At 42.9% G+C, this 108,910-nt stretch overlaps 1 protein-coding gene and 1 pseudogene across 1 annotated transcript; both read right to left on the reverse strand.

The window, feature by feature from the left end:
- Nucleotides 1–4,931: 4,931 nt before the first annotated feature.
- LOC141109879 (sortilin-related receptor-like) lies at nt 4,932–63,387 on the reverse strand (annotated as a pseudogene).
- On the reverse strand, nt 32,438–38,425 carry LOC141111449 (sortilin-related receptor-like). Its single transcript, XM_073603744.1, has 6 exons — nt 38,413–38,425; nt 38,038–38,166; nt 37,822–37,948; nt 36,971–37,140; nt 36,658–36,752; nt 32,438–32,455 (listed from the first exon to the last, which is right to left on the reverse strand). Exons 1-6 carry the CDS (start codon nt 38,423–38,425, stop codon nt 32,438–32,440), a joined length of 552 nt encoding a protein of 183 aa, XP_073459845.1.
- Nucleotides 63,388–108,910: the final 45,523 nt, after the last annotated feature.

Below are 108,910 nucleotides of genomic sequence, written 5' to 3' on the forward strand. Positions count from 1 at the left end.
CCAGCACTTAAGGGAGTGCTCCTAATCTAGCTTGTTACCTGTATAAAAGACACTTGTCCACAGAAGCAAATCAGATTCCAATCTCTCCACCATGGCCAAGACCAGAGCTGTCCAAGGATGTCAGGGACAAGATTGTAGACCTACACCTGGCAGGAATGGGCTACAAGACCATCGCCAAGCAACTTTGTGAGAGGGTGACAACAGTTGGTGTGATTGTTTGCAAATGGAAGAAACACAAAATGACTGTCAATCTCCCTTGGTCTGGGGCTCCATGCAAGATCTCACCTCGTGGAGTTTCAGTGATCATGAGAAAGGTGAAGAATCAGCCCAGAACTACACAGGAGACTCTTGTCAATGGTCTCAAGACAGCTGGGACCATAGTCACCAAAAAAAATATGATCAGTAACACATTACGCCGTGAAGAACTGCAAGCCTGCTGTGCTCCGCAAGGTCCCCCTGCTCAAGAAAGCACATGTACAGGCCCATCTGAAGCTTGTAAAATGAACATCTGAATGATTCAGAGGAGAACTGGATGAAAGTGTTGTGGTCAGATGAGATTCTTTGGCATTAACTCGCCTTATTTGGGAGAGGAGGAATGCTGCCTATGACCCCAAGAACACCATCCCCACCATCAAACATGGAAAGTGGAAACATGCTTTGGGGGTGTATTTCTGCTAAGGGGACAGGACAACTTCACTGCAAAGGGACAATGGACGGGGCCATGAACGGTCAAATCTTGCATTTGAAACTCCTTACCGTAGCGAGGACATTGAAAATGGGTCGTGGATGGGTATTCTAGCATGACAATGACCCAAAACAAATGGCCAGGGCAACAAAGTAGTGGCTCAAGAAGAAGCACAATAAAAAGGTCCTAGAGTGGCCTAGCCAGTCTCCATATCTTATTCTCATAGAAAATATGTGGAGGGAGCCGAAGGTCCGCGTTAGCAAACCTCAGCCTCGAAATATTAATGACTTAGAGGATCTGCAAAGAGTGGGACAAAATCCCTCCTGAGATGTGCGCAAACCTGGTGGCCAACTACAAGAAATGTCTGACCTCTGATTGCCAAAAAGGGTTCAGCCACCAAATACATAGGCCCGTTTCAGTTTTGCAGAAACACACTACAGTCCATTTAACATGGTTTCCTATGGATGTAGTTCACATCTGCATTTTATGGAAAAGGCCAGGGACTTTTTTTCTGGTTTTTGGTTTCAAAGACTTCAATGGATCAAAAGCGTATATTGAAAAACGCAAAATGCACCTGCAATATGCAAACTGCAACCTGCATAGATGTGAATCAGTCCTACGTCACGTTTTGCGAAGGGGTCAAATTCTTATTTTGCTCATTAAAATGCAAATAACTTTTTTGAAAATGTGTCTCTGAATATATTTGTTATTATTCTGTCTCACTGTTAAAATAAACCTACCACTAAAATTATAGACTGATCATTTGTCAGTGGGCAAACTTACAAAATCAGCAGGGGGATCAAAAACATTTTTCCCTCACTGTATATCTGAAAATTGATCAAGCCTCATGTACTGACTGCTTCATTTCTTGAGGCCCAAAAATGCCAGAACAGTAGAAATATCATCCAAATGACCCCTTTGTGGAAAGTAGACAGTCCAAGGTATTTAGTAAGAGGCATGGCGAGTTTTTTGAAGATGTAATTGTTTGTCACAATTCTTTGTAAAATGAAAAAATTTAATTTTTTTTCACAATTGTTTACATACTGTCATCAGTGCAGTACAGCGTTATTATACGACTGGTGTGGCGGTGATCAGGGACATTGACTGGTGACAGTATGTAGAAATATGAATATATGTTAATTTTTTTATATGACCAGAGCAATACAGTTTTACCACAGTAATCGTTTTCACACCAATTACTTATAACAGCATTTTACAGTTATAAGCAACCATTTTTTTCTGTCTGAAAAGTACTCGGTAATTACTATTGTGAAGAGCTGTTATTGGCCACAGCTAAATCACATGGTACAGATGGGCTGTGACTGGCCCTGTCTGTACCATGTGATAACTGAACAATCAGAGCCCATCACAATAGAACACAATGGAATGCATCTAACAAAGCCTTTCATTGTGTACAGCGGTCGTGTGATCTGCTATGGCTGGCCACAGTGTTCACATGGTACAGGCAGCAGGCCTGTACAGTGTTCGACGGGTGACAGATCGTGCGCGAGGCACGATTCTGGGTGGACGTCATACGATTTTCTCCCAGAACAGTGCTCCCGCCCAGCCGTCACTTTACAATAGTCTTTTTATCCTCACAGCAACTCTGTTCATTGCAGGACAGCCTACCCATCCCAGTGCTGTTGTGCACCAAACTTCCAACCATAAAACTGGACTGCTACCCTTTCTGACCTCCTGAAAATGTAAGTCATCTGGCCATATGCTGGCTTCAACACTTTCTGAACCAAAACAAATACACATATTAGTAAAAAATTGTTCTGTGTCAGTGACTCAAAGTATTGAAGCAAAATGGTCTACACATAGCCAGGCAATTAGTATTGTCAGAAGAGGAGCCCCCAATGGCAGCCTCAATGTCTCATGTGATGGGTGTACCAGGGGATGAGTAGTACCCTGGCCAAGATGACCTTGCTGGGAAAGATTATGAGGCTACAAAGTACACTGATGCATGCATTAGAGAATCTGTTAGGTTGGCTGCTACCAGTCAATGCTGAGCTCCATATCCAGCATTGGCTGCAGGAAATCAGCTGTAGGTCTGGCAGAATTTAGAGCTACCCAACACCAGCAATGCTTCTAGAACTAGTCAATGACAGCTGCCACTTGAGAAGCAAGACTAAATCAGATGTTCATCTATACGAGTCAACAGCTCCTACACAAACCACACACAGCCAAGGACATAGCCATTGAGAAAAGACTGGAATATGTTATTATGAACAGAACTGATGGGGAAAATAAAATGTTTCAAAAGTGACAGGTTCTCTTTACAAAGCAACACCACCTTTGACAGATCTGATACTGTAAGCTGTGACGCAATTCAACAACTGCGACCCATTATGTGGGACTTTTCAAGTACCTAGCTGAATAAAAAGTGATTTATTTTCTTTACATATGACTTTATAAATACAAGGGAAGTTTCCCTTCACTTTTTTTGTATGATCTTGGGACCACTCTTTAGCAAGCTTCTTTACCGTGGCAATATTTAGTGGCATGAAGCAGCAGCCTGCAGGACATAGTGTGTACCCTATTATTAGACCCCTTTCACACTGAGGCTCTTTCACGCTAAAAAAAAGCACGTGAAAAGCTCACGAAATCCAATTTCCATTAAAATCAAAGAATCTTTCACATTGGGGCAGTGCGCTAGCAGGGTGGTGAAAAAAAAGCGCCCCTCTCCATTGAAAGCTGTTCAGAAGCGCCTGAAAAGCTCTTCAAAAGCGCTCAAATGTTTTACTGGCAGTTTAGAAGCGCCTCAGTGTAAAAGGGGCCTAAGTACCTAATTTATATAACCAAAATGAAGTGCAATGCCAGTGTTGAAAGTGAAAAGCTTCCTTAAGACCCCTTTCACACTGGGGTGGTTTGCAGGCGCTATTTCACTAAAAATAGCGCCTGCAAACCGACCCGAAACAGCTGCTGCTGTGTCTCCAGTGTGAAAGCCCCGAGGGCTTTCACACTGGAGCGGTGCGCTAGCAGGATGGGAAAAAAAAGTCCTGCTAGCAGCATCTTCGGAGCAGCGAAGGAGCTGTGTATATACCGCTCCTGCCCATTGAAATCAATGGGGCAGCGCGGCAATACCGCAGTGGTTTTTATCCCGTTCTCTGCCGCTAGCGGGGTGTAAAAACGTCCCAATAGCGGCCGAATACCACCACTAAAAGGACGGTAAAGCGCCGCTAGTAGCGACGCTTTACCACCGACGCACCTCCCGCCCCAGTGTGAAAGGGGCCTAATAACAAATAAAAGAAAAAAGTCCAACAAATGAGTACCACCATGATCTTATTTGGCGAAAAGTGAAATCAGCAATCCATCGCCATAACACGTGTGCCGATTCTTCTCAGTGTTCACATGACCAGCCACCAACATTGAGGATATTCAACACTCATGGCTACCATTACAGTAGCATAAATGCCTGTGATAAATAGGAGGTCCCTTTGGGAATCATTGCAGCAACCCACATCCAATGGCACCTTCTGACATACTTCAGCTAGGGCAAACAAAGCTCATCACGAGCCAAGAATAATCTCCAATATTACTATGTTTTTTTTATTTGGATTTAAATAAAACTACTACACTACTAGATTATTCTTGGCTAGTGGTGAGCTTCATTTGCCTTAGCTGGAGTATGTCAGAAGATGCCATTGGATGTGGGCTGCTGCAATGATTCCCAAAGGGACCTCCTATTTATCACAAGTGTTTATGCTGCTGTAATGGTAGCCATGAGTTTTGATGAGTGTTGAATGTTGGTGGCTGGTTATCTGAACTCTTTGAGAAGAATCAACACGTGTTATGGCAATGGACTGTGGGTTTCACTTTTCATCAATTAAGACCACTGGGGGATGCTTTCTTGAACTTTTTTTTTTATTAAAGTGGTTGTAAAGCCTAAACATTTTTACCTTAATGGATTCCTTGCATTAAAGTAAAAAAAAAGGTTTAGGTGCCATCATTCCCCCCCCTTTTACCTGAGCCCTCATTAGATCCAGCACCGCGCACATCTGCAGCTCTTCTCACTTTTGGGTCACGCTGGCTTTGCTGGAGCACCGGGAGCCATTGGCTCCCAGTGCTGTCAATCAGAACCAGTGATGAGGGGGCAGGGCTGAGTCCTGCTGCGTGTGTCAATGGAAGCAGCAGTGGGGCTCAGGTGTGAGCACAAACGGGCACTGGACAGAGGGAAGGGGCCTGAAAAGAGCAGGTAAGTATAGAGACAATTGTGAACTTTATTTAATTTTAAATAACAATCACTTAAGGAATATTGCACTTTCAACATTGGTGTAACACTTCATTTTGTTTGTATTCTTTATTTGGATTGGTTATACTGTCTTTTTGTGTAAGCAGCTGTACACATTGCACATGTTGCTACACATTCACAGGTAACTAAATGTGTTTGGTGCTGTATTACCTCCCAAAAAAATACACCCCCGCAGAAAGAGGAGCCTCTGGGAACTTCTCACTGGGAAACAAACCTATTTCAAGAGTTTGCACCAGCCTGATCAAAGAGGGATACTGAAAATGGTTTACAAAAAAAAAAAAAAAAAATTGTTGATTTTACTTTCCAAACTTAAAATCTCAGATTTACCGGGAAGGTGGCGTTATGCTTTAAGGGCCCTGTTACCATTACACATCTTGATCCAATAAAAAAAAAAAAAGGTAAAGAAATGTTTAAATAAAAAAAAGTTTTTTTTTATTATAAGAAATGCTGTGGCTTTGTAACATTCTAAGGAAAACATCAGCTATACAGAACCACCTCCGCACAAAGCACCTCTGCTGTGAATGGCAGACGCACACCTATAGAACAGTGCACACAATACACCATAATATATACACAAAGAAAAATGCATCGTCACTGTACCACTAACAATTGTCATTTAACTATGGGAAACCTTTTGGCTCCTTCTGTCTTGGCACTATGCTACGTTTCCTGAGATCGAGAGCCCTGATTATTACAATTGCTGTATAGGGACCAAGCAAAAAAAAGATTTTTTTTGGGTTAGATCACTTGGCTTTCCTGGAGACTCCAATGGCGAGATTCCCCCTGCATTGGTTCCCATCTATGCCCCATCCCATAAAACCATGACAAAAGTGTACCGCCATTAGGGAGAATCCATGTTGGAAGGGGGAGGGTCGCCAGCTCAGGGCTTCGTATTGGCTGCAGATGTTGGCCAGCACGGTTTCTGAAGAGGATATCTCACCAATGGAGTGCCGCAGAGACAGAAGATGCCAGCAACAAAACTGAAATATCACGCAGCAATGAAACAACATTCTACAGATTGTAACTAGAGTCCAAAGTAGGACTGCTTATATAGGAAAAACACACAGGGCAGTCTGTGCTGCCCCTATCAGCCAATCAAATTCCATCTGCACATTTTCCAGCACAGGTATGAGAAAGGAATTTGGTCACAATAAGCAAAACGATTTCTTTATTTTTTCTTAAAATCAGCCTATTCATGTTCCCTATTCCAAATCTGCGGTCTGTTACGGCATAAGTCATCTGTATACAGGGAGCAATTTCTTGAAAAAGCTTAAAGAGGACCTGTCACTTTTTAAAAACTTTTTCATTCTTATGAAGGTCTCCATTTATCTGAAAACATCAGCTGTTTCCTAACAAGTCGGCCTAGCTCTCTGTTGAGTCTGGTCTATGGTGTCCAGTTTACGATAACCCACATATCACCGTTCTGCATTCGTTTTCCAGCTACATCCTGCTGCAAGTTTCAAATTTACTCATCAGTCTCTCCATCTCCTCCCAAATTGAAGGAATACTGTAGTTTTATTAAACATTGGTATGTAAGCATTTTGTCATTTCATTGAAATTTTGTCTATGGGTAGCTATGCTTTTTTAGAACAGTTTAAAAATATATCAAGTTTAACCCACAGAAGCACAAAAGTTTTCCCAGGATCTTCCTCTTCCTGCAGTTGGTTCATAACCAGGACCAACGGTCTGCACAGAGCTGGAGCTCAAATGACAGGCACTCCTGGCAATGTCAAACCCTCCCAACTCCCTGCTACCCTTGGCAAATTTACAGGCCTTCTGTGCCTAGGGAAATCATGTGACCTCCTCCTGGGATACAGTGTTCCAGAATGAGAAGATTATTAGGCCAAGTAGGGAAGTTTTCATGTGAAGGCTCCAACACCATCCGACATGTGATCTTACACAATGTTTGGGCTCTCCCGGCTTTAGGAGTGTGGCAGGGAGGGCATAGGCTCCACGTTGGGATGATTATTTCCTGGCAACCCAATGTCAGGCCCCAACACTGCACTGTTGGAGGTGGTCACATGCTCCCCCATACATGGAAGCAGCATGCATTTTAAAAAGGGCCCTGATTGAAGGGGGGAGCGTGCCGAAAGTATAGTGGGTTTGGCTTTTAAGAAGCTCTGTCACTTCACTCTGAATGGACAGTGGCCCATTCAAAGTGCACTCTGTATTTAAAACTGTAATGGAGCCAGGTGCCATAAATGTGCTTCTATTGAAGTGTTTTTTTTTAGTTCTTAAGTTCTGCAGCAAGAGTTAAAATACCCTGTGCTAGCAGCACATAGGAGAGTCGGACTGTGGCTCTCACACTTGCAATGTCCTGGCTCTCCCACGGTCTGGCAGGCCCTTTCCCCAAGCATACTGCTTCAATCATCAGAGTTGGCTCCTTGAGGAGCTGTGATGCGACTCTACAAGGTTCTGTCAGTATTTTGATCCTTGCTGCAGCACTTAGTGTTTTAGCTGTATGGACGTACGTAGTAGCAGTCAGGAGTTTGTATTTGCTTTCTTCAGCTGGCTCCCAACTATAAAGGATAAGTTCACTTTAAAAAAAAAAAACAAACTTTTTTTTGCAGGTAAAAAAAATGTGCATTTATTTTTTTTTTTTTCAAGAGCTTGTAAAGCATTGCACCAGCAATCAGCAGATTGCTGGTGCCATGCAGGTCTTCTGCAGATCTGTCAGTGTATCGGCTTGCTTATCCCTCATACAAGGAAGCCTATACATGCCAACAGGAGGAATGAACTAGCACAGCGCCATGGTGGTTCATCGAAAACTACAAGCCGACAGCTGCAAAGGCTGCCACGCCTTGTAGTTTTCTATTCACAGGACTCTGTAATTGAGTGATGCGGCCAGGAAGGGCGGAGCCTTGCTCAGCCACATTTTTTTTTTTTGTGACGCCTGGCGGGGAGGGAGAAGATCCCCGCTAGCTGTCAGACCAGGGAGCTGGGGACAGTCTGTTCGTAACATGTTACACCCTGAATGTGGGTGTAACATGTTACGAAACGTTAACTTATCCTTTAATTCAAGAGTGATCCAGGCGGCTGTATCAGGGAACATCTATTCCCGTCCCCCTCCACCAATCTTTACTGGATGAAAGCCAGAAGATTTCAATTCTGAGCACATTTGGGTTCAGAGCTGTCATTCCATGGCTGCTGTGGCCGGGGAAGCAGCTAATCAAGTACAAGCTGTGGTTGATTAGATGCAGTGAAGGTCAGGAGATACATTAGGGGTTTAATAGACTCATGTCATCTCCATAAAGAGAACCTATCACACAGGGGGGTTGTTAGTGCCTTGTGATAACAATATGATAAAAGATTATAAAACAATTCAAAAAAATAAAATTATAATAAAATTTATAAAAATAGAAATAAAATCTAAAAACAACAAAATGCATAGGGTGTGCATGTGACCAGCGATTGTGCTACACTAATATATGTGTGTGTGTGTGTGTGTGTGTGTAAGTAAATGTTAGCATGAGCAATAATTCTAGTTCTCTCATTTACAGTTCACTCTAAACTGATGAGCTGCAAAAGCAGTTAAAATGCCACTTGATAATTTTGGCAAGGTTAATTTTTTGCCATATTGCGGCACACGCAGGTTTTTTTTTTTTTTTTTTAATTTATATTTGGTATCTACTTACTCAACTTCATCTTTTAGGATCCCAACCTGGGTCTGGACTTTTTAACTTTATTATAGGCTGCCAATTCTTTGCCAGAACCTGCCATTTAACTTTTGCCAGGCAGATGAGAACGATGAAAGGGACAAACCAAGTTCTAATGCAGAACAGAGATACGCAGAAAGGATGTTAAGCTCCGCTGTTAGGCCACAGCTTGCATCAAATATTAAGATATGTCCAAAGTGACACATTCTCTTTAAATCACAGGTACCCCTGCTTGTAGGTGATATTTAAAAACTTACACCCCAAAAATTCACACAGAAGGAATCAGAATAAAAGTGCAGACACAACATCGATCATGTCACATACAGAATAATAATAAATTCAAAAACAAAATACATTCTTTATATACAAAGACAACCTTGACATTTGTGATTACATGAAGAAAAAAAAAAAAAGTTAAAAATGTACACCACAGGCAACATTCGGCTAAAATATTTCCCAGGACGGAGCTACAAAATGAGAGTGCAATGCGGGGGTAAAATTTCATAACGTCCGTCCCCTCTCAAGGGCTCATACCCACACCTTAGCCCCCTGCTGGTGGGAGGATCACATATATAACATGCATGTAGAACCAGAGAAGAGTGCAGAAAAGCATGGCAGGATTATGCCATCAAGAATCTCCCGCCGTAAGTTGCTAAATTGCTTTTATATTGGAAATACTTGGCACTTTGAGCTGCACTTAGTGCAAACCTAGGTACTTTGTACCAATGCAAAGGTTGTATCGTTGGTGCTACGCAAGTGACTAAGTCATCCTACTGAGCAAAACATTTTTTTAATAAGTACCGCTACAAAATTTTATAAGAAAAGCCAACATTTTACACTTCTGCATTTGAAAGAGCATTTGTGGAGCATTGCCCTTACAGTTTGCATGTTTTTTGGCAAGCAATTTTCAGGTAGGTTGGCCTTTCCTGTGTTTTAAAATTTCACCACTTTTGGAGAACCCACCCAGCAGAATTTCTTAGCTACATTAAGGGTAAGAAAAACCACTGATCATACACTTGGCAATTTGACAAGAGATCAAACTTTCTATTTGAAAATCTCAAAACAATCAAAGACATAAAATGGTAGATTCAATCAACCGCAAGGAGATGGGATCAAAATTGCCCCAATAGAACAATTAGGTTGCTTTTGATGTAATTGTATTTTTTTTTGCTTTAATTCAGTTTTCCAATAAAAACGTATTAACGTTGTGGAATTCCTTGCCAGTTTCAGCTTGAGCTATGGAGGTGGGTGGTAGAGTGATTTGTTTCTGCCATTTAAGAGAATATCTGCAATTTTGGGTAGCTCAGTAGTAGTTGAAATTGACTGAAAATTGTTAAGTGTACGGCCAGTGTTGCAGAGGTCTCCATAGGCTTTAGGTGCAGTACAGCGCAGAAAGCTCTGCTCCAAGAGTATTTTTTTTTTTTTTTTTTTTTAAACCCAGGAGTTCAGCCTTAAAAATGGTACTAATTTTGCCACCTATTTTTAATCATTGATCCAAAGTCATGCAATAGAAAAAATGCACTATTCAATATTCCCTCTGTACCAGCGAGCCCATGCACAGGACAGTGAAACACAGTGTGGGTCTTAATGAATTAAAAATAAAAAAAAATGGGCTTTGACTGGTGACTCACAGAAACATGGATGAACGGCCAGCAAATCAGTCCTAAAATACCAACGTTAACCCCCTTAGCGCTGCAGCCGAATGTCAAAGGGGAACCCACAGGTCTAAGCTCCAAAACAAAGTTGTTTGGAACCCATCAGCATCTCACTGTATGGTCTCCAGTACCCAGAATCTCTGAGAAGTCAGTAAGGCACCTTAGGATCATCTGTACACGGGTCTCACGTTTTAATCGTGACCCCTAAACACGACCGCAACGCCAGATTGCAATCAATGCATTTACAGAAAATGGGTGGGGCAAGGCGTCCCTGCATAGGGGAGAGAGAAAGAGGGTGGATCTCAGGTCCAAAAGGGGTCAAATCTCCATTCAGGAATCGTCAGTATTTGGTTTTTAAACTCGTTTTGCATTTCACAGTTGAGTAATTACAAAGTTCATTTTTTTTGGCCCATATAAAAATAAGATATTGCAACTCAAAGTGCATCTTTTAAAATTAAAATAATAAAACAAGGAAACAATCCCACAATTTCCTGGGAGAAGAAATATTTACACCATTTGGTTTAAAGAGAAGAATCGCAGACTCATGCTATCACCATCGGGACATCGTCTGAAAAGCCGGTGATCATCGGAGCGTCGTCATCGTCCTCACCTGAAATGGGAAGGGGAATTTTAGGTCATCATAACACGGTCAGTGTCCTCCCTGGCATCAGTGGACAGCGGTTCATGAAATCATTCACTTGATATAGATTACAAAAAGATGACACAGGGAGGAGGGAAATAACACTAACAAATCTACCATCTCAGTGATTGAGGTCTGTTTTTTGAGGTGCCCACTCACAAACACTTAAATGCTAAATGAACATGCAAAAAACATGGGGAAGAGGATTTGAAGGCACTACAATAGGACAAAGCTTTTATTGGTGTATGGACATCAAAAGAAAGACCCAACAGGTCTAAACATCATGATATGCATATAAACAATAGAAACCACCAATGGATAGGATGTCCATACATCAATAAGCGCTTTGCAATTTTTTAATTTTTACTTTTTGTCATATTGTGGTGCATTAAAAACCTTTTCCCCCCATGTAAACTGTCTTTTGCAATTATTGTTTAGGATGTGGCACCTTCAGATCATTTGGGTCTAGTGTAGGCACGACTAACTGACCATGCTTTAAAAAATAAAAGTAAATAAATAACCTGGGGGGTAAAATAATACACTCCCCCTTTCCCACACTTCCTCCCGCAGCGAGGGCAACGACCTCCTTCAGGTCAGATAACAGTGTTCAGTAGTCCATATCTTGCAAGATGAGGATCTTGCATGGTGCTTCATATTCATCTTGCAAGATCTGGGTTGCTACGTTCATTACAAATCCTATCCCCCCCCCACACCGGTTCTGTAAAGCAGAATTTAAAGGAAGGATGGATAAAGGGGGGGGGCATTCATGGTTTACCTGTAGGGAAGTACAACATCTGGCAGTGCTGTCAGGAAGGGGTGCCTGGATCATTTGACTAGCTAAAAAGTGTTAAAAATCCCTTAGCAGGTAAGACAATTTACACCTTTATTACACATTATTTACACATTTATTGTGTATTAAGCCTGGAGTTGCAAATTAAAGTAGACCTCCAACTCATGTTATACGCAATGTCAACATATTAGGCCCACTGGTATGCAAAAGTCAAGATCAACAGAAGGGATAAATTACTGCTCTAGACTCCCTCTCCTGCTGGTCTCAAACAAACGCCAAGGTCACTTTATCCATGCTGAAGTGGAAGATAAGCCAATCTGATTCTAATATTCCCCCAGTGAACACATCAACTTGTATCCAGGCCTTCAGACATGGCACAAGCACTGAAAGGAGCTGACAGAAGCATTTTCACCAGGAAAGTATTTTGAATATATTACTCCTTTACATACCCCACCCTAGTGAGACTGGATAACAGCGTTACATTAACATTTGTGGATAGATCTGCAATTTTTTCTCTTAATGTCTTAGGATGAGGATGCTTTTTACTCTTAGGTGCCCACCAGGCCTCAATTTAATTGATTTTGGGAGAAGAGGACTCTGGCAGTGGCAACTTTAAACTTATGCGCACCGTGTCTGCCAAGAAAGCCCATCATGGTCTTCTGCTACTGACACAGCCCCAGAGACTTCCTTTGAGAGGATTCATCCAGGCAGGATTCTCCACAGATTCTTCATCCTGTAGAAATTACCTCAGAAAAATCCTTCTCACATAATGGAAGGATGTGTGTTTGGGTAGACCCCATGTTTGCCTCCCAGTGATTCTAAACCCAGCGAATTTCCTCCCAAGAAAAAAAGGAACTGGAGGACTGTTCCCTGAAATAGTGGAAATAACAGATAAGGGTGGGAATTCAGAGCTGAGTTGACCCTTAGGAGAGCCAATACACGGCGAACTATGGGGTTCTTCACTACCTGACACAGGGATTTGGGGGCTGACCCCATTTTCATTCCCCCCCAATGCCTACGTAACATGGCTTGCTGAGGGTTCAAATACCAGAGGCACCGGTGCTATAGTGCTGTAGGTGTGATGGACCTGTCTACCGCTGAGTTGCCAATAGCGCTTGTTGCCACCATTCAGAGGAACCCAAAATGGCGCATATGCAGACACACAATGACAATTGAACATGCATTCCATGTCGTCGCATTTTGACCACCACTATGGTGGTGTATTGCTCCAGCATTTTCACCCATAGCCCCAAACACCAGGGAGCATAGGGGGACTGCAACATGTTCCAAATACAGAAGCACTCACCACTACTGGTTGTAGGGCCAGAGGCCCAAACTTCAACCATCATGGTAAGTGCCACTGAGGTCACTGGATACTGGCTACCCCGGTAATCGCTGCTTGCAGAATCCAGTGCCAAACAGCAATAAAGGCTGTCCCTGCTCTTACATGCGGGGTCCAGGTACCATCCATCTTGGCCTTGGGGCTGTAGACAACCAATCTTAATGAAGCCGTAGCCTTCCCCAGTAGGGATGTGCAAAATAGGCCAAAAAACTAAAGGACTAATGCCCATTGGAAAGAATTTTCAGAGAGGCATTACAGGCACATCCATCACTTAAGGACACTAGCAAAAACTGAGCCTTAGCTGGAGGTTTTTTGGCCAGTGTCCATTCACCTGAAAGTGGCAACATAACTCAAGTTGTCCTAAATATGAAGTGCCCCGTGATATACAGTTACGAGAAAAATATACTCACGCATCCAGCAATCCAGTGGTGTTTTGTGGGGATCTGAAGCTCTGCTGCTTTTCACCCAATCCCACACTGCCATTTTCTTCTCGGACTTCATCAGGAGTTGACTATCTTTCAGTTCCTGCAGCTAGCCCCCTAAGGACCGGCTGTGGCACATATTCAGGAAAGTGGCCTGAAAAATGTGGGTACCCCAGGGGGCTGAGGGCTACTACGTACATCATACATACCCTAGGCGAAACTGCAGGAAGGATTCCCTGAAAAAGGTAACACAGTAAAACCTTGGTTTGCGAGAATAATTTGTTCCAGAAACATGCTTGTAATCCAAAGCACTTGTATATCAAAGCATTTTTTTACAGGGTATAAAAGAGAAAGGCACCTCTAAGTGTAGCAATAAGTTGCTAAATGTTGTACCTTCATTAAATGTAACCGTATTGCTAGACTTAGAGGCTCCTCTCCTTTTTTATACTCAGTTGTGACATGACGCTACTCTTATATCAAGACATCGCTTGTATATCAAGGCAAAATTTTTTAAAACATTTTGCTTGTCTTGCAAAACGCTCTCAAACCAAGGTACTCTCAAACCAAGGTTTTACTGTAAATTTAAAAAAAAAAGTCCGGCTCTGAGAAAGGAGGGGATGGGGGGAAGTTTGCTTTAAATTACCAGCAGTAAGCACTTAAAGTCTAGCAAAGTTACCCACAAATTACATTTCATTTGTAGCTTAGTAGCTTATTAGTCTTATAAAATAATTAAACAATATATTCTGCAGGAATAACACAAAAATATCACCGTTTTGATTTGGGCTGTCTGAACTGGCATTGGAGTCCCCTTACCTATATCGTCCCCGGAGGAGAAGATGGCAGCCCCCAAACGTGAGCTGTAGTGACTGTTCGCAAACGCTGTCTGTGAAGCTGTTCTGTAGCCGCTGGTGCCGCATATACAGTATGACAAAACCACAGCCAGTAGCCACTAGCAGCAAGAATAGAACTGGGACAACGACAGCTGCAACATCCATGGACTGGACACCGGTGGAGGGCTGGGAGTCCATACCTGATAAGAAAATACATGACAAGTGTCCTTATATTTTTTTTGCAAAAAGGTTCAAAATCACCTATACAAAACTGAGGCAGTTTATGACCATTTTTTTTTTTTAAAAGCTAACTTTATAAGGTTTGTGTTTTGAGAGGTTAATGGTAATAAGGAAACAGCCAGAAAAACTAGATACAAGATAATGGATGGTAAGGTTTAATAAAGACACCAGTCTAACCTGTGTGGGTGTTTGTGTGTTTATGTTACTACCATTTCCCATATACCAGTATATTGGGTTTGATAAGATGCAATCTAAGTTTTTTTTTCCACGCTCCCCACAGACACCACCAATTTTGGAATGGAAGTCCACATCCTTACTGCTCTGGCAGTAAAGAACCACTTACGTAGTTTAAGATTAAACCACTTTTCCTCCAACAATGCATTAATACAGTTTCCATCTCTTCGTCATTTGTAACCAACTACCCCCAATCATCCTGTATTGGGTCAGTTTGCTCTGACCTCGCTTTCTTACTATTAATAGATTAAAAATGATTGGGGGGGGGGGGTTACTCTCCTCTGCTATGTGTCTCACATGGTCTATTTTTAGCTGTCCCGATTGCGCTCATACTTTTCGTTTGGCATTCCTTGTAGTATTAGAATGCTGATGATGACCCCTTGGCCTTTTAAAGAGGAAGTAAACCATGCAAAGTAAAAGCATAATGGTCTAGTGTGCATCGCATACTAGCCCATTATGTGCCACTTACCTGCAAACGAAGCCTGCGATGTCCCCGCTGGTGGCCACGTCCATCTCCACCCCTCTTCCTTGCAGGGCCGTGGACTCCGGCTCTGACTGGCATGACGATCACGGCACCACCCCTTTAGAAACAGCACGATCGTGCCCTTTCTTCTGTGCGCATGCGCCAATGACATCAGTGCGAGCGTATATGGTAAATATCTACTAAACCGTGCAGGTTTAAGAGATATTTCCAGTACCTACAGATAAGCCTTATAGGCTTACCTGTAGGTAAAAGTGGTGTGTAAGGGTTTACAACCACTTTAAAGGCTTTTCAACATCATATGTCTCTGTATTGCCGTTTCTTTTCCTCCAGGTCTGTTTTGCGTTTTTTCCTCCGCTGGTTGTCACAACTGGCTTGTAATATGAAGGTACGAGATATGAAGCAATTACACTAAAAACCTTCTTAAAAGGAATAGCACTTCAACCCACTACTTTGCAGGGTACTCTTAAACCAGACACAAAGTATATTCCTCTCACACATCGTACTGGAATGGACACTATGATTAACATGGTGTTGTAACGACTCCCCACTGTTACAGCAAAGAACACCGATATGTCATCAGCACATTCACAACTTTGTCTTTCAGAGCAAAGCTTCTTTATTGTATGGTCCCATAGTTAAGCAATGTTTTGAGACCACGCAGGGAGCCTTCATCAGGGATGTGAATGAAGGGTTCCTGCATGGTTTCGGAACATTGCTTTTCTAAGTGATCAAGAAGCTTTGTGCCTAAAGACAAGCTCATGTATTTGCTGTCAAGATATCTTATCCCAAAAGACAGGTGGCTCTTGATGGGCTATAGACCTACCAGTCCCGAGCTGATCATAGAGGAGCAGTGCTGGCTCTCCGCAGAGCTGACCACCATAAAGACATCGTGCCTGCACAGTAAAGGTGTAGTTGTGGCCCGGCTTCAGGTTGGAGATTCGAAAGTAGTTGTCGCTGGTATTTCCAAGGTAGGTGGATACATTATTAGAGCTGTCGTACATGTGAATGTCATAGCCCTGGGAAGGCAGAAGGAGGTATTAAATAACATACCAAATCATAAAACTTTTGCAGGTTTTGTAGGTGTGAAAAGTCTGACCATGCAAAGAAATTGTTGATCCTTTATGCAGTTCATACCTTCCTCTCCGGCTGCTTCACTCGCTGCAAGCAAAGAATTATGGGCCATGTGCACAATACAGAGACTCTTAATGACTAGATCTGCTAATCTAATGAACTGGGTAGGATGACAAATAAAAATCTATACTCACTCTGGATTCATTAAAGAATTTTTCTCGCAGGGCCAGGCTCTTCCAGAACAGCAGAATGTGATCTCTCTCATAGACAAGCTTCAGACCTTCTGGCGCCTGGAGAGGAACTGTGAATAAACAGAGCCGTTAAAGGGACTCCCATTCTCCAGAGAATATTCAGTATTATTTTATACAACCTAGACTGTACTTTATAGTTACGTGCTAAGATTTGGTCAGTGTTGGGAATCACATGATGCAGATTTTATGGATCAGCTTCCTTACTGGGTCATGTGACTGGGGTGTCAAAGCCATGAGCTCACTACTGTTATGCGATTGTAAAGACTTCACTTGGGCTTAAGAGTTAAATGACCATGGTGTCAGGGCTTACATACACTTAGAACTGTCACATGACCTGGGTTTTATGGTGTTACTTGTGCTCGGCAGTGCATCATGTTACCTGAGTTTTATGGACTTAACTGGAATCAATGTTGTGTCACATGACCTGGATAACAGTCTTACCTGTGATCAGTAGTGCATCACGTGACATGGGTGACATGGGTATACCTATACTTTGTGCTGTGTTACATGTCCTGGATAGCGTAGCCTCACCCGGTGCTCAATAGTGCATCATGTGACCCAAGTGTCATGGCACCACCTATGTGCCATACTGGGTCATGTGACCAAGCTGTCAAGGCCTCAAGCTCAGTACTATAAGGGGCACCTGTACTTACAATTGTCATATGATCTCGGCTTTATGGTCTCAGTGATGCATCATGTGATCTAGGTGTCATGGGTTTGACCTGCACTCAGTGCTGTTACGTGGTCTGGAAGTTGTACTTACCTGTGTTCACTTTAATGCTGGCTTCTTTGCTCATGTTTCGCAGTTGGATGACGACATTGTATTTGCTGCCTGGCTCCAGATTTCCGATCCTGTACTCTATCGTGCTGTTCTGAGTAATCACTTTGAAGGTCCTCTCTGTCTTTGTGATCAGATCCTTCACAGACACAATGTAGTACTACAAAAGAGGTGTGAGATGAGGTCTTATGAGATTGAAGGCCAGATTTTAGGAGATTATTCTATATGCAATTCAAGTTAAAGCCTTTAGTAGATAAACGCAGGGGTATACTATCTCATCAGGGGCTTGCTTGCTATTTGCGCCCCTGTGCCTGCCCTAGGCGTTAATCGGGCGGATGTTTGGCTACCGAGATTGCCAGTATGAATGCACAGATCTAGACTCAGAAATGATATACACATTATATTGTTGTTTTAACTGCTTCATTGTATTGTGTTACTAACACTATATTGTTCTAGGTAGCTTGCCATTTCCCTGTCTGGGTCCTGAGGAAGCCTAATACCAGGCAAAACGCGATTACCAGGCAGACAGCAGGATAAAAATGCATGTCATTCAAAGTGTGTGTGTATATATATGTATGTAATATATCTATAACCCTCTATCAGAAGATAGGTGCTAGTAATGGTTGTCTTACTAGGTTGTTCAGCACAGGCAAATTTCAGCAGGCCTATGCTGCAAGGTAGGCCTGTCTGTTTTCATCTGGGGGCTGGGAGTGGTTAGAGTAGCAGTGGGTGTGCCACCTGTGCTCTAGTTCTGAGGCGCCTCCCCTGCTTCATGGGAGAATGTTCTGGAAGAGGCGGCTGGGCCTAGAGCTGGAGTGGCAGGCAGCACATGTGGGAGCCCTGACCAATCCCTAACTGGCATTGGCAGTGGGCGGGCCTCCTATATATGCTGAGGTGACATGCTGCTGGGGAGGTGTAGTCGGCTGGGTGATGTGAGGAATGGAGTGCTAGACAGCCGCAGGATCACACCCCCGTCTGGGGGGGGTAGCGATCGCAGGGGGAGGCCTGGGAGAACTGGGAGGGAACATTGCCTCTACACGGTCATTGGCAATGTCTCTGTCACCACACGGTCGGTGGCAGGGAACTCCTGGTTGTCGGAACGCACGGTCCGGGAAAGTTCCTCATCAAGGACTCAGGGCTGGAAGGTCGGTGAGTGTTACCACAGTGGATGGCTGGAGGTGTCAGGGATTCTGTAAGGGAACTCTGCTTCTACACGGGCACTAGCAGGAGTCTTTATCATGCACACGGTGGATGGTGAAGAGTCCTGGATCAGAGAGGAGACTGTGGGGATATGTGTCAAATCAGTGTGGCCAGCTGGCACATGTTTTGCAAGTTGGACTGGCTGGGAGCAGTAGTCCATTTCCAATTAGACTTTAACCTACTAGGCCTCCGGGGAGAGGTTCTGCAGGCCTCAGGCCTTGTAGCAGAGAGTCACCAGAGCCAGTAGAGGGGCTTATTCAGAGTGAGTTCTTCATACTCATTAGAAGAGGATGTGTTATACCTTAAACGTAATTACAAGTTGTGCAGGAGGAAACCAGTTATGCAAAAGGAAGCAAGTTTGGGCAGGAGGTGAAGAGAACCAAGACCATTGCTTTTACACAGTCAAAAGTGACCTTTGTCCCTCACATGGTGATGGATGGAGAACTCTTAGAAACAGCAGTCTGCAGGGAGCTGCAGGAGAAGATTTCTACTTAGTCAAGTATGCACATTCAATCTTCAGGCTCTAACTATGATAAAAGTATACTGAAATACGTAAATATGATGGCAATGATTAATTCTATGGGCATCCCATATCCCTATTCAAGTTGTACCCCCAATAAAACAAAAACAAAGCTTGCAAATGACTGTTCATTGTCTCTGGAAAGGATGCATGACGTTTTGCAGTGAGGAGATTTGGCAGTAGTGCTACCATGGTATAGGGGGGGGGGTGTAGATATATATATATATATGAGAGATATAGTAAGTAGGTTGCTGGAGTTGTCTCCAGTTTATACTTAGATTTTTTTCATACCAACTCACCAATTCACTGTCCGGCGAATCATATGGAGACTCCCACTTCATTATAACAAATGCTTTTTCCGTGATCACGGCATGCAGGTCACGAGGCGGTAAGCGATTATCGGGAATCATTTTGACCACAACGTAGTTGGATGGGGGGCCCTGATAAGGGCACATAACGCGGACCTGAAACATGACAAAAGCATGGGAATCCGGTGAGAACTGAGATTCCATTTAATGTCCATCTTCAGGCATACACAAACACCCCCCCCCCCACCCGCCCCCAAAAAATAAAAAGCACCCTGAAAATGTTTTTCTTCACCTGAATCAGCTATCCATGTCCTTTACCAGCACCATTTCCAGATGTGAAGACTGAAGATCCAGTTCTGCAATCTGCCCGTGTTGAACAGTCGCCTATTTGTAATGTCATTGCGCTGTGCAGGTTTCAAGAGACTTCGGCCCCTTTCACACAGATGAACCGTTCAGATCCGCCTGTCAGTTTTTTAGGCGGACCTGAATGAACATTCCATGCAGGTCTATGGAGCTAAAATCGGACGTATAACGTACGTTTGCATCCGTCCTCGCGGTATGGATGAGATCTGATCCCTCCATAGGAATCAACAGCGCTCTGATAGGCCCCTCCCTGCTCAGTGAGCAGAGACGGACCTGTCATCCGCCGACTCAGCGGAGATCAACGGAGAGATCTCCTGCTGAGCTGGTGGACTCTGCTGAGCGGATCCACCTCGTATGAATGAGGCCTAAGTGTCCAACTGCTGGACAGCCAATAAGAATTGCCCAAGTCACCTAGGCATCACTGTGGACACCTGATGAAGGAGGATAAAGACTCGGAACCCAGAGTGTTATGTGACCACAGATTTAGATGAAAATTTGGGGTTTTTCGCTTTGTTTTAATTTCGTTATTGTAAAATGATGCCCTCCAGTACTAGGCGGTCAATGCTTGAGCGCTTCCATCTTCACCTGGGCCCTTGGATTCGCTCCATTCGGCCACTTCGATGTCACTCCCGCACACTTCATCAGGGCACAAAGCCTGCGAATGTGCGGCTCGGTGTACATTACCATAGACAGGCAGGGGGAAACATTTGACAAAAAGGGAACATTAGGGTCTCTTCTGCCATAACCTACCTGTTATTTATTTTTTAATCTGAGTTTAATACTACTTTAATATCTGTGTTAAAGTGGTTGTAAAGATAAAAGGTGTTTTTTACCTTAAAGTAGAACTATAGGCAAAATGTTTCTTGTCCCCATCTTAGATAGAATAAGGGAGGTTTACAACCACTGTAAGGTTTATTTTTGCCATCTGTGTCCCATTGGGGAGATTCACCTTCACTTCCTGTCCCACAACAAAACAGGAAGTGAGAGGAAATCCCAGCAAATTAAGGGAATCTAGTGTCCCCATTGGAAGTTTTCACCTGTATTACTTTCCTGGGGACAACCCAAAATTTGGGATTTTTTTTTTTACTTTCACTTCCAATGAGAATGGTAAACAGGACAAATGGAGAGGGGAAATCTCTAACAGGGGCACAGACAGCAATAAAAACTGACAGGTGTTCTAATCCATATTCACTTTGTCCAAAAGTAAAAAAAAAAAGTTTCACTGCAGCATCACCAGACGTCCCATTAAAGTGAATGGGACTGTCGGTGAGCCAACGGAGGGTCAGAGGAGGAGCTGCTGAAGGACAGAGATGACAGCTGCTCTTTAAAAATTAGGATTTGAAATCGACTTGATTTAAATCAAACCCACCCTGTTCCTGGGTGACACAAAACCCCTTACCAGGAATAAGTACTGCTCATCTCTGTTCACGATGACTGTGACGTTGTGTAGCGTTGTTGTGATGTTCTGAGGGTTGCGGTACAACTCGAGGAAAGACGTGGCATAGAACAATCCATATGTCTGCATACGGAGAAGATACATAATGTTACATAACAATCATAACTGCTAAAATTTACCAGTCACTGAACCACAATATTGAAAATCAGAGGGCTCCCCCTTCCCAATCTTATCCATGTATCGTGTGATTTGACTGGGACAGAATATTACGATTCACAAAGACTTTGACTTGATTTAACATTAATAAACATTAGGAACACTTTATTGTGATTTAGGCCATACTAAAGTGGTCTTACAGTCAATATATTTGTAGGTCATTTCAGCAGGTCTTAAAAAGCCATCTCAAAGCTATTATGGCTTTACTTCTCCTGTATGTCACAGAAGTATCATTTTTTTCTGCAGTCCTGTGACTTATCAGCCGATACCAGGTTAAAGTCCACTGTTGGCTGACATCACTCAGCCGGCCCAGGGTCGGGATCCACCCACATGCCTGGACCAGCACCTGGCTGAGCCTTTCAGAGATCTGCCGAGAGCCTAAACCAGCCCCTCCCGTCCCCTCCACAGCCCAGCCTTCCAGTGAGCACTGGAGGGGCAGAGCAGAGAGCCGCTGACTGACAGGCAGGGCTCCCTGCTCAGAGCGGAGGGGAGAACTGAGCGATCAGTGGTGTTTGTTTGCTCAGTTCTCACCGCAGAGCAAGCGGGGGACAGATGCAGCATTGAGTATTAGTATGCGAGTGTTAGGTTTTTTTTTTTTTTTAAAAGCAAAAACAACTAAACAGATGAAATGCATATAATGAAGCAGTTTTACCCACCAGTAACTTGTATAATTTTGTGTTTCTGTCCACACAGTCCAATTTTTCTCCGCTACAGTTCAGTTACAATTACAGGTTTTGCTCATCCCACAGCTTGGGCCGTGAGAGGAGAAGCAGCACATGAGCTCTTTGCCCTATCACACGGCTTTCTCCTCCTCTCAGCATGTCCTCTTGTTAGCACACAGGCACTGCAGCACAACTGGTAGATCCTTCATGCTGTATCCCCCACTCTACCAGTCTAAGCTCTTCTGTAAAGCGATTGAGCAAAAAAAAAAAAAAAAAACCTCCAAAAAACTGATCAGATATAAAAATTGATACAAATCCAGGTACTTACACTTAGTACTAAAAATTGTATTCAATGCTGTATTAACACAGAGCTGCAGATTGTACACCCCTCCCCCAACCCTTGTGACATAGTACGCAAGTATGACACCAGCACTGGTGTTGTGCTTACATTTACACTTAGCCATTCACAAAACGCAACCTTTGATGCAGTGACCTCGAATGGCCACGCATACAGCGGTGCTGAGACATAACACCAGCACTGTTGCATATTACATCTGCAGCAACGATATATGAAGGGGGGGCAGGTGCAAAGTACAACGGGAGCATTGCTACACAACACAATTAACCAGCTACTGTCCCCTCAAAAGCTATAAAAATTAATGGCAGTAGAAAGTTAGAGACTGTACAAAGCAGTCATCTGATGGTAGAAATTCCGAGAGTCATCCACAATCGTTACAACAGAAGGCCGACCAAACTATCATTATAGCGAATAATTATATAAAAAGACGAAATCTCTCCAGCAGGGACACAAACCACAATAAAACTATCAACACTTTTACACAGTCTATACAAAACTAAATGAAAAAAAAAAAAAGTTGGTTGGAGTCTAACTTGAATAAATAAATGGAAATGCACAAGAGAATAACTCATACCACATTCTTCACTCCAACCCAACTGCACTCCACTGCTGTCTGATTGGTCGCTTTCACCTTAAGGCTTGGCGCTGATGGTCTGATGCCCGTGGTGTTGAAATGCTCGAAGGCCACAGTGCTCTCTCCAAACTCCGACTTGGCCCAGGCTGAGATCTCGTATTCCGTCTGTGCCGTTAGATTGCCCACTAAAAGGGATAGAGAAGAGGTCACAGGCTTATTCCTCTCATGGAAAACATTGCTAAGATCTCAAGCTAGACTTTTTTTCAGATCCATTCTTCCATTCATAAACGAGGTGGATGGAGGAAGGCAGCTGCAGCCACTGATCATAAAAGGTTTTCCAGCATGTCCCTTTGACAGAAGTCGATCAAATGATTGACTTCAATTTGGCCAGGTCAGCAGGGAATTTTGTGCTCAGTCTATGATCAGCCTTCTCCTACTATCATGGATGCAGTAATTGATGCTGCTGGACTCTACAGGAACTGCAGGATGTGACCAAGAGAAACAGACAAAGCAAGAACAGAAGTGGAGGCATTTGGGCCCTATCAGGAAACCATGAGGGTGTAAAGGATTACAATGTTATTTATTAGCATAAAATTAGGGCATTTGGTTTGCTGTTAAAGAGCTTTAACACCAATTTCACCCCCGTGGGGCCTGGCTACAGCTACCAAGGTTTGCATGAATCCAGGCACACTGCTTTAACTGCTGTATTAGAAAACCTTAAGGAAATGATTGAAGAATGCGCAGTAAAATTATAAACCAGTTAAGCTAAAACTGATTTCTCTAAGTGAGAAGAGGTTCATCTCCTTAGGACATTTGCAAAAAACTCATGGAGTGTGGTAAGGTAATAGGAAGCCCAAGGGGCCTGTCTAACAGCTTTGCCAGTGTCCCATAGTCCTGAAGGTACAAGCCTATATAACCCGGGACTGTAAATATCCAACCCGTGTCCTGAGAAAACGTACCAAAAAAAGGTGGCAGCAACACATCTCAAAAAAGTTGTAACAAAGCAACAAAAAGATGGCAAAGTGGTACTACCAAGGAAGAACAGTTTGCAACTAATTATGTTAACTGGCAACAAGTCAGTAACATGACTGGGTATAAAAGGGGCATCTTAAAGTGATTGTAAAAGGCAGGTGTTTTTTTTTATCCTAATGCATTCTATACATTTAGATAAAAAGCCTTCTGTGTGCAGCAACCCCCCTAATACTTACATGAACCCATCTCTGTCCAGCGATGTCCACAAGTGGCCACCCGAGTCTCCCCTCTGATTGGCTGACACACAGCAGCAGCGCTACTGGCCGACTTTGACAGCCATGGGAGCCAATCAGGAGAAAGAGGGGGTGGGGTCGAACGGCAGCACCATGTCTGAATGGAATCAGGGAGCTGTGACTCGGCTCTGGTGCCCCCATAGCAAGCTGCTTGCTGTGGGGGCACTCAACAGGAGGGAGGGGCCAAGAGGAGCAAAGAGTAACCCGAAAAGAGAAGGATCCAGGCTGCTCTGTGCAAAACCACTGCACAGATCAGGTAAGTCTAACATATTTATTTTATTTTTTTAAACAAGACCTTACAATAACTTTAAAGACTCAAAGTGTCTCAGAAGTAAAGATGGGCAGAGGTCAAGAAATTTGTGAAAAGCTGCATCTAAAAATTGTCAATTTGATAATTATGTTCTTTGATGTAAAATTGCAAAGACTTTAAAGTGATTGTAAAGGCAGAAAGTTTTTTTTATCTTGATGCATTCTATACATTAAGATAAAAAGTGTTCTGTGTGCAGCAGCCCCCCTCATACTTACCTGAGCCCCATCTCTATCCAGCGATTTCCATGAGTGCCTTGTCGGTCCGGGACTCTCCCTCCTGATTGGCTGAGACACAGCAGCGGCGCAAGTGGCTCCCGTCAAACTCAGTTAGCCAATCAAGAGAGAGGGGGCCAAACCACTGCACCATGTCTTAATGGACACATGGAGCTGCAGCTCGGCTGCCCTCATAGCAAGCTGTTTGCTGTGGGGGCACTCAATAGGAGGGAGGGGCCAGGGGCTACAACCAGGGACCAAAGAAAAGCAGAGGATCCGGGCGGCCCTGTGCAAAACAACTGCACAGAGCAGGTAAAGTATAACATGTTTTTTTTTTTTTTTTTACTAAAATAACAAACAAGACGTTACAATCGCTTTAAATATATCATCTACAGTACATATAAAAAGATTCCAAGAATCTGGAGAGGAACAAGGCTGAAAAATCAACATTGGATGCTGTGATCTTAGGGCCCTCAAAGAGCACCGTATAAAAAGCAGGCATGATTTTGTGATGGACATTACTGCATGGGCTCAGGAACACATCCAAAAATTACTGTGAACACAGTTTGCTATGCCATCCAAAAATACAAGGTAAAGCTCCATCATGCAAAGAAGAAGCCATATCTGAACATGATCAAGAAATGCCACCATCTTATTTGGGCCAAAGCTCATTTAAAATGGTCTGTTGCAAAGTGGAAAACTGATCTGTGGTCAGACAACCTGAAATTTGAGATTGATTTTGGTAACCATGGGTGCCACGTCCTCTGGACTAAAGAGGAGAGGCATCTTCCAGCTTATCAGCGCTCAGTTCAAAAGTCTGCATCTCTGATGGTATGGGGGTTCGTTAATGCATATGGAATGGGCAGTTTGCACATCTGGAAAGGCGCCAATGTTGAAAGATATATCCAGGTTTTAGAGCAGCATTTGCTTCCATCCAGATGACATCTTTTTCAGGGAAGGCCTTGCATACAGTATTTCAGCAGGACAATGCTAAACCGCATACCACATCTATGACAACAGCATGGCTTTGTATTAGAAGAGTCCGGAAGCTTAACTGGCCTGTCTGCAGTCCAGACCTTTCACTAATTGAAAATATTTGGTGCATCATCCAACGAAAAAATACAACAAAGACGACCCAGGACTATTAGGCCACTAAAAACTGACAGGTGGACCTGATCGGATGCTCCATGAACCTCTATGGAGCGGTGGATGTCAGCGGTGACACGTCTGCTGACATCTGCCGGTATTCGAACCGATCCTGTCCGTAAAATCCAGACAGATGGAAACCCTATTTTCCATCCCACTGGAGAATCGGGTGAAAACGGACAGGTGGTTCGTTTTTATCCGATCTCCAAAGAGGACAGCGGGGCTCTGACAAGTTTGTCCTTGCGCAGTGAGCGGAGACGGACCTGTTATCCGCCTCCTCAGCGGATCGATCCCTACAAGGACAAGCCCGTGTGAAAGGGGCCTTAAGCAGTTGGATTCCTATATCAGGCGAAAATAGGACAACATTCCTCCCCCAAAACTCCAGCAACTAGTCTCCTCAGTTACCAGACATTTACAGAGTGGTGTTGAAAGAAGAGGGGGATGCTAAATCGTGGTAACCATGGCCCTGTCCCAACTTTAATACAAGCTGCTGCCAATTTCAAAATTCTCTTTTGTTTTCTTAAAATGGTAAATTCTCAGTTTAAACATTTAATGTTTTCGATTCTCTACTGTGAATAAAATATGGGATTATGAGATTTGCAAATCGTTGCATTCTGTTTTTAAACTTTACAGTGTCCCAACTTTTATGGAATTGGAAACCATTGTTATTTTTTTAAATACATGTTTATTTAATTTACTTTTTTCAATCTTTGTGCTGCTGATCTCCTTGCAGTTTCTTTGCAGCCACTTCCTGCCTACAAGCACTCCAGTGATGCAAGGCATTTCTAGTGTTTTTCTGAAAGTGACACCACTGGACCATGCCTGTTTGATGAGTGTCAGCAAAGCCGTTTGCAGTCTCCACCAGAAGCCCATATGGAGTACATTCTCCCTGCCTCCAGGTGACAGTACTGGGCTAATTACCAAGTACTAATTACCAAGCACCAGTACACGTTGAAGGAAGGAGAGTAAGTCACATACTCCCACAATCTCAGAATTCATGCTCATCACTCCTGGAAGTATATGCTGCTGGGGAAGAATCACATAGAGCTCAGGTTCACTGTAAGGCCTTGTACACAGGAAACAAGCTACTGTGTATTTTTTAGTGCATGTTGATCATACAGCCACAATAATGTAGGATCCAGATTTAGATCACCAATCCTGGAGCTGACAAAACTGGACAACGAATCAAGCGTAGAAGAGACCTGAATGAAGACTTAATTGTAAATTCAATAAACTTTTTTATCTGCAGCATTTAATAAGGAGATCACTTCCCTGTTAGCAGAAGGGGGGGGTCACTATAAAAAGTCATGGTTACCTTTTTGGGTCACAGACTGTCCGGCAATCTCCAAAGTCTTCTTCTCCCGCATATGTTTGTCAAATTCCCATGATAAAGACACCGTATAGCCCGTTATCTGCAAAACCGCCAGTGTAAAGTAATTATATCCCCCCCACATTTGTATATTATTTTGTTCAGACACGTTTAAAAAGGGAAATGTATGGCATTGCAAACATACCGGAATATCAGAGTCTTCTTTCACTGTGATTTCCACTGAGTCTTCACTGACATTCTGGATCTTTATGGTGGGCTGTGGCACAACTAAGAGAAACAGTGGATTCAAATATGGTAAATTAGAATGGCTGCCTCGGACCAAAATGAAGCCTCCCTACAACCCAATGGTTCTGTAATGCAGGGGTTAGAGAGGATTGCACTTCTTAGGGCTCATGCACACCGACTTATAAAACGCCTCTTTTCCAGGTGTTTGATTTTCTTTCTCAGCCCGTAAAAACACCTCTATTTTAGCCTATGTCTCAATGCACACATAGGAGTTTACAGGTATTAGGAGCGTTTACAGGCTGAAAAAAAGAAAATCACCACCAGATCTATTCAGGAGAAGAGCTTTTGGGGCAAAAAAAAAAACAAACAAACAAAAAAAAAACGCTTAACACACATAAACGCGCTTAAACACTAGACATGTTTAGCGCTTGAGCTTTCGTTCATGCCGATGGTCAGAATAAATTACTATTCTGGCAAATGGAATTCATAAATGCTCATAACACTTCATGTGCCTAAATGGTTTGCAATATGCAACTTTAGGCACGCTTTTTTCTGCCAGAAGTTAAAGGCGTTCAGAGGAGAAATTCAAATGTGCAGTGTGCATGAGGCCTTAAAAAAGTGGATGAACCAGGAGACAAACTCATCATCCATGGGCAGTAGAGTAACCTATCCTGTTTCAGCTGAGACTTGGTAAGGGTTTAAAATAAACTTTTCAGACAGACAGCATCTAGACCCTTTAGACCGGGGGTCGGCAACCCATCGATGGCGCGTGGGTGATGGGTAGATCGTCAGCACTCCTCTGCTTTGCCGACCCCGCAACTCGTTGTCAGCCTTCCCTTCAGCCTCCTCCACTGCGCGTATATCTCCACACAGCAGAAATCGGGAGACAGCACAGCTCAGACTGGTGGGCAGGAGCGGCATCTTTTCAAGCTAACCGGCAGGTGACTGCTTGCTAGGCGGTCCTAACAACCAATCACCAGCTTGTTAATATGTAAAGTTATCTCCAGCATCTCTGGCTAACACCCTCTGCCCAGAGCGGTGATGTGTCCCGATTCTGTTCTGTGTACACCAGTGTTGTGCTGTACCGACATCTACACTGCTGTGTGTTAGGGAGCCCATTGCTATGGGGGGGAGGGGAGAGGGCCCTACTGTGGGGGAAGGGGTTATGTGAAAGGGGCACCATCCACTGCCCTATGATCACCATCCACTGCCACTATTACCTGCCCTACTGACACCAGACACTTTTTAGGTAGGCTAAGTTTTTAATTTTACTGAGACATTTGTTTTATTATATCTTTTATAGTTTTTTTTTTTTTTTTTTTAACTAGCAAGAAAAACTAAGTGGTGCCGAACACCGCTGATCTTTGCTCTTTATGTTGTTCAGGTAGATCTCCACCTCTTAAAGGTTGCCTACCCCTGCTTTAGACCCTTGGTGCCCAATATGAGGCATAAATATCAAGCACATCAAGTATCTATTCCAGGTAACGCACTTGCTGAACACACACTAAAGGATCCCGTTGCTGAAAATCTGAGAAATTACCTTTTTTCCAGTCAGTGGTGATAGTCTTGGTATCGCTCCATTCCCCCATCCCTCTGCTGGTAATGGCAGCAACCTGTAAACAAGGCACAAGAACATTGTAACCATTGTGCCGTGACCAATGTGAAATTTCTGTTGTAGGCAGAGTCTGGGAGGCTCTCAGTCTCCTGCGGTAAGTATCAAGGGCCCAGAAGAAGTGGAATGTGCCCCAGACTCACTGTTATGTAGATCAGGGGGTCCCCAGTGCCAGATTTGTACCAGGATGGATTGTGGGCTGGGGAATTGGAGGAATTCATTTTTGGGAGGAAGATGGGAAATAGGAGGTGGTGGAAGAGGATTTGTGCTGGGGGATTTGAGGAGTTAAGATATTATAAAAGGGGGATTTTTTTGTGGGGTGCTGAGAGGGGGAGAGATAATTCATGCTGGAAGGAGGAATGGAGGGAGATTTGTGCTAGAAGGAGAAGATGGATTTTTTTTTTTTTTTGGGGGGGGGGGGTGAATTTGAGCTGGGAGGGGTGGGGGTGGCACTTGTAGGGGAATAGTATTTGTAGAAGGGTAAATTGGGGTATTGAAGTGGATTTGGAAGGGAAGAGTATTTGTACTAGAAGGGGAAATTTTTTTGGAGGGGGAGGGGATTTTTGTGCCGGTAAAGATTGGAAGGGTGAGCACGCAGATTAGTGCTGAAGTTTTTTTTGGGGGGGGGGGCGATTTGTTTTCTGAAAGGGAAAAGTGGGAGAAAGTATTGCTTGAGAAGAATTTTGCACTTTCCTGACCCCTACACTGTGCTTTACACACACCTGAGGCTTGGTTCACACTGGAACCGGCTGCGGATCGAACAGGAATGCTGTGCGTCCCCATTCTCTGATTTAGGGACGAATCCGGGCCAAATCTTTGCCTGAATTCGGCCCTGAAAAAACGGAGCTAAAGACGCACAGCGTTTCTGTGCAGTGAGCTCCGCAGCCGCCCCGGAGATATGTGAACCGGCTCCATAGAGAGCTGGTCAAATTCTCCTGCTATGCAAATTTTCCCCGCATCCAATTCACATAGGTGTGAACCCAGCCTGACTCTTGTTTTGTACTCAAATACAGGCTGCATTATGTACTCCCGACTTCTGCACTCTGCCTTGTATAATGCTGCACTACATACACTACTTTGTAGATTACCTAATTTTCACCAAATTGCTCATCGTTTCAACAGTTGCTGGTTGATAAGCAGGCATTGACTATTTTAACCACCTCAATAGAGGGCACTTACACCCCACCCCGTTCCTGCCCAGGCCATTTTTCAGCTTTCAGCGCTGTCACAATTTGAATGACAATTGTGCGGTCATGCTATACTGTAACTATGTGAAATTTTAATCATTTTCTTCACACAAATAGAGCTTTCTTTTGGTGGTATTTAAAACACTGCTGGGTTTATTTTCTACAAAAAAAAAAAGTTTTTGGAAATTTTTTTTTAGTTTGTCAGTAAATTTTGTAAATTTTTCTCCTTGATGTGCGCTGATGAGGCGGCACTGATGGGTGGCACTGATGGCCAGCATTGACTGGCATCACTAATGGGTACTGACTGGTGACACTTGTGGGCACTGATTGCTGGCACTAGTGGCGCTATTGTAATCAGGACATGTCTCCCGCGAGCAGAAGTCACTGATCGGCTCTCCTCACCACACACTCTGTCAGTGTGAGTAGAGGAGCGACGATTACCAACATCTCCGTGTTTACATGTAACTGGCTGTGATTGGGCCCTTTACAGAGATCGGGATCGCACCGTGTCCTAGCAACATGGCGCAGGAGAGCGGCCGTTCTGGGACACCATCAAAGGACGTTGTTCCAAAATCCACACCGCTCCTCTGTCATTTGACGGTGGGCAGCAAGTGGTTAATGAAGTTCTTTTTTTAGGTAGAGTCAGACAAAGGGATTTTGTAAAACTGGAGAGTGCAAAAACTGGTGCAGCCAATCAGGTTCTAACTTCAATTTGTTAAATTAAGCTTTAGCAAAAAAAACCTGGAAGCTGATTGGTTTCATGAGTTTTTGCACTCTTCAGTTTTAGTAAAATCAACCCCAATTATCTCTGTCTATTTCAGTGTACACAAAATCATATGTAATAGAAGTGTTTTTTTAATAATTGTATAGAGATTTAGGCCGGGTTCACATATGTGCAAATTGGATTCGGTTTTTACAGCATCCAATTCGCATGACACGCAAGTGTGACCAGCTAACACATGTCCAGGGCGGCCACGGTGCGAAGTCCAAAAGGGTCCTGTGCATTTCTGGGTGCGGTTCACCTGAACCGGTGAACAGAAACGCACAGGACCCCATGCCGGGAACCGTGGCCGCACATATATGAACCCGGCCTTTAATGAGTTTGTGAAACTCTTGCTTGTGGCATAGCAATCAAAGCATATTTTTTTTGGCTACAAGGAGGCTAAAGTTTTATGTAACCATGCCCCTTAAGCCACTCCCACTTTTAAGTTTGGCCACACCCGTTCTTTGCGGCTTGCACAGTGCACCGCATTTTTACTCTTTGGGGTGCCCAAAGGTACCCTAGATCTTTTAAAATCCTAGCAAAGCCCCTGGGCTAGGGGGGCATTGAGAGTTTCTCCAGAGCCTCACTGACAGGGGTGACTGCAGTGTCACTTCTGTCAGAAGGAGCAGGGGCTGACAGCTGCTGAAGGGAGAAGTCTGCCCTTGCTGTGGGCAGAAGAAAACTGGCACTGAGAACATATATATTATATCACATGACCTCCCGCCTCCACCAGAATACAGTAATCAGAGTTTGCAGCCTTTGGCCTCAAGCACTGATTGGATGTAGGTTTTCCAGCATGTCCCTTTGACAGAAGCCAGTTGTTAGACAGCTGTACACACTGACCAAAAGTCAGCCTGTTCCTGCTGAACCATCTGATTTTGGCCAGTGTGTACCCAGCTTTACAATCCATTGGGGGTTTTAACTTTCCAGCACTTCGCCAAAACCGAAAGCTCTGGTTTTGGCTAGACTGATTCTTCCACCCTCAGAGGTCACAGCTAATGGATAAACAGAAGAGGTGGCACAGACATGGAAAGAGACAAAAACTGTGATACACCCTTCCACATTAAAGTAAAATCAATACTCACCTTCATCAGGTAGACGGAGCTGGATTCCTGGAACTTGATATCATAGCAAAGGCTCTGTGTACTGTAGGATGTCCAAACCTTGGTTGAGTTTACACTGTACTCTACCTAAAGAGACAGACTGTCACTTGACCACACTCCAAGATTCGTGAACAGGTTATACTGTAGCAGGAAAACAAGTCTGAAATATGAATGTCTGATCTTCCGCAAGAACAGATTATGGCTATCAGCAGTGCAGGTCAGAAAAAAGCCGCAGTAGGTCAACACACAGTTTTTATAGCAGACACTGGAGTAAAAAAGACTCAGGAAAATTTATAATGGCAAGACAATAGCCTTACTGAGGTTATAAATAAGATTTTACTCTTAGCGTAAAATCTACTTCTGCCAAGCCCACTGAGGGACACAAGAATACATTAACAGTTGGGTTATGCTGCTGCCTACAGGTTGGGATAGAAACAAGCAGAAAGTTGTAAGCCAACCCCATGTAAAACCCCTTCTCTACCCAGCATGCCTCAAGCAGTACAAGGGCCAGTAAAAGACAGAGGGACCAGTATCCGTTAACAGACTTGAAGAAAGAGATTTTATGGTAAGTACAATGATCTTATTTTCTCCATCATCCACTGAGGGGGGAAAAAGGAACTCAAACAGCTAGAACATCCACAGCTGTCTAGATGAGGGGTAGGGAACAACAAATGACAACAGGAGGGACCAGGAAAAATCTGCAACTCAGACCCACCAGGAAGACAAAGACCAAAACAAGATGGAGATAACGTTTCCCTACAAATGTGGGGAAATCTGACAATAACTAAGGAGATTACAGAGGAGCAACCTGGTGTGCAGACCAGAACAGGGGAATTCACTACCCAAATGAGTCCATACAAGCATGAGCTGTGAACAAAATCACAACCAAAACAGGTGGATCAAGGCTTCTGCTTGATAAAAAGAATAGACTAACAAGGTAACAGTCGACAAATAAAAAAATGGGTCAAAACCAGTAGAACAGGTCCCCCAGAGGGAAACATGACTAAAACAGGTCCACAAAAGGAGACTACGCACATGCCTTATCCCGCATTCTAACGCAGTTTATACAAATCAGGGTTATCACTAAAGCTGGCTATAGATGGGTAGAGTCGCGAACAAAAAACTTTAACTTTATTCATTTTCCTAATCATTAGTGTGTCAAATAGACATTCGTTTTGGAGGGAAGTGACATCAAGATTTGAAGGAGCAAGATAGAAATTTGTTTATGAAACATTTTTCAACAGTGTATGTGGTTTTTGTTAGGTAAAGTCCAATTATTCCACTAAAAGTCAAGTACAAACAAAATCCTTCAAACATGTTCTGAGAATATTCAGAGAATGTTGGATAGAATTTTGAAAAAAATTTATACAATCTATGGCCAGCTTAACACAGGACAGAGTGCCAAACCAGTTAATTGAAACTGGAATCTATGGAAAGAATTAAACAGTCTTTCAGTAGGTGGCTCCAGTAACTGGAACAGAAAGAAAGTCCAGAGGACATGGGAGGTCCCTGACATGGGAGAGGCTTCAGCCCTACCCAGTGAAGCTTCAAGAGACACTGATGACAATCCTACAACAGGAGTCCCAGGTTTGAGATTACAGGCATCAGTTCCTTCTTGGGATATCCGGTAAATTCCCTAGAACCACTCAATCCCTCAACTTTAACCCCTACTGCAGAAAAAACGTTGGCCGTGGGAAACCTGAAAAGGCACTCTATGCGTTAGCTCCATGTGCTTCAGCCCAACCAGCCTTACACACTAAGTGAGTCTGCAGAGGCATAGTCACACCTTGGGCAGTGCCACGGCTCTGGATCTGAAAAACGCTCTGTGGCTAACTAACACCGTACACAAAGTTCCGGAAAGCACCAAAATGTGCACAGCCCAATGCCCAAAGGTCACATTTCAGTCCAGCTTTTGCTGAGGAAACATTGATCTTGATAGCTATGTAGAGACCAGCTCGAGGAGCAGTGTATGGATCTTAATTGAAGGCCCTGAAAAAAATTCAGAGTTAAAAAAAAAAAAATAGAATTTTTTTTTTATTAGACATTTGCTTCAACAGCTTTAATGGGGAAGCATCCAACCTCTTAGAACACTAGCAAAAAACTACGGCATGTTGGTTAGAGTGGGGTTTTATGAGGAGGTCTTAAAACTTTGTTTGCCAGTGTACCAACCTCCTTTAGATGGCAATATAGCCCAGCTGTTCCTAAATTCCTGTGTGTCCCTCAACAGACAATTGGAAAAGTTGGTCACTTTAGGCAAGAAGGAAGGCTTAGGCCCCAAAACTAACCATGATCATCAGTTTTTTCTAGTGACCAATTATCTTGTAGCTGGCAGTATAACCCAATTGTTTTGTCTAATTCTGTGGCCCTCAATAGATGAGAGAGTAAACATATTGCAGCATTTATTAAGGATGCGCTCTGGCGTGTTCGCACAGCCCACGTGCAGAGCCCGCCAGGAAGTCGGCACGGCGCTGCGCTAATCACAGGCAGCGAGACGTTTTCCCGATGTGCGGCTGCAGAGATCGGGAAATGTCTCACTGCCTGTGATTAGCGCAGCGCCGACTTCTTGTCTGGCTCTGCACGTGGAGTATGCTAACACGCCGGAGCTCATCCTTAGTATTTATCAGGTAAATATTAAATAGTACATGTAATTAATATTAACTACTTCCTAGCCAAGCAAGGGCACTGGCTTTTTCCAGGTAGGTTTAAAAACAAAATCAAGTAGTAGAGGAGATCACAGGCTGCAGAATAACTCAGCGGTGGTCTTTTGTGGTTTAGTTAAGCATATACAGTGCGCTTTGAAAAAGTATTTATACCCCTTCACATTTTCCACATTTTGTCATGTTACAACCAAAAACAAATGTATTTTATTGGGATTTTATGAGAGACCAACAACAAAGTTGTACATAATTGTCAAGTGTAATGAAAACGATAAATGGTTTTCAAATTTTTTAACAAATAAATATCTGAAAAGTGTGAGGTGCATTTGTATTCAGCCCCCTTTACTCCGATAACCCTAACTAAAATCTAGTGGAACCAATTGCCTTCAGAAGTCACCTAATTAGTAAATAGTAATTATAATCTCAGTATAAATACAGCTGTTCTCTGAAGCCCTCAAACAGCTTCATAAAGGCCAAAGAACACACCAGACAGGTCAGGGATAAAGTTGTGGAGAAGTTTAAAGCAGGGTTAGGTTTTAAAAAGTATCCCAAGCTTTGAACATCTCTTGGAGCACTGTTCAATCCATCATCCGAAAATGGAAAGCGTATGGCACAACTGCAAACCTACGAAGACATGATCATCCAACTAAACGGACAGGCCGGGCAAGGAGAGCATCAGAGAAGCAGCCAAGAGGCTCATGGTAACTCTGGAGGAGCTGCAAAGATCCACAGCTGGGGGGAGAATCTGTCCACAGGACAATTATTAGGCGTGCACTCCACAAATCTGGCCTTTATGGAAGAGTGGCAAGAAGAAAACCATTAATGAAAGAAAGCCATAAGAAGTCCCGTTTGCAGTTTGTGAGAAGCCATGTGGGGACACAGCAAACATGTGGAAGAGAAGGTGCTCTGGTCAGATGGGACCAAAATTGAATTTTGGCCTAAAAGCAAAACGATATGTGTGGCAGAAAACGAACACTGCACATCACCCTGAACACACCATCCCCACCGTGAAACATAGTGGTGGCAGTATCATGTTGTGAGGATGCCTTTCTTAAGCAGGGACAGGGAAGTTGGTCAGAGTTGCTGAAAAGATGGTAGGAGACAAATACAGAGCAATCTGAGAAGAAAACCTGTTAGGGTCCGCAAAAAGACTTGACTGGGGCTTGACTGGGGCGGAGGTTCACCTTCCAGCATGATGACCCTAAAAATACAGCCAGAGCTACAATAGAATGATTTAGATGAAAAGCATATTCATGTGTTAGAATGGCCCAGTCAAAGTCCAGACCTAAATCCAATTGAATCTGTGGCGAGACTTAAAATTGCTGTTCACAGACGCTCTCCATCCAATCTGACAGAGCTTGAGCTATTTTGCAAAGAAGAATGGGCAAAAATTTCACTCTAGATGTGCAAATCTGGTAGAGACATCCCCAAAAAGACTTGCAACTGTAATTACAGTGAAAGGTGGTTCTACAAAGTATTGACTCAGCGGGGCTGAATACAAATGCAGGCCACACTTTTCACATATTTGTAAAAATTTTTGAAAACCATTTATCATTTTCTTTTCACATCACAATTATGTGTTGGTCTATCACATGAAATTACAATAAAATAGTTACGTTTTTGGTTGTAACATGACAAAATGTGGAAAACTTCAAGGAGGTATGCATACTTTTTCAAGGCACTCCATTTCTTCTTGGGATGCAGGCATTGCAAACACCACGTGAACATGGTCATATATTTAATGAATGTAAAAATAAAAAAGGCATTTTATGGTATTCAGATGCAATTTCTCAACTCTGCTCAGAGCTCTCCTAACATCCTACAGCTCTGCAGTTGTCAGTAAAGACTGAGACAATCATGCCCTCCCACCCCACTTTAGTTCTCTACAAAGATAGTTCTGTTCATATAAGTACTTACCACATACTCTCGGATGAGCCCATGAGTGTTTGCAGGGGGGGTGAATGGAACGTTTTTATTCAACACAAGGTTGAGGTGCTGAGGTGCATCAGGGACTAGATTACAAAAAAAAAAAAAATCACATTCTGCTGCAAAAGAAAAGTTAGCCTAAATTAAAAGTGGGTTTAATACATTTTTAATCCATTGATAGCATGAGATTATCAACTCGCTGGCAGTTGTTCTATCTGCTCCGCTCTGACATCAATGTGACAATGTGGAGGTGGCTGCCAATACTTAGTTAATAGCATTTATGGTGTTCACTGTTTGTACTTACACCCTTCAGGAGTCCTTAGGGTGATGAAGTCGTAGCTGTTGTGTATTTTGCGCAGGCACTGTACTTGTACTTTGACCTGATAGGTAGTGTCTGGCTTCAGGATCTTTAACACAAAAGCTGTCTTGTTGCTGTGTGTGTCCACCGTCTTCCATGTACTCTCCCCTATAACCCTGCACAGATAGAAAAGCGAAGAACTGAAATGGATAAAACTGATCAATGACTAGCTAACTTGCAGCATACATCGCAATCTTGGCGTAAGAAAGAAAGCTCTCTTAAGATGCCAGTCTAGTCGAAACCGAACTTTCAGTAATTGGCGTTGTCTGGTGGCCACAATCTTCTAAGGCAGGGATCTCAAACTGGAGGCCCTCCAGCTGTTGCGAAACTACAAGTCCCACGAGGCATTGCAAGGCTGACAGTTACAAGCATGACTCCCACAGGCAGAGACATGATGGGACTTGAAGTTTTGCAACAGCTGGAGGGCCACCAGTTTGAGACCCCTGTTCTAAGGCCTTCTTTTACTTCTTATGGACTTCCTTAGACCAATCCCCTCACTTCTCCTATTACAGTCTTCATACTCCACAAATCTTCACTTTACTGCATCTTCTATACTCTGCATTTCATAGTTTTGCATACACCAAAAGAACTGTACTCTTCACACTGTCCTGTACAATCTTTTCACTATACTACACACTCCTTCACTCAATTCACTGTGCTAAACATTCTATTCCTCAATATGCTGTGCTGTACATTTAATCCATTCTATATACTCCAAATCACCACTCAAGCTATTCTTCGGCCAATACTATCCAACCTTGCTAGTTAGACTTTGCAAGCTTTCTTGCCTGTATTACCTGTAAGAGACAGAATAAACGCAGGATGCCAGAGGCATCTTCTTTGGTCGAGCCCAGGTTAGGGTTATGTTTCCAGTGAAATCAGCCGTCCACTGTAGGTTCTGTACCTTGTATACTACGCTGTCATCTGTACAGGAGAAATGCAAGGTCAGCCATTTTGTCTCTTCACCCCACGACCGCCTGCAACTAATGAAGAGAAAAAGAACATCTGCATACCGGTACAGTTATTTTCATCGCTACTATCAGAACAGTCTAGGAAGCCGTCACAGCGGTCCGACAGAGGTAAGCAGGCCTCGCCGTCTTCACACAGTGTCCCGTTAATGCAGGCAGAAGGTCTGTGAGTGGCTGCCAATAAAAATGATGTAATTAAGAAAATGTAGCGGCACACCTTTCTCCCTTCCGGATTCTTGCTGACATACACTCCAGATGACAGCCTCCCTCTTGACAACACACACTGGTCCCAAAATTATGTCCTCTATACCTCTCCTTGTCCTTTTATCACACACTCTGTCCCTAGAGGATGTCCTCTGCCTCCCTGTCCTTTGACCGCACATACTGTTTCCAGAGAATGTCCTCTCTGCCTTCCTGTACCTTTGCCCAGCATGCCATGCTAGCCCCATAGAACACCCTCCCTGCCTTCCTGTATCTTGACCCAACGTACACATACTCTAGTCCAATATGTCGTCCTCTCTGCTTCCCTGTACCTTGACACAACACACACACACACACACACTGGCCCCCATATGACGTCCTCTGTGCACCTTGACCTAACACACATTGAGCCCAAATTACATTTTTTCTTCTCAGTTCCGTGACACCACACACACACTCTAGCCCCATAGGATGTCCTGGTTTCCTGTATCTTGACCCAACACTCATGCTGACTTCTTATATTCTCTCTGCAACTTGACCCGTTGCACCTGAGCTGGCCCCATATGACAGTTTCTGCCTTGAACACACACACACACACACACACCCTCCCTGCAGCTTAACTAAAATCACACACATACACATCGACAGCCAACATAATAAACACACAGGCCTTTTATGATGTCCTTTTTGCCTCTTTGTCCTTTGACCCAATACACACTGGTCTCATATGAAATCTCTGCTTACCTGTCTATTGACAATACACACATAAATGCTTTCTCCAGATGATGAGAAAGGAAAAGTGTTATGCCCCATACACACGGTCGGATTTTCCGACGGAAAATGTGTGATAGGACCTTGTTGTCGGAAATTCCGACCGTGTGTGGGCTCCATCACACATTTTCCATCGGATTTTCCGACACACAAAGTTTGAGAGCAGGATATAAAATTTTCCGACAACAAAATCCGTTGTCGGAAATTCCGATCGTGTGTACACAAATCCGACGGACAAAGTGCCACGCATGCTCAGAATAAATAAAGAGATGAAAGCTATTGGCCACTGCCCCGTTTATAGTCCCGACGTACTTGTTTTACGTCACTGCGTTTAGAACGATCGGATTTTCCGACAACTTTGTGTGACCGTGTGTATGCAAGACAAGTTTGAGCCAACATCCGTCGGAAAAAATCCTAGGATTTTGTTGTCGGAATGTCCGAACAAAGTCCGACCGTGTGTACGGGGCATTAGAGTGATCACAGATGCACAGAAGGTGTAATGTTGGCCACACAAGTAGCATCACAATTGTTTGATTTAATGATTGCTTTTATTGACTGCATTAGCCAACCACTAATTGAAAAGATATGTGCTAAATTTTTTTTTTTTTTTTTAACTTTGTGCTATTTTTTTTTTTTTTTTTTTTGTTAAGCAAAAGATTATATGAAAAATCTATAGTTGATTATTAATTGTTGCCTAAATACCCAGTATGAATTTCCAAGGCCCTACGAGCCACCCCTCTTTGTCCCCTTATCACCCAAAAGCATCTATTGGCTACTTTAGACTTATGGAACATCAGCACGAGTTGCTGAATGGATCAGTCTTAAGTGGACTGTCATGCAAACTTCACATTAATTAAAAAGGTACAGTTCCAGGGGTAGGCAACCTGGGGCCTCCAGCTGTTGCGCCGCAGGAGAATGAAAACAAAAATCCATAGATGGAAATAAAAAAATAAAAAACCTGGAAATAAGCAGCAAAGATTTCTAGGTCCCAATTCCCAAGAACAAAAAGTTAGCGACTGCCCCTACCTATAACATGGCCTTTGCAGCAAGGAGCATTGGAGGGCAACATATGTTAAAAAAAAGCCAAGGAAAATTCCAATCTCTAATTACCGACCAGCCTGCAACCAACCACACTGACCTGTCTAACAGTACGCATTAAAAACAGGGGTTTAGTCTGCACACATTTTCAAATACATGCATAAGCTTTAATCCCCATTAAGGCACTCTGTTACTTGTGGTCCCTACCTCTAACTTTTAAGAGGCTCTGGTTTTAATGCATACTCTTAGACAGGTCAATTTGGTTGGTTGCAGGGTAGTTGGTAAGTAGAGCTTAGAATTTTCCTTGGCTTTTTTTGACCTAACTCTTAAGAGCTAGGCTAGTTGTGAGTTGCAGATGGGAGGTTTGGCCACCAGCAGGGGCAACCCTAGGGGGACTTCTTGTGTTGCTGCACCTAGTATCCCAGTTCTGCAGGTGGCTTAATATCAGGTCCTAAATATCCAGCTGTGTCCTTTAATGAACAGAAGAGAAAGTACCTTTAAAATTATTTCCATGAATTACAAAAAAAGTTGCTCAAACCAAAGTCTTAGGGCAAGGATGGTTACTGTGGGTGCTTCCTGTCATTAAAGGCTGCAGGAAGCACTCTTCTCAACCATGGAGACCCTTGCAGTGAGACAAGATGATCAGCAAGGCACAGCTGTCGTGTAGCACTGCTAAGCAGGAATTTATCATGTGCCATTAATGGGGAAAGCCGCATTTTCACCATTGCTATATACTTCCAAGTTCTGGTACTCAGAGATTAGTACAGAACTATAGAGGCACCTTGGTGGAGCAGTGTGGCTTACAATAAACTCCCCAAAAAAGGCAACCAAAAACATAGCAACAAGTCCACAAATGACAAGTACACTTTGAGGCTGCGGGTTCATGCAGTGGTGGGAGACTTACGGCAGTGAAGCTCATCTGTTCCATCTTGGCAATCTCTGAAGCCGTCACATTGCTTCCGCTTGGGTATACAGTACTTTGACTTCTGGCACTCAAACTCAAAGAGGTTGCAGCGGCCGTGTGATGTGGTGGTGGGCACTGTGGAGTTCACTATTTGATGGAGCAAGGATATACATCAGCTTTGATATTACATATACGTTATTAAGAGATCAACAAGCAGAATTCTAGAACCAATAGAAGCACCTCCCTCAGCCCAACCCAAACCATTTTCTTTGTGATGCCTGAAAATTAACATTTTCCTGCAGCTTCCTGTGAGGTTTCATGCCATGTCTATTAGAGAATTGCCATGCTGAAAAGTGGGCATAGCAAACACTGGACAGAGTCTCGCTGCACCTATTTCTGTAGTACTCCACTTAAAAACTGCACCAGACTACATTATTTGCAGCCCACAGACACCAGAAACCAGGTTTGGATGGGCAATTCATTTCACGGTGTCAGAATGTTGGTGATTGTAACCCTTAACTGGAATGGATGGGGAGGGAAGAAAAGCAACAGCAGAAGAAGGGCAACAAATTAAATCTGATTGCATAGCCGATATAAGAGAGACAAATAAAAATGCAGATCTGCATTCATTAATATTTCATTAAAATTATTTTTTTTTAAATGCAAGCAGTGCGAGTTTCTGAATTTAACTTGGTCTACTATAGAGCAGAGTCTGGACTGAACGGAGAAAAGAAAAGTTCTTCTTTGAAAATTTGCTTGATTTTCTTAATTGTATTTAAAGACAGTCATACACATTATGATTACATTACTTCATTAATAGAAATTATACCAGTTGTGGGGCAACCTTCCTCATCAGAGCCATGGATACAATCCTTGTAGCCATCACACACCCCATTGTCGCAGCGGAAATGGTTGGCAGGACACGTGGAAGGTCTCACAGTGGTCTGTGGAATACTCTCTATAAAAAAACACAAAACATTTACACATCAAGATATACAGATACTTATACGTTTGTATGTGGATAGAATGTGGTGCTTCTGCATGATGAAAAATCTTTGGAAGAATACAATTAACACAGTGTAAGGTGAAAGCATGAGTGAAAAGTAAAAGAAAGACAAATTTTAGTAATGCTGCCCTGGAAACCTATAGGAAGTTACATGAAAAAGAGAGAAAATTCAGAGTATATATATACTGTACATACATATATATATACATATATACACATATATATACACACAGTGGGTATAGAAAAGAATCACCCCCCCCCCTTTTTTTTAAATAATTACATTTTGCTGCCTGAAATTAAAGCAGACACCGTTTGTTTTATTCAGCTGTGTTTACTAGTGCAACTTATAACATCAATCTAAACGGTATAACACCAGCATGTCAGGGAAATAAATGTTTAAAAAAAAAAAATCAAAAACAGAAATAACTGAGTTGAAAAAAGGATCACCCCCTTATGTCAGTATTTTGTTGAACCTTTTCCTCAAATTCCAGCCTTTAGTCTGTTGGGATATGTCTCTACTAACTTTGCACATCTAGACATTGCATTATTTGCCCACTCTTTGCAGAATTGCTCAAGTTCAGTTCAATTTGATAGTGACCGTTTGTGGACTGCAGTCTTCAAGTCATTCCACAGATTTTCAATGAGGTTTAGGTCTGGGCTCTGACTAGGCCATGCAAGGACATTCATCTTTTTCTCCTTCAATCACTGTGTGGTCATTTTCGCTGTGTGCTTTGGGTCATTGTCATGTTGGAAGGTAAACCTTCTTCCCGTTGACAACTTTCTGGCAGAGGGGAGCAGATTTTACTCAAGAATTTGACGGTATTTTGACCCATCCATTTTTCCCTCTATCCTGACTAGTGCTCCAGTCCCTGCGGCAGAGAAACCCCCCATAACAGGATATTACCACCTCCATGCTTTACTTTAGGAATGGTGTTATTTGGATGGTGAGCTGTATTGGATTTCCGCCAGACATATCGTTTGGTGTTGAAGCCAAATACAATTTTTGTCTCATCTGACCATCTCACCTTTTTCCATGTGGCCTTAGAATCTTCAAGGTGCATATAATGTGGTCAGATGAGACTAAAATTAAATTATTTGGCCTCAACACCAAACAATGTCTGGTGGAAATCCAACACAGCTCACCATCCAAATAACACCATTCCTACAGTAAAGCATGGAAGTGGTAATATCCTGAAGGCTGTAAATAAAGCAAAAGGTGGTGGTCCATTTTCCAACTCAGTAAATCTGGTTTTGATTTTTTTATTCTGGCATGTTGGTGTTATTGCTTTCACTTGGATGTTATAACTTGCACTATTAAATACAGCTGGATAAAAAACGGTCTTCATTTCAGGCGGCAAAGAAACAAAATGTGATTATTTAAAAAAAATGGTGGTGGTGGTGGGGGTGCATGCGATTCTTCTGTTCCCCTCTGTATCAGGATGAGTAACTAGCTGTCTCCAGGCCTCGGAAACAGCAGTCTTTGTGGCAGAGTACCCAGCCACCTATGTTTTCCCACCCCTCTGTGGGGTGCTGCGGCTCCTCCTGTTCCAAAATCTTTCAGTTTTTGCTAAAATCAGAGGCACCGGACAACACTTACCCCCACAGTCCTTCTCATCTGACCAGTCCCCACAGTCGTCCTCCCCGTCACATTTCCATCCTGTAGGAATACAGTGCCTGTTCTCACACTGGAACTGGTAGAGGCGGGCGCAGGCAGGGGCATCTGTAGGGTTCTCTGGAGTAGACAATGGGAAACAGGATGTCCATGAGAGGCTGCAGAGTTTATCCATAGCAGAACCCAACACATGTGCAACATTATTATTATATTTTCCCATATTATCCACATTCCACTGCAACACAGGATAGTGAAAGACGAAAGGCGTGTCAGCACAAATCTTGGCCATTTGAGAACAGGCATGCTGGGAAGAATGTGTTCTCATGCCCAGCATGGTCAGTTTTTAAATAGGAAAATGGGGGGACTGGCAGGATCACACAAAGGAAGCAATACAAAGAGAACAGGATACTTTTTAACACAAGTACATGGTACAACAGACACAACAGGAATATGAAATGTTGTGGTAACATTGTTTATCTAGTTCCCGCCCGGCCTATAGTCAAATGGTGGCCGGGACATTCGTCATTCCAGGTAGACGTCATATGTCTTCCCGAAACGCGCCACAGGCCGGGCTTCAGCGCAAACTGTCATCCACTGTGTCTGGTGGATTTCGATCAGTGTACCAGCAGCCGGTACCATGTGATCAATGATCAGTTACAGCAGATCACATGACAGTTGTACACAATGAATGGCTTTGATTCATGCCATTCATTGTTTTGATCTCCGATTGGTCACAGTGATCACATGGCACAGACAGGGCCATTGACAACCCACTTGTACCATCTATTCTGAATCTATTTCATTCAGTAAAAATGGTTGCTTATAACAGTGAAATTCACTGGTATAAGCAATTATGTGTTAAAAAAAGAAAAATCTGGATCACTTCCACATGGTAACACTATTGCTCTGGTCACAGTGTGCTAAAAAAAAAAAAAAAAAAATAAAATAAAAAGAGAAAAGGTTGTTTTTTTTTTAACATACTGTCACCAGTGTCCCTAAACACCGCCATACAAGAAAAAATATTGTGAAAAAAACTAAAATTTCCTAATTTTACAAACAATGGTGACAAAAATTACATCTTTGCCATACCTTGCAATGTCTACTTTCCAATAAGAGGACATTTGTGGGTATTTGTACTGTCCTGGCATTTTCGGGCCTCAAGAAATGATAGGCTTTTGGTACATCAGGACTGATCAATTTTCAGATTTATATACCACAGTTCATGGACTAACTTTCCCACTAAACAACTAAATAATATACACGGATTTGGGTTATTTTCAGCAAAGAAATGTAGCAGAATACACTTTGGCCCAAATTTATTAAGAAAGATAATTTATTTGCAAAATTTTATAACAGAAACGAAGAAAAAATTTTGTTTTTTTTCAAAATTGTCTTTTTTCGTTTATTTAGCAAAACATAAAAAACATGGTGATTAAATACCACCAAAAGAAAGCTCTATTTGTATGAAAAAAAATATACATATTTCATATGGGTTCAGTGTTGCATGACCGCACAATTGTCAAAGTGTGACAGCGCCGAAAGCTGAAAATTGACCTGGGCAGGAAGGGGGTGAAAGTGCCTGGTATCAAAGTGGTTAAATAAAGGCCTATTTGAAGAGGTATATGGAGAGTTACTGCAGTTTGCTTCGTCCGAATAGTCTCCACAGTCGTCCATCCCGTCACACTTCCACTCCAGGCTAATACAGACACCATTCAGACATGAGAAGCTCTGAGGATCACAACTCTTTAAATGCTGGACCTCGTGCTGGCAGGCGAGAAGACACAAATTAAAGGTTTACAAAGGTAGGACAGAAACTGACTTTTGAAGCATCCATTGTACCCTGCTGAAAGATTCATTGTTCGTTTACTGCTAATAATTAGAAAGTGTATGTAAACCCCAACAATGTTTGGGTCAAAGAATGCTGGTAATATGGTGGATAACAATCAATAATAGCTTGAAAAATATTAGCCGTGCCAAAACCTAAAAATGAGTGTTAAAAAAAAAAAAAAAAAAAAAAAAAAAAGATATTTTTATATAGAATTGTATTATATTCAACTTTTTAATTACTATCATGAATTTAAATATGATTTGTGGGCCATTATTGGAACCTTTACCCACAGTGACCTTCTGAATGAAGACTTCCAAGGATATTCCAAACAGCCTTTCCCCCTCAAAGGGCAACAGTTCCAGCTGTTTCTTGCAAAGAAACTCTTGTGACCAGCATTTCAGCCACAGAATTCTGCACATTCGCAGACATTAGAACCAATCTGGACATTTGTTTTATGGAATCCTCTAAGGATTAACCCTTTTTTAAAAATATTTTTGAGGTTTTTAGATGGCTTTATAAGCTTAAATTCACTTATTGCCTGGCTTACCACCTGTGCTGGAGATCTGTTACAAACATCAACTTCTCTAAGGACCTCTCGCGATCCGTGGGGAAATTATTTTCAGTGAATGGTACAGAAGTGGTTGTCAGCCATTTAGGATACTGCTGCCTCCTGAATAGGAATATTACAACAGCAAGCCTATCATTTGATTCATGGCCGCAGTGCAGTCCCATTCACCGTAATGGGTCATGGTTGGCATTAGTACAGCCCACTGATCGTGACAGAGTATCATTTCTGTCACAAGGTATTGCAACCCTGTTCAGCCACCATTGAAGTTTAAGGGGGGGGTAGTCAGGTGGTGGAAAAACTGCAGCTCAGCCATCTCTCCTTACAGCCTCCCACCCAAACACGTGCATATGCACTAAAATGATACTTTCTAAGGTTAGTTCTGAACGTTCTACCTGTTTGGGGTTGTGTCTGTTTTTAATGTTAGATTCATATTGTAAATACTGCTCTCCAGAACTAGTCTAAGCCTTAAAGTGTATGTAAACCCACAAAAACGACTTATTGTATAAGAGCAGTATAATTATAAACTTCCATAAACTTAACCTTACTAAGTGCAAATCATTTTTTTGGCTCTTATCTTGCAGTCACGTAGTCCATGTACCTCATTGTCCAACAATCGGGTGAAAATTAGTTTCCACATGTGACAAAGCTCTGAACCTAAGCTAAAGGACACATCACCAGTAATCCCTTTAGTAGTGCAGGTTCCTCCCTCCTTGCTGCTGGGTAGTGCAGACTTTAGCTGTGCAAATATATTCTAGAACTAGGTCTAGAATTAGGGGAAACAGGGTAGGGCTTATATTGCAGCCATCACTGACAATCACGCTAGGTCTTATTTTCGGGGAAACAGGGTAGCTATGTAGAGACCAGCTCGAGGAGCAGTGTATGGATCTTAATTGAAGGCTCTGAAAAAAATTCAGAGTTAAAAAAAAAAATAGAATTTTTTTTTATTAGACATTTGCTTAACCACTTCAGCCCCGGAAGGATTTACCCCCTTCCTGACCAGAGCACTTTTTACAATTTGGCACTGCGTCGCTTTAACTGCTAATTGCGCGGTCATGCAATGCTGTAACCAAACAAAATTTGCGTCCTTTTCTTCCCACAAATAGAGCTTTCTTTTGATGGTATTTGATCACCTCTGCCATTTTTATTTTTTGCGCTATACACGGAAAAAGACCGAAAATTTTGAAAAAAAATGATATTTTCTACTTTTTGTTCTAAAAAAAATCCAATAAACTCAATTTTAGTCATACATTTAGGCCAAAATGTATTTGGCCACATGTCTTTGGTAAAAAAAATGTCAATAAGTGTATATTTATTGGTTTGCGCAAAAGTTATAGCGCCTACAAACTAGGGTACATTTTCTGGAATTTACACAGTCTTTAATTTATGACTGCCTATGTCATTTCTTGAGGTGCTAAAATGACAGGGCAGTACAAAACCCCCACAAATGACCCCATTTTGGAAAGTAGACACCCCAAGGAAATTGCTGAGAGGCATGTTGAGCCCATTGAATATTCATTTTTTTTGTCCCAAGTGATTGAATAATGAAAAAAAAAAAAAAAAAAAATTACAAAAAGTTGTCACTAAATGATATATTGCTCACACAGGCCATGGGCATATGTGGAATTGCACCCCAAAATACATTTAGCTGCTTCTCCTGAGTATGGGGATACCACATGTGTGGGACTTTTTGGGAGCCTAGCCGCATACGGGGCCCCGAAAACCAATCACTGCCTTCAGGATTTCTAAGAGCGTACATTTTTGATTTTACTCCTCACTACCTATCACAGTTTTGAAGGCCATAAAATGCCCAGATGGCACAACCCCCCCCCCAAATGACCCCATTTTGGAAAGTAGACACCCCAAGCTATTTGCTGAGAGGCATGTTGAGTCCATGGAATATTTTATATTTTGACACAAGTTGCGGGAAAGTGACAATTTATTTATTTATTTATTTTTTTTTTTGCACAAAGTTGTCACTAAATGATATATTGCTCACACAGGTCATGGGCATATGTGGAATTGCACCCCAAAATACATTCTGCTGCTTCTCTTGAGTACGGGGATACCACATGTGTGGGACTTTTTAGGAGCCTAGCCGCGTACGGGACCCCGAAAACCAATCACCGCCTTCAGGATTTCTAAGGGTGTACATTTTTGATTTCACTCTTCACTGCCTATCACAGTTTCGGAGGCCATGGAATGCCCAGGTGGCACAAACCCCCCCCAAATGACCCCATTTTGGAAAGTAGACACCCCAAGCTATTTGCTGAGAGGCATGGTGAGTATTTTGCAGCTCTCATTTGTTTTTGAAAATGAAGAAAGACAAAAAAAAAAATTTTTTTTTTCTTTTTTTAATTTTCAAAACTTTGTGACAAAAAGTGAGGTCTGCAAAATACTCACTATACCTCTCAGCAAATAGCTTGGGGTGTCTACTTTCCAAAATGGGGTCATTTGGGGGGGTTTGTGCCACCTGGGCATTCCATGGCCTCCGAGACTGTGATAGGCAGTGAAGAGTGAAATCAAAAATTTACGCCCTTAGAAAGCCTGAAGGCGGTGCTTGGTTTTCGGGGTCCCATACGTGGCTAGGCTCCCAAAAAGTCTCACACATGTGGTATCCCCGTACTCAGGAGAAGCAACAGAATGTATTTTGGGGTGTAATTTCACATATTCCCATGGCATGTTTGAGCAATATATCATTTAGTGACAACTTTGTGCAAAAAAAAAAAAAAATAATAATAATTTGTCTCTTTCCCGCAACTTGTGTCACAATATAAAATATTCCATGGACTCGACATGCCTCTCAGCAAATAGCTTGGGGTGTCTACTTTCCAAAATGGGGTCATTTGGGGGGGTTTGAACTGTCCTGGCATTTTATGCACAACATTTAGAAGCTTATGTCACACATCACCCACTCTTCTAACCACTTGAAGACAAAGCCCTTTCTGACACTTTTTGATTACATGAAAAAATTATTTTTTTTTGCAAGAAAATTACTTTGAACCCCCACACATTATATATTTTTTTAAAGCAAATGCCCTACAGATTAAAATGGTGGGTGTTTAATTTTTTTTTTTCACACAGTATTTGCGCAGCGATTTTTCAAACGCATTTTTTGGGGAAAAAACACACTTTTTTACATTTTAATGCACTAAAACACACTATATTGCCCAAATGTTTGATGAAATAAAAAAGATGATCTTAGGCCGAGTACATGGATACCAAACATGACATGCTTTACAATTGCGCACAAACGTGCAGTGACAACAAAATAAATACATTTTTAAAAGCCTTTAAAAGCCTTTACAGGTTACCACTTTAGATTTACAGAGGAGGTCTACTGCTAAAATTACTGCCCTCGATCTGACCGTCGCGGTGATACCTCACATGCATGGTGCAATTGCTGTTTACATTTGACGCCAGACCGACGCTTGCGTTCGCCTTAGCGCGAGAGCAGGGGGGACAGGGGTGCTTTTTTTTTTTTTTTTTTTTTTTCTTTATTATTTTTTTGCTTTTTTATCTTATTTTAAAACTGTTCCTTTCATTTTTTTTTTTTTTAATCATTTTTATTGTTATCTCAGGGAATGTAAATATCCCCTATGATAGCAATAGGTAGTGACAGGTACTCTTTTTTGAAAAAATTGGGGTCTATTAGACCCTAGATTTCTCCTCTGCCCTCAAAGCATCTGACCACACCAAGATCGGTATGATAAAATGCTTTCCCAATTTCCCTATGGCGCTATTTACATCCGGCGAAATCTAAGTCATAAAATGCTCGTAGCTTCCGGTTTCTTAGGCCATAGAGATGTTTGGAGCCACTCTGGTCTCTGATCAGCTCTATGGTCAGCTGGCTGAATCACCGGCTGCATTCTCAGGTTCCCTGTTGAGACAGGAGAGCCAGAGAAAAACACGGAAGACGGTGGGGGGGGGGGCATTCTCTCCCACTGCTTGTAAAAGCAGTCTAGAGGCTAATTAGCCGTTAGGATTGCTTTTATATGAAAGCCGACCGCTGGCTGAAAAGAATGATACCAAGATGATACCTAAACCTGCAAGCATCATTCTGGTATAACCACTCAAAGTCGTGAATGCTGTACCTGAAGACAAAAATATGGTTAACAATAAAGCACAGTAAACGGTAAAGTATAAAAAATTGCAGACCTGAAAAGCAAACATGATAAAACATAATAACAATAAAACATTGCAGAATAGAATACAGTAAAAAAGAGCAGAACAATAGAGAGAATAGAGAGAGAGAGAATAGAGAGAGAACAATAAAACGACAACTATTATTTTTTATTTTATATTTTTGTTTGTGTTTTTTTTTTTTTTTTTTACACTTTTTTTGTAACTGTAACTTTTATAACTGTAACCGGTTCCAGGTTCGGGTCTCTCAAAATGCGATGGCATCTTGGGAGACCCTGTGAAAGTGTGTCCTAGTCTGTGCAATGCTGTACCCTACGCTAATACTCAACTAGTGAATGGTAGCGTTCAAAACATTCACCAATGCAAAGACCAGGATTGTCAGGACAGGAGGGACAATAATAGCGGGTGTCACGCCTATATCCGCGCTTGCTGCAGACACAACATCTTTTTTGGGGGGGTTCGTTGGGTAGGGGTACTCGGGAGGACATAAAAATGCCTCTCATGCAGCCAACTGCATTTGGTTGGGGATGTGAATGGGGGAAGTACGGGCGCTGCAGAAGTGGTGGGTTCCCAATTAGGATTGGCGAATGCAGCAGGAAGGGCACTATGGGCACGACGGGCCTGTGTTTGTCTTCTTGGTGGCAGCGGGACACTATTTGTGCTTGCCACCTCACCAGCTTGAACTGCACTTATGGGACTCGCCACGTCACCAAGTGTTACTGCAGTGCTGGTTTGACTACGACCGGGGTGTACTAGGCCGCTGGCGCTTGCCAGTTCACCAAAACGCTACCAAAAAAACTGTTAACGATCGCAGGGATCAGGCCTGACTCTGCGAACGCTGCAGTTATGCATTTAGTGTTTTGTAAGTGACAGTGATCGATCGATACTGCACTTGGGTGGGCTGGGCTGGGCCGGGCGGAGGGGCAAAACGCAGGTGCTAGCAGGTATCTGGGCTGATCCCGCTAACACTGCGTTTTTGGGAACCCTAAACTGCTGGGGACGCCAGTATAGATCTGATCGGATCAGATATTGATCAGTTCAGATACTATACCACTAAGGGAGGTGTACGGTGCGTGCGTGGGTGTTAGCGCTACTGGCACTAACCTGACGCTGCCTGGGGCTGGTGCTTGCCAGTTCACCAAAACGCTACAAAAAAAACTGTTAGCGATCGCAGGGATCAGGCCTGACTCTGCGAACGCTGCAGTTATGCGTTTAGTGTTTTGTAAGTGACAGTGATCGATCGATACTGCACTTGGGTGGGCTGGGCTGGGCCGGGCGGAGGGGTAAAACGCAGTTGCTAGCAGGTATCTGGGTTGATCCCGCTAACACTGCGTTTTTGGGAACCCTAAACTGCTGGGGACGCTAGTATAGATCTGATCGGATGAGATATTGATGCGTTCAGATACTATACCACTAAGGGAGGTGTACGGTGCGTGGGTGTTAGCGGTACTGGGACTAACCTGACGCTGCCTGGGGCTGGTGCTTGCCATTTCACCAAAATGCTACCAAAAAAACTGTTAGCGATCGCAGGGATCAGGCCTGACTCTGCGAACGCTGCAGTTATGCGTTTAGTGTTTTGTAAGTGACAGTGATCGATCGATACTGCACTTGGGTGGGCTGGGCCGAGCTGGGCGGAGGGGCAAAATGCAGGTACTAGCAGGTATCTGGGCTGATCCCGCTAACACTGTGTTTTTGGGAACCCTAAACTGCTGGGGACGCCAGTATAGATCTGATCGGATCAGATATTGATCTGTACAGATACTATACCACTAAGGGAGGCGTATGCTGCGTGCGTGGGTGTTAGCGGTACTGGCGCTAATCTGACGCTGCCTGGGGCGACGCATATCACCGTCGGGTGAACAGGGGGCTAAATCTTTATTCGGTAATAAACGGCGGGTGCCCTGACACTATAAAAAATAAACAAACTAACCAGCGTCACCCGTAACTGTTATACAGTGATCAGTGGTGAAAGGGTTAACTAGGGGGCAATCAAGGGGTTAAAACATTTATTAGGTAGTATATGGGGGTCCCTGTCGCTATAAAACGCTGACGGCGAACCTAAATATTTACGTCCCTAACTAGCGTCACCAGCGACACTAATACAGCGATCAGAAAAATGATCGCTTAGCGACACTGGTGACAGGGGGTGATCAAGGGGTTAAAACTTTATTAGGGGGGGTTAGGGGGGTACCCTAGACCTACAGGGGGCCTAACACTCACTGCCCTGACACTGTAACTGTCACAAACTGACACCAATACAGTAATCAGAAAAAAAAAAAAAAAAACCTGCTTGGTGTCAGTTTGTGACGGGGGGGTGATTGGGGGGGGATCGGGGGGCGATCGGGGGGGGGATCGGGGTGTTTAGTGTGCCTGGCATGTTCTACTGTGTGTAGTGTGTTGGTGCACTTACATTGCAGTCTTCTCTCCTCGGCCCGGAACGGAAAATACAGAGCCGAGGAGAGATGACATCATTTCCTCTGCCTCTGTGTACAATACAGAGGCAGGGAAATGATCCCATTGGCTGAGAGCGATCGCGAGGGGGGGCCACGAATGGATGGCCTCCCCCTCACCTCCGATCGCCGGGGGAGATTTGCCGACCGCCGCAGGCACCGGGGGGGGGTCCGATCGGACCCCCCACCCGCGGGCAGGCAAGGACGTACATATACGTCCTTTTGCCTGCTCGTGCCGCTCTGTCGACGTATATAGTCGTGCGGCGGTCGGCAACTGGTTAAACAGCTTTAATGGGGAAGCATCCAACCTCTTAGAACACTAGCAAAAAACGATGGCATGTTGGGCAGAGCGGGGTTTTATGAGGAGGTCTTAAAACTTTGTTTGCCAGTGTACCAACCTCCTTTAGGTGGCAGTATAACCCAACTGTTCCTAAATTCCTGTGTCCCTCAACAGACAATTGGAAAAGTTGGTCACTTTAGGTAAGAAGGAAGGCTGAGGCCCCAAAACTAAAAACTTTTCTAGTGACCAATAATCTTGTAGCTGGCAGTATAACCCAATTGTTTTGTCTAATTCTGTGTCCCTCAATAGATGAGAGTAAACATATTGCAGCATTTATTAAGGATGCGCTCTGGCGTGTTCGCACAGCCCACGTGCAGAGCCCGCCAGGATGTGGAAACAATTGCCTTCAGAAGTCACCTAATTAGTAAATAGTAATTATAATCTCAGTATAAATACAGCTGTTCTCTGAAGCCCTCAAACAGCTTCATGAAGGCCAAGGAACACACCAGACAGGTCAGGGATAAAGTTGTGGAAAAGTTTAAAGCAGCGTTAGGTTTTAAAAAAATATCCCAAGCTTTGAAAATCTCTCGGAGCACTGTTCAATCCGTCATCCAAAAATGGTAAGAGTATGGCACAACTGCAAACCTACCAAGACATGATCATCCACCTAAACTGACAGGCCGGGCAAGGAGAGCATTAATCAGAGAAGCAGCCAAGAGGCCCATGGTAATTCTGGAGGAGCTGCAAAGATCCACAGCTCAATGGGGGGAGAATCTGTCCACAGGACAATTATTAGTTGTGCACTCCACAAATCTGGCCTTTATGGAAGAGTGGCAAGAAGAAAACCATTAATGAAAGAAAGCCATAAGAAGTCCCGTTTGCAGTTTGTGAGAAGCCATGTGGGGGACACAGCAAACATGTGGAAGAAGGTGCTCTGGTCAGATGGGACCAAAATTGAATTTTGGCCTAAAAGCAAAACGTTATGTGTGGCAGAAAACGAACACTGCACATCACCCTGAACACACCATCCCCACCGTGAAACATGGTGGTGGCAGCATCGTGTTGTGAGGATGCCTTTCTTCAGCAGGGACAGGGAAGTTGGTCAGAGTTGATGAAAAGATGGTAGGAGACAAATACAGAGCAATCTGAGAAGAAATCCTGTTAGGGTCTGCAAAAAAAGACTTGACTGGGGCAGAGGGGTGAACACCTTCCAGCATGACGACCCTAAAAATACAGCCAGAGCTACAATGGAATGATTTAGATCAAAAGCATATTCATGTGTTAGAATGGCCCAGTCAAAGTCTAGACCTAAATCCAATTGAATCTGTGGCGAGACTTAAAATTGCTGTTCACAGACGCTCTCCATCCAATCTGACAGAGCTTGAGCTATTTTGCAAAGAAGAATGGGCAAAAATTTCACTCTAGATGTGCAAAGCTGGTAGAGACATCCCCAAAAAGACTTGCAGCTGTAATTGCAGCGAAAGGAGGTTCTACAAAGTATTGACTCAGCGGGGCTGAATACAAATGCAGGCCACACTTTTCACATATTTGTAAACATTTTTGAAAACCATTTATCATTTTCTTTTCACATCACAATTATGTGCCACTTTGTGTTGGTCTATCACATGAAATTACAATAAAATAGTTAAGTTTTTGGTTGTAACATGACAAAATGTGTAAAACTTCAAGGAGGTATGCATACTTTTTCAAGGCACTCTATTTCTTCTTGGGATGCAGGCATTGCAAACACCACGTGAACATGGTCATATATTTAATGAATGCAAAAATAAAAATGGCATTTTATGGTATTCAGATGCAACTTCTCAACTCTGCTCAGAGCTCTCCTAACATCCTACAGCTCTGCAGTTGTCAGTAAAGACTGAGACAATCATGCCCTCCCACCCCACTTTAGTTCTCTACAAAGATAGTTCTGTTCATATAAGTACTTACCACATACTCTTGGATGAGCCCATGAGTGTTTGCAGGGGGAGACCAGCAGCCAGTGATGGTGAATGGAATATTTTTATTCAACACAAGGTTGAGGTGCTGAGGTGCATCAGGGACTACATTACAAAAAAAATAAATAAATAAAAAAAATCACATTCTGCTGCAAAAGAAAAATTAGCCTAAATTAAAAGTGGGCTTAATACATTTTTAATCCATTGATAGCATGAGATTATCAACTCGCTGGCAGTTGTTCTATCTGCTCAGCTCTGACATCAATAAGACAATGTGGAGGTGGCTGCCAATACTTAGTTAATAGCGTTTATGGTGTTCACTGTGTGTACTTACACCCTTCAGGAGTCCTTAGGGTAATGAAGTCGTAGCTGTTGTGTATTTTGCGCAGGCACTGTACTTGTACTTTGACCTGATAGGTAGTGTCCGGCTTCAGGATCTTTAACACAAAGGCTGTCTTGTTGCTGTGTGTGTCCACCGTCTTCCATGTACTCTCCCCTATAACCCTGCAGATAGAAAAGCGAAAAACTGAAATAGATAAAACTGATCAATGACTGGCTAACTTGCAGCATACATCGCAATCTTGGAGTAAGAAAGAAAGCTCTCTTAAGATGCCAGTCTAGTCGAAACCAAACTTTCAGTAATTGGCGTTGTCTGGTGGCCACAATCTTCTAAGGCAGGGATCTCAAACTGGAGGCCCTCCAGCTGTTGCGAAACTACAAGTCACCACGAGGCATTGCAAGGCTGACAGATACAAGCATGACTCCCACAGGCAGAGACATGATGGGACTTGTAGTTTTGCAACAGCTGGAGGGCCACCAGTTTGAGACCCCTGTTCTAAGGCCTTCTTTTACTTCTTATGGACTTCCTTAGACCAATCCCCTCACTTCTCCTATTACAGTCTTCATACTCCACAAATCTTCACTTTGCTGCATCTTCTATACTCTGCATCTCATAGTTTTGCATACACCAAAAGAACTGTACTCTTCATACTGTCCTGTACAATCTTTTCACTATACTACACACTCCTTCACTCAATTCACTGTGCTAAACATCCTATTCCTCAATATGCTGTGCTGTACATTTAATCCATTCTATATACTCCCAATCACCACTCAAGCTATTCTTCGGCCATTACTATCCAGCCTTGCTAGTTAGACTTTGCAAGCTTTCTTGCCTGTATTACCTGTAAGAGACAGAATAAACGCAGGATGCCAGAGGCATCTTCTTTGGTCGAGCCCAGGTTAGGGTTATGTTTCCAGTGAAATCAGCCGTCCACTGTAGGTTCTGTACCTTGTATACTACGCTGTCATCTGTACAGGAGAAATGCAAGGTCAGCCATTTTGTCTCTTCACCCCACGACCGCCTGCAACTAATGAAGAGAAAAGGAACATCTGCATACCGGCACAGTTATTTTCATCGCTACTATCAGAACAGTTTAGGAAGCTGTCACAGCGGTCGGACAGAGGTAAGCAGGCCTCGCCGTCTTCACACAGTGTCCCGTTAATGCAGGCAGAAGGTCTGTGAGTGGCTGCCAATAAAAATTACGTAATTAAGAAAATGTAGCGGCACACCTTTCTCCCTTCCAGATTCTTGCTGACATACACTCCAGATGACACCCTCCCTCTCGACAACACACACTGGTCCCAAAATTATGTCCTCTGTACCTCTCCTTGTCCTTTTATCACACACTCTGTCCCTAGAGGATGTTCTCTGCCTCCTTGTCCTTTGACCGCACACACTGTCCCCAGAGCATGTCCTCTCTGCCTCCCTGTCCTTTGACCGCACATACTGTTTCCAGAGAATGTCCTCACTGCCTTCCTGTACCTTTGCCCAGCATGCCATGCTAGCCCCATAGAACACCCTCCCTGCCTTCCTGTATCTTGACCCATCGTACACATACTCTAGTCCAATATGTCGTCCTCTCTGCTTCCCTGTACCTTGACACAACACACACACACACACACACACACACTGGCCCCATATGACGTCCTCTGTGCACCTTGACCTAACACATTCACACACACACACCCTGCAGCTTAACCAAAATCACACACATACACATCGACAGCCAACATAAAAAACACAGGCCTTTTATGATGTCCTTTTTGCCTCTGTGTCCTTTGACCCAATACACACTGGTCTCATATGAAATCTCTGCTTACCTGTCTATTGACAATACACACATAAATGCTTTCTCCAGATGATGAGAAAGGAAAAGTGTTAGAGTGATCACAGATGCACAGAAGGTGTAATGTTGGCCACACAAGTAGCATCACAATTGTTTGATTTAATGATTGCTTTTATTGACTGCATTAGCCAACCACTAATTGAAAAGGTATGTGCTATTTTTTTTTTTTTTTTTTTGAGCAAAAGATTATATGAAAAATCTATAGTTGATTATTAATTGTTGCCTAAATACCCAGTATGAATTTCCAAGGCCCTACGAGCCACCCCTCTTTGTCCCCTTATCACCCAAAAGCATCTATTGGCTACTTTAGACTTATGGAATATCAGCACGAGTTGCTGAATGGATCAGTCTTAAGTGGACTGTCATGCAAACTTCACATTAATTAAAAAGGTACAGTTCCAGGGGTAGGCAACCTGGGGCCTCCAGCTGTTGCGCCGCAGGAGAATGAAAACAAAAATCCATAGATGGAAATAAAAAAATAAAAAACCTGGAAATAAGCAGCAAAAATTTCTAGGTCCCAATTCCCAAGAACAAAAAGTTAGCCACTGCCCCTACCTATAATTGGCCTTTGCAGCAAGGAGCATTGGAGGGCAACATATGTTAAAAAAAGGCCAAGGAAAATTCCAATCTCTAATTACCGACCAGCCTGCAACCAACCACACTGACCTGTCTAACAGTACGCATTAAAAACAGGGGTTTAGTCTGCACACATTTTCAAATACATGCGTAAGCTTTAATCCCCATCAAGGCACTCTGTTACTTGTGGTCCCTACCTCTAACTTTTAAGAGGCTCTGTTTTTAATGCATACTCTTAGACAGGTCAATTTGGTTGGTCGCAGGCTAGTTGGTAAGTAGAGCTTAGAATTTTCCTGGGAATTTTCCTTGGCTTTTTTTGACCTAACTCTTAAGAGCTAGGCTAGTTGTGAGTTGCAGATGGGAGGTTTGGCCACCAGCAGGGGCAACCCTAGGGGGACTTCTTGTGTTGCTGCACCTAGTATCCCAGTTCTGCAGGTGGCTTAATATCAGGTCCTAAATATCCAGCTGTGTCCTTCAATGAACAGAAGAGAAAGTACCTTTAAAATTATTTCCATGAATTACAAAAAAAGTTGCTCAAACCAAAGTCTTAGGGCAAGGATGGTTACTGTGGGTGCTTCCTGTCATTAAAGGCTGCAGGAAGCACTCTTCTCAACCATGGAGACCCTTGCAGTGAGACAAGATGATCAGCAAGGCACAGCTGTCATGTAGCACTGCTAAGCAGGAATTTATCATGTGCTATTAATGGGGAAAGCCGCATTTTCACCATTGCTATATACTTCCAAGTTCTGGTACTCAGAGATTAGTACAGAACTATAGAGGCACCATGGTGGAGCAGTGTGGCTTACAATAAACTCCCCAAAAAAGGCAACCAATATTCTGATTTTGTTCAAAAACATAGCAACAAGTCCACAAATGACAAGTACACTTTGAGGCTGCGGGTTCATGCAGTGGTGGGAGACTTACGGCAGCGAAGCTCATCTGTTCCATCTTGGCAATCTCTGAAGCCGTCACATTGCTTCTACTTGGGTATACAGTACTTTGACTTCTGGCACTCAAACTCAAAGAGGTTGCAACGGCCGTATGATGTGGTGGTGGGTACTGTGGAGTTCACTATTTGATGGAGCAAGGATATACATCAGCCTTGATATTACATATACGTTATTAAGAGATCAACAAGCAGAATTCTAGAACCAACAGAAGCACCCCCCTCAGCCCAACCCAAACCATTTTCTTTGTGATGCCTGAAAATTAACATTTTCCTGCAGCTTCCTGTGAGGTTTCATGCCATGTCTATTAGAGAATTGCCATGCTGAAAAGTGGGCATAGAAAACACTGGATGGAATCTGGCTGCACCTATTTCTGTAGTACTCCACTTAAAACCTGCACCAGACTACATTATTTGCAGCCCACAGACACCAGAAACCAGGTTTGGATGGGCAATTCTTTTCATGGTGTCAGAATGTTGGTGGTTGTAACCCTTAACTGGAATGGATGGGGAGGGAAGAAAAGCAACAGCAGAAGAAGGGCAACAAATTAAATCTGATTGCATAGCCGATATAAGAGAGACAAATAAAAATGCAGATCTGCATTCATTAAATTTCATTAAAATTATTTTCTTTTTAAATGCAAGCAGTGCAAGTTTCTGAATTTAACTTGGTCTACTATAGAGCAGAGTCTGGACTGAACGGAGAAAAGAAAAGTTCTTCTTTGAAAATTTGCTTGATTTTCTTAATTGTATTTAAAGACAATCATACACATTATGATTACATTACTTCATTAATAGAAATTATACCATTTGTGGGGCAACCTTCCTCATCAGAGCCATGGATACAATCCTTGTAGCCATCACACATCCAGGTGTTCATGATCAGACCCCATTGTCGCAGCGGAAATGGTTGGCAGGACACGTGGAAGGTCTCACAGTGGTCTGTGGAATACTCTCTATAAAAAAACACAAAACATTTACACATCAAGATATACAGATACTTATACGTTTGTATGTGGATGGAATGTGGTGCTTCTGCATGATGAAAAATCTTTGGAAGAATACAATTAACACAGTGTAAGGTGAAAGCATGAGTGAAAAGTAAAAGAAAGACAAAATTTAGTAATGCTGCCCTGGAAACCTATAGGACGTTACATGAAAAAGAGAGCAAATTCAGAGTATATATATATATATATATATATATATATATATATATATATATATATATATATATATATATATATATATATATATAATATATATATATATATATATATATATATATATATATATATATATATATATATACACATATACATACACACAGTGGGTATAGAAAAGAATCACCCCCGCCCCTTTTTTTTAAATAATTACATTTTGCTGCCTGAAATTAAAGCAGACACCGTTTGTTTTATCCAGCTGTGTTTACTAGTGCAACTTATAACATCAATCTAAACGGTATAACACCAGCATGTCAGGGAAAAAAATGTTTAAAAAAAAAAAATCAAAAACAGAAATAACAGTTGAAAAAAGGAATTCCAGCCTTTAGTCTGTTGGGATATGTCTCTACTAACTTTGCACATCTAGACATTGCATTATTTGCCCACTCTTTGCAGAATTGCTCAAGTTCAGTTCAATTTGATAGTGACCGTTTGTGGACTGCAGTCTTCAAGTCATTCCACAGATTTTCAATGAGGTTTAGGTCTGGGCTCTGACTAGGCCATGCAAGGACATTCATCTTTTTCTCCTTCAATCACTGTGTGGTCATTTTCGCTGTGTGCTTTGGGTCATTGTCATGTTGGAAGGTAAACCTTCTTCCCGTTGACAACTTTCCGGCAGAGGGGAGCAGATTTTACTCAAGAATTTGACGGTATTTTGACCCATCCATTTTTCCCTCTATCCTGACTAGTGCTCCAGTCCCTGCGGCAGAGAAACCCCCCATAACAGGATATTACCACCTCCATACTTTACTTTAGGAATGGTGTTATTTGGATGGTGAGCTGTATTGGATTTCCGCCAGACATATCGTTTGGTGTTGAAGCCAAATACAATTTTTGTCTCATCTGACCATCTCACCTTTTTCCATATGGCCTTAGAATCTTCAAGGTGCATATAATGTGGTCAGATGAGACTAAAATTAAATTATTTGGCCTCAACACCAAACAATGTCTGGTGGAAATCCAACACAGCTCACCATCCAAATAACACCATTCCTACAGTAAAGCATGGAGGTGGTAATATCCTGAAGGCTGTAAATAAAGCAAAAGGTGGTGGTCCATTTTCCAACTCAGTAAATCTGGTTTTGATTTTTTTATTCTGGCATGTTGGTGTTATTGCTTTCACTTGGATGTTATAACTTGCACTATTAAATACAGCTGGATAAAAAACGGTCTTCATTTCAGGCGGCAAAGAAACAAAATGTGATTATTTAAAAAAAATGGTGGTGGTGGTGGGGGTGCATGCGATTCTTCTGTTCCCCTCTGTATCAGGATGAGTAACTAGCTGTCTCCAGGCCTCGGGAACAGCAGTCTTTGTGGCAGAGTACCCAGCCACCTATGTTTTCCCACCCCTCTGTGGGGTGCTGCGGCTCCCCCTGTTCCAAAATCTTTCAGTTTTTGCTAAAATCGGAGGCACCGGACAACACTTACCCCCGCAGTCCTTCTCATCTGACCAGTCCCCACAGTCGTCCTCCCCGTCACATTTCCATCGTGTAGGAATACAGTGCCTGTTCTCACACTGGAACTGGTAGAGGCGGGCGCAGGCAGGGGTATCTGTAGGGTTCTCTGGAGTAGACAATGGGAAACAGGATGTCCATGAGAGGCTGCAGAGTTTATCCATAACAGAACCCAACACATGTGCAACATTATTATTATATTTTCCCATATTATCCACATTCCACTGCAACACAGGATAGTGAAAGACGAAAGGCGTGTCAGCACAAATCTTGGCCATTTGAGAACAGGCATGCTGGGAAGAATGTGTTCTCATGCCCAGCATGGTCAGTTTTTAAATAGGAAAATGGGGGGACTGGCAGGATCACACAAAGGAAGCAATACAAAGAGAACAGGATACTTTTTAACACAAGTACATGGTACAACAGACACAACAGGAATATGAAATGTTGTGGTAACATTGTTTATCTAGTTCCCGCCCGGCCTATAGTCAAATGGTGGCCGGGACATTCGTCATTCCAGGTAGACGTCATATGTCTTCCCGAAACGCGCCACAGGCCGGGCTTCAGCGCAAACTGTCATCCACTGTGTCTGGTGGATTTCGATCAGTGTACCAGCAGCCGGTACCATGTGATCAATGATCAGTTACAGCAGATCACATGACAGTTGTACACAATGAATGGCTTTGATTCATGCCATTCATTGTTTTGATCTCCGATTGGTCACAGTGATCACATGGCACAGACAGGGCCATTGACAACCCACTTGTACCATCTATTCTGAATCTATTTCATTCAGTAAAAATGGTTGCTTATAACAGTGAAATTCACTGGTATAAGCAATTATGTGTTAAAAAAAAAAAAAAAATCCGGATCACTTCCACATGGTAACACTATTGCTCTGGTCACAGTGTGCTAAAAAAATAAATACATAAAAAAAGTAAAAAGAGAAAAGGTTGTGTTTTTTTTAACATACTGTCACCAGTGTCCCTAAACACCGCCATACAAGAAAAAATATTGTGAAAAAAACTAAAATTTCCTAATTTTACAAACAATGGTGACAAAAATTACATCTTTGCCATACCTTGCAATGTCTACTTTCCAATAAGAGGACATTTGTGGACATTTGTACTGTCCTGGCATTTTCGGGCCTCAAGAAATGATAGGCTTTTGGTACATCAGGACTGATCAATTTTCAGATTTATATGCCACAGTTCATGGACTAACTTTCCCATAGACTAAATAATATACACGGATTTGGGTTATTTTCAGTAAAGAAATGTAGCAGAATACACTTTGGCCCAAATTTATTAAGAAAGATAATTTATTTGCAAAATTTTATAACAGAAACGAAGAAAAAATTTAGTTTTTTTTTTCAAAATTGTCTTTTTTTCGTTTATTTAGCAAAAAGATAAAAAACATGGTGATTAAATACCACCAAAAGAAAGCTCTATTTGTATGAAAAAAAATATACATATTTCATATGGGTTCAGTGTTGCATGACCGCACAATTGTCAAAGTGTGACAGCGCCGAAAGCTGAAAATTGACCTGGGCAGGAAGGGGGTGAAAGTGCCTGGTATTGAAGTGGTTAAATAAAGGCCTATTTGAAGAGGTGTATGGAGAGTTACCGCAGTTTGCTTCGTCCGAATAGTCCCCACAGTCGTCCATCCCGTCACACTTCCACTCCAGGCTAATACAGACACCATTCAGACATGAGAAGCTCTGAGGATCACAACTCTTTAAATTCTGGACCTCGTGCTGGCAGGCGAGAAGACACAAATTAAAGGTTTACAAAGGTAGGACAGAAACTGGCTTTTGAAGCATCCATTGTACCCTGCTGAAAGATTCATTGTTCGTTTACTGCTAATAATTAGAAAGTGTATGTAAACCCCAACAATGTTTGGGTCAAAGAATGCTGGTAATATGGTGGATAACAATCAATAATAGCTTGGAAAATATTAGCCGTCCACCAAAAATGGAAATTTTGGTGCCAAAACCTAAAAATGACAGTGTTAAAAAAAAAAAAAAAAAAGATATTTTTATATAGAATTGTATTATATTCAACTTTTTAATTACTATCATGAATTTAAATATGATTTGTGGGCCATTATCGGAACCTTTACCCATAGTGACCTTCTGAATGAAGACTTCCAAGGATATTCCAAACAGCCTTTCCCCCTCAAAGGGCAACAGTTCCAGCTGTTTCTTGCAAAGAAACTCTTGTGACCAGCATTTCAGCCACAGAATTCTGCACATTCGCAGACATTAGAACCAATCTGGACATTTGTTTTATAGAATCCTCTAAGGATTAACCCTTTTTTAAAAATATTTTTGAGGCTTTTAGATGGCTTTATAAGCTTAAATTCACTTATTGCCTGGCTTACCACTTGTGCTGGAGATCTGTTACAAACATCAACTTCTCTAAGGACCTCTCGCGATCCGTGGGGAAATTATTTTCAGTGAATGGTACAGAAGTGGTTGTCAGCCATTTAGGATACTGCTGCCTCCTGAATGCTTGGGGATTCTGAATAGGAATATTACAACAGCAAGCCTATCATTTGATTCATGGCTGCAGTGCAGTCCCATTCACCGTAATGGGTCATGGTTGGCATTAGTACAGCCCACTGATCGTGACAGAGTATCATTTCTGTCACAAGGTATTGCAACCCTGTTCAGCCACCATTGAAGTTTAAGGGGGGGGGGGGGGGGTAGTCAGGTGGTGGAAAAACTGCAGCTCAGCCATCTCTCCTTACAGCCTCCCACCCAAACACATGCACTAAAATGATACTTTCTGAGGTTAGTTCTGAACGTTCTACCTGTTTGGGGTTGTGTCTGTTTTTAATGTTAGATTCATATTGTAAATACTGCTCTCCAGAACTAGTCTAAGCCTTAAAGTGTATGTAAGCCCACAAAAACAACTTATTGTATAAGAGCAGTATAATTATAAACTTCCATAAACTTAACCTTACTAAGCACAAATCATTTTTTTGGCTCTTATCTTGCAGTCACGTAGTCCATGTACCTCATTGTCCAACAGTCGGGTGAAAATTAGTTTCCACATGTGACAAAGCTCTGAACCTAAGCTAAAGGACACATCACCAGTAATCCCTTTAGTAGTGCAGGTTCCTCCCTCCTTGCTGCTGGGTAGTGCAGACTTTAGCTGTGCAAATATATTCTAGAACTAGGTCTGAGAGTGTATATCAAGCAACGGTTTAGTAGATTGTACAGCTAATGTCTGCAACACCCAGTGGCCAGTAGGGAGGAACATGGATGTCTAATAGGATGCTATGGATGTGTTCTTTTATATAATGCACAGGCACAAAGCAGGTGCACATTTGCAAGGGAAATGGAGATTAAAAAAATGTAATAAAGATTTATAAATATAAGGAAAGCTTAATCCTTATTTAAGTAACTTTTGCATCTTGTCTGGATGAGTTCTTTATAATGTATTTAAAGGTTTCAAACATTTCCCCCCCTTTCCCTTATTTTGTCAAGACTGTACATATTCGGCTCCTGCAGACTTTCCTGCAGACTTTCTGATATGTTTAATCTCTCAGATCTTTCACCATTATTGTTGCTTAGCTCTAGGCTTGTTCTATCATAGGCGAGTTGAACAGAATTTGGTGAAACACAAATTAGAAAGGAAAAAAAAAAAAAAAAAGGAAGAACATGGAAAGAACTGAACATCTTTATGAAGAGGTAAAGCTGACAAAGCAGCCATTCCGACTTTTCGAACACAGATGCCCTGTGAAGGCCCGCCTTCTGCGTTACATCAGATTAACTGACAGCACAGTGGAGAAATGATCAGAACTGTATTTTACTTACAACATCCAGCGTATGCAGGATCCTCATCAGACCCGTCACGACACTGTGTCTCTCCGTCACATACCATGGCGTGGAACAAGCATTGCTGACGGTTCTTGCACACAAAATCCGTGTAGCGTGTACACAGGGGCTCTAAATGACAGATGTTATATGGTGATGAGTGTTATGATACAGGAGAATAAAAATAGAAACTAGCAAGTAAAATTAAAACTGAATGCCAGGCAAACCGCTAAATATACTGTACAGTGTGTGTGTTTAATTATATAAACACATAATGGAGTTGATTTACTAAAACTGGAGAGTCCAAAATCTGGCATAGCTCTGCATAGAAACCAATCAGCTTTCAGGTTTGTTAAAGTTTTATTAAAAAAGCTGAAGTTGGAAGTGGATTGGTTTCTATGCAGAGCTGCACCAGATTTTGCACTCTCCAGTTTTAGTAAATCAACCCCAATACATCTCTCCACCTCTGTCAATTGTCTTGTATTCATTGATTTATGTATAAGGCCAATCCAGAATGGCGGAGATGCCGACTGACTCGGTTTCTTTCTGGCCACAGAAAAAAGTGTGCAGCACACAGGCAGGGAACACAGCAAGCAGGGGCGGCCCATCCATTAAGGGAGCACAGCACCAACCACCCTGTCCATGCACCTGGTCCCCATACAGGACGCTGGACTATGGCTCCAATAGGCTTCAAAAGAGGGTGGGCTCGGGGCGCAGAGCACTGCAAACGGAGTCCATCCAGTTGTGTGGCAATAGAGAATGAATATCCACTATTTTCACACTGAATCTCCTCCCCGCCAATCAGGAATCGGGTCTGGGACTGTGGGTGCACTGTTTGCCAAACAACCCCTCACCCCCCAAAAAATTACCACCAGCTGCCACTGACAGCCAGGCTTACTGTATGCACCATAAGTTTGCTGTACCGTATTTCAGCATACACAGCATTACCTAATATAATTTCAACCAAGCTGGCCCAAACTAATATTCTGAAGCGAGAGGAAAAATGGGCTTCTTCTTTAAGCCAGACAGAAAGGTAAGGTTTCCTGCCAGAAGAGGGCACCTGGGAACCAAGCTCCTCTAATAACTGTAGTACCCATGAAAAACCAGGATAGATATAAGCTTTTACTTGCCGCAGGTTTGCTCATCCTCGCCTCCAGGGCAATCCTTCACACCATTGCAGTGTTTACCCAGAGGGATACACGTCCCATTGCTGCAGTGGAAACCATTACACTTCTTCTCTGGAAGGAGACCAGACTGTTACTATCTCACTTAAAGTCACAATTTATTTAGCTTATTTTGTCCAGAAAAGGAACAATGGGATGTTTTTAGGCATAAGAAGACTCAAACTATTTCCATCTGCTCCATACGCCGTGACCCATACACCAACCCTTCTGCAGTATCACTGTAAGGGCACTTTCATCACTATAATTTTCTGGAAAAACACATAAAATGCAGCACCCATTTTCATCATCAACATGTATTCTGCATTGACATATTTAGTTAATGTTTTGTGTAGCAACAACCATACCAGAAAACCTAACTATTTCATTCCAATACATAACCTTTAACCACAACTTAACCCCTAATCCTCAAATATGCCTCAACTCCTGTCTAACCCCTCACCCTAAACATCAAACCCCAAATACTGCCCCTACTACCCCAATTCTGGTTTCCGTTAACATGACCCTCATCCTAACCCCTAAACTAAACCGGAACACTCACCCTAACCCATTATTCTAACCTTATCCCTAACCATCATTCCAACACTAAAGCCAATGTCAAATCTGAATTCTACCTTCACCTGAAACCCTCAGCCTAACACACTTAATAATACATACACACACACACATACATACATACACACATACAGTGAATATAAAAAGTCTACACACCCCTGTTAAAATGTCAGGTTTCTGTTTTGTTTTTGTTGAACAAACTGAAATCTTTTATGTGGAGGGAAAGAAAAATAAAATGATATGGTTGCACAAGTGTGCACTGCTGACTTGAAGGATAATTACATCTCTCTATGGTCCTGCTGTATGTCAGTAAGTAGCTATCCTCTCCTCCTAGACCAAGGTTTCTCAAACCTTTTACCCTGGCAAAACCCTTGACAAAAAGTTTGAGATCTCAGGGAACCCCTAAAAAAATTTCACATCTACAGCTCACAAAACAGAGATCAGGAAACAGACAGTGGAAGAGGACAGAGATGTGAGTGCTGTGAGCTGCACAACTCACAGGATCCCCTACACGTACCGCAGATACTGTGATCTTCATCAGAGCCGTCCTGGCAGTCAGAGTCGCCGTCACATACCCACCTCTGAGGGATGCAGTGGCTATCATGGCATTGAAAGCTGGATGGCTCACAGGTATGGGAGACAGCTGGAGACACAAGAGAGGAGTCATCAAAGTGATTTATGTTGGGGCTACATACACTAAATTAAGGGTGGATGTGGAGGTGGGGGGGGGGTGTTATTATGTGGCAATTGTGGCATAACAATTAGGAGACTTACTCTCTAAACTATAAAATATTCCTGTGCATGTTGTCATGTATTTCAACTTACAACAGTGACTCCAATTTAAAGTATACATCCAGCAAATTATTTCTTTGCACTTCCTGACGTAGTTGGTTTGCGTGAAAGTTAGAGAGTCTACAGTACAAACTAGGGTTACACCGATACCACTAAGACCGAGTACAAGTGCCGATTCTTTTTTTTCAAAAACTCATCGATACAGATTTTTTTTTTTTTTTTTAATGTCATGTGACAGTGGTACGAATATGCAGCATTGATGAGGTGTGGACTATCAATAGATTATTTTTATTTTTTTATCATTTTTTACAATTTATATTTTTTCTTATTTTTTACAATGCCTATTTTTTGGGGGGGGTCTGTTTATTTTATTTTTTATATTTTTACAATGTAACCTTTTAAATATTTATTACAAATTCTAAACAGACCCCCAATATCTCCCTTTTGAATAATCAAGGGGTTAAATGTGTGCCTAACAATGTGTATTGTGTGCTGATTTTTACTAAAGATCTTTGTTTCTTATCCCTGCTTTGCATGAATGTCAAACTAGCTACAGCACAGCTGTGTGTGCAGCAGCTGTACCCCATATTAAAAAGTATAGGACTGCCTCCACAGGGATGCATAGAACACCTGTACATCTGTGTGGGTAAATGATGGTAAGGGAACAGGGGGGAGGAGGGAAGGGGGGAGAGGGAAGCAAAAGAGGGAGAAAAAGAGAAAGGAAGAACTTCCAGAGAGAAGAGGGGGGGAAAAAATAGGGGGGGGAGGGGGGAAAAAGGGGAGAATGTGACGAGGAAAAGGGGGGAAAAGAACAAGGGGGGGGGGACAGGAAACATGGATTGGTTTTTTCATTGGTTACTCTGGTTCCCTTCATTGGGTTCCTCCTATTACACAAGGTAATTGGCACTTCCCAATGTTTTCATCACTACTTTTTCGGCTTCACCTTATTCACTCACCTACACTCCATCACCCCTCTCTGCCCATTCACCTCCTTCCTTATCTTCACATCTCCCTCCCCCTCCTGTTTCCCCCCCTTGTTCTTCCCCCCCCCCTCCTCGTCACATTCTCCCCTCTTCCCCCCCTGTCCTCGGTTGCCGTGCCTGCCGTGAGTGCCGCCCGTTCCCTACCCGCGTGGCTGCCCACCTCAGCTCCCGGTGGGGGGTTGTTTCCCGGACTGTCTGTGGGACCTCGCCATTACTCCTTCAACAGGCCCTACCTGAGTAAGTAGGTCTTGGTTATGGTGGTTCCAATTGTACCCCTAAACCTTGCTCTTATATGTTTACTGGTTTCCATTTTTTCAAAAAAATTTTTTAAATTTCTCAACTTTACAGAAACTACACGCCCCTGCTCCTGACGAGTGGCAGAAGCCACAAAACGCGTAGAGCGTCTGATTGTCGTGTTTCCACTAGTGTTACAAGAACCTCAAGTTATTATGTATTTTGTACCCCCACAGGCTAGTGAGACCATAGGTCCTGCAGACTATATCCTTTCTTATCAATGGCATACACCTTTATTCTGTGGTGAACATGGGAATTTTAAATATTTCCACCAAATATTTTTACCATTTGATATGACCAAGTTATTACCAATGTAGAATCATCATTGTGATTCATGCATACTTTTATTGCTATCAGCATATGTATTATGAACTGTGCTCAATAGTCTCATTACTTTTGTATGTCAATATTACCTGGGCTATTTTGAATATGTATGTATAATGCAATGTGCAATAAAATTCTATTATTCACCCTATTATTCTCTGGGCTGTCATATGCTTCATACAAAGTCCCAAACCCCTGGTATATGGTTATATACCCCTTTTTCCTTCAAATATAAATGGGATGGATGTCTATGTCCTTACCAGGTCATGACATCATATAAAGTCCCTAGGGATGGAAATACATGATCTCACCAGATCATGGCTTCCTAAAAGTCCCTAAAACCCCCCCTCTTTTCCTCAATTGTTGTTTATTTACACAGCAATCCCCGGCTGTCATTTTGACAGCAGGTAATCAGAAATTGTGAGGGATAGAGCAGCAGGACAGCAGCACCCCCCATACATCAGGGTCCCCAGAGAGCCCCCCCCATACATCAGGGTCCCCAGAGAGCCCCCCATACATCAGGGTCCCCAGAGAGCCCCCCCCATACATCAGGATCCCCAGAGAGCCCCCCATACATCAGGGTCCCCAGAGAGCCCCCCCATACATCAGGGTCCCCAGAGAGCCCCCCCATACATCAGGGTCCCCAGAGAGCCCCCCCATACATCAGGGTCCCCAGAGAGCCCCTCCTTACATCAGGGTCCCCAGAGAGCCCCTCCTTACATCAGGATCCCCAGAGAGCCCCCTTACATCAGGCTCCCCAGAGAGCCCCCCTTACATCAGGGTCCCCAGAGAGCCCCTCCTTACATCAGGGTCCCCAGAGAGCCCCCCCATACATCAGGGTCCCCAGAGAGCCCCCCCCATATATCAGGAGCCCCAGAGAGCCCCCCCATACATCAGGGTCCCCAGAGAGCCCCCCCATACATCAGGGTCCCCAGAGAGCCCCTCCTTACATCAAGGGCCCCTTCCTTACATTAATGTCCCCAGAAAGCCCCCCCCTACATCAGGGTCCCCAGACAGCTGACCCCCCCCCTCCTTCAAGAGGTTCCCCATGTACCTGGCTGGTGGAGGTGGGAGGCGGCGATCGGCAGCTCTATGGTGTCCACAGGCAGGGAATCTCCATGAGGCTTGTAGTTCTTCTCCCGAGTGTATACAGTGGAGAGGGGAGGGGCCTCTGACCCGGGCATGTATCAGCAGCAGTGTACAAGCAGAGCGACTCACTGAAAGTGAAACTGATACCTGCCCGGGTCAGAGGCCCCTCCCCTCTTCTCTCCACTGTATACACTGACACTCGGGAAGAGAACTACAAGCTCCAGGGAGATCCCACCACCCACAGGCACAATAGAGCTGCCGATCGCTGCCTCCCACCTCCCCCCACTGCATTCTAAACGGCAAGCCAGAGGTGCAGGGGGAGATGCCGGGTCTTGGGCCCCCCCACAGCGGCAGAATGGCAGGGCCCAGTCACAAGTGCGACTGCAGCGACCCCTATAGTTCCGCCACTGTGCATGATCCTGCGCAGAGCGGCCGCCCTGCAGCAGTAAAGCTGCTATAGGGCGATCGGAAAACTAGTTTATGACTAATATCTGCATTAACACTATGTGGAAATTGTGTGGGGCCTCTCCAGACCCTGCCAGGACCTTGACCAACATCAGGACCGGGGAACAGGGAGCAGTTCCATGGATCTGGAGCTGAAAGACTCTGTAGCTTCAGAGGGGATTCAAAAATAAATGATCTGCTTCAGCACACCAAGGGCAAACAAATAAACCTCATTTGAGTTATTTAACTAGACATGTTCCTTTAAATAGGCATGGGTTAGTGACAGGGTCTCTTTGAACAATATAAGTACAAGAATTGGAGCTGTTAGGAAGTTTGTTACCTGGAGTTGTTCATAGTCCAGACATCTGTTGTCTGTCTGCAATGCTGCATAAGGACTTTCAACAACAGGTTTTGGATTATGGGGCACCTACAAATTTTGGGGTACAGTTATTATTAGACTGCAAAGGTACGGCCAACTATCAATTAGTCATTTTTGGCTCTGCCCTCAAGATTCAAAATACATGCAACAGTACAGGAGGTGACTCAGTACGAAAAGCAAACACCAAAGGGCTCCAAGGAAGTGTAGTATTAAAAATAAAGTTTATTAAAAAAAAATTTGAACCACACTTCTCCACTTGTCTTTTTTATTGGGTTTTTTTCAATAAAATACTACACTTAGCTGTCGTCCTACTGCTAGTTGGAGATGTCCCAGAATCTATGAAAGGAGCTACCAGAAGTGTAACCTGATGGAGTTCTATGAACCCTTGATGTACCCTTGATGCTTGGTCAGCCTATGTAAAGACTGTATCTCGTTATTAAAAAACAAAACAAAAAGAAAACACAAGGGCTTTATGCCACCTTTATACCATTATCCAATATTGATCATATGGCTTAGCAATAGTGCCTACAGTAGGTACCAATGCATAATTGAGGCCTCTCTTAAGGCTGCATTCAGACCTGAGCGTATTGTTTTCAGGCAGAAAATCGTGCGATTTTGCCGCAATTTTTGCCGTGATCTTGTACAGGTCAAAAGGTCACCAACATAAAAAGCAGAAAAACGCCTGTAATCTGCCTAAAAGGAAGCTCCTGTCCTTTTTTGAGTGACGGGCGTTTTGCTTCAGGCGACAGAACGCTCAGATGTGAACAGGGGCTATTGAAATGAATGGGATTTGTCTTGTTGGGCGTTTTTAGAGCTGAGGCTTACAGCAGAAAAACGCCCAAAAACACCTAGGTGTGAACGGAGCCTAAATGGTATTGCACAGAGCAGCCCCCTACCTCCTCTTCAGGGGTCAGGGATTCCAACCTCAAACCTCCCCCCCTCAATCCCCCTGAGCTCTCAGCACCTCTTCTCTAAGTGTCACCATAGAAAGCCGCTTTCTATGAGGGCAATCAGGTGGGCATGCTCCTACAGGAGACTCATGTTAGTTTATTGAGGGGGGAGTCTGGGAGAGCTGCTATTGAAAGGTTTTACCTTAATACAGAGCATGCATTAGGTAAAGAACCCTTTGTCTTTAGAACCACTTGGGGATAGCTGCAGTATCACTAGTGGTTGGTTAAAGTGTATCTAAAGCCAAGGGTTTTTGTTTTTTCTTTATTTTTGAAGTAATGATGGGTTAGAAGTACCGATCTCTTGGCAACCACCAAACCCAAACACGTCCATCAGATTGCCAGTTAGAGAGGTGTGATTCATCACTTCATGATTTACACCACTGCACCCGACACTTTGCATTTGAAGAAGGCTGCATGGCCGAAACATGTTGGCTGTATTGTGCTGCTTTTAAATGTAACCTAATAAAGTATTTGAAACTTGGAATTTACTAGGTTGCCAGCTAATTTTCTTCATGGATTGATGGGTAAAATAGAGGTTTGGTTTAAAAGGAAACAATTAATGAGGAAGCATAGGGGGCCACTGCTGACTTCAGCTTTTTGTGGCTTCAGTAATTTCTAAGGCTCCTTTTAGATAGGAGTTCCAATCAGGTCCGTCTGTCGGTTTTTCAGGCGGACCTGATGGGGAAGTCCATTCATTCCTATGAACAAGCGGGTGTAATCGGAGCAGAGGGGGGCCTAAGACACATCCATGTCTGCTCAGTATCTGCAAAGTGGACACATGCAGAGCCCATCCTGCTCTATGGGGTACTGAGAGTAAACGGACTCAGATATCCATTTACACTTTCCTACCTCTGGGTCCGACCAGGCCCGCTAAAAAAAAAAAAAAATGTTATCTATTTGATCATGTGAAAATCCAATAAAAATCTATTGAAAAAGAAAAAAAACGGGAGAGAGGTCTCTGTTCTCTTCCATTTAGATGGTAGTTGGGTGTAAACGGACAGCTTTGCAGATACTGAACAGACAAGGATGTCTCTTCGCAATAAAGAAAACATAAGTATTATGCTGCAGAGGTTGAAATTGACCATTTATTTTACCTTTTAAAAAAGTCATAGTACTTACCTAGTCAACCACTGGCCCGCCTTCTCTTCTCTGCTTTTCTATTGGCCAGGAAGTCTACCTGTTGCAAGAAACCTGGCCTGCTCTGCATTATGGACCTGGCACCATCTTGCCACAGGTTCACTTTAATATACACAGTAGTATTCAGTTTGAATTGCGTGAGGAATCAGTCACGTCTTTATCCTTGTTGCAGGGACTACATTTTAGAACAATGGGGGACATTTATCAATATTGGTGCATCTATTGCGACAGTTTGCTCTGTCGCAGTGTGAAATTTATTGGCAATATGCGACTCCTGTACTATTATAGTGCTTCTCCCATCCCAGAATCAGTCGCATTCAGTGTGAACAGACTTGTGTCCGTTTACACCCACCTATCTCCAATCTGATCTGGCCTGCTAAAATAAATGGAAGGGGATCAGTCCCCCTTCGTCTAGGTGGGTCAGATGGCCGCAGGGTGTAAACAGATGGCGGAGTGTGTTTACACCCGCCATAGAGCAGAGGGGGTTCTGTTTGTGTCCCCTCTGCATAAACTGAGCGGACACAGACCTGTCATCCTCTTGCTCTGCTCTAATTAGCAGGGGATCAGCAGACAGATCCTCCGCTGATCTAATTGGAGTCTACTCCGTGTTAAAGGGCCTTATTGCAATATGTAGATGGTCACACAGAGTAAAAACTGAAGCACCGCAAGTACGGTTGATCTTTGCGCAGTAATCCGAGAGACCACATCCACTAAACTAGGGGTCCCCAACCCATGCCTGTTTGTCCTCTCCCAGCTCCTGTGCCCACCAGGCCAGCGATGTCATCCAATCAGCAGGACAGGGGGTGGGAGGAGCTGCAGATCGGAATAGGGAACTCCTCCCACCCCCTGCCCTGCTGATAGGATGATGTTGTCTGGTGGGCAGGGGGGCCAGAAGAGGACGCAGGGACTGGTCACACCCTCTGCCCTGCCAAAGGTAGGAGTCCTGTGCAGGGGAGGCAGACATTAGAACAGGGAAGTGTCAAGTTAGAGAGGAGGGGGGGGGGGGATTGTGATGGAGGAGGCTGTGATTGCACTGTAATAAAACGGGACTGCATTGTAATCATTACAGTGCCCCTTTATAGTGCAGCCCCCCTTATATCACAGTGCCCCCTCCTTTATATCACAGCCCCCTTTTACACATCCACCTTCACCCGTATTCCTTCCAGGGCATGCGGCATGCGCTTCTGAGGAAACAGCGCGGGCGACCGTTCCTTCAGGGAGCTTGCGCCGATGACATCATCGGCGCAGTATACAGTAAATATCTCCTAAACAGCGCACATTTAGGAGATATTTACAGTACCTACAGGTAAGCTTTGTTCTACTTACGGATACAAATAATACAGGGAGGTTTACAACCTCTTTAAGGCTACTTTCACACTGGGGCGTCGGCGGTGAAGCGCCGCTATTTTTAGCGGCGCTTTACCGTTGTTTTTGCGGAGGTATTCGGCCACTAGCGGGGCGCTTTTAACCCCTGCTAGCGGACGGAAAAGGGTTAAAACCATCCGCAAAGCGCGGCCGTAGCGGCGCTTTGCCGACGGTTTGGCCGCACTGCCCATTCATTTCAATGGGCAGGAGCGGTGGAGGAGCGGTGAAGGAGCGGTGTATCAAAGATGCTGCTTGCAGGAGTTTTTTTAACGTCCTGCCAGCACATCGCCTCGGTGTGAAAGCCCTCAGGGGCTCTCACACTGACATGACATAAAAGGCTGAATCCATCAGTCTCTCATTATCTTCTGCTGGGATCTCACCATTGCCATCAGTGCAGCCTGATAGATGCCCATCTGCAGCCTCGGAGAGGACAGGGAGGGGGCGCGACGAGCGCCAACATATTACATACAGGAGAATCTCCTGTTCACTCGGCGGCCTCTTTAATACAAAGTCCCGCCTTCTATGATAGACAGAACAGTCATCCAATGCCAGCCCAGGAGACGGGACTTCCTATTACAGAGGCTGCCGAGCAAACAGGAGATTCTCCTGTATGTAATCTGACAGCGTTCGTCCCGCCCCCTTCCCTGTCCCCTCCCAGGCTGCCAGAACGATAAATACGGTATATATCTCTTGTGGCCCCCCCAATGAGTCGATTCCTTGGGGGTCACAAAAGATATATATATTCAAATTACCAGCGGGGCCGCATTAAACCGGAACGCGGCCAGACTTTGAACATGCCTGTACTAAACCCTCCTATCACCTACTGCCAAAGAAGTGGCCATCTTAGCTTCTAACCAACCTTCAGATGCCATGGAGATGACACCAGACATTTATCAATCATGTGCCAGTTATCAATCACCAGATGTCTTAAGCCCACGTTCACATCGGGCCGATTTGGCATCCAAATTGACATGTCACATCACATGCCAAATCGGTGGCTACTGCCGGCAATGGCACCATCCGAATTGGTGCGGCGCCTCACCGATTCCCAAAAGTAGATCCTGTACTACTTCTGGTGACTTCGGGGGGCGATTTGAATAGACATTTGTGTATGAACCCGCACAGATGTCTGTCAAATCGCCCCTAAAGTCGGACTGCATTGCCGGGTTGAAATGGTGCGAGTTCAGCTGAAGTTCAGCTCTCAATGTGAACCCGGCTAAAGGCCGACACACCACAATGTGCTGCAGGAAAGGCCAGTTCTGTGACATTGCAGGCACCATGATACCGATGCGATTTGATGCCCAGCTTTCTTTTTAATAGTTAGTCCCTGTGCTACTTTTTCCACATCCCAATAAGATTTGCACCTGAAAAATCTCACCACATGGGAGTGCGCAGGAATCAGAACGGGAATGCGGCATGAGTTCCTGTGCGGTCCCGGTGTGAACCAGATCTAAATGTAGCTGCTTTGGGAAAGTTAAATGGATGAGTTTAGGTCGGCTATAGGTCGGGTTCACACTGATGGGACACGTCACATCGTATGTAATTCGCACAGGAATCGCACCGCATTCCTGTGCATATCACATGTGATTATGTGCAGTGCGATTTGAGCCCATCATTTCACATGGCTCAAATCGCACTGCATCCGCACTGGAATCAGGTACCATGGGAGTTTGTACCCATGTGATCCGATTTTAGCAAAACGCACTGCTTTCTGCGACCTGCTTTTGGGGGCGTCGTTAAGTTTACTGGTATTTCCAGTGTTGTCACCCCGGGATCATGGATGTATCCTGAGAACTTCCTGTCACATGTTCCAGAAGTAAAAATGGCTGCTGTGGTACGACTGAAGAGGAAAAGAAAAATAAACAATTACTAATCACTTCTACAGAGGCCTTCTGTTGTCATACACTATATTACCAAAAGTATTGGGACGCCTGACTGAAGCGTGACATTTTAGGTATCTATTTACTCAGCGTAACGTCATCTTTCACATTATACAAAAAGTTTGGGCTAACTAGATACTGTTTTTTTTTTCCCAAAAAATGCGTTTGAAAAATTGCTGCGCAAATACCGTGCAAGATAAAAAGTTGCAACGATCGCCATTTTATTTTCTAGGGTGTCTGCTAAAAAAAACATATATAATGTTTGGGGGTTCTGTGTAATTTTCTAGCAAAAAAATGATGATTTTTACATGTAGGAGAGAAATGTCAGAATTGGCCTGGGTGCCAAGTGGTTTAAAAAAAAAAAAAAGTGTCAGTTATTTTTCAGTAAACGGCCAGCAGCTTTGAAAGGTCACTGAGCTAAAAACAGAACAGCTCATGCTGGTGTAACAGCTTTGAGAATGGAGTCTACAAACAGGAATAAAATGATTTTATGATGCTCTGGAGGTATAAACCACTTCCGGACCGCCGGCAGCGGCCGGCTTTCTGATAAAAGAGGTCCCTGCGGCGGATGCGCCGCGAGATCACTTTTATCAGTGGCGGGAGAGGGCCCCCCCTCCCGCCGCGATCCAGTGCCCTCCGCCACTTACCGGAGCCGTCGGTAGCGGCAGAGGCGATCGCATCCGTCTCTGTCCTGTGCCTGGAGACGAGTGAGGCTAAGATGGCGCCCACTCGTCTCCATGACACTGCTGGGCTGAAGCGATGTCAAAACATCACTTCCGCCCACGCCTCTTAAAGGCATATTTATTTAAATGTCATTTTTTTAAATGACTTTTTTTTTTTTTTTATTGCATTTTAGTGTAAATATGAGATCGGAGGTCTCCAGATCTCATATTTAAGAGGTCCTGTCATGCTTTTTTCTATTACAAGGGATGTTTACATTCCTTGTAATAGGAATAAAAGTGACACGATTTTTTATTTTTTTTTGAACAGTGTAAAATGGCAGTTGTTGCAATACTTTTTTTTGCACCGTATTTGCGCAGCGGTCTTACAAGCGCACCTTCTTTGGAAAAAAATGACTTTTTTGAATAAAAAAATAAGACAACAGTGCAATTTTTTTTTATATTGTGAGATATAATGTTACGCCAAGTAAACTGATACCCAACACGTCACGCTTCAAAATTGCGCCCGCTCGTGGAATGGCGTCAAACTTTTACCCTCAAAAATCTCCATAGGCGACGTTTAAAAAATTGTACAGGTTGCATGTTTTGCGTTACAGAGGAGGTAATTTTTTTTAAAAAAAACCCCGTCCTGACAAGCTCGTGCGCAGAAGCGAACGCATACACGAGTAGCGCCCGCATATGAAAACGGTGGTCAAACCAAACATGTGAGGTATCGCCGCGACCGGAAGAGCGAGAGCAATAATTATAGCACTAGACCTCCTCTGTAACGCAAAACATGCAACCTGTAGAATTTTTTAAACGATGCCTATGGAGATTTTTGAGGGTAATAGTTTGACGCCATTCCACGAGCGGGCGCAATTTTGAAGCGTAACATGTTCAGTATCAATTTACTTGGCGTAACATTATAACTCACAATATAAAAAAAAAAAATGGGCTAACTTTACTGTTGTCTTATTTTTTTATTAAAAAAAGTGAATTTTTTCCAAAAAAAGTGCGCTTATAAGACCGCTGCGCAAATATGGTGCAAAAAAAAGTATCGCAACAACCGCCATTTTATTCTCTAGGGTGTTAGAAAAAAAAACATATATAATGTTTGGAGGTTCTAAGTAATTTTCTAGCAAAAAAAACTGTTTTAAACATGTAAACACCTAAAATCCAAAACAAGGCTGGTTAAACATGAAAGAAAGCAGATTTAAATACACCACAGATGTCCCAAATGTATTTTTATTAGAAAAAAAAAATTTAATTTGTTTACCAAAGAAAAAATGTGTCGTTTACCAGTTGGGAGTGACCTCATTTACATATTGGCAGTTATTGTCATGGCAACACAGCAGTGGGCAGAGCCATGTGACCTCATTTGCATATTGGCAGTTATTGTCATGGCAACACAGCAGTGGGCAGAGCCATGTGACCTCATTTGCATATTGGCAGTTATTGTCATGGCAACACAGCAGAGCCTTAAGATAATCCCGCTCGCGGCAGTTGGAGCTCAGTCAGAGTCTAGTGTCTGAAGGAGAAGGAGGCGATTCTGAATTTCTCTGCGTTGTTGCTCATTATTTGAAAATGATGCGGCTTTTTGGGAGAAATAAAAAGTATCAGTTGCAGGATTCCCTGAAAACCATCACAGAGGAATCTGTTTTATTACTGAAAGTGGGACCTTTAACAGAGGATCACCCACCTACCACCCAGCCTATAATACCTACCCCCCAGAAGGGTGGGTGTTGGGCAATTAGACAGCTATTTAAAAAGAAGAAGGGAAGATACAATGTGACGACTCCTCTGATCACCACCAAAGAGGAAAACGTTGTACTTCTCAGTGTGAACCCCATAACAGAGGATCACCCACCTACCACCCAGCCTATAATACCTACCCCCCAGAAGGGTGGGTGTTGGGCAATTAGACAGCTATTGAAGAAGAAGAAGGGAAGACACAATGTGACGAATCCTCTGATCACCAACAAAGAGGAAAACGTACTTCTCAGTGTGAACCCCATAACAGAGGACCGCCCACCTGAGGATACCACCCCTCCAAGGGGTGAGGGGAGGGCAAATGGGCGGGGGGGCGAGGAAGCTGAAGACGGACTTCAGCCCATTCCTGAACCAAAATTCACAAAAGATGAGGTCATTGGTAAGTATTATACTAGACAAAATAATGCAAGCACTGTAGAGTAATATAATGTATGTCTCCTACATATATACTATATACACTGGGGGTCACTGCTATATACACCTAGAAGGGTCACTGCATAGAGTAGGGAAGTGTTAGAAGCCCTGTCAGGTCTCCATTAGGGAGATTCATGATCACCAATGACACCAGGAGGGAAAGTGATGGAAGATCCACCAGGACAGGAATAGAGGGGGAAATCTTCTGATGGGGACACGGCTTTCGGTGACAACGGTCTAGGAGGGGACTGAGATATTTCTTCTCAAGTCTTGCTGTATATACAGAACAGATAATGAAGGGAAATCTTTCCATCGGGACCCTTCCTGTAGCAGGAAATACTGAGACAATGCAATTAACAGCAGCATTTGTCAGTTGGCCGACTCTTCAGTTGACCGTTGGGCAGCCAATCAGATTTGAAGGTGACAGGTGTGAGCTGACAGGTATGGGATGTGAAGGAGATGCACAGACCTGACAGACAGCCCAACTGTAAACTAAATGATTGCACATGGCAGGCTGACAGAGCGGCTGCCCCCATCACTGCCATTCCCATCATGGTCACTGGTAGTCATGTGGACAGTCGTGTTCTGGGCTCTGTATGGGGGGGCTGCAGGAGCAAAAAAAAAAAAAAAAAGGTTTCCTTCTCTTATAGTGTCCATAACAGGACTCGCCCCCCTGCTCCTGCAGACACACCACTCTCTATTGTTTAACCGGTTCAATACCGGGCAATTTCACCCCCTTCCTTCCCAGGCCAATTTTTAGTTTTCAGCGCTGTCGCACTTTAAACGTCAATTGCGCGGTCGTGCGACGTTGTACCCAAAAAAAATTGACGTCCTTTTTTCACCACAAATAGAGCTTTTTTTTGGTGGTATTTGATCGCCTCTGCGGTTTTTATTTTTTACGCTATAAACAAAAGAAGAGCGTCAATTTTGAAAAAAACAATATTTTTTACTTTTTGCTATAATAAATATCCCAATTTTTTTTTTTAAAAACACATTTTTTCCTCAGTTTTGGCCGATACGTATTCTTCTACATATTTTTGGTAAAAAAAATCGCAATAAGCGTATATTGATTGGTTTGCGCAAAAGTTATAACGTCTACAAAATACGGGATAGATTTATGGCATTTTTTTTTTTAAATATTTTTTTATTTTTTTAGCGGCGATTGCGATTTTTTTTGGTGACTGCGACATTATGGCGGACACATCAGACACTTTTGACACATTTTTGGAACCAATCACATTTATACAGCGATCAATACTATAAAATTGCATTGATTACTGTGTAAATGTGACAGGCAGTGAAGGGGTTAACCACTAGGGGGCGGGGAGGGGTTAAGAATGTTTCCTAGGGAATGATTCTAACTGAAGGGGGAGGGGACGCACTAGGGGAGGAGACCGATCAGTGTTCCTCCGTTCTGGGAACACAGATCGCTCTCCTCAGAGCTGACAGGCTGTGGATCTGTGTGTTTACACACACAGATCCACATGCCGGCCCGGTTAATGGGCAATCGCGGGTGCCCGGCGGACATCGCGGCCGCCGGGCACACGCACCGGGTCCCGAGGAACACGGCGGGCGGGCGCGCGCGCTCCCGGCGGCGGGCGCGCGCCCCCTAGACGGCCGGGAATCCCAGGACGTCATATGACGTCCACCCAGGATGGGAGATCCCATCTGTGGACGTCATATGACTATGGGCGGGTAGGGAAGTGGTTAATTATACCATTTTAATAAGTGCAGTATATATATATATATATTTCTGTCTATAGATCATCACTAGAGTTCAGGTAGCCCCCCTTCTTGTACAACGGCTGAGATAAAACCAATATAGAATATTGGAATGATTAATAATTAGGATAAGCAGAATGATGGGATTGCAATGAGAGGGAGGAAGAGAAAATCACAGGCATACTAAGCAGGAAGCACAGCCTGTGTATGGAATGTAGCAGATCGGTGGTCTTTATCACCAAGATCTCAGCGCAGTCAGAGGTCACATTAGGATTTCCATCTCTTGGTGACCACAAAGTATAAATCTGGTTATTTGGGGTGAATTAGAAGCACTTACACTAGTCCTGGCACAGAAAGCTGAGCACTGAGAATGGACTCCCGGGGGGGGGGGGGGGGGGGGGCGCAGAACCCCCACATTGTCCATGTATAGAATTCCCATAAAGAGAGACGAGTGACACCAGATCATTTCCAACAACACCAATCACATTCACTTATGTAAAAGGAAACGCATTTAAAGTGATTGGACACCCTCCATATACCCAGTGAAGTGACTGGCCTCAGGTGATACACAGAGATTAAACAAATCCTCCTACATAAATTGTACCCGTTTATCTGCAGCCATCTGTCCCCTATAGACTTGTAAACCTCAAATAGCAGGAAAAGAAATAATATATATATTTTTTTTTACTCTCCCCAGAAGCAAACAATGACCCAACCACCAATGACACCGAGGATGAGGAAAGCGTGAAGAAGAGGACATGGAAAGATTTTACCATCCATAAAAAACTTGGAGAAGGGGGCTTTGGGAAGGTGATGTTGGCCTCCCATCCCTCCATTCGACTGAAGGTGGCGATAAAGATGATTAAACTGGAAGGATGTGAATCCGCCGATGACAATGAAGAGTGTAACATACTGGAACAGTGCAGGAACCAGCCATATATCACTCGTCTATTTACAACATTCCAAACAGAGGTAAGTCTTTTTATCTCCCAGGCTTTTTTTATCCTATTCCTGTACTTTACCCCCTGCCTTCCTATATTCCTCCACAAAGTGAAATCTTACTTGTCTCTAATGTAACCTTTATCTCTTCTTTTCACACAGGATTATCTGTTCTTTGTCATGGAATACCTGAGTGGCGGGTCTTTATTTGAACTGATATTAACTTTAGCTCCATTTGAGGACAACATCATAAGGTAAGTCCAATGACGGCGTTGTGATGGAGTCGGGGGGGGGGGGGGGTGGCTGACCACTGAGAACAGGCAGTGACACAACCAGGCCACTCCCACTGAGCCCCGTCCATCCACACCCCTATGTACTATAGGGGGAAGTCTCTTCATCTTTACCTTTTATTGCTCTGTGATATTTTTGAATACTAATTCACATTTTTCCTTCTCCTTCAGATGTCTCACTGCCGAGATTATTTGTGGCCTGCAATTCCTCCATGCTCGTGGGATCGTCCATAGGTAAGTATTAAATTAGCTGACTAACAATCACCCCTTAAAATAGAAAGATGAAATGTTGGGACTTTATATGAGACCATGACTATCCAGTACACAGGTCTCCATCCCTATTGGTTAGTACAGGAGGGGGGAGGGGGGAATATGGGAAAATGGGACTTTATATGAAACACAACACTTGGGGAGATCGAATCACTCAATGATCGTAAATAAAATATTTATTAATGACACAATTGAGTGCAATAGATAACATGATTGGTAGAAAAATAGATGATACAAAATAAAGATAAACGTGATTATTTTTATCCTTATTTTGTATCATCTATTTTTCTACCAATCATGTTATCTATTGCACTCAATTGTGTCATTAATAAATATTTTATTTACTATCATTGAGTGATTCGATCTCCCCAAGTGTTGTGTTTCATATAAAGTCCCATTTTCCCATATTCCCCCCTCCCCCCTCCTTTACTAACAATCACCCCTTGGCTTCTGGTATGTTTTATTAAATCAGGAAGACTTCCCAGTTGCGCTGTCTCCTTCCATCTGCTGTACAATTCTCCCTGCTCATGCCATATTCTGCTTAATGGAGGATTTATATCAAATCCAGCAAGAGGAGTGAGACCTCCTCATGATGAATATAGCAGGTGGGCGGAGTTGGGAACTCCGGGACAGAGATCTTCCTTGTAGGCGGATATAAGAGAAGCCAATGTCCACCCATCAATCTTCATTCTTCTTTGTATACATGTATATTTGTATCTTTTCTTTCTTTATTATAATGTGGGATATGCAGAGCTAACGGTTCACTTCTTTTCTTCACAGAGATATCAAACCCATGAACATTCTACTGCACCGCAACGGTCACATCAGGATCAGTGATTTTGGTCTCTCAGTGGCCGGAGTCACTAAGAACGTTAAGATCGAAGGATGTGTGGGGACACACGGTTACATGGCCCCAGAGGTAAGATTCCGGATATTAGACTGAATTGTAATATTTACTACGGAATATAGAGAAGAGATAAAGGGGCTCCCCTTTCATTAAGGCCACATTCACACATGGACATTTTGAATCTTGACTTCCAAATACCCAGGTGTGAATGACAAATCACACAATGTACATTTAGGATGCCATTTATTTGAATCCCACCTAAAAACGCGGTGCGGTTCTTCCGCGATTGTCACGTGATCAACTGCGCTGCAATTGTGGTAAACCGCATTGCTTGAAGCATGCTGCCTAAAAGAAGCTCCTGAACTTTTTTGGGGGGGCGACAACCATCACACGATGTGCAGCAAAAAAAGGCCAATGTATGAATGCAGACTAAAAGGCTAGGGTTAGACCCTCTCGCAGGTTTTTATTGGTGTCCTCATAAGGGAAGTCACACTCTTTATGTGTACTGGTGACCATTGTTAGCGAGAAAGAAAATACAACAGGATGCAAAATGTTTACAGCTGTCCCCAGAACAGGAATAGAGGAAAGTCTTCCAGTGGTGACACCTGTTTGGGGACAAGATCCCAATGCCGCGTACACATGATGAAACTTTCCGCCAACAAAACCGTGGATTTTTGTTCGAAGCTTGTTGGCTCAAACTTGTCTTGCATACACACGGTCACACAATTGTTGGCCAACAATTACAAATGTGGGAACGCGGTGACGTACAAGACGTATGACGAGCCGAGAAAAAGGAAGTTCAATAGCCAGTGCGGCTCCTTCTGCTTGATTCCGAGCATGTGTGAACTTTTGTGCGATGGACTTGTGTACACACAATCTGACTTTCCGACAACAACGTTTTGTTGGCGGAAAATTTGAGAACCTGCTATCAAACATTTGTTGGCGGAAAGTCCAACAGCAAATGTCCGATGGAGCATACACACAGTCTGATCTTTCCGACAACAAGCTCACATCCAAACATTTCCCATCAGAAAATCCGACCATGTGTACGCGGCATTAGAGTAGAGTTTCTCTCACTTTGGGAGAATTCCTTCGACTTCCTCTTGAATCCCGGGGACAGGAAGTGAAGGGAAATTCTCCCAATGGCACACAGACAGCAAAAATAAACTGGCAGGGGTCTCAGCCCTTCTGTACTCTATACAAAAAATATAAAACAAAAGTTTTGACTATATATAATTGGTAAGCTCCACCGCCAACATTCACAAGCTCCGCCTTAGTTTGATGTATTTTGAGCAAAATTTTAGGACTCCTGGGAGGCTTCATACATCATATATGTTAGCATGGAGTCCCGTCTATCCTTTGCCTGGAATAGGAATGTTCTCATCCTTTTTTCTCTCCTTATGTTTCTATAGATCCTAAAAGGGCACCCATACAACACCACAGTGGACTATTACTCCTTGGGAGTGATAGTGAATCAGATGTCCGTTAGCGTGCATGAAATCAGAGAGATGAAGAAAACCCAGGGGACCACGCCAGGCCTTCCTTTGCACCGGATTCGTCCAAAGGACAAGGATGTTCACCTCAAGGATCTCATAGATATGGTGAGTATACACAGCTTTACCTTCTCTTTACAGACAAAACTCTTTCCAGGTTATACAGACCTTGTTAGGAGTTCAGAACACACAACTCTACATTCTTTCCACCACACATTCATGTGGGTCATAGCAATACTTTTATCACACTGACTGCTTAGTGGAAGGATCTGCCTTCACTTATAGTCCCCCTGAGCATGTACTATACCAGGTACCATGCTACAACCCGATCCAATCATAACATAGTGGCAGGTTTACAAGCAAAATTAAGAAAGCTGAAATATGTCACTGTCAGAATCAAATATTACGATGGGGAGTTCTATTGGTCACATATTGTTATTGTTCTCCATGTTTCTTATCATATTTCTTTCTTATTTTACAGCTCTTATGCGAAGACCAGGATGAACGGGCGCGCCTGGTACATGACATCAGAAGGCACCCATTCTTCGAAACGACTGACTGGGCCGAGGTGGAGAAAGGAAAGTCACCCGCAGCATTTACACCACAGCCGGTAAGTATATGAATAATGGAGGGGTCCGTGTATATTGGGGGAGGGGAGATTATTCAGCAGCATCCAAGACGTGTTTTTTGTACAGAACTCTCACATTTGTGATTTTGTGATCACCGCACAATCACATGGTCTGGGGACTTGTCTGAAGGAATTCTGTTTATTATTGGTGAGAATTATTATGTATGTGTCAGGCACACAGCTTAATCCCACCAGAAACATACTTCCTGTCCTGGGGCGACAGCACAGAGTCACTGTATCTATATATACGTCAAGGATGTGTTAATGCCGTGCAGTGCTTCTTCTGATCACTAGAGGGAGCTAGGATTGAAGGATCCCTCTTGGGGTATTTGCTGCACCTCGGGGGTTGGGCTTACCAAGCTTTGTCACCATTTACTGTATAAATCTGGAACACTGACGAATGTCATTTTCTCCTTCCAGATTTTTAAACCAAGGAAAGATTTAAACATGAAGATAGAGGAATTTATTGCCGAAGAAGAAGAAGAAGAAGAAGAAGAAGAAGAAGAAGACTCGGAAAGCTCTACCGGAGACTCGGAAAGCTCCACCGAAGACTCGGAAAGCTCCACCGAAGACTCGGAAAGCTCCACCGAAGACTCGGAAAGCTCCACCGAAGACTCGGAAAGCTCCACCGAAGACACCGAAAATTGAAGAAGTCAGAATTTTAAGGCCCACACAATATAAGGAGGAGTCTAAATGGCATGGCTTGAACCACTTAAAGTGGAACTATACTCCCCTCACACCCCCGCCGCCCTCAAAATCTAAAACCATGAGGTCAGACTGAGTGCACCCTCTACACCTGCAGCCGTCCAACAACATAGCTAGACAGGTACTCTCCTGAGACAAGCAGCGGCAAGAGGAATGCAGAAGGAATGGGGGGGCATTCCCTCTGCATTCCTCTTGTCACCATTTATCTAGGGAAAGTGCCTAGAGCTGAGAAAAGTGGACATCTCCTTCCTAGGCATGTTGTTTGGGGGAAGTGTGGGGGCACCAAGCCTGACTACATAGCTAGGAAGGAGACAGGAACTCTCCGGAGACAAGTCGTGGCAAGAGGAATGTCTCAAGAAAGTTCTGAGGCTGCGCTCAGTCTGACCTCATAACTAATCAATCAAGATGGCTGAAGATCTGGAACCTAGAAGACAGTGAAGTGAAGATTTCGAGGGTGGCATGGGTGTGAGGGGAGGCGAGTATAGTTCCACTTCAAGTGGTTCAAGGCATGCCATTTAGACTCCTCCCCCATAGCCCACCTCTACTCCACATTTCCTGCCCATTGTATGTGCAGCAGTGACTTTGGGAGTGATTGGGATAGGTTGCTCCCTGGAGGGGTGAAGTTTGAGATCAGACCTCTTTCTAAATGGCCTTCTGGATTGTGGGCCCTTGATGTTGGGGTCCCGTCTCTACATTCTGAGCAATGTAAAGGGAGATGAACTGGACACTCTAGACTGATGATTCAGGGATTATCCGATCGCCTTATGGGGTCAGGAAGGAATTTTTACCCCTTTGGAGATAATATGACCAAGGGGGGTTTTTGCCTTCCTCTGAATCATCATAAGGTTTAGGGTTCTGAAGAGGGCTCATCTCTGAGGAGTCAGAGATGAATAGATAGATATGGGGGGGGGTGAGTGATAGATGGAAAAATATTAGATAGATAAAAATTTAAATATAGATAGATGTTAGATGGATAGATATGGGGGGGGGGGGGAGTGATAGATGGATATAGCTAGATAGCAAAGCTCCGGTGGCCTAATGGTTAAGGCACTGGCCTCCTCGGTCAGGGATTGTGGGTTCGAGTCCCACCTGGGGTGATATCTTGCTTGTCTCTTATACCAGGATGTAGGGAGTGATCAATTGAAGGAATAATAACCCCCCAACATTGGTATTAGTGAGGACAGTAATTGCCCCAGCAGAAGTGATCAATTGCAGTAATAATAACCCCCAACGTTGGTATTAATGGGGACAGTAATTGCCCCAGCATGAGTGAGCAACTAAAGGAATAATAACCCCTAACATTGTTATTAGTGGGGATGGTAATTGCCCCAGCATGAGTGATCAATTTCAGCAATAATAACCCCCAACATTGGTGTCAGTGGTTGCAATCAGAGGAAGTTTGACTTACCTGTAATTTCCATATCTTAGAGCATTGTTTCTCAACCTTTTGCATGTCCTCTGCATTCCTCTTGTCACTATTTGTCTCAGGAAAGTGCCTAGAGCTGAGAAAAGTGGACATCCCCTTCCTAGGTATTTTGTTGGGGAAAGTGTGGGGGCACCAAGCCTGACTACATAGCTAGGAAGGAGACAGGAAATCTCTGTAGACAAGCTGCGGCAAGAGGAATGCAGAAGGAGAGGGGGCATGTCTCCTGCATTCCTCTTATCACCGTTTGTCTCAGGAAAGTACTGAGGCTGTGCTCAGTCTGGCCTCATGGCTAGTCAATCAAGATGGCTGAAGAGCTGGAACCTAGAAGACGGTGAAGTGAAGATTTCGAGGGTGGTGGGGGGTGTGAGGGGAGGCGAGTATAGTTCCACTGTAAGTGGTTTAAGGCATGCCATTTAGACTCCTCCCCCATAGCCCGCTCCTCCTCCACATTTTCTTCCAATTATATGTGCAGCAGTGACTCTGGCAGTAATTGGGATAGGTTTCTCCCTGCAGGGGTGGAGTTTGAGATCAGACCTCTTTCTAAATGGCCTTCTGGATTGTGGGCCCTTGATGTTGGGGTCCCGTCTCTACATTCTGAACAATGTACAGGGAGATGAACTGGACACCCTAGACTGATGATTCAGGGATTATCCGATTGCCTTATGGGGTCAGGAAGGAATTTTTCCTCCTTTGGAGATAATATGTCCATCAAAGCCCTAAAATAATTTCATTCTATGGATTTATCTCCAATAAAAATTGATTGTACACTAATTGTACATTTCACAAAATAATAACCCCTCCCCCAAAACAAACAAAAGACACGAGCAAAGCCCCGTGGCCTAACGGGTAAGGTAATGGCATCTAGTCAGGGATGTGGGTTTGAATCCCATTTGGGGTGCTTAATTCTTTTCTGAACATAAAATACAGACAGAGAACTGACACACCGCCTGAGAGCTTCATTAAATAATTAGAAACCATAAAGACAATTAACACCTTGGTCATGAGTATACAGTATAATGTATAGATTGTATAGCGTGCAGAGATAAGGAGTATATAATGAATAGAGTGCAGAGGTAAGGAGCAGGGCCTTTTTTCAGCTGGAACTTAGTGGAACTCAGCTCCACCACCTCCGGCTCAGACCCTCTGCTCCCTGCTCACCACTATCACTTGGCTTCTGTGTTTACAAGTGACAGCTTGTCTCCCAACGGCTCCCACGGATCTGATCTCCGGAGTGGATCCCACTTAATGCAGGATGGGGACAAGGAAGATGCAGGTGTCTGGGGTGCAGTGTAGATGCCAACCCCCCCCCCCCACTGGATGATCTCCCAGCAAGTGAGAGAGGCAGAGACACCCACAGTGTGTCAGGAGATACTAGAGTTGGCTGGGCACTTCAGGTTAATACAGCAATAAAAGTAAAACATGTGGAAAATGGTGGAGCTTTTATAAGGATTGGGAATGAAAGTGAGATATGGATGGGGGATGCAGAAGGGGATGCAGCAGCTGTGGAAGATGGCTGAACTCTTCACTCTGTGTGCAGCACATCCCTGAACTCTGCACTCTGTATACAGTGAAACCCCTGAATTCTGCACTGTGTGTAACCCCTGCACTCTGTACATAATGCACTCCTGGTGTTTAATTCCTCCTACTGTTAGTGAAATTTGACCACACCCACTATTTGATGCGGTTTGGGGGGTGTGTGTGGAGAGGGGTTTGAGGAGTTGTGGTTCCAGCACCTATTTTCTGAGAAAAAAGCTATATTATATATACACACATATATACACACACACCCCGTTTCCCCGAAAATAAGACATAGCATGATTGTCAGTGATGGCTGCAATATAAGCCCTACCCTCCAAATAAGCCCTACTCTGTTTCCACGAAAAAATGCTTTACTCTGAAAATAAGACCTACAAGGACTTTAACTAGGGCTTATTTGGGGGGGGGGGGCTTATATTGCAGCCATCACCGACAATCACGTTAGGTCTTATTTTCAGGGAAACAGGGTATACTGTACATATATATATATATACACACACACACATATATACATATACACACAGTATATATACACACACTAGACATGTGCAATGTGTTTCGGTCCGAATACAAGTTCAGATGAATTTTTGATTATTCAGAGATTCGGATACATCCGAATAATCAAAAATGCATCCGAATTTATATGTATATATGAAATCCATCAAAATTTGCTTTGTTTAATTGTTTTCTAATAAATTCCAACTTTTCAGAACGATTCTGCCCGCGTTTGAAAATGCCCAGGTGTGAATGCAGCCTTATAGTCATGTCTATAATATAGGAAGTTAATAACGTTGGTGATAAACATTAAAGTGATAAACGGAGAAGTGTTATTTCCCATAATTCATTCATAAACCATATACATCATGACACTGGATTTTTCTTCCGGACCAGCTAACATACATGTACATTACTAGTTCGGAAGCTTATATCGGGCAATGCTCAGCTGCAGGCATAAACCCGGTATTTTTATTTTTTTTTCTTCAGCCAGCAGAGCTCTTTTATGTTAAAGCAATACTAGTCCTTAATTAGCCGCTGGATTGCTTTTAAAAGTGGCATAAGGGGGTCCCCCTGCCTCCCGCCAGCCTCCAGTGCTTCTCCGGGCTCTCCCGTCCCAATGGGGAGTAGACATGTGCACTGTTGAAAAATTTGTTTGTTTTCATTTCATTCTTTTTTTGTGTGTTTTTTGGGACATTCATTATGATCGAAATTCGTTTTTTCGAATAAATTTGTAACTTCCGAAAAGTTTGAATTGGTTGTGTTATATTCGTTTAGATGCGATATTCGATAATTCGTAAAAATCCAAAATCCAATAATTGGGTATTGGGGGGGGTTCACTTTTTTTGGGGGGGGGTCTTTCTTTCTTACATAGTGCTTGTTTTGTTTTATGTGATGTTGTTTGAATAATTTGTTTTATTAATGTTTTAATGTCGTTTGCATATAAAAATAAAAAGAATCTGATTTAAAAAAAAAAAAAAATATATAACTAACTATTAAATTATTGGTATTGGAATTTCCTTTCAAATTTGGCTGTTAGTGAACATAACAAATTTAACCAAATTATCCGAAATAACGAATGCCGCATCTAAACGAATGGAACGTAACGAATAATAATAAATAATAATAAAGTAATATTATTATTATTGTTATTATAATTATTATTAACTTATTACATTAGTTTAGATGCAGCATTCGTTATTTCGGAGAATTCGTAACTTTGTATCAATTCGTATTTGTTACATTCACTAACAGCCAAATTTGAAAGGAAATTCCAATACCTATAATTGAATAGCCAGTAATAGTTTTTTTTTTTTTTTAAATCAGATTCTTTTCATTTATATGCAAACGACATTAAAACAATACAAAACAAATCATTCAAACAACATCACATAAAACAAAATAAGCACTACGTAAGAAAGAAAGACCCCAAGAAAAAGTGAAACCCCCCCAATACCCCACCCAAACCCAACCCATTTCTTGGAGTGCTAAAAAAAAAAAAAAAAAAAACAAGACATAATAATAAAAAAAAAAACATTTAGTGCTTATTAAAAACTGGACATGGCTACAAAATACAGCTTTCACTGAAGAAAAGCATATATATATTTACCTAGAAATACATATATTAAAATGGCCATATGCAGCCCAATTCTTATATAACAATATACGTACTACAGATTGATTTATGCCGAGGACATAGACTCAAGCCATTGTGACTAAGTGACCAACTAGTAATTATTAATTAGTTATTATTTTGGATTTTCAAATTTTGGATTTTCAAATTTCGGATTTTCAAATTTTTGGAAAAATTTGTTAAACGTTTTTTTGTTAATTCGAATATTTCTGAATTAATCGAAAAACGAATTTGGAACGAAAAAAATTGCACATGTCTAATGGGGAGCCCGGTAGACGTGTGCCGTCAATAAATTTGTTTAGTTTCATTTCGTATTAGCCATTAATTCGTATTTCGTAATTCGTGTCCGAAATTCAATTTGGATTCGTACGAAATACGTTTGTTAACTTTTCGTAACAATTACGAACGTTTGTTATGATGAATTTAAAAAGCAAAAATACCTTTCTCAATATGGCAGTCGTCGGACTCATTATGCTCATTATGAGGGGCTCCCATCATTCCTGTGCTGTGCTGACTTCCTGGGGCTGTACCCCTGCTGTGCTCATTATGAGGGGCTCCCACCATCCCTGTGTTGTCCTGACTTCTTGGGTTTTTAACTTCATCATAACGAATAATCGTAATTAATATGACATTAGTAAAACAATATTAACGAACATTCTTATTTTGTCCGATTCTGAATCTCTCATCGACTACCAGTACGAGTCTCCCACTCCCATCATTAAAAAAGGTCATTTTGCCAACCCTCACTCAGCAGCAGAAGAAAACCTCTGATTGGTCAACAAAACACCAGTCACGTTTCTGTTGTAATGGAATTTGGATCCGAAATTTGTCAATGAAATTTCGTATTTCGTATAAAATTCGGAAGCATAGCAATTCGTATTTCGGATGCTTCTGAACGTACGAATTTTCGGAAATCGTACGAAACGACTCGCACATGTCTAGAGCCCAGCACTGAAGCCAGCATTCCCACCATAGAGGTGATCAGCGATCGGACATTCCCCCATCATCTCTATGGCATTAGAAACTGAAAGCGATGAGTATTTAGTCGCTTCCGTTTTCCCCGGCATGTAAGCAAGTCATTTGTCATGTGTAAAAAAAAACAACATCTGATCACACCGATCTTGGTTTTTTTTTTTTTCGTTATGCGTCGTTTTTGATGCGTCTGCATGCAGTTCATTAGAAGGAGACTGGATTTTATACACAAAACTGCCAAAAACGCACTAAAAAGGCATGTACATGTGTTTTACAGGCGCTTTCCATGCGATCCCATTGAAGTCTATAGGGCTAAAAACACACTGCGCTGCCTCAAAAAAAAAAAAAGTGTAACAAACAACGACTGATAATTACAGAACACCTGTCAGTTTTTTGTTTTCATTTATTGCTGTTTGTGTCCCAGTTAGGGAGATTCACTCTCTCTATTTCTTTATCATTAACCACTTGCCGCCCGCCATATAGCAGAATGACGTCGGCAAAGTGGTTTCAATATCCTGACTGGACGTCATATGACATCCTCAGGATATTGAGCTGCTGCGCTCCCCCGGGGGCGCACATCACGGCGATCGTTGTTGCGGGGTGTCAGTCTGACACCCCGCAACACTGATCTAGGTAAATAATCTCCATCAGAGACTGCCAATCAATGCCCAGGCAGCTGCCAATCAGTGCCCACTCCCATGCCTACCACTGCCAGTGCCACCAGGGATGCCCATCAGTGCCGCGTATCAGTGCCCAGCAGTGCCACCTATCAGTGCCCAGCAGTGCCACCTATCAGTGCCACCTATCATTGCCCAGCAGTGCCGCCTATCAGTGCCCATCAGTGCCACCCATAAGAACCCATCTGTGCAGCCTTTCAGTGCCCATAGTTGTTGCCTAACAGTGCCCATCAGTGCCCACCAGTGCCACCCATAAGTGCCCATCAGTGCCGCCTATCAATGCTCATCAGTGCTGCATATCAGTGCCACCCATTAGTGCCGCCTACCAGTGCCCATCAGTGCCGCATATCAGTACCCATCGTCAGTGCCCGCTCATTGGTGCCACCTCATCGCTGCTGCCTTATCAGTGCCCGTCAGTGCCCATCAGTGAAGGAGAAAACTTACTTATTTACAAAATTTTTAAACAAAAACAAAAGCAAAACTTTTATTTTTTTCAGAATTTTCGGTCTTTTTTTATCTGTTTCGCAAAAAATAAAAACCGCAGAGGTGATCAAATACCACCAAAAGAAAGCTCTATTTGTGGGAACAAAATGATAAAAATTTAGTTTGGGTACAGTGTTGGATGACTGCGCAATTGTCATTCAAACTGCGCAGCACTGAAAGCTGAAAATTGGTCTGGGCAGGAAGGTGTCTAAGTGCCCTGTATTGAAGTGGTTAAAACTAGATGTAAAAGTAAATCAAAAATTTTGGGTTGCCCCAGAAAAGTAATAGAGGGGACATCTTCCAATGGGGACACTAGTTCTGGTGACCTGGGGGGTTCCCCAAGGGATTCCCTTCATTTGCAGGGATTTCCTCTCACTTCCTGTTTGACTATCGGGCAGGAAGTGAAGGGAAATCTCCCCAATGGGACAAAAAAAAAATCTGACAGGTTATCTAAAATAATAAAAAAATAAATATAATAAAATTTAAAAAGTTTTGCCTATAGTTCTACTTTAACTGCTTTCCGCCCACCATATTGTACAATGATGGTTGGGCGGGGCCACTTATGTTCTAGGATGTTAGGCTCCTTACCACGTGATCAGCTGTGTCCAATCACAGCTGAGCACATGTAAATAAATGCCAGTTATGGGCTCTATCTTTCCTCAGCTTCTTTTCAACTTTCGTGTGGTGACAGGGGCATTTACACTCATTATCAGTGCTGCATATCAGTGCCCATCAGTCCCGCCTCATCAGTACTCATCAGTGTTGTCTCATCAGAGCATATTAGTGAAGACGAAAAATGACTTATTTGCAAAATTTTACGACAAACAAAGAAAAAGGGAAAAAAATGTGCACTTATGACTTTTTCCTGTAGGAGCCTGGAAAGCATTGTACTCACGATCAGTAGATAATGGTTGCAATGTGGGCTCCTGCAGGCATGTCCTCCAATTTTTAGCCCATACCTCTAGAGGGGCTTCGTGTTTGAAAGCCGGAGGACATGTCTGTGGACTACAAGAGCGCGCATCGGCACCCCCACAGACCATTGAAGCTTCAAGTCCATCTGCTGCAGTGCCTGACAGTGCTTGTAGTTTATTCATTCACAGGAAACAAATGATGTGTTTGTGTGGGCGGAGCTCTTTTTATAAAGTGACAGCAGGGAGAAGGACCCCCTCCCGCTGTCAAGGGGGAAGGTGGGCAGGAGTTATAGATGGTAGCACTGATCAGTGTATCCTGATGGTGGGGAAGTCTCCCCGCTGTCAGAATACAATAGGTCAGTGAGAATGAATCCCCCATCCACCTCCAATGTGGGGATCGGGGAATTAAACTGACCCATCCATGGCCAACTTGGAACCACTTTACTGCTTTGAAAATTAATTTGAATGCAGCCTCACTTGTTATAAAGGTTATATTTATTTAACCACTTGACCACTGAGCACTTAAACCCCCTTAATAACCAGACCAATTTTCAGCTTTTGGTGCTCTCACATTTTGAATGACAATTACTCAGTCATGCAACACTGTATCTATATGAAATTTTTGTCCTTTTTTTCACACAAATAGAGCTTTCTTTTGGTGGTATTTAATCACCGCTGGGTTCTTTATTTTTTGCGCTATAAAAGAAAAAAGACCGAAAAATCTGTAAAAACATGCATTTTTCTTAGTTTCTGTTATAAAATTTTGCAAATTAGTAATTTTTCTTCATATATTTTGGCCAAAATTTATACCGCGACATATCTTTGGTAAAAATAACCCAAATCGGTGGATATTATTTATTTGGTCTTTGTGAATGTTAGAGAGTCCAAAAGCTATGGTGCCAGTATCTGAAAATTGATCACACCTGAAGTACTGATGGCCTATCTAATTTCTTGAGACCCTAACATGCCAGAAAAGTACAAATACCCCCCAAATGAGCCCCTTTTGGAAAGAAGACATTCCAAGGTATTTAGAAAGATGCATGGTGAGTTTTTTGAAGTTGTCATTTTTTCCCCCACAATTCTTTGCAAAATCAAGTTTTTCTTTTTTACTTTTTTTTTCACAAAATTGTCATATTAGCAGGTTATTTCTCACATACCGCATATGCATACCACAAATTACACCCCAAAACACATTCTGCTATTACTCCCGAGTATGGCGATACCACATGTGTGAGACTTTTACACAGCGTGGCCACCCAGGCCAATTCTGACATTTCTCTCCTACATGTGAAAATCATCATTTATTTGCTAGAAAATTACATAGAACCCCAAAACATTATATATGTTTTTTTTAGCAAAGACCCTAGAGAATACAATGGCGGTCATTGCAACTTTTTATCTCACATGGTATTTGCGCAGCAATTTTTTGAACGCTTTTTTGGGGAAAAAAAATAGTTTTGTGGTTTAAAAAAAAAAAACAAAAAACAGTAAAGTTAGCCCAATGTTTTTGCATAATATGAAAGATGAAGTTACACCGAGTAAATAGATACCCAACATGTCACCTTTCAAAATTGCACGCGCTTGTGGAATGGCGTCAAACTTCGCTACTCAAAAATCCCCATAGGCAACGCTTTAAAAATTTTTACTGGTTACATGTTTTGAGTTACAGAGGAGGTCTAGGGCCAAAATTATTGCTCTCGCTCTACCGATCGGACCGATACCTCACATGTGTGGTTTGAACACCGTTTTCATATGTGGGCGGGACTTACGTATGCGTTCGCTTCTGCATGCAAGCACACGGGGACAGGGGCGCTTTAAAAAAAATTTTTTTTTTATTGTTCATTTTACTTTATTTTAGTTTGATGCTTTTTTTTGACCTCTTATTCCTATTACAAGGAATGTAAACATCCCTTGTAATAGGAATATGGCATGACAGGTCCTCTTTACAGTGAGTTATGGGGTCAATAAGACCCCACATCTCACCTTTAGGCTGGGAAGCCTGAAATAAATAAAAAAAAAAAAGATCCTGGCTTCGATCTTAGCAGTGAGTCGGTAGAAGCACCAGAGGGCGGCGGGAGGGGGGGGGCGTCCCCTCTCGCCTACCGTAAGAATGATCAAGCAGTGGAACAGCCAATATGATCATTCTTCTGGTGTAGGGAATCGCCGGCTAAAAAAAGCTGATATCTGAATGATGCCTGTATCTGCACCCATCATTCAGATATCCCTGCACATTCATACATATACACATGCTAAGGCCAATTTAGACAGGAGCCAGTTAACCTACCAGCATGTCTTTGGAGTGTTGGAGGAAACCCGCAGAGGGAGCGCATGCAAACTGTGTAGGTAGTGCTGTGATTGGGATTCAACCAGATGACCCTAGTGCTGCTAGGCAGAAGTGCTAACCACTTAGCCACTGTATCAATTAAAAAAAAAAAAAATTAGAAATATTTTGGGATCATTAGGGACTAGGATGATAGATATTTGGCACCTTGAAAATCCCTATGTTGGTTTTGTGGTTCTACATTTACTGGGATGATGGTGCAACACATCTAAGAAAAGATCTCTATGCAGTTGTGTATATGAGATCCCTGTACAAATCAAAGGCCGGTGCTCTTCACATGTAACCAGCTGTGCATTAGCAGCTTACTCGCATTGTAAAGAGCTGCATAAGGCTGGCACTAAATAAATCCTGTATACTAATTATATTTAAAATGAATGGGGTGCCTTAAAGTGGAGTTCCACCCACTTTTACAACTCTTCAGCATCCCTCACTAAACTGTGCACTGTAAACGAATTGGATATTTTAAATTTTTTTTTCTCAGCACTTACTATATATCTGCTGTATTCATTTTTCACTTCCTCCTCCCTGGCCGCAGCCCATCGCATCATTTCCTGTTTGCAATGCCTTCTGGGAAGGGGCGGCAGCTTCCTCTGACACTGCCGTTGCTATGGAAACCTGGCCTGAAAACTATTACACTGCTTGTGCTGCACTGAGCATGTGCGAGATCTGCAAGGATGAGATCCAGGAAGAAATACGGTCTGGCTTCAGATGCCCACACTTAAGATGGCCACAGCCTGCTGTAAGTTTATAAAATAACAAACTACTGCTATAAACTAACAAAACAGACTTAGTTTACAGACTAACTTTACTAGAATACATTAAGCTTGTGCATTATAGGGGTATTTTTATTTAAAAAGTATAATTTCAGCCAGAACACCACTTTAATGCAACACACATGAATGCATCTACCCTTAACCACTTCAATACTGGGCACTTTTACCCCCTCCCTGCCCAGTCCAATTTTCAGCTTTCAGCACTGTTGCCTTTTTGGAAAAAAAACAAAACACATTTGCGTGGTCATGCAACACTACTTATATGACAGTTTAATTTTTTTTTTTTTCACAGAAAGCTCTTTCTTTCTGTGGTATTTAATCACTGATTTTTGGGGGGTTTTTTGGGCAAAATAAATGAGGACCGAAAATTGAGAAAAAAAAAAAAAAAAAAGGCTTCTTTCATTTCCGTTCTAAAATTAAATATAAAAAGAAAAAAAAATCTTCCTTCATAAATTTAGGCCAAAATGCATTCTGCTACATTTCTTTGGTGAAAACCCATATTAATTTAGTCTATAGTAAAGCTATAGATTCCACAAACTATAGTACTTATAGTGAGGGGAAAAAAGTATTTGACCCCCTGTTGATTTTGTTTTTTTTTTGTATTTCAACAGTGAGACAGAACAAAAAAAATCCAGAAAAACACATTTCAAAAACAATTATAAAGTGATTTGCATTTTAATGAGTGAAATAAGTATTTGATCCTGTATCAATCAGCAAGATTTCTGGCTCCCAGGTGTCTTCTATACAGTTAATGAGCCAAGATTAGAAGCACTCTTAAGTGCCGGTTCACACAGGGGCGGCACGACCTGCACACGACTTCAGCGGCGACTTGCAAAACGACTTCTGTATAGAAGTCAATGCAAGTCGCCCCAAAAATACTACAGGAACCTTTTTCTAAGTTGGAACGACTTGCGTCACTCCTATTAGAACGGTTCCATAGTACAGAACAGGAGGCGACTTGTCAGGTGGCTAGGTCGCCTGACAAGTCGCCCCTGTGTGAACCAGCACTTAAGGGAGTGCTCCTAATCTAGCTTGTTACCTGTATAAAAGACACCTGTCCACAGAAGCAAATCAGATTCCAATCTCTCCACCATGGCCAAGACCAGAGCTGTCCAAGGATGTCAGGGACAAGATTGTAGACCTAAACCTGGCAGGAATGGGCTACAAGACCATCGCCAAGCAACTTTGTGAGAGGGTGACAACAGTTGGTGCGATTGTTTGCAAATGGAAGAAACACAAAATGACTGTCAATCTCCCTTGGTCTGGGGCTCCATGCAAGATCTCACCTCGTGGAGTTTCAGTGATCATGAGAACGGTGAAGAATCAGCCCAGAACTACACAGGAGACTCTTGTCAATGGTCTCAAGACAGCTGGGACCATAGTCACCAAAAAAAATATGATCAGTAACACATTACGCCGTGAAGAACTGCAAGCCTGCAGTGCTCCGCAAGGTCCCCCTGCTCAAGAAAGCACATGTACAGGCCCATCTGAAGCTTGTAAAATGAACATCTGAATGATTCAGAGGAGAACTGGATGAAAGTGTTGTGGTCAGATGAGATTCTTTGGCATTAACTCGCCTTATTTGGGAGAGGAGGAATGCTGCCTATGACCCCAAGAACACCATCCCCACCGTCAAACATGGAAAGTGGAAACATGCTTTGGGGGTGTATTTCTGCTAAGGGGACAGGACAACTTCACTGCAAAGGGACAATGGACGGGGCCATGAACGTTCAAATCTTGCATGCGAAACTCCTTACCGCAGCGAGGACATTGAAAATGGGTCGTGGATGGGTATTCTAGCATGACAATGACCCAAAACAAATGGCCAGGACAACAAAGTAGTGGCTCAAGAAGAAGCACAATAAAAAGGTCCTAGAGTGGCCTAGCCAGTCTCCATATCTTATTCTCATAGAAAATATGTGGAGGGAGCCGAAGGTCCGCGTTAGCAAACCTCAGCCTCGAAATATTAATGACTTAGAGGATCTGCAAAGAATGGGACAAAATCCCTCCTGAGATGTGCGCAAACCTGGTGGCCAACTACAAGAAATGTCTGACCTCTGATTGCCAAAAAGGGTTCAGCCACCAAATACATAGGCCCGTTTCAGTTTTGCAGAAACACACTACAGTCCATTTAACATGGTTTCCTATGGATGTAGTTCACATCTGCATTTTATGGAAAAGGCCAGGGACTTTTTTTCTGGTTTTTGGTTTCAAAGACTTCAATGGATCAAAAGCGTATATTGAAAAACGCAAAATGCACCTGCAATATGCAAACTGCAACCTGCATAGATGTGAATCAGTCCTACGTCACGTTTTGCGAAGGGGTCAAATTCTTATTTTGCTCATTAAAATGCAAATAACTTTTTTGAAAATGTGTCTCTGAATATATTTGTTATTATTCTGTCTCACTGTTAAAATAAACCTACCATTAAAATTATAGACTGATCATTTGTCAGTGGGCAAACTTACAAAATCAGCAGGGGGATCAAAAACATTTTTCCCTCACTGTATATCTGAAAATTGATCAAGCCTCATGTACTGACTGCTTCATTTCTTGAGGCCCAAAAATGCCAGAACAGTAGAAATATCACCCAAATGACCCCTTTGTGGAAAGTAGACAGTCCAAGGTATTTAGTAAGAGGCATGGCGAGTTTTTTGAAGATGTAATTGTTTGTCACAATTCTTTGTAAAATGAAAAAATTTAATTTTTTTTCACAATTGTTTACATACTGTCATCAGTGCAGTACAGCGTTATTATACGACTGGTGTGGCGGTGATCAGGGACATTGACTGGTGACAGTATGTAGAAATATGAATATATGTTAATTTTTTTATATGACCAGAGCAATACAGTTTTACCACAGTAATCGTTTTCACACCAATTACTTATAACAGCATTTTACAGTTATAAGCAACCATTTTTTTCTGTCTGAAAAGTACTCGGTAATTACTATTGTGAAGAGCTGTTATTGGCCACAGCTAAATCACATGGTACAGATGGGCTGTGATTGGCCCTGTCTGTACCATGTGATAACTGAACAATCAGAGCCCATCACAATAGAACACAATGGAATGCATCTAACAAAGCCTTTCATTGTGTACAGCGGTCGTGTGATCTGCTATGGCTGGCCACAGTGTTCACATGGTACAGGCAGCAGGCCTGTACAGTGTTCGACGGGTGACAGATCGTGCGCGAGGCACGATTCTGGGTGGACGTCATACGATTTTCTCCCAGAACAGTGCTCCCGCCCAGCCGTCACTTTACAATAGTCTTTTTATCCTCACAGCAACTCTGTTCATTGCAGGACAGCCTACCCATCCCAGTGCTGTTGTGCACCAAACTTCCAACCATAAAACTGGACTGCTACCCTTTCTGACCTCCTGAAAATGTAAGTCATCTGGCCATATGCTGGCTTCAACACTTTCTGAACCAAAACAAATACACATATTAGTAAAAACTTGTTCTGTGTCAGTGACTCAAAGTATTGAAGCAAAATGGTCTACACATAGCCAGGCAATTAGTATTGTCAGAAGAGGAGCCCCCAATGGCAGCCTCAATGTCTCATGTGATGGGTGTACCAGGGGATGAGTAGTACCCTGGCCAAGATGACCTTGCTGGGAAAGATTATGAGGCTACAAAGTACACTGATGCATGCATTAGAGAATCTGTTAGGTTGGCTGCTACCAGTCAATGCTGAGCTCCATATCCAGCATTGGCTGCAGGAAATCAGCTGTAGGTCTGGCAGAATTTAGAGTACCCAACACCAGCAATGCTTCTAGAACTAGTCAATGACAGCTGCCACTTGAGAAGCAAGACTAAATCAGATGTTCATCTATACGAGTCAACAGCTCCTACACAAACCACACACAGCCAAGGACATAGCCATTGAGAAAAGACTGGAATATGTTATTATGAACAGAACTGATGGGGAAAATAAAATGTTTCAAAAGTGACAGGTTCTCTTTACAAAGCAACACCACCTTTGACAGATCTGATACTGTAAGCTGTGACGCAATTCAACAACTGCGACCCATTATGTGGGACTTTTCAAGTACCTAGCTGAATAAAAAGTGATTTATTTTCTTTACATATGACTTTATAAATACAAGGGAAGTTTCCCTTCACCTTTTTTGTATGATCTTGGGACCACTCTTTAGCAAGCTTCTTTACCGTGGCAATATTTAGTGGCATGAAGCAGCAGCCTGCAGGACATAGTGTGTACCCTATTATTAGACCCCTTTCACACTGAGGCTCTTTCACGCTAAAAAAAGCACGTGAAAAGCTCACGAAATCCAATTTCCATTAAAATCAAAGAATCTTTCACATTGGGGCAGTGCGCTAGCAGGGTGGTGAAAAAAAAGCGCCCCTCTCCATTGAAAGCTGTTCAGAAGCGCCTGAAAAGCTCTTCAAAAGCGCTCAAATGTTTTACTGGCAGTTTAGAAGCGCCTCAGTGTAAAAGGGGCCTAAGTACCTAATTTATATAACCAAAATGAAGTGCAATGCCAGTGTTGAAAGTGAAAAGCTTCCTTAAGACCCCTTTCACACTGGGGTGGTTTGCAGGCGCTATTCCACTAAAAATAGCGCCTACAAACCGACCCGAAACAGCTGCTGCTGTGTCTCCAGTGTGAAAGCCCCGAGGGCTTTCACACTGGAGCGGTGCGCTAGCAGGACGGGAAAAAAAAGTCCTGCTAGCAGCATCTTCGGAGCAGCGAAGGAGCTGTGTATATACCGCTCCTGCCCATTGAAATCAATGGGGCAGCGCGGCAATACCGCAGTGGTTTTTATTCCGTTCTCTGCCGCTAGCGGGGTGTAAAAACGTCCCAATAGCGGCCGAATACCACCACTAAAAGGACGGTAAAGCGCCGCTAGTAGCGACGCTTTACCACCGACGCACCTCCCGCCCCAGTGTGAAAGGGGCCTAATAACAAATAAAAGAAAAAAGTCCAACAAATGAGTACCACCATGATCTTATTTGGCGAAAAGTGAAATCAGCAATCCATCGCCATAACACGTGTGCCGATTCTTCTCAGTGTTCACATGACCAGCCACCAACATTGAGGATATTCAACACTCATGGCTACCATTACAGTAGCATAAATGCCTGTGATAAATAGGAGGTCCCTTTGGGAATCATTGCAGCAACCCACATCCAATGGCATCTTCTGACATACTTCAGCTAGGGCAAACAAAGCTCATCACGAGCCAAGAATAATCTCCAATATTACTATGTTTTTTTTATTTGGATTCAAATAAAACTACTATACTACTAGATTATTCTTGGCTAGTGGTGAGCTTCATTTGCCCTAGCTGGAGTATGTCAGAAGATGCCATTGGATGTGGGCTGCTGCAATGATTCCCAAAGGGATCTCCTATTTATCACAAGCGTTTATGCTGCTGTAATGGTAGCCATGAGTTTTGGTGAGTGTTGAATGTTGGTGACTGGTTATCTGAACTCTTTGAGAAGAATCAACACGTGTTATGGCAATGGACTGTGGGTTTCACTTTTCATCAATTAAGACCACTGGGGGATGCTTTCTTGAACTTTTTTTTTTATTAAAGTGGTTGTAAAGCCTAAACGTTTTTACCTTAATGGATTCCTTGCATTAAAGTAAAAAAAAAGGTTTAGGTGCCATCATTCCCCCCCCTTTTACCTGAGCCCTCATTAGATCCAGCACCGCGCACATCTGCAGCTCTTCTCACTTTTGGGTCACGCTGGCTTTGCTGGAGCACCGGGAGCCATTGGCTCCCAGTGCTGTCAATCAGAACCAGTGATGAGGGGGCAGGGCTGAGTCCTGCTGCGTGTGTCAATGGAAGCAGCAGTGGGGCTCAGGTGTGAGCACAAACGGGCACTGGACAGAGGGAAGGGGCCTGAAAAGAGCAGGTAAGTATAGAGACAATTGTGAACTTTATTTAATTTTAAATAACAATCACTTAAGGAATATTGCACTTTCAACATTGGTGTAACACTTCATTTTGTTTGTACTCTTTATTTGGATTGGTTATACTGTCTTTTTGTGTAAGCAGCTGTACACATTGCACATGTTGCTACACATTCACAGGTAACTAAATGTGTTTGGTGCTGTATTACCTCCCAAAAAAATACACCCCCGCAGAAAGAGGAGCCTCTGGGAACTTCTCACTGGGAAACAAACCTATTTCAAGAGTTTGCACCAGCCTGATCAAAGAGGGATACTGAAAATGGTTTACAAAAAAAAAAAAAAAAAATTGTTGATTTTACTTTCCAAACTTAAAATCTCAGATTTACCGGGAAGGTGGCGTTATGCTTTAAGGGCCCTGTTACCATTACACATCTTGATCCAATAAAAAAAAAAAAAAAGGTAAAGAAATGTTTAAATAAAAAAAAGTTTTTTTTTATTATAAGAAATGCTGTGGCTTTGTAACATTCTAAGGAAAACATCAGCTATACAGAACCACCTCCGCACAAAGCACCTCTGCTGTGAATGGCAGACGCACACCTATAGAACAGTGCACACAATACACCATAATATATACACAAAGAAAAATGCACCGTCACTGTACCACTAACAATTGTCATTTAACTATGGGAAACCTTTTGGCTCCTTCTGTCTTGGCACTATGCTACGTTTCCTGAGATCGAGAGCCCTGATTATTACAATTGCTGTATAGGGACCAAGCAAAAAAAGATTTTTTTTGGGTTAGATCACTTGGCTTTCCTGGAGACTCCAATGGCGAGATTCCCCCTGCATTGGTTCCCATCTATGCCCCATCCCATAAGACCATGACAAAAGTGTACTGCCATTAGGGAGAATCCATGTTGGAAGGGGGAGGGTCGCCAGCTCATGGCTTCGTATTGGCTGCAGATGTTGGCCAGCACGGTTTCTGAAGAGGATATCTCACCAATGGAGTGCCGCAGAGACAGAAGATGCCAGCAACAAAACTGAAATATCACGCAGCAATGAAACAACATTCTACAGACTGTAACTAGAGTCCAAAGTAGGACTGCTTATATAGGAAAAACACACAGGGCAGTCTGTGCTGCCCCTATCAGCCAATCAAATTCCATCTGCACATTTTCCAGCACAGGTATGATAAAGGAATTTGGTCACAATAAGCAAAACTATTTCTTTATTTTTTCTTAAAATCAGCCTATTCATGTTCCCTATTCCAAATCTGCGGTCTGTTACGGCATAAGTCATCTATATACAGGGAGCAATTTCTTGAAAAAGCTTAAAGAGGACCTGTCACTTTTTAAAAACTTTTTCATTCTTATGAAAGTCTCCATTTATCTGAAAACATCAGCTGTTTCCTAACAAGTCGGCCTAGCTCTCAGTTGAGTCTGGTCTATGGTGTCCAGTTTACGATAACCCACATATCACCGTTCTGCATTCGTTTTCCAGCTACATCCTGCTGCAAGTTTCAAATTTACTCATCAGTCTCTCCATCTCCTCCCAAATTGAAGGAATACTGTAGTTTTATTAAACATTGGTATTGGCACTGTTGGAGGTGGTCACATGCTCCCCCATACATGGAAGCAGCATGCATTTTAAAAAGGGCCCTGATTGAAGGGGGAGCGTGCCGAAAGTATAGTGGGTTTGGCTTTTAAGAAGCTCTGTCACTTCACTCTGAATGGACAGTGGCCCATTCAAAGTGCACTCTGTATTTAAAACTGTAATGGAGCCAGGTGCCATAAATGTGCTTCTATTGAAGTGTTTTTTTTTAGTTCGTAAGTTCTGCAGCAAGAGTTATAATACCCTGTGCTAGCAGCACATAGGAGAGTCGGACTGTGGCTCTCACACTTGCAATGTCCTGGCTCTCCCACGGTCTGGCAGGCCCTTTCCCCAAGCACACTGCTTCAATCAACAGAGTTGGCTCCTTGAGGAGCTGTGATGCGACTCTACAAGGTTCTGGCAGTATTTTGATCCTTGCTGCAGCACTTAGTGTTTTAGCTGTATGGACGTACATAGTAGCAGTCAGGAGTTTGTATTTGCTTTCTTCAGCTGGCTCCCAACTATAAAGGATAAGTTCACTTTAAAAAAAAAATAAATAAAATAAAAGCACTTTTTTTTGCAGGTAAAAAAATGTGCATTTATTTTTTTTTTTCAAGAGCTTGTAAAGCATTGCACCAGCGATCAGCAGATTGCTGGTGCCATGCAGGTCTTCTGCAGATCTGTCAGTGTATCGGCTTGCTTATCCCTCATACAAGGAAGCCTATACATGCCAACAGGAGGAATGAACTACCACAGCGCCATGGTGGTTCATTGAAAACTACAAGCCGACAGCTGCAAAGGCTGCCACGCCTTGTAGTTTTCTATTCACAGGACTCTGTAAATGAGTGATGCGGCCAGGAAGGGCGGAGCCTTGCTCAGCCACATTTTTTTTTTTTGTGATGCCTGGCGGGGAGGGAGAAGATCCCCGCTAGCTGTCAGACCAGGGAGCTGGGGGCAGTCTGTTCGTAACATGTTACACCCTGAATGTGGGTGTAACATGTTACGAAATGTTAACTTATCCTTTAATTCAAGAGTGATCCAGGCGGCTGTATCAGGGAACATCCATTCTTGTCCCCCTCCACCAATCTTTACTGGATGAAAGCCAGAAGATTTCAATTCTGAGCACATTTGGGTTCAGAGCTGTCATTCCATGGCTGCTGTGGCCGGGGAAGCAGCTAATCAAGTACAAGCTGTGGTTGATTAGATGCAGTGAAGGTCAGGAGATACATTAGGGGTTTAATACACCCATGTGATCTCCATAAAGAGAACCTATCACACAGGGGAGTTGTTAGTGCCTTGTGATAACAATATAATAAAAGATTATAAAACAATTTAAAAAAAAATAAAATAAAATTTATAAAAATAGAAATAAAATCTAAAAACAACAAAATGCATAGGGTGTGCATGTGACCAGCGATTGTGCTACACTAATATGTGTGTGTGTGTGTGTGTGTGTGTGCAAATGTTAGCATGAGCAATAATTCTAGTTCTCTCATTTACAGTTCACTCTAAACTGATGAGCTGCAAAAGCAGTTAAAATGCCACTTATTGATAATTTTGGCAAGCTTCATTTTTTGCCATATTGCGGCACACGCAGGTTTTTGTTTTTTTTTCTTTTTTATATTTGGTATCTACTTACTCAACTTCATCTTTTAGGATCCCAACCTGGGTCTGGACTTTTTAACTTTATTATAGGCTGCCAATTCTTTGCCAGAACCTGCCATTTAACTTTTGCCAGGCAGATGAGAACGATGAAAGGGACAAACCAAGTTCTAATGCAGAACAGAGATACGCAGAAAGGATGTTAAGCTCCGCTGTTAGGCCACAGCTTGCATCAAATATTAAGATATGTCCAAAGTGACAGATTCTCTTTAAATCACATGTACCCCTGCTTGTAGGTGATATTTAAAAACTTACACAACAAAAATTCACACAGAAGGAATCAGAATAAAAGTGCAGACACAACATTGATCATGTCACATACAGAATAATAATAAATTCAAAAACAAAATACATTCTTTATATACAAAGACAACCTTGACATTTGTGATTACATGAAGAAAAAAAAAAAAAAGTTAAAAATGTACACCACAGGCAACATTCGGCTAAAATATTTCCCAGGACGGAGCTACAAAATGAGAGTGCAATGTGGGGGTAAAATTTCATAACGTCCGTCCCCTCTCAAGGGCTCATACCCACACCTTAGCCCCCTGCTGGTGGGAGGATCACATATATAACATGCATGTAGAACCAGAGAAGAGTGCAGAAAAGCATGGCAGGATTATGCCATCAAGAATCTCCCGCCGTAAGTTGCTAAATTGCTTTTATATTGGAAATACTTGGCACTTTGAGCTGCACTTAGTGCAAACCTAGGTACTTTGTACCAATGCAAAGGTTGTATCGTTGGTGCTACGCAAGTGACTAAGTCATCCTATTGAGCAAAACATTTTTTTAATAAGTACCGCTACAAAATTTTATAAGAAAAGCCAACATTTTACACTTCTGCACTTGAAAGAGCATTTGTGGAGCATTGACCTTACAGTTTGCATGTTTTTTGGCAAGCAATTTTCAGGTAGGTTGGCCTTTCCGGTGTTTTAAAATTTCACCACTTTTGGAGAACCCACCCAGCAGAATTTCTTAGCTACATTAAGGGTAAGAAAAACCACTGATCATACACTTGGCAATTTGACAAGAGATCAAACTTTCTATTTGAAAATCACAAAACAATCAAAGACATAAAATGGTAGATTCAATCAACCGCAAGGAGATGGGATCAAAATTGCCCCAATAGAACAATTAGGTTGCTTTTGATGTAATTGTATTTTTTTTTGCTTTAATTCAGTTTTCCAATAAAAACGTATTAACGTTGTGGAATTCCTTGCCAGTTTCAGCTTGATCTATGGAGGTGGGTGGTAGAGTGATTTGTTTCTGCCATTTAAGATTATATCTGCAATTTTGGGTAGCTCAGTAGTAGTTGAAATTGACTGAAAATTGTCAAGTGTACGGCCAGTGTTGCAGAGGTCTCCATAGGCTTTAGGTGCAGTACAGCGCAGAAAGCTCTGCTCCAAGAGTATTTTTTTATTTTTTTTTAAACCCTGGAGTTCAGCCTTAAAAATGGTACTAATTTTGCCACCTATTTTTAATCATTGATCCAAAGTCATGCAATAGGAAAAATGCACTATTCAATATTCCCTCTGTACCAGCGAGCCCATGCACAGGACAGTGAAACACAGTGTGGGTCTTAATGAATTAAAAATAAAAAAAAATGGGCTTTGACTGGTGACTCACAGAAACATGGATGAACGGCCAGCAAATCAGTCCTAAAATACCAACGTTAACCCCCTTAGCGCTGCAGCCGAATGTCAAAGGGGAACCCAAAGGTCTAAGCTCCAAAACAAGGTTGTTTGGAACCCATCAGCATCTCACTGTGTGGTCTCCAGTACCCAGAATCTCTGAGAAGTCAGTAAGGCACCTTAGGATCATCTGTACACGGGTCTCACGTTTTAATCGTGACCCCTAAACACGACCGCAACGCCAGATTGCAATCACTGCATTTACAGAAAATGGGTGGGGCAAGGCGTCCCTGCATAGGGGAGAGAGAAAGAGGGTGGATCTCAGGGCCAAAAGGGGTCAAATCTCCATTCAGGAACCGTCAGTATTTGGTTTTTAAACTCGTTTTGCATTTCACAGTTGAGTAATTACAAAGTTCATTTTTTTTTGGCCCATATAAAAATAAGATATTGCAACTCAAAGTGCATCTTTTAAAATTAAAATAATAAAACAAGGAAACAATCCCACAATTTCCTGGGAGAAGAAATATTTACACCATTTGGTTTAAAGAGAAGAATCGCAGACTCATGCTATCACCATCGGGACATCGTCTGAAAAGCCGGTGATCATCGGAGCGTCGTCATCGTCCTCACCTGAAATGGGAAGGGGAATTTTAGGTCATCATAACACGGTCAGTGTCCTCCCTGGCATCAGTGGACAGCGGTTCATGAAATCATTCACTTGATATAGATTACAAAAAGATGACACAGGGAGGAGGGAAATAACACTAACAAATCTACCATCTCAGTGATTGAGGTCTGTTTTTTTTGAGGTGCCCACTCACAAACCCTTAAATG

This window comes from Aquarana catesbeiana, linkage group LG10 (genome assembly GCF_042186555.1).
Source record: "Aquarana catesbeiana isolate 2022-GZ linkage group LG10, ASM4218655v1, whole genome shotgun sequence".
Taxonomy (NCBI): Eukaryota; Metazoa; Chordata; class Amphibia; order Anura; family Ranidae; genus Aquarana; species Aquarana catesbeiana.

Bases quoted from the DNA above. Each gene is read 5' to 3' on its own strand.
- LOC141111449 (XM_073603744.1), bottom strand. The intron at 37,141-37,821 runs GTAATACAGGCA...CTATCTGTGCAG, and splicing joins GTTTATTCTGTCTCTTACAG to GGTTATAGGGGAGAGTACAT. The intron at 36,753-36,970 runs GTAAGTACAAAC...TTTGTAATCTAG, and splicing joins CCTAAGGACTCCTGAAGGGT to TCCCTGATGCACCTCAGCAC.